Here is a 141,954-nt window from a genome sequence, read left to right on the forward strand (position 1 = left end):
TAAAACTGGACAGACGGTGGCCATGTTGGCTATAGCGGCTGGGCCAGGGCGCACATTGGAGCGATACCAGTGGCACAAATTCGCCCTAATTAGCCGTTCGCTCGTCCCATCGCGCTGCCAGTTGCAATGGCGAGCACCGCATTGAGGCTTCGTCTAAGGAAGCGAACCTCCGCAAAGAAAGGTTGCCTGCATGTCAGGTATCCGGGGTGGAAGAAATAATCCAGGCATAAGAACATTTGTCGACCGCGAAGTGCTTCTCGCAAGTGCAAGACAGCGTCAACTGTAACATCCGCCTCAAGATATTCTTTTTCTTTATGGTTTCGTTCACTCTTCAAAGTTAGAGCTATTCGGATCTAAGATGAGGATGCAGTATTGTTTAAATTGTCTTTTTGCGCACAGCTGTGCTGTCGCATACACCCCTTGAACTCGGGTCAGTGCACTTAGAAACTCAAAATTACCAGCTGCTGGAAGCATGCCGCGCCTGTTCTAATTCATCCAACTGAAGTTAATGACGAGGCATGCACAGCCCGATCGCAACACTGGTTCAAGTTCTATTAAAGAACCAAAACGGGATGTCAACAACACCACTGCTCATCTGTTCCTAGGTAATTTGAGCGGGTCAAAAAAAAAAAAACTTTATACATGTTGCGACATTTTGCTGTGTTTGCGCGCATCTGCTGCTATCGCGAAAGTGGTAGAATCGCAATTCATGTATATGTGTCAGTAACCCACTTATAATTTTATTAATAGAGAGTGATCTCCTGTCGACTTGCATTTGCGTTGTAAAGCGTCACCTTTTCTTCTTTTTTTTTTCGACATGTTTTATGTGATTGCAGAATGATAATTTTGAAAACTGTTGTGGTTGACTACTAATAAGATTTCTGCGTCACTATTTATTTGTTTTGTTTGCTGTTTAGGTAGAATTAAATTTGATATATTTTGAGTCTTTGTGTCGGGAAAGGATAGTCAATATTACTTCACTCTCTCTGCAAGAAAAGTTAATTTAATTTTAAATTTCAGCCCTGAATGTTTAGTTATTGGCCTTTGTGACGTGCCGTGTCCTCGTCCTCTTTATGTTGCTTCCATTTTATACATCTAACATTGCCAACAGACTGGTATTAGTCGACCGCGGAATGTCCTAGGGTCTAATGTTTTTTAGAGTTTCTTGGGAAGTAATTATGCCTGTTGTAGGTTAACTACATCCTTTTAATAATATATCAAAATAATCTAGAGTACAGCCGTCGATTTAAATATCTTTTCAACTATGCGTTCAAGTCACTGTGCAATACGGGCTACAATTATCTGCATCATTTACCCCATGTCAAATTTAAAGTTTAAAAAGTAGTAACTGCATAATCGGGTTTATTTTGTCGACAGCCACTGGGAATCATTGTAGCTATTACATCAGGAGCATCTAACATTGCCAACACGCTCCAATTGGTCGACCCAGGGATGTTCTAGTGTCTACTTTCGAGAGTCCCTTAAAAAGTAATTATACTTGTTGTGGGTAACTACAATAATGTGTAGAAAAACTAGAATACAGCCGTAAATTTCTTTCCAATTATGCGTTCAAGTCGGTATGCAATAGGGGCTACGATTATCTCCGTAATTTTTCCTCAAGTCTATTGCCGCTTACTCACTTTCTCTCGTTAACATCGGGGAACAAAATTGGCGGGTAAGCTAAGTGAGCTTAATTCTCAGCTTTAAAGTTGTTTTCAAAAAGGTAACTGCATATTTGGATTTATTTTGTTTGGCAGCCATGAGGAACCATCATAGCTATTACATTAGGGACTTATCGTAGAACATCAGCGTTGGATTGCGGGCCCCACGCAAGCTCAGTCCACCCTCAAAGTGACTGCTCCCCCAAGCAACTCAAAACTCTTGCATACTTTCATGTGTGATCTACGAAAAGTCCCTATTAACGTGACAAGTAAGCATAGCTGCATTATTGAATCATGTGACAAGATAGAGAAACAATAATTAACCCTCTCCTCTGCACAGCTGGCGATTCATGCTTCTGGTGTTCTTTCTTGAACCACGTGCCAGGAACCAAATAAAACTTTTCGGGAGACAAATGTTTTTCTGTTTAATACGATGCTATGGCGTTTGAGTACCTTTTGCATTCAGTACATTACTTAACGAAGCGCGAGGCCTGTACGACAAGTGCGCCAGCCTACCGCGCCATCTGCTCCTCGTGCTGCTAACAAGTATGGGCGCACCTTGCTAGGGGGAGGAGTGATGCTGCTGCGTATGCGCAGTGAAACTTCAGCTGCACAGCCCTTTTGCGTAGGACGTGGTATTGAGGCTACAGGGCAAAATTAAAATAATCAAAATGGCGGCGACTAAGCTCGCGGTGCTATCTTAGCGGCTGTTTTGGGGCTGTAAACTGATGAAATCACACAAAGTATGTCCGAAATATTGAGCAATAAGCTTTCTAACGTCCGAAATTTCGGTCAGTGTTATACATTAACTCTGTGGGGTAAGTGACGGTTCGGAGGAAACGTGCGAAAATTCGGCGTCCGAAAAATATATCTGTGACTGTAGTTGGAAAGGGCAGCAGCTGGGATAAAGGGGAGAAAATAAATTGCCCAATTTTGGGCCTTAAATAATTCTTGTGAAGCACTCTTTCCTATCCCGTGCTTTGCAAATGCTCCGCTCTTGCGGCTACAGGAAAGTTTGGGCTGTGCCTGATCTCTTGTGCAGGTGTGCACAGAGGGTCGGCTCATTCTGGAGTTCACGTTTGACGACCTCATGCGGATCAAGTCATGGCACTTTGCAACACGCACCCACAGGGAGCTGGTTCCGCGAAGCCTTATTGCCATCCAGGTGAGATACGCGGTACGTTCTTTCAGAAATCTTTTTACCCTAATTCTGTCTGTCTTGTCCTTTTGGCTTCACCATTTATTTCCTCGGCTGGGGGAGCCGGGCTGTGCATGTGGCATTCCGTTTCAGTCTGCAGTGTGCTTGGCATGAATATGGCGAACAGTGCACAACAGACGGGCACTGTAGAAGCAAACAGACAGTACAAGTGCTGACTTATAACTAATATATAGAACACAGAAGAAAGGAAGATGACAATAATCGAGGGGGACATATTCATGGCACGAAAAGCGCATGACACACAACAGAACACAGGAAGAAAGAAAACAATAACCAAAAGGGAATGTGTCCGTAGCACGAGAACCGCATAACTCCCACAAAATTGCCGAGTGCGAACATAATTTTATATATGCGTGTAAAAATGAAGCCTTCTTTCCGGGTAATGCCACAGATGGTTGGCTCACCACCTTGCTACATTTCATAGCTCGGCATGCTTTTTTCAGGCTTCATAAATCTCCTCGAAAAGTTGTTTCTATGAGATCTAGGGTCTTGTGCTGGTGCTACGTTAAAAAGTCATATACAGCAGTATTATTTTTTGTTGCACAATTCCACATTTTTTCGGTCTTCGGCACCTCTGTATTGCAGATAAAAAATATTGTTCAGCACTATATCTTGGGGGGGCTGGGGGTTCATTCTAATCTACTACCAAATCTGGAACATTCTTAACTCCACGTACAGTGCTTATTTGTGGAGCATTTCGCAGATAAGTTTCACCGTCTGATCCACATCTGCAGACTTTGTGCCCACACCCGAACCACATCTGTAATGTTATTAAATTATTGTATCGTCATCTGCATACTTTGTATCCACATCTGACCCAGACTCTGTGCATTCATGTTACATCATAAAATCAAGCATGAATGAAGAAAAAAAAAAATGAAAACCGTTTACAAATCCCTGTAACGCCGAATTGGAGCGCAGCTCTTGAGGAGGAGTAGGGAAGGGTACTGAGGGGGCTCACGTCACCTGCGGGTAGTCACGTGACCCCGGGGGGTCACGTGATCTCGGGGGAGGGGGGGTCACGTGACCTCGGGGGATCATGTGACTTCGGGGGGGGGGGGGGAGGGGGGTCACGTGATCTCGGGGGTGGGGGGGTCACGTGACCTCGGGGGGGGGGGGGGGGGTCACGTGACCCCTCCGGTTACGGCGACGCCGACGCCGACGCCGCTGAGGCTGGAAATGGGCCCCTAAGAGCTGCGCTCTAAAAACTCATCTGGGTTGTACGTTATAAGTAGGATTCCATTTTTTCAGAGTTGTGAAATTCAGACTGTGTTCTTTGGAGCTTATTTTCCGCTGAAAAATCTGTATTTATCGGAATTTATTTTTGTTAAATTCCCAATTATCTGAAATTCAGAGTTTAATTTTACTCTGTTTCTAATTTTTCAAAATTGAAAATAAAAATTAAAAAAAGTCAGGGCATCAACATTCATCAGATCTCGCCTGTATTGAACATTTCTGCAGCTGCATTTGGCATTGGCGCTTTGCCATTGGCAATAACTATCTCGCAACAAATATTGAAAAGAAGTGTTGCCATAATAGGGAGTTTTAGACAAGTGTCGTCGCCACTGCGCATGCGCTGAACGCTAACCACAATTTGTGCTTTGCGTGCACTATTTTAGCGTACACTATTTTTTGGAAATTGCGTGCGTACACAAAGAGTCTTTGCGCTCCTCCAAGGTGGATTTGTAATGAGAAGTTGGCTATAGCCAAGACGAGAAGAGTTTAAAAAAAATGGCAGCTCCCAGGACCATGGTTGCTGCTGCTTTGGCAGCGTCGTGAGCGCAACGTCGGCGGCATCCTCGTGACTGTGATTTTCGGTACGGGGCGATATTGCACTCGGTTTGGAAAACCCAGTAAGGTGGGCAGCAATCACCGGCAACTTGGTGCTTGCGACACACAAACATTTCTCGTCGAAGGTATGGTGTGCGAAGGTCTGTACACGAGACCTCTCCTGGCCAGGCAACACAGGCGGACACGACCGGTCGGCCGCTCGCATCGCATTTTCATGTTTAAACAAATTTAAAATGTTACTCTGGACCATGAAAGCTTGTTTTTTCTCACGTTTCAGCATTTCATGTGGGAAATAAAAATTGTGACTATCTTGGTGGCGTTACAAGCGTGAGATGCTTGAGGTTTTGAAGCGGCGGAGAAATGCTATTCTAAAACTCTCTTGTGTAGCGTGCGCTAACGCAAGCGCTAAATTTAGCGCTAGCGTCTGCTAAAATTGCGTACGTTATTCTAAAACTCCCTAAAACAGTCAACACTTCTAAATAACTAAACTCCTCGACACAGTCGCTAGAAAGCATGGAAGCTTCCGCTGCCCTCTCCCTCCATTGAAATATATGGGTTCATAGCTATCACTGTTATAAGTACACTACCCCTCCTTCCTCTGAGAAGCACACAAATAGTATGGTCCAGACTAGAAACCTAAACAATGGTTTTGGTCGTGACCCAGAGGTACATGATCCGTTGTCCTGAACAGACCCTGACGCGTCATCCTTCCAGAGACACTTCATGTCGCTGGAAAGATAATTGCAGTTATGAGATCGTCCCGGGAGTCTGCGACACTCTGCCCAGAACATGTGCTCAAGAGAAAGGGAATTTTTCTTTGTAACACTCGCTTTATGCAGACGCGTATGATGTTCCAAAGATGAACATTCATGAAAGACAGATTATAGTCTGTGACAAGTTAAGAGCTCAAGGGAAGCTCCTTCCACCCCTTTCTACTGGAGCAAAGCGAATGCTGCAGAGGAGGCAACCTCCTCGCCGGCATTCACTCTGCTAAAGTTGAAAGAGGCGGGAGAAGTTTCCCTTGAGCTCTTTCGCTTGTCATCGACTATAATAACAGTGTGTTTTTATTTAGGTCCAACAATAAAAAAAAGTGGGGAAGAAAATGCGGTCACTCTGGCGCAGTGAAGTACTCGTATATATCTGGCAAGACGAGAATACACCCCTGGGAAAATATCACAATATTTAATAAAGTCAACACCTCCTATTGGTTTCAGTTTTAAACACGAACCCACAACTGCATGCTCTGTTTACATACTTAGCAGCAACTTGGCAGCTGTAGAGAGAGAAAAATCGTGCACACACACGCACACAATGTTTCCTTTGTTGAGGAGGCTTCTACTTTCTTGTGACGTGCGTTTTGGGTTTTCTTTGCCCAAAGAATTCCGCTCTTTTCCTGCCAAATGAGAACACACTATCTTGGGACGATTGATGACCCTGCATTGTATACTTTTTCTAGGCGTAGCATTTTTGGCAAGATAGAATGCTCTAAAGTAACCTTTCGTGAGAATCTGGTCTTTCTTGGCATAAAGAACAATTTTCTTCCCGACTGGCATATGTTTTTTGAGTAATTTGCTCCCGCGAACATTCAATGACGCACTTCATGTATTCTCGCGTATTCACTCTACATCCTGTGATCACACATTTATCGGCTGCTCGGCAAAAATGTACATCCGAACCTGTGGATATCCATACCTGCAGCCCCTGGCATTTGATCTGCAATCTGCCAAATCCGAATCATCCTTATCCGCATCTGCCACTGACTGCGAATGTCCTTGGATGATATGCTGATATGCAAGGCTCTACTTATTTGGCACATATGTTTGTTATGAAGAACCTTCGTCTTAATAATATCCAAAATTCAAACTTGGATGAGAGGAGGCAATGCTGTAGTTAAAAGAAAGCTTGTGTTTGCAAAAGGTAACTGGATGGTAGTCCTGCTCGGAGCAAGTACGGCCGTCTGCGTGGAGCTTTGCTTTTGGCTGTTGCATGTTTGTCTTGGGGACATTTGTTTGGAGCATGGAGACTTTCCTCTTGCACTGTGTGACCTTCGTTGTATTTCAGGCCCAACAGCAAGACCCTGGAATGCTGGAGCAGCTGTCTAAAAACATTACGAGACAAGGGCTGACCAACTCTACATTAAACTACCTCAGGGTAGGTCTCGGTTTTGGTTGGATGACTGTTTTGATAAGGACTGGGCTGAATTAGTAGCTGCTGCACTTGCTGGCAAGTCAGCTGGGGATGCAGCCTCCATGGTCTGAAGTGAAATTGTTTGGGTACCTCGGTAGAAAGCACATACTTTACGAGGGATGGCCCTGAAGTTTTGCTTTCAACTGCAGCAGTTCTTAGGGGCCACGCTTGGCATTGTTGCGTGGCCTGGCTCCTTCGTCAGACTTTCTGACCGGGAACTGGTGTCTTGTTTCCAGCTCTGTGTCATTCTGGAGCCCATGCAGGAGTTGATGTCGCGGCACAAGGCGTACGCACTGAGTCCCCGCGACTGCCTCAAGACTACGCTGTTCCAGAAGTGGCAAAGGATGGTGGCTCCGCCAGGTGAACAATGCCAGCCCTTGACCCTCCTCCCCCTTGGTCCCCACAATGTGCTCAGGAACAGTTCCCTTGGTTCCCAGAGTTCTGTTCAGTTCACAGCCTCCTTTTTAGTTTTGTTTATTTATGGCTCTGTGTTTGGAGAGTTTTTGAGTTCTCTTTGTAGCGTGGTTATGGTAGCTGTCTTTCGTTCCTCATTTTGACTGGGAAGGATTCGGTTGTCGACCGCAGCAGTAGCAACGCGTGTTTAGCGGGAGCAGCCTTTGAATTGTGTGGGGGGGAAGTGCTGTGCCGCGGGCTTGTTTAACTCGCCGACAGAGCCATGCTGCAGCTGACCGGGCAGGATTGGAGCGCCGTTGGGGATATAGGTGTGATATGTGGGTTGGGGACCATTGTTCCTTCTCTGTGGCGTCGGGCAGAGACGGAAGAGCGAGGACAATTCCTTAACAAAATGATTGGTTGACCCTGCCAGGTGTCGCACATCGCGGGGCGCCTAATGACCTAAAATCAGCTCAAGATATAGGTATGTGATTTACACCCTGGGTCAAAATGTGAATTTCTTCTTTTTGGGGACTTGCTGGGGCAAGCGGCATCAGAGCTACTAACACCGCAGAGATGATCACTGGGCATCGGGAAAGACTGGCACTGTCTGGTTTCCTAGTGGGAATCCTAAATTCTGCTCAGCTTCGCTAATGTCCCTTTTCGTTCGCACAGAGGTAACTAAGTGCGCCTCAGTCGTCATTTCACATGTTAAAAAAAATATATGTATTATGAGAGCAATATGTTTAGTTAATGGGAGGGTGTAGAGACCTTAAACATTCATACTGTTACTTTTTCTTCCAATTCCAAATGTTTGATTGTAGTTAGCAAGGGGGCTCATGCTTCACTCCCAGTGTGGCACTACAGCTGAAGGCATAAATTGTCCTCATCAGTTTTGTAACTTTCTCTTGTATAGAAATCAATGCCAACTGGTTTGGCAAGGGCAGGGTAGTGATAGTTTTGGCTCTTTAGGGACAAGTTTGAATCTAAATGCCGAAATAATGCTAGCAGACAAAGCCAGCCAGGGATGCCTTGCAATCAGCTCTCGTTGAATCCTTCCTCTTAGGTGATGGCACTTTTGTTTAAGTTCTTTATTTTTTTTTCTTTGGTTTTGGCTTTTGTGGTTTTGTTTATGGCTTCGTGTTTGGCTTGTGTTGTAGTACCAATTAAGAGGGGGGACTAACTTCGTGGCTGCATGCTGCATTTGTGCTGGTTGCATGCTTTGGCTGGAGGTGGTGGATCATGGCATTACAACATTAGTTTTGTATCATTGTGTAGTGCTATAAAATGTGCCTTCCCATCAGAAGGCATGCAAGTTAACTGAAGCATATCTTTTGTGTTCTTAACACTGTGCCAACTCATGTGGTGGTGGTTGATTGATGCAATTAAAGTAACCGTAAAGCCTTGCTCGATCTGCTTGCCCCGAGCAGTTTGAGTTAGCGGTGTGACCGTTGCTGGCGTTTGCTTTTTTCAGAAACGCAGCGGCCGCCTAGCAAACGGCGAAAGAGGAAATCGTCTGCTGCAAATAATGCTGGCAATGCCAGTAATGCAGGCTCTGGAGGGAAGAAAAAAAACATGTCTCCGGGGCCCCCTAACTTTTCGTTGGCATCACAGGTGGGTGAATGTGCTCATAGATTTTTCACTTATTCAAATCGTGTTCTGGCCTGTTTTGATTTAACCCTTTAAATCAAATTAGCTGCAATGATATTGCTCCAGGTTGGTGAAAAATGTATCTTTTGGGTTGCCAAGACGCCCGCAATATGACGGAGGCTTATTGCAGAGAAGGTGCTGTGGGATTTCGGTTGCACGTTGAACGATTTGCAGGTGGTCGAAATTCATCCCCACTCCTCCACTGGGGTGTGCCAGACGCCCTTCATGGGTTTGGCACATAAAACCCCCAAGTTAGTGTTTATCTTTCGAGTATCTGTTATTTGGCCCACTGACATAGCTGTATTTGATTTTGGGTCGCGCAGCAACTACAAATTCGTATAGCTCTAAAAGATTTTTCGTTGTAAATTCGTTTTGTGACTTCCTTTTCCCAACCAGGCTGTTTAAAAAAAAAATTATTTTTCCTTTGCGTGTATCCTTTAAAAGGTGTCATTATCTTTTTATCGCTGCAAAAACAAAAAAAATTCGGCAGAGACACTTAAAACTGTTTACATGTGGGCGTGCTTTCACATTCCTTCGCGCAGCGCATTCTTACGAGCAGCGCGTCACGTCTTCCTTTTTCACTCGGCGCACCGGAGGTGACATCACGGTCCCCCATTGCGTAGGCGTGGTTAACCAGCCGGTTCCACTGCTTCCGTGACAATGAATCTGCGTTGCTGTGCTTTTCTTTGCGTTTTATTTCTGAGGTGCGTCTGCTTTGAGCTTGAGCGCCGGCTGGCTTCCGTGACGAAGCATCTGATATGACACATTGGGAATTGCGCTTGTAGGTGCCATTGTTTTGCTGCAGATGGTTACAGACAACACCGGCTTTGCTGCATGGGACAGTTCATGCTTTCGCTTTAAAAGCAAAAGCATGAACTGTCCCATGCAGCAAAGCCGGCTTTTAATCGCTCCAACTACCGTAAGATCCCGTAAGGACGCCAACCCAAAATGAAGAGATAAATTGCGAAAAGAAAAAATGGGGTGGGCTATCTTTGGGAATGCGACAGCAAAAAATTTATAAAAAAGGGCGATAAGACACTGGGCTATCCGCTACAAACCACATAAAACTGGAACTGATACTGCGGATTGCGGACACGGCAAATCTGCGTTTTATGCTGCGATAAACGGTTGCGGACGCGGCAGATTTGCTTTACTGTGTTTGTGCGATTCTAACGCGCAGGCAGATTAAGCTTTCAGATATTCAAAAAGTAAATTGTGGCCGATTCTACCATACCTTATAGAACGGATTTTATGAAATGAACGCCAACACAAAAATGAATGCCGTGCACTAGTCTCCAAAGTCAGTTCGACAATGTTTCTTTGCTGTCCACAGAGGGGATCCCTGCTTTCATCGAAGGCGTTTTAAGCATTTTAAGTGCCGCACTTCTTGCGCATGTACGAATGCGCGACTGTCGGCTTTGGGAGGGTCGTTTTCCGAGCACCACTTTGCGAGCTCGTCGGGTCGCTGGGATTGCGAGGCCACACAGTGCTGCTCCGTGGTTATCTTTCCTCGCCAGTGGGACGGCTTGCGTGTAAATAAAGCCTCCTAGTGAAATACTTTTTCCCATCTTAAAATGGCAGGCACAGGTCCGTAGACGCGAGAAATGTCAAAATGGCAAATGTAAACAAATGATCACGATGGCGTTGGCGCTGGCCAACTTATGCCACGTACTGTTTTTCTTTAGTTTTGGTTTTTGGTTTCAATTGTAACACGCATGTAGTTTTTTGGGCGCCGATTTTGGAGAAAAAAAAGTGTGCGTTAGAATCGTGCAAACACTGTGCACAGGTCCACACGGGAACCTGCCACGAACTCCCAAAAACTCGGGAACCTACTACGAACGCGAATGCCACAGGAACAAATATCGCGGACGCAGCAGACTCTCATTTCAAGATGCAATAAACACGCGGTATCAACTTGTACGTCACATGAACCAATATTGCACGCGCAGATCATTGCCAAAGACGCGTGAATCCGCTAGAAACTCCCTTGTCAGACGTACCAGTACCTCAGATTACGCGGTTGATGTGATTCCCGTCGGACATTGCGTGATGTTCAGAATTTTTATGTTTTAGATATTTAGCGAAAAAAACGGGATGGGTCATCTCATGGGGGAGGGCACCCTTACGGGATTTTATGGTAGTTCATTCTACACATTGTAGTGTCCATCTTGCAAAGATGTGTTTTGATAACTTGATAAAGTCGCGCTGTGTCCTTCATTCTGTTTCTGTGTATGAATCCTTGGAAGGTTTCCTGATCTAGCTTTTTCGGAATGTTGTCCACGTGGCATCGCAGGATAGGTGAGAATAGCTGTTAAACCTTCACGCAGCACTTAAGAGAGTTTTAGAGACCATTGTGCAGTGGATGTGGTCGAGCGGGCCCCACAGTAATTGCCAAGCATGGTTGTTTTGATAATTTGCAGAACGGTTTCCTAGAAGTGTTGGTGTCGGTGGGCGCGTTAACCTGTTTTGTTGCCGCCTGCAGGACGTGATGGTGGTGGGTGAGCCGTCGCTCATGGGCGGGGAGTTTGGCGACGAGGACGAGCGGCTCATCACGCGGCTGGAGAACACGCAGTACGATGCCTCTGCCGCTGCGGCCAACGGCCTCGAAGATGGCGACGACTTTGCCGGCAACCCCATGGGTGGCGGTGGACCCCCTCCCGGCTGGCAGGGACCTCCTCCGGGACCCCCCACGGGCAGTGCCCCCGAGCGGAACCCCTCTGCGCCCCCTGCGGGACCCCCCCCGCCCCCAGAGGACAAGAAGACCTCTCCCACCATCAGCAGCCAGTAGCACGGGGGCAACACGCGTACCTGTACTTTGCTTCGGCTCGAGTCCGACTGCCGTCGAAAGCTAGACGCGCGGACGCCCTTCTTTCGCATGCCTGAGAAGAGCTTCGTGACGACTGGCGAATTTTACAGTAATGGGTAAAGAGAGGTTATGCCCGGCGTTGAAAAGCTCAATGACCCCTAAAGCAACATGTAAATAAGTGATTAAAAAGTTTACTCTGACGTAACATAACACGCAGAAAAACTAAAAAAAGAAAAATGTTTCACTATCTCTACAGGTGGCATCCTCGGTGTACACTGACACAAATGACGTAAGAGGCAAGCCAGTCACTATTTATTGCCTATATTCTCCTAAACAACCGATAAGGGGACCACGATTAGAATTGCACATCGATAAGTTACGATGAATGTATCAGGGCTCCCAAAACTTCCTTCGACCCTAATGCTGTTTGTTGTATTGTCAAAGTTGAATGTATGCCTTGTCTAACAGCGATCGACTAGTTCAGTCTCTATGCGTGGCCTTCGCCACACCCCTTTTGCCTTTTGGTCTTATTATGTTATTACCCTCTGTCTGCCTGTTCCGCTAATGCATGTAATGTTGCACCACTTCGCGCTGCACACATACCCCTGCAGACGTCCAGAGCAACAGGGTGTTATTTAAAGTGGTGATTGTAACTGCATATGTTGGCAAGACAGGTCGACAAACAAGAAGAATGCAAAGGGGACATGGCAAAGGTCGCGCACACTTTGCGGAAAAAGAGCGACTAGTGTATCGATGTGGCATACGTTTGACTTGAGCAATGCGGTGACCTTGGCATGGGAACAGTGCTAGTGCATAATGACATTTTTGGAGTCCTGGTATAGACTCGCGCACTGTTTACAAACAAGCCCTGATTTGCCTGCACCAGGTGGGGCAGCATGCTCAGAAACCAGATGCGCAGTGCAAACAGCAGCCTCACTGCAGTGGCACGACGTCTGAGAGTTGAGTTCGTGTATATTCGTCGCGACTCATCGATCCCCCAATGGGACGTTTACAAGGACATATGATAGTGACAGGCTGGCTGGCCTCTTGCCCAACTCCTGTCGGGGCTGTCGGGGCAACTTCTTTGTGTGTTATAGGAAGTCTGCGTAAACTTCTTTAATCATTGACTTTGGAACATTTTTGCGTGTAAATATGTGGGTATGGGACGAGACCAATTGCAGTATTATTTGGGGAAAACAGATGGGAGTTACCATCCTACCTCTGCGGTCTCTCTAGTAGAGGTGGCGGTTATCAAGCCACCTTTAGAAGGGGGAGAGGGGGTTGGGGGCAGTTCATCCCCTCCAAATAGACCCCAGGGTCTTGACTCCCCTCCGCACCATTCAATGACCTAGCTGGGAGTGCGTGCCCGTGAAACACGATGTGACAGATTTCCGACTGTTTGGCTCATCCTGCTCGTAGCTTTGACTGCAGTCAGACTTCAGGTGGAACAAAGTATAGGTACCTCCCCCCACCACCCTTGATCCCTAGGCCCCCCACCCTCTTGTAGGCAGCGGGGGCCAAGGCAACATCTTGTGCATCCATACACAACCATTGATTCATGGAGGGGAGGGGGCAGGGGAGGGGTTGCCTTTGTTTGTCCACCACCCTCTCCTCCTATGTTTAATTCATCTTCCTCATCTCTGTGCTCATTGCTGCTCTTTGCCCCCTTCTCCCCCAGCTTCGATTTTTTTGGGCACTTCCTTTTCCTTTGCATACTGAAGAAAAGGACTGCGCCAAGCATCTTCATGGTGGCGTTAGAAACCGTTAGCCTAGGGAACAGTGTGGTGTGTTCTGGCTAAGTCTGGAACATGCAGGTGTCAGATTGCTTTAATTTTTTTTTTACATAGTTTTATGACTTGTCTTTCTGGATATGTCCTTGTTCATTCTTTCCAACATCTAGGCACTGCATTTTTGCGTGAGGTTTTTTTTTAAAATTGTTTAATGTCTTGCATTGTGACAATACCGAAGTGTTGTCTAGGGAGGATTCTTTTTATTTTTTTTTTTCCCAGCAGCTGGACTTGTTTGCATCTTGGCTCCTGCATGTGCAGTTGTTGGTGTCTGCATTGAATGGAGGGGCCAAGGCAGCCACTGAAAAAGGTGTCGCAGGACCGTGCAATAGGTGGCAAGTGTGTGTTGCATTGATTGCTATTTTGTAATTTATTTTTGCATTTGCCCAGCCCATTTGTGGCAGGTTTTGCTTTATTTTTCTTATGGGGCATTGGAGGGTAATTTTTTTTCTAGCAGGCACTATGTTTGCTTCTGAGCCACTTATTTCTATGCTAGCATGCACTTTCATGTGGCCTGGGTATATGATAGCATGTTTTTTTGTGTGTTAATGAAGTTTGTGGGACAACTAAATCAAACTAGGACTCTTGCTCCGGTTGTAAATTGATTGACTGGTGCATTCTTGTGTATTTCTCTGTAAATCTTTAAAAAGGATTGTAGAATGTAAAGAATTGTTTTGTTCTAGGTTTTTATTTTAGACTATACATTGTCACTCATGCCATTTTCTTGGAATTGGTTATGCACATTAGCTGCATGGCTTATGGCACAATTTCTACAAAGCCAGCACATTCTTGTGTTTTGTGTCTAATGTTTTTGGGGGATTCTTTTTACTTGTTGAAAAGTGTAAAAGAATCTTAGAACTTCATGGTGTATTATTTAAGAGTATTATGTTGTGAGGTTAAGAAGTTGCATTTACATATTTTCATTTTGCTGAATGCTAAAGGTAATTTTGTTGGACAGGTACAACAGTGATTTATGATGTACATGCTGTATGAGGGCATTTGGAAGCCAGTCTAAAAATTGGGGGAATGTCATCATATACACCACTTATGTTTCTAGGGAAAAATTGAAACATTTCAAAGTGTTTGTCGCAGGCCATTTATCATTCTACTCTGTAACTTGTGCATTTAAGAGATTCAAAATAAATTGGGCAAAGGACCTTTCACCTTTGTTACATCACCATATTCTATTTATGCAGTTATTGTACAACTCTGATCTGTTTAGGGTTGTTTTCCCTATGCTTTTTGCATGCTGTTTTGCCAGGTTGAATGGCATCCTGAAAAGAATGCTTCAATTCTGTAGTCGGTGACAGGTTGAATGAAGTGGATGCTCCTCCCACCTCTCTCCGCCGAAGCAGAGTGACGCTGGAGAGGTCCAGCGTTTGCTCGGCTAAAGTCGAAAAAGGTTGGAGGAGCTTGCACTAGTCTTCACCTACTCTAGCTTCTGGAACTCTAGTCCTGAATGGGGAGCATATTCACAACATATTCTCGCGATATTGAAAGTTCACATTAAAACTTTGGTTTGGGCTAGTTGGTCCATGGTAGGTATAAGGTTTAAAACTGCAAACAGACAGGGACGATAGAAAATAACACAAAGTCCCTGTCGTTCGTGTTATTTTCTATTGTCCCTGTCTGTTTGCGCTTTTAAACCTTATACCTTGAAAGTTCACATGTGCACAGACAAACTGTACATGAAATAATACTCTGCCTTCACAAGGCCTAGATTTGAGGTCATGTTGTGTTGAGTACATGCAATAGAACTGACCACATGAGCTATCTGGATGCAGCAAGAGGCAGTGTTTGGCAATGTAGTACATCCTGTACAAAGTATGGATTACAATTCATCCACAACAAGAAATTTTGCCACAATGTTTTTGCTTCTCTATTTCTTCATTTTATGGTGCTTGCTGTGGAATTCAAAACACTTTGGACATGACAAACCACGGTTTGTGGTAGAATTCCTGCAGCTTGAAGCTTGTGGCACTAGTTGCATGCTGATCATGCATGTCAAATGCCCCTAGGAGCCAATCTTTTTTGACAGGAAAGTAAATATACTTGGCACTTCAGGGACGCCTTGGCTGGGAGTTATATTCGTTTGAGCAAACAATGCGCAGTGGATGCGATGTCGGCTGGCTCAACAGAACGCCAAAGGAAATGACTTGCCACAATAGACCTATTGCTAAATACCCAAGTGTCAAGAAGCATGCAGGGAACGTAGTTACACGCGCTGCACATGCTGGTGTTGGCAGTTGCATTTTTTTAAAGCAAAAATCTAAAATTGCAGTTCGCACGTGCGTTTTCAAGCGCCTTTTTGTTGCGATTTCAAAATATTTAATACAGGTAAGGCGAGCGAGTACAGCGCATGTAACTACGTTCCTTGCATGCTTCTTGATGTTTGGATAATTTAGCAATAGGTCTAACGACAGTGAATAGTAGCAGTCCATCCCAACAGCTTGGTGCACATGGGGCTTCCTGCTTGGCATTTTGATTGCTCAAGTCAAAACTTTTAGTTTGGTGCAGGACAGTCTCCTCCGTAGCTTTTATGCTGTAAAGCCGTAAATAATTGAACTCTGTTGCTGCACTAACGTCTGGAAATTGGGAAGAAATTGAAGGGAAAATTTGTGCTTCATTGACATGTTCAAGGTTCCCCGATTGGTTTGAGCAAGAGTTGTGACTGCAGTAGAAAGGTCCCTACCATTTCACTACTTTGACTTGCAGCTTCTGTACCATAGAAGTCCAAGGAATATACCCCGGTTTTACCAATGGCTCGCAGCTGTATCATGTCTTAAGACGCCCATTGCAGGGGAGGGAGATTTTATAGTGCAGTGTGCTTCAGGCTGTATCTGCATGCGTTGCGGCTTGACAGTTTTCTTTCATTGAACAGGTGTTCGTTTAACTACGTGGGAGAAAGAAAAGCAGATCCACGTGTTGATTCATATTTGCATACCGGTCACAAGGCATGCCCTAAAGTTTTAGTATATGGCGTGTGCTAAACTGAGGCACTTTAAAAACCACCGCTTTGAAGATTGCCCACAAGCGGTAACCCACGGTAACCGGACAAAAGCTCACCTCATTTTTTTTTTTTTTTTGCTTCCCCGGGCGAGCTGGTATAAAGTGCGGACGCGATGGACATTGCACCATTTTTAGGGGAACTGGCATCCCATCCCATTCAAAAGTGCCAACATATAAGCCATAACAGGCAGAAAAGCAACGATTTTGGACCAAACTGTAGGTCACTCAAACTGAGTGCAGCTGATAAGATCAAGCTTGCTTGACTCGAGCAGAGCCTAAAGGCTCTGGACTCAAGGTATGCCGGAGCACCCTTGTGCCACGCCCAAGAAACTTCGTGAACCGAAGTTTTTGAACCCGGAGAGTGACCGAAGAACCAAAGCAACCCTTCGGTGACCTCGCTTTTTCATTGTGCTTATGTCACGCTAAACGCGCGCATAATGGTTGGGCACAATACTTCTTCATTAGTAATGAGTGGGTTTTCTTGGGGTTCAAATTAATATTTGAGGTGAATGGATAGGAAAATTAAATTCATTCCGTAATTGAGCGTCGTAAATGTATTTGAAATCAAGGATTATCTCAGTGTTGTGAGAAGAAACGGAAGCCAAAACGGTAATATACACACCATTCAGTTGCGAAGTTTTAAAAATATTTTTAAGGAACGGGAGTGTGGCCTTTTGGCCAGATGACCAATTTAGAAAGCTGTGAGGATTTTGGAGAGGCTCGCGTTCCTTCCACCACAGCTTGTGCCCGAAGGACTAACCTACATCAGGGAAAAGTCTACCGGTGACATCGCCGACCTGCTGGACAACATTGATTGCACGCGGCCCCTTCCGTGATGCTTCTGCTCCTTCTGCGGCGTCACCCAGAGGGAATTTTTCCCTTTGCCTGACTGTGCGCCGACGACGACCGGAGTTTCCCCCGAAACGGTGGAATATGTACGACGCCATTCTTCAAGATAAAGACCGGACATACACCTGCGACGGATGAAATACCGGGTTCCAGAAGTTTGTCGGCCACGCCCATCCAAGCGTCTGGATGCTGATTGAATGCGCACAGGAAAATCAGGCTTTCGTTGCCATGGCGTTAACACAAGCCCGCTGAGGTGAACCTCCACACTCTAAAAAAAGCCCGTGCGTTTACTTTCCCGCACAACACTTGGAGAGCCAATCTCCGCAACTTACGGAGGCAGCTCAGTGAATGACGATGCCGAAACATATATTTAGACCAAAAAACGCAGTCTGAGTTGTGACATTAATTCAACCGTGACGTTTAGCATTGCTTAATGTTATAACTCAGACTGCGTTTCTTGGTCTAAACATATGTTTCGGCATCATTCGCTGAGCTGCCTCCGTAAGTTGCTGTGATTGGCTCTCCGAGTGTTGTGCGGGAAAGTAGACGCACGGGCTTTTTTTAGAGTGCAGAGAAGCCGGTGCGAAAAACCACTCTGCGCCTGCAGAATCGTCTGAAAAATATTTTCGAGGGGTTCCAGGTACAGTCAGATCTACCAAGACTGCTGGCGCTAGTGGGGTACTGCATTCTCTTCTAACCAATCGATAAATAAACTTGTTTCTACTCTAAACAACAAACCATGCGCCTGTCACATTTCATTTATCGTTGCTTTTTAGTGTCGCACGCATGCACCTAAGTTGTCCGCACACGTGAAGACCAACATGAAATTTTCTCCTGGTGAGCTTTTGTCCGGGTCTGTGAAAAAATGGGTGAGCTTTTGTCCGGTGAGCTTTTGTCCGGGATTTGCCACAAGCAGTCGGGTTACAGTGCAAGCAAGTTTGTTTCATGATACTACGGGTGGCACCATTGAATGGGAAGCCCGTTACTACACTAAGTGTGCTAAAAAAGTGTCACGAAATGGCGCGGATGCAAGAAATCGTAAGGGTAGTGATGGTAGCGATATCTCCCGTCTCTCCAGGCGCGCACACGTGATCTTTAATTTTTACACTGGCACTCGCGCGTCGACGGTAGGGCCGCCTTCTTCACTTGAGTCGGAGCTAGAGTACACTCGTTCAATTTACCTGCACCTCCTGCACCGGTGCAGAAATGTGCCGCTGTGTACTCCGGACGTATCTCAATAGACATGCCGGAAAGAAACTGCCATGCACATTGCCCATACTCTTTTCTGCACCGGTGCAAGAGGCAGGTAAATCGAACGAGCCTACTATCAGAACGCAGTCCGAGGCTAACAAATGAACGCGCGGACTACATAGAAGCACAGGCTGTCACTGTACGTTCTGCGTTCAATTGTTGAGCAGCAAAGAATATGCTCAAAGCAAGACGGTGAAAGCCGTGACGATGGGCAGCTAGCGTCCACTGCGCTCTGACTGCATAGGCATTCCTCCTCCGTCTTCTTGGTCGTGCGTTCCCTCTTTATTTTTTGCTCTTTCGCATTCGCGCGTCTAGGGTAGCGCCGCCTGGATCGCTTCAAGATAGCAGGCGGCATTCTTCAAAGGATGTCGTTACCTTAGAAATGGTATACCATTTCTAAGGTAACTAATAGTAATGGCAGCACCGCTACGGTGGGCGAGTTTAGGATAAGCTCCTCCCACCCCTCTCAAGTTTAGCAGAGTGAACGCTGGAGAGGAGGCGACCTCCTTTCCAGCGTCGCTCTGCCTTTCCTGAACTCTTAACCTGGAGGTGTGATGAGCGCTTGCTTTGGGCGAGAGCGGTCCCGCGATTCAGCCTGCAGAGCGGAGCATACAGTGTTGTACACGTTCCTAAAAAACAAACAAAAAAACCAAAGATCGTTTTTTTTGTCCGTTCTGATTCTTGGAACGCGTTCCCGTCACAAGTTCCATATGTGAAAAAGGAACTCGTTCCCGTTACAGTTAAAAAAAAATGAAACGTGTCGTTACATATGCGTTAGATTTGTATTTTGCGGATTACCATATTTAATTAGACTCAAGGAAAGTGTTTTTTTTTTTTTTGTATATATCTCCTTAAATGGGGACATACGAATTTGAATACCGTGATGGAAGAGCACCAGGAGAAAAAAAACAAAACAAGCGGAAGTAGGGTTTCATTCGTTGATATGTGCACCTTTAAAAATCTCAGCTTTTAATCATGTTCATGTTTTGGGTGGGCGATTCAGACGAGCCAAATGTACTGTTAGTCCACATTGCACGAGCGTTTCACAGCAACCTCGCACGTTTCAATCATCACAAAGTCCCTTGTTCGAACTTAACAATTGCTTCTCGATTACCGCAAGACGAAGAAGATGCTAGGGCTTTTGGAAGCCCTAGCATCCAAAAGCATCCTTCATTCTAGGCAAAAGCTTATACGTCTCATCACTTGGATACGCATTTTCAGTAGATTAGTTATCGATGGGCACGTACATTTTCAAGGTCATTAGAATCTCAGGTTGATAATAAAGGTTTCTCAAAGGTTCGCCGTGGCCACGGAGGACCTGCTCAGCGGCTCAGCACGGGCCTCTACAACACCATCGAGGAACTCTGGGAAGCCCAGCGGATATCACAAATCAAACACGACTCAGCGAAACACCAAACGGAAGATGGCTCCTGGGGCGGCTGCAATTGGCCACACCGGGTGGCATACTACACCAAGAACCCAAACATGAATTAACACCAACTCTACGAGGGAAGATCACGGTCGAGAAGATCCCAAGGAACATGAACTCGGAAAGGAACGCCAACAGAAGAAGAGTTCGTGCACAGACCATATCAAGGATAGGGAGCAAGAAGCCCGGAACCCTGTACGTCGACGCGGCCATCCTAGCAAGAGGCAACACCGCCACCCTGGCCGTGGCCGATCCTCGTGGCAACGTGGTGAGGACGGCGTCGGTCTAGACGACCCTCACAGAACACGCAGAAGAAGCCGCAATTGCTCTGGCTGCCACAGGTACCAAACAAGACCACATCACCGTCATCACAGACTCGCAACGAGCGTGCCGCAACTTCGCCAAGAGTGGAATAGGCGAATAGGCGGCGAGAATCCTCTCCAAGGCGTAGTTTACGAGCATGAAGATCGTCTGGGCACCAGGTCACGCGGGTGTCGAGGGAAACGAGAAGGCAAACGCCCCAGCCCGAGCCTTTCATTCGAACTGGGACTCGTCCACACCTCAACCACACTCCCCTGACCCCAACATGAAGTACAACGAATACTTGAAGACAATCAGGGAAGCCAGGATGACTCTTCCAGCGCCACCTTCGAAGTTCACCAAGGGGGAGGAGCACCTCTATAGAAGACTGCAGACAGGAACCACGAAGACGCCATTGAAGCTCCATCAATGGTACCCCCTACTCCATCCTTCACCAACTTGCTCCTTTTGCGGGTGGAAATGGGGGGACCTGTACCACTTGATGTGGGTGTGCAAGCACATTAAAGGTTTGGATCCGATTCCGAACCCGACGAGGGACAGCTGGAACGCGGCCCTCCGCTGGAGCGATCCGGGAAGCCAACACTGGTTAGTACGGAGAGCGACGACGTGGTACAAGCCGCGATTGGAGCCCCGGACTAGGGGCACCCAGCCAGAAATGATTCCTCAATGAAGGTCACCTCTTTCTTTCTGGGTACCGCTATCCCCTTCTTTTCATAAAATAAAAGATGTTTTCAACAACAACTGTGCGACCCGCATCGGCTACGTCTACGCTCGCACCGCCCTCTTTTTGTCGTTGTTCCAAGCGCTTGCGTGCCTAGTTTCCTTTCCTTCCGCTCTCCCGGGGTGGCGCGGGCCCGTCGCGCGTGTCTACTTTCCGCGGGGTGTCCGTCCCGTCGCGCGTGTCTAGTTTCCTCCGGCTCCTCGGGGCGGGTCTGTGTCATGTGCTAAACAGCTTTGCTGGTCATCCACCTTTAAAGGGTGGAATGGCTCATGATTTTTAAAAAGTAATATTTAGCCATGCATGACATTAAACAACATTTGTGACCAAGAAAACTCATCAGGCATAAATCAAAGCGCTTGGGAACTTTGGCGCATTCGAGCAGTGCAAAAGACTAACGAGAATTATAAAACGAATGCCCTCAATATGCAGTAGTTGTGTCAGAGGACACTATGTACAGTGTACATGAGAACGCAAAGTACTCAGACATAAAGCTGGAGACTAAGAATGGTGATGCTGATGATGACAGTGTTCAATTAATGATATGGCGAGAGAACCCGCCGTTACGATTCATTTTCTCTAATTCCTCCCGGTATATTCGTTCGCGCCTTTGGAGCGCGCCGCAGCGCCATTTCTTTACGCGCACTTCCTTTTTGCGCCGGAGCTGGTCTGCTGGAAATGGTCTGCGGGCCGAGCTTCGTTGGAAGGACCGCGGACAGTCGCGGGCCGGGGCTTGGAGACCCCTGCTCTAATCCTTCATCAGCGACGCCATCTTAAAATCGTAATCCGTAGGAACTTCGACCTAAAAAAATAACCTACGAAAAAAAAAAAAAAAAACTGTTAAGCCTGTAAAGTTTAAACTATCAACTAAACAGGATTGTCGAATGAACGACATTGTCTCCTTCGACTCCTCGAGTGATATGATGGGACAGCCCAACGTGAGGTGCTCTCAACTGGGGCTTTAATCTGGACACTCGGCGAAAAAGTCGGCGAGGAATTTGACCGCCGTGATTGGCTGGCCCCAAGGTCAAACGATGCGCCGGCCAATCACGGCCGTCGAATTCTTCGCGGGCTTTTTCTTTAAATGTCCAGATTAAAGCCCCTGGACCCAGTGGTGTCACTAGGGTCAGCGGCACCCGGGGCAATGGCCCGCTGCAAGCCCCCCCCCCCCCCCCCCCCCCCCCCCTCCTCTTTCGCTGCCCAGCTGCAGCCCCCCTGAGCGTTGCACCCGGGGCAGTCCGCCCTCCCCCATAGTGACTCCACTGCCTGGACCCTATGCTCCACCTCACCCTCCATAGCTCCGGGCCGCCAGGCCCAATCACAAGCCAGTTAGAAGCCACGCGATATCCTGCTCCGACTTGCGTGCCAGTGCACGCCGAAACCAGTGGCGTAGCCAAGGACGCTTATTAAAAGACTTCAACTTCCCCCCCCCCCCCCTCCCCCCCTCTTGGCCGGAACGCGCGCACTGATACGCACTTCGGAAACTGAGTAATATACCTCTTGGACAGGCTGCAGTGGCTCATGATGGGACCTGGCGGCCCGTAGCTTTGGATCTATTCCATCGTTGTGGAAGATAGAGTTGTTCCCAATTTTAAACGGAACACAAGCTACTTGGCTAATACAACACTTGACCAGTTTTATGCACCCGAAGGAAAGGCCTCGTCGAGGTGCGGGCGGTTCGTGCGAAATCAAGTCCAACTCCCCGATAAAGAAAGACAACGGCTAAGGATTGAGCGAGGCGAAACATTTTTACAAGTCCTCGTATGGCCCGCCTGGACAGCGCTGGACAGCGTTGGCCGCACGGGAGGCTGCTCAGTGGGACCCTTCCTGGATGCCTTCAGGCGTACGCAGCGAGAGCTCGACCGACGGTGCTGCAGAGGGCCTTTCTGGACACTCGTCCGAGCGGTCCGAGCGGAGCCTGTTGTAGTGCGCCTCTTGGGCGGCTTGGCCGTCCACGTTCGACTTGCGGGCCAGTCGCAGGGCATGCATCCAAGATGCCACCTTATTGACGCGGCTCAGGGCCATGGCGCAGACGCCGTAGCGGCCGGACGACTTGGTCCTGCTGCGACCGCGCACCTGGCCCTGGAGGCGCGTGAGCAGGCGCCGCAACCCGAAGCTCTTGGCCTCCGGACAGCAGGGCGGGCTGTTCTCATCCTGCTCGCCCTTGGCCGGCGCCGGGACCGGCTCGCCTTGGCTCTGATCGCCATCGCTCAGCTGAAGCGTGGCCGGACCCGAAGCTTGCTGACACTGCTTGGGGTAGGGACTGTCCGGCCGTCGGTAGCCCACCCCGCAGCCCGCAGTACCGTGAACTTGGCGAAACTGACGAATCATTGCGAATGAGGTGCACTTCGCGTGGTAGGCACTGATCCGCCTTGTCGGGCCTTTTCTTCTTCGATCTGGCGTTGAAGAAAGCGGCAAATAAAAATCGTGATAAAAAAGGGTGAAAAAATAAGTCGACCATAAAATTTCATTTATTTGATTTAAATAAGATTAGATCACCTCTTCAATAACATACGCCGTCTTATCTCAATGGTTTGTTGAAACAGGAAAGGTACGTTATTCAGTGTGCCTGAGCCCTTGAAGAAACTCAATGAAACCCAATTTTTTCTAAATATAATTATGTCGTAAAGCATTATAAATTGTAATGCATATAAACAGCCTTGATGGTAAGTATAAACCAATAACTAAAAATAATTGGGGTTGTGTGGATGTTTAGACAGCGTGTCAGCCATTTCAAAGATGCGACGAGTCACTCGCTGTAGATGAGCAATGTAGCCAGTGCAGTACAACCGCTAGCCTGGGGTCTTTAACGTGCACCATCCAGTGGTGATACACGACTGCACGGCGGTACGATGCTCATCCAGATCGAAACGGGCAGGGGTGGGAATTGGACCCAGGTTTCTGCAGCGCGAAATTTCGCTCCACGTGCTCCGAGCTGGTGTGCACTAGCCCTCTCGGCCACCGATCCCCCAACCAATCTCTACTTTTCTAAAGATAGGGCAACCTTTATATTTTAAGTGTTAGTGAACAAACGTATTTGTGCTTTAAAGGGAAGGTGAAACACTTCTTTCAAAAAATAATATAGAGGTTGATTCTGGCGTAGTTTTATCCTGTGAATCTGAATATCATGTTCGTTTTCCCCTAAGATGCAGCTAAAAGCGAGAAAGCACGAAAAAACTCCGATCAGTCGTGACGTCATACTAGGATATTTGGGCCGCCAAGCGCGTATCGCTCGTGTGGACAGCGCGTGCTATTGCAAGCTTGCCATGTATATTCCCCCGCACTGGTACCAATCGTGACTTCTTTTTCTGCCCTTTTCAAAAATAGCAAGTGTGGACCTGCATAGCTTTGGTAGGCGCTGATGATGGACGAGAGCGGAAATTCCGAAAACTCTTTTTGTGATGCCCCACTTCGTAAAGGATGACATTCAGCGATTTTTTTAAATGATTTTCTGCATCCTTTATGCACAAAAAAAAAAAATAATAATTTCTATATTCCAGATTTTTTAGGCCAAAATAAGGTGATTTAAGTGCGTTCCCTCAAATACAAAACCGTTTCAGCTTCCCCTTAAGTGTTTGGAAGCTAGTTTTACTAACTTCAATACACGAACACATGAAAACACGATCCACTTGAGATTCATATTGAAATCCTGTGCAAACACCTTTGATTTTTCTAAAACGAGAGGATCAACGATACCATAAAAACAAATACTGCTGGCAAGTGGAGTAAAAAAAGGCCCATTCCCGATGCCGGTCAGTCTAATTTACAATAGCCAAACTCACGTGACCGCAAAACGCAAAAAAAAAAAAAAAAAACACGAAAAAACACAGAAAAAACACCGGGCTCTCTATGTGTGCCTTAGCGCCGCTGAGTGCGCCGCTCATCGGGCTCCGGTGTCCTGCGGAGAAACGGATTGCAAGTTCGTCTGCTGGCGAAACATTTTCTGGTTGCCAACTTGCATCGTCTGCTTCTTGCAGACGATGCAAGTTGGCATTTGATGTCAGAACGCCGAGCTTTTATCGGCTGATAAAAAAGAAAAAAAAAACTGTGGGTAGATCTTGAGGCGTCTAACATTGAGGTCTACCCACCATCCTTTCGATCAAAGCCAATCAGAACTCGGTGTCGTTCTGACGTCACCGCAACTCCTGCACAAGAAGCAGACGACTTGCTCTCCGCGTGCGAAGTGCGATTTCTGCTGTCCGCGGAGCTTCTACGAAACGTATGACTTAAACGTATGGACTTAAACGTATGACGACAAACCACAGATAGCCGCGCTGCCCCCGCATTCACGGGGGCAGCGGCTATTGCCGCGGGGACCAGTGGAATGAAACTTAATCGAACTGCATAAACCTATAAAAAAAGCTGCATTTCTAGCGTTAAATAAAAACAGAACATATCTTCTGTAAAGTGAGATATGTACGTAGCCAAATGTACTCGTATGTTGAAACGTGCGCAGTTCTGTATATCTTGCTTGTTTTCAGCGCACCCGTTTATATAAAAATTTAAAAACAAAAATCTAGAATTTTTTTTTTAGAGCGGAATGGTGCACGTCTGCGCATCGGTACTTAACATGGAACTTGATGAATGTTAAGTTCCACATACTCTCTAATACATCAAGTTTCCTATACTCTGCTCGGCAAAACAAGGGGAACGAATCTGGGAGCGTGCAGCGATTGAAGGACGGAGAAACGAAGGAAGCGTTCGAGAGCTATACGGCCGTGTTGACTGGAGCAGAGCCACGCGTCAAGGCGAATGTCAAGGAGAGCCCTCCGCTCGACTGCTTCGCTCCTTTTGCCGAACCAACGTCACCGTGCGCGGCTTTTCTTTTGTGCTGCGATATCGGTGGCGCCTGCCCCGCGTGGCTCTGCTCGCAAGGGTGCTTCCTTGCCGGTGCCTGGGTTCCACGCGGTGAGCTTTCGTTTTCTTCCCAACCACTGGACGATGACCCGTCGCAGCCGACCAAGAACCATCCGCTGGGAACTGGGTTGTCCCTGGACCTTCTCCATAAAAGCGTCGTTTGGGACACCTGGTTGTCCCTTACTCCGCCAGCGGTGGAACCCACGCGGCGCTTTGGGCGCTTTCTTCGGGACGGTCCATTGCTCCGCTTGGGACTCGTCGTCATCGGACGGCTTTCGGTGCTTCTGTCGTTTTTCCGAAGAGCTCCAAGGTGAGTGTTTTTCCTCAAGTGTGCGATGTGGTTGATGCTTGTGAATGTGCAGTTTTGCCAACTCGCTAAGGAAGCCAATGAAATTGCAACACCGGTTGACCGGATGCTCATAAACCGCTTTTCTGGAAAGGAGTAACCCCAGTTTTGAAATTTGAACATTCTTCTAAACTGAGCATCGTTTTATCTCGATCCGGTGAACTGAGCATCGTCGTATTGGCTATCCTAACAAAAAATTTTCACATCTCGTTTTCCTTTTTTTTTTCTTTTTTTTTTTTTAATTTTGGTAAAACTTGCCAGTTTCCTCATAATCTAACCTTTAACAGGTACGTTTTTTAAAACTTGACTTTGTCTAAACGGAAACATCATATCTGCAGGGGCTTTATTGTAATGATTTATTAGCGCTTTTCCTTGACAGGGTATTTATGCTCGACAATGTTTTTATTTGTACATGACATATGAGAGCCCAACTACCCAGAGCTCAATTTGCTTCTCGAAATTCGTTTTCTTTCCGCCCGAAAACCGCTGATCGAGAACTGGCCGGTTCGAGTCGCGCTCACTCTCTTCTCCGTGGTCACGTGCGGTTTTCGATGGTTTACCTTAGACAGAACCTCCAAATATAATGAAAGTCGTGGGTCATCGAAGGAACACACTCAATATTAAAAATAGAAACGAAATATGATAACCATATTTTGTGGCTTCTAAAAAACCGCAAAGGTGTTGAAAAAAAAAAAAACAACAACAACAACAACAAAACAACAAAGGTTGCGCAGTCACGTGATTTTACTCTCTCCTCCTCCATATTCCTTCTTCCCCAGTGCAGTTTCGGTTTCCGTTTCGAGCAGTCGTTTTTTTTTTTTTTTTTTTTTTTACTTTATTAAAAATAGATGTGACGCTGTAGCAAAATATTGATTGGGTAGCCTTCTGATACCATAATGAATCGCCTGACAAAAAATACAGCAAAAATCATGAGCCATTCTACTTTGTGAAGGCGGATGACCAGCGAAGCTGTTTAGCACACGACACAGACCCGCCCCGAGGAGCTGCAGGAAACTAGCAACGCGCGATGGAACCGCCACCCGGCGGAAAGCAGACTCTCACGACGGGACCACCACCCCGGGAGAGCGGAAGGAAAGGAAACTAAGCACGCAAGCGCTTGGAACAATGACAAAGAGAGGGCGGTGCGAGCGTAAACATGGCCGACGCGGGCCGCACAGTGGTAAATCTTCGAGAAACCTTAATTATCTACCTGAGAGTCTACTGATCTTGAAAATTAGCCAATTGATAACTAATCTACTGAATAGACCTATTGCTGAATTACCCAGGCATCATGGAGAATGCAGAGAATGGTGTTTCACGCACCGCACGTGCCTGCGTCTACAGCGGTAACTGTTCTAAAGCAAAAGCCTAAAACAAATGGCATCTTGCACGCGCGTTCGTCAATGCTTTATTTGGGTTATTTACTTCGAATCTTTTATACGGGGAAGGCGTGCGCGTGCGGCGGTGCAAGCGTAGAGTTCTTGGTCATGCACACGAAAAAATCCAGAGAACCTTAGCCATAAACAGCTTCGCTGTAAGTTTTTTTTTTTTTTTGAGGGGGGGGGGGGGGGAGTGTTATTGTCTTTTTAAGGCGTGTGTTCCAATGTGCTCCGGGAAAATGCGGATGGCCGGAATGTGACGGCGACCCTACTACGGCAAACGTTCCCAGGGCGCGATGACGCGGTCTGTGGCCTGGGTGTCGGCCGTGCTGCTCGCCGCCCTGGTGCAGCCGAGCCTGCAGGGCAAGCTGCTCAAGGCAGCCCTGGCCGCGGCTGCTCTCGGGGGTCACCACTTCATGCTGCTGCCCCTCCCGATCCCTGTCGAAGAAAAGCAGTACTACCCCGTCCACTACCCCGTGCCAGTGCCGTACGTCTCGACCTCCTCGGTTTCCGCAAACAATAGTGTCAACGGACGGCGTGCCTGCTGGTTTAGCGCAGGCAGTGACACGCACTTCGGTCTTACCAACACTGCTGCTTGGTTGCCAGCTCTAAAATTAGTTTTTTTCTGTTTTTTCATTTAATTTTATTACCTTAAGGACCGCTTGCGAGACATTACATAAGTGGGTACATCAAATTCACATTACTTATAATAAAATTCGGAAAACTCTGATAAAAAAAAAAAAAAAAAAACTTTCAGCCTTTCCACTCTGGTGAAGAAGGAAGAGCCTGTAGCTTCTGTTCTCGGCGGTGGCTTTCCAGGCGAGCGATCTGCTCTTCTTTCGCAAGGGAATCTGAAGCGCTCGACGCAATGGAACTTTAGGCGATAGCGGCCTCGCGGCGGTTGCGAAACCGTTCGCGCTGCTGCACAGATCGCCGCTCGTTCCGTTCCCGCTCTTCTTCCTCCGGAGAAATATTGCCGCCAACTATGAGCGACGGCGGCAAGCAGACAACCGGCAAACACAACACTCTGGACAGGTACCGCCATCAATGAGCGACGGCGGCAACCAGAGTGTTGTGTTAGCCATGGGTGTCGACATTTGATTTGTACCGGACACGATCCTGGAAAAACTAACCCCAAAAGAAAAAAAAAAATCATTACAGAGAGATTATTCGAACAGCTGCGTAAAATAGTTGTATTCATTTGTTGTCACCAAGCTTGAGGGCAGGCTATTCCAATCCGAAATGCATAATAGAAAGGGTGAGCACTTGTAGGCGTTAGTCCTGGAGAAAATGGGTTCAACTTTACATGGATGATCTAGGCGGGAGGAAGTATGATGGGCTGGGGAAATAAATTTTCTGGGTGACCATGAGTTGTAGTACAGTCTATGCATGAAAGAGGGATGACGACTTTTTCTGCGAGTGTCGAGAGTATAGGGAGATATGGACTGTTTCAAAGAAGAAACGCTATTTTCTTCTCTAAAGCAGTTTAATTTTTATTTGCGAATACCTAAGAATGTCGTTCTGGTGAAACGACGTTGCTATTTTTATTTCTTTAGTCGAGAGGACACGTAAGCATCAAACATCGGGGGGCGGTAGCGGGGAGAAGGAATGATTGTGACTTAATTTCAATGAGGCCAGGACATTACGGATTTTACGGATCGTCACTAGCACCTTCAGGCAGCTATTCCCTTTCTTACCCTTCCTTAGCTCAGCATGAATATTTTGCCCGTAAGGAATCGAAAAAAAGTGGGTGGACATGACAAACGTAAGACCACACTAAATATTCTCGGTCTAACAATCTAAACTTCGTTTCGCTTTAAAGCGCGAGCTCCTTTTTGGTTTAGATGCGTCTTGAATATACCATTAACTAGACAAGAGAAAGGCACTTAGGCAGTCTCCGTACCTGGGGTCCGTCTGGATTTCACCGCCGGCAGGGGTCAAGAACGTGAACCTCTGTGCATCCCAGTCGCAGCGAGACCGTATGATGAGATGTGATGAGATCTTCGTTTAACTCTTGCTTATTTTTAAGCCTGAATTGAGTAACGGAATTCTTGCATGCGCTGGCAATGTCTGCTGCAGGGTGCCTCACAAGTACCACACGCACCACACATACCACAAGCTCCATCATCACCACAAAGTCTACATTCCGGTGCACCATCACACGCAGAAGGTGATCTACAAGCACCATGGCCACGGCGGCGGTAGGCATGGCTACGGCGGCGGTGGTCATGACTATGGGCACGACGACCACTACGATCGCTGAACTGGACGGCGCCTCTTTTGAAGAGCATCTCTTGCACCGCAAGACGGAAGTGAGAGACCGGAAGCTCTGCTTTTGAGAAAAAGCGTCAGACCCAACGACCTTTTGCCTAATATCACGCGTATTAGAGCTTCCCTGAGGACTGCATGGTGCGCGCATGTGTGTTTGACTTAATGACGTACCGCTCTGTGATCCGATTCTCTTGTGTCGTGTTTCGTGGAGATCTCGCAGAAGTTTTCTGGAAAGGCTTCTAAACTCTTTATTTTAGTGCCCTTGGTTGATGTTGCTTCAACAAAGACGACCCTGGACCTCCGAGAGACATGACTGCGTTCTTTAAGCCTCCTGAGCTTAGGGGCACGTGAAATAAAACCCTTCACATATTTTAAATATCGCAAGCTCACAAGGCATCTTTTATAAACGCTTGAAAGTTTCTCTCAAGAAAATACAAAAGAAAAATCGATGGGAACATTTGGACACATGCCCAAGAAATGCAAGCAACCTTTTTTTTTAAAATTTAATTCACAACATTTGGGCTTTTATTTCAGAAATTATGTTTCAAAGCCAACTTATTTCAGTGTCAGCAGGGAGAAACACAAATGACCGCGCATAAACAATAGACATATGTTAGAGAAGCAAAGGTCACATCGTCAGAAGCCACAGGAAAAACGTTACGGCAAGTGGTGAACTACACAAAGAACTTGTACGAAATTGGACGATCTTTGGAGTGTCGATCGAAATGTCGGCTACCACTCTGTGAGGCTTCCGGAGGGGGTCCCCTTTCAAGGCCGACGAAGCGGCTCGTATCACAAACCCTGTACAAGAAAAGCAATGCAAGCGTATTCCTGTTTGCGCTACAAATGGCTCGACAGCCGGCATAGCTTAGTGGGAATACTAAGGGAGCGTAATAATGCAGGAGAGACGAAACATTCACCTCACTCGTGCTAAGCGGCTCTTTTAAAGAGGGGCATGCACTTGTCGTTCTTTATCCTGTTTCTTTATTCTTTCTGAGCACCCTTACCGCCACAAACACATAGCCTGCTGCAACACTATTCCTGCAAAATCTCTGCTCCATGCCCAATGAGTCAAACCACATTGGGCATTCGGTGGAGCTTTGTTTCTGTGAACGCTAATCTTGAACAAAAGGGCGCTTTCGGATTCTGCTTTCTTTCTGTGACGTCAGAAAAGGATGCGATCCCTACTGTGTGACGTGCATGGCGACGTAATTTCCTCTCTGGGAATTTGTGGTGAGCGGCGTTTGGCAACTTCCGGTTCCTTATGAAATTTTGTTTAGCTGTTGGCAAACGACGACTATGATCTGCAAAGCTGTCTTAGCATGGTTCGGAAAAGTACAGCCTGGAGGTTTTAGAATTAGGCTTGCACAGGCTTGTCGTCGTTGGTCAACAGCGAAATAAAATTTTCTAAGGAACCGGAAGTTTCCAAACGCCGCTTACCTATTCTTGTGCTGCAACAGGCTATCGATTGAATTTTATTCTAGTCGGAGCGCTACCCTAGTGACTTCATTGCATGGCTGCTAACGTGCAAGTGAAACACATTACAGGAAATTATAAATGTGACATACACGCACGTTACACATAAAACATATAATTTCCCGGGAACACTATGACACTGGCTCACAATTATCACCACCAGCCTCCGTAGCCTCCGTGCCCACCGTGGTCTCCATATCCTCCGTGGCCGTGATATGTGTGAGAGTGGTGGTACACGCTGAAAGGAGATTCAAACTCAGAAAGCCACAAATGTATACAAGCACTGTCACGCGGAAAATAACTTTATGTCACTGCCTACGCATGTTCGGAAGGTGTCCTTTTTTTTAAGCTTGGTGTTCGGATTTTTTTTTCTTTTTTTTTTGGTATTGAGCACCTAAAATTCATCGGGATACGCGACAATTCGCGCGTTGACACCAAAGAAGGAATACAGGGAGCGGAATCGAGTCGAGATAAACACGTTAATAGAAAATATTGCCTCATTTGTTCTCGTTCATGCATCTTTTTTATTAATTTTATTTATATTAAAAGGCGTCCTTTTATCCCGAGAAAAAGAAGGAAAAAAAGCGAATCAACATTTACGTAGACAAATTAGCGCCAAGCTCTAAAACTTTTTTTTTTTTTTTTTTAGGGCGTGCGAGGATCAAGGTAGCACTGTTCTCCACAAGGGAGACGTCGTTACGCGTTGCACCGAAAACGCCATGATTTCTTGGAAGCGATCGGGCACTATGGCTTACGGGATGTAGTGAGGCACGTGCACTGGGCAGTAGTGATCCCGTCCATAGCTGATGGGGATCGGGATGGGGATGAACTTGTGGCCGCCCAAAAGCGCGGCAGCCCCGGCTATCTTGAGCAGTTTCCCCTGGTCGCTGCGCTGGACCCATACGCCGGCTATCAGCAGGGACCACAAGAGGAGTCGCTCGCTCCGGAAGCCCATGAACACGTTTTTGGTGACTGTGCAGACGTGCAGCTCTGTTACTGCACTGCCTTGGATCTTCGTTGCTGCACACGCGGATGACACTGGCTTCGCCTCTTCACACAACAATGTGCCATCGTTTTTACAACGGAGAGCAAAGATCATCGGCTTGGTTATCAACAGGGGGACTCCTCTGGAGCTCGATGACAAGTGGTCCAGTTACACTGACGGCGAAACGAAATGAGAGAAGAAAAATAAAAGAGGGGGGGGGGGTTGAGTTTTTCCCGAATTTGTAGAAATGTTTGAAATGTCGGTGCAAGAGGAAAAGGGTTTGGAGGGGGGGGGGGGGGGGGGGGGGGGGGGGGGCGGTAACCCCCTTCTTCCTTCCCCTTTCTTTTTACCCCGACATTTAAGACATCTCTAAGAAATTTGAGGAAAGGAGACAAACCTCACCTCCCGCCCACTTCCGACGCCCAGTAGCAGAGGGCCTTCGATAATCCCAAAGAAGTACAGCTTTTTTCAGATGCCAGGTCACTCAATCGTAGTTTACGAAAAGCCAGTGTCGCTTTATTTCAGATGCTAAGTTATTACTCAAGCAACATTTATGTAACTTTAAGTTTGTGTCTACAACGTCGAGAAGTGTGATCACAACCAGGGCAGAGGAATCAAAAAAAAAAAAAAAAAAAAAAAAACAGTCAAGAATATTATACACGTGAATTTTTATACCTTGCTTTACATCAGACCTTCCCCCCCCCCCCCCCCCAACCAAAAAAAAAAAAAAAGGAGAAAAATATAAAAAGAGAAATGTAGATTTTGACCGCCATCTGGTACTTTCGATCAAAAGCAGTTATTTGCGGCTTACATCCAATAATTATGTAAAAAAAAGAATGTATTGTCAAAGCGGACAGAAAAACGAAGTGGTCGACCTCTGAGGTAAAGGCAGATCAAAGTGTCGAGTTTACCTTTTCATTTTGCTCCCAGTAGCTCAGCATTGCTGAGAGGTACACATTAAATACTTCGAATCAAAGCTGACGAAGATATGCAGTGTTTTTCCTCTCCATCGGTAGTAGAATGGAGGCTATAAGTAGAGTGCATCGCGGCAATGCGCCTGAATGTCGGCATTATTTCTACAGTTCGGTGCGTTTCAAACGTGCATGCTCATATGAAGAGGATAACTTTGACTGACTGGTGCTAGACACTGGCGTTTTTTGACTCCTCTGGTAGGCAGCATTTCAGAATAAACACGGGCTGCTCTCTGGGAACGTTTTTCTTGCAATCGTTTCTATGGCGTCGGTTATCCGCAGACTTAGATATGAAAGTTGTTGATTTTCACGAATTACGGGAATTAAAGCATATTTACTAACTTTTTTAGACACCTAATAAGGTCGCCTTACTTGGAATAACACAAAGTGGCTTATATCCATCATTAAGAATGTTTCAGTGAGTTGTGCTTGTGTGTGTAATTAAATTTAGAATGAATTACTTTTGGAGTTTCAGCTGCATTGAAACAACTGATAATGAATGTGCGAGATCAAAATGAAGGTATGAAATATAAAAATATATTTAGAAAAGATGATTTCAATCTAATAAATCACTTTAAAATCACTAAAAATTCATCACTTTTTTTTTCTCGGGCTGATCAGAGTTGAATTGCGACTGCAACCGATGCGACTATATAAGCAGTGACTTTAAGTGTCTATTCGTAACTCACTCTATTTTTTTTTTTTGTTGTGTTCTTGATAGGGCGTTTTAACATGACGTCAGTCCGCCATTTTGTTTTTCGATCTTAGCGCAATTGAAGTTATGAGCTTCTGTACGCTAAGTATCGGATAATGTCAAACGAATGCTTGGGATTAACAGCTATTGTTGCTTTGGCGTTGTTCTCAAAGTGGGAGAATGGATGCCGCTCTATCTCGTCGGACGGTTATAGTTGCAACTTGTATCGCTCTGCATGCTACATGGGAAATCGCCCCTTTGTGCACAGTTGACGAGGTGAACAATTATGAAATTAAAAGTTCCATCGAAACGCTTGTAATGGTTGTTATCCGTAATGGTGCAGTGTATAACGCGCACATCCGATTATTTAGGATTTTAAAAGAACATTTCTGAAGCCCCATTTCTGAAACATTAATTTTTTTTCTAGCTAAAAATGCCGAGTCACCAGGCTGTGGACGCAAACCGCAGCATCGGTTTTGCGTCGGATGCAAATGGTCTGGGCAACCGAGAGACAGACTGGTTCAAAAGCAGTTTGGAACTTTAAATCTTATGCATACCACATAATGTGTAATCGTCCTTCAAAAAGAAAAAAAAAAAAGTTATTTTGAGGTTATTTATAATGACAAAAGTTTCGAACGACACTTCACCACACTACGTGCCTTGACCGATGCCGTGTTACATGTTTGCCGACTGTGTATTTTACTTCGAAGAATCGCTTTCTAATGGGCGAATGATTGCGCTTTTGGCACTGCATGCTTGGTACCATCAATCGGCTCCGTCGGCTGTGCTCGGACTCCGTTCAATGTGACTCCCAACGTCGGCATCTTATGTGCAGAATAAGTTAAGCGTTGTCATTGCTGAGCGATTGACTCAATGGACTCAGCCGGGTTTGCTGTTTGCCTTTCTTTAGTACCCATAATTAACATCAAAGCCGTCAAGCAGATAAATATATATATATAAATTTTTTTTTGATAGACTGCAAGTTTTGGAGAACAATTTGTTTTGAAAACTACAGAACCCTCCGTAACCATGACGCTCGTCACCGTTAATCCGACCCCGGTGACTCAGCAAAACGCTTGTGTTTTCGTGCTAGAAGTTCGATTCGAGAGCTTGCATACGGGTCTAGTGGAACTCACCTTCAACTAGTTACAGTCTGAGAGCCGTCCATCAACTGTGTGCGGTAGAGCTCGGTGCCCCTATATAGGAACCGGACGGGGACGTTTTGTCACAGTATACAAGGAGGAAGCAGCGGGTCAGCCCTGACCAACCTCGGTTCAGTGAACGGCGACGCACGGACGGCTCACGCAAAAGTGCGGTTACAGTGGCTCGTTCTGCTCTCTGCTATATCCGGTGTTTCTCACGTTCTTTTCTTCGGAGTCGAGAACACGCTTGGCGCCGGGAACAAAAATGAAAGTCCCCCGAAATAAAGACAACGGGGGAAGCCTATGAGGCGCTTTCACCGGATTGCACCAATGCGTCAATTATTACGCAAGAATAGTAACTCCACAGTTTCTGTTTAGTTTTCTTCTCTCTCTCTTTTTTTTTTTTTATGAGGAAGGTGGTTGTTTCGGGCAGGACTTCCGTCTAAACATGTTTTTAGAGTTGTAGTCACTGTTCTCCGCGGTCAGTCATGTCGGTTAAAACTCTCTACGCAACCGAAAATCCCGTAGCCGGGGGGGAGCATATGGGGCGCTGAAGCTCCATAAGCTCCCCCCTGGCTACTCCGTCTGCGGTTTAAATTATTACTTCGTAACTTTAACCAGCTCGCCTGTTCGCTAACTTTGTATTCAAGGTGTCCCTTGTCGGTCTCCAAAATGTAGTGTTTGCTTATTTCGTAGAAAAGGGAAAGGGGGAAGCCAGGAGGAAAGGACGTCACACTGCTTACACATCCTACAAAAGACAGTCTGGCAGACACGAGTCACCCCAGTATCCGTGGTCCAAATGCCGCGTGCCCAAGTTTCTCCTTGAACTTATTTCCACGCGTCATTTGAAGCACGGATCTCGCGGTGATTCGCTTTCGAATCTGTACACCGGCTGTCTTTTGCGTGGTGTGACCCCGGCTATAGTGAAAAAAGTTATGGCTGTGAGATACGACAACCTCGCAATTATTTCGCGATTTTGTTTTTATAAGCTGACCCAAAAGGTAGGGCGTTTTCTAGTAAACGTATTTTTTTGGCCCCATGTAGCAGAAACCATCGCATCCCGGCGTTATGCACCTTGTGATATAACTTAAATTAATTGATATGCAAACAGACAATGGGATATAAAAAAACAAAACAAAGAAACAACCCTGGTATGTTTATAAATTCCAACCTTGTTTCAATCTGGTTTATTCGATATTCCAAGTTCGAACCTGGTGTATTTACAGATTCCAAGCCTTGAATTTTTTTTTTATTAGACGCGAAGTACCTTGCGATTGGCTTCGAGCAGTTTCTTTCGATACGCTACCCTGTCTGTCGTAATCATGCCTATGTTTATTTATTTATTTATTCGAATACCTACATCGCCCAGATCTGGGCATTATTGTAGGGGGGTAAGGCAATACAAAACAATAGCAAACGATACATATAGAGATACACAAGAACTATTGTGATGCAGAAATAGTGGATATGACATCTTAGGAGAAAAATACAACATACAACACTTTGTACAATATATGGAAACAAAGTATAGTGACTGGCACTATTAGAAGAGCAAAGTGAAAAATTATTCCAACAGCAAGTTTTTTAGGGCAGTAGGAAAGGATGAAGGAGCCGCAGAGATAACCTCAGTTGGTAAATTGTTCCATTCGTGTATTGTTCGTGGAAAAAACGAGTGCTTAAAAACGTTAATTCTGCATCTATATTCTCGTACTTTTAAAGGGGCCCTGCAATCATATTTAAGCGTCTACCTTTTTTGCGGTTTCCACGTCTCTTGGGGTTGGGGCAAGCCAGCGGGCACGGACAGAGTAACTAAATATCAGTGCGTCATATTTTAACCGGACGACGCGGAAACCTCCTCCACCGACGAGGGCGACCCGCGGTACCGAAAGCGCGCAAAATGTGACGTCTTTGGTCCTGGGCTTGCCACTGGTCAAAGCCGCTAAGAGCTTTTTTTTAGTCGAGATACAAAATATAAGTGTCGTGAACCGTTTCAATTATGTATGAAAGTAGTTTTTGTTCACTATTTTAGGTCAGAAAAGAAACAAACCCAGTTTAGAAAGTACGGAAACGAGAAATGACCCGTCGGCATACCCGCCACCAAGCAGCGGAAAAAAACGGCGCATACTAGAAAAGGCTAGTGGGATGAGGCTACGACAAACGAGGAGCGTAGAAAGGTCCCGGATGTACGCGGCGGCGCTGTGGTCGTATACCGGCTCAAGAATCCGACCGGTTCCGAGCGTTCCGAAGGCCTTCGGCGCGGGCCCTGCTGGCGATTCGGCCATTTGGCGGTGCGTCAGCGCGAAGTGGCTCTTGTTCTGAACTGATCTTTACCCCGTGTTTGCTGTCGTTTGTGGCCAATGAAATGTTAGGCCGAACTAGTGTTTAGTCGCGCTGCAAATGCAATACGAGCTGCCCTGGCCGTCCGCTTCATACAGCCTATCCAACACGTGCTTTAGTGGCGCCCTCTCGAGCCGTCGACACGGAGTGCGGCAGCCGTGTGCGCTCGATGAGCTCACTACTCCTCCTCTAGTTCAAGGCTACTCAAGGCAGGACCTACGACGTCATGAAGGAGGTTATTTTTTGCTTGTTTTTGTAATTCTAATTTGCCTATAACTTTTAAAATAAAGCGAAATTTGAGAAAAGAAAAGTTGGATTAAGTTACTACGTTCAGCACGCTCATGTTCAGTGCAAATTAAAAACCAGTCAAAAAGTCATTGCAGGGCCCCTTTAAGTGATGATCTGTACCCGGTGACAAATAACTGGGCTCCTTAATATAACGTTCTTTCTCGATGCCTGTCCTACCGTTTAGTATATTAAAAAATAAAGTGAGCCTAAGGTACCTTCGTCTGTCTTCCAACAGAGGCCATCCCAGGTTGCGGCGTATTTCAGATGATCTTATAGAGAAATCATAATTGCCGGAGACAAACCGAGCTGCGCATTTCTGAATACGTTCGAGTTGTTCAATGGTGTGACGGGTATGTAGATCCCATGCGGCACATGCATATTCCAAAATGGGACGTACATTCGATATGTACAATGTTTCTTTAAGGTTAGTAGGTGCCTGACTAAAATTGCGTCTCAGAAAGTTTAATTTGCGGCTGGCCTTAGATGACAAATAATCAACATGAGCATTCTATGACAAGTTACTAGAAAATAGAACTCCCAGATATTTATATTCAGGTACAACCGTTAAACGTGTGACACCAAGGAAATATTCTGTGGCCAGAATTTGTCTTTTGTTAGAAAATCTGACTACGTTACATTTGTTTAGATTCAAGGCCATATTCCATGTTTGACACCATGACATCACAGAATCGAGATCGTCTTGCAGTATCTGGGAGTCATCCTCACACGTGATATCACGGTATATACAACAATCATCAGCATACAGTCGGACGTGGCTAGAAAGATGACCAGCAAGATCATTTATGAACACTAAAAAAAGAAGGGGGCCCAACATGTTGACCAAGAATGGCCATACGCATCTCTATTACAATCTTAGAAGTTTTTGCGTCATGGTCACTCTTGCTGGGCGCGCTAGAAGGAGGCACCTCTCTAACTACGGCAAAATCACTGAACGAATGTGCAGCTTGTATTTTTTATATTGTTTACTTCGGCATAAGTTAGAGAAAAAGTGCCACCATACCCCAAAATAACTCTATTTCTCTGCGTAATCGCAAAATAAAAAACGCTTTTTTTCCCAACCTGCGGTCACATGGTGTCCGCAAATGGAACCTGTGGTGTGACGTCATTCGGAGTGGTTTTTGTAAGTGATAGTGTTAGGCAAATGTAAGCTTGATTTAAGGTTAAGTTTAAAAAATGTTGTTGTTTAGGCATGCAGAAACGCTTCAAAAGCTTAATATTGCCGCTAAAAGATTTGTGGCGCCATCTACCGCAAGTCAACCAAACCTGCCGTCGCCGTCATCCGTCGACGCCCGAGGCGCCTACGGCGGCCACACGACCAACCCGGACGTTTTGTCTTTCCCTCGCTCGACGGAGTGCCAGGGAGTGCTTTGGTCGTAGTCCGTCGTGGTATCGTTATTGTTCCTGGTGTCTCGACCTCGACTTCGACTGCCCGACTATATGCAAGCATCTTGCGCTCGACGTCGCTTAGGCCGTCCGCCCATGCCGCCATGTTGGTCGGGAATCGACGGGAGAGCGGGAGAGCGGCGAGCCTGGCGAGCCGGCGAGCGCTGGGGAAACGGAAGCCAGAAGCACCCAACCGGAAACCAACGCCACTCCGAATGACGTCACAGGCGAAGCTGGTGCCGCTTCAATGTTGAGTTGAGGGGTGCCAGAGATACCAATTTCTTTTATTTTTTTTAATGAAAACTAGGGCAAGCAGGAAAGAATAGTTTTCGGCCCTTCGTTTTATATGTGGCCGGGATCAATTCCCGCAATTAATTAGCCAAAGTCCGCAAATTGTTGCACCGCCCCTTTAAGCACCCTGTGCTTTCTAATATGTGGAACACCAATGTCAAGAGCTTTTCTGACAGTTGCTAGCACTGACACAGGTGACGAGCACGTTGGCAAACATTGGCGTTGATCGTCTGCAAGCATCTCTGCCTTTCCTCCTAACCACGCGAAAACGCTGCGCATGCGCACTTGCGACCAATCGACGCGGGAGGTGTCCGTCATTTAATTGCAAACGCTCCCCATCACTGGCGTAGGAATTTTTTTCGGGGGGGGGGGGGGGGGGGGGGGGGGCTGGAGGTGGCTGGGATGTCCATGACATGGGGTGCAGAGAGGGGAAGGGGGGTCGGCTGGATTTGGGGGGGGGGGGGGGGGCTGAAGCCTCATAAGCACCCCCCCCCCCCCCCTGGCTACGCCCCTGCTCCCCATGCTTTGAGATGGACGTCCCTCTCTACAATCTAGGCTACGACAACTTATCGAACCCTAAAATATTCTTGCCTATCTTGCATTTTACGTGGAAGAACCATCGCCAATGCCTCCTCGGATGATGTCACGCGACTACTCGCGTAGTTACGTCGGTTACGTGATATTATGACGTCATGGGACACTATAATGTCAAGTGACAGTGTGGTGCCACGTGACATTCTGACGTCACAATACATCATGAAGTCACGTGACAACACAGACGCCCTGCATCATATTGAAGGGGTTAAAATGAGCTCTGTAAAAAGCTGTTTTGCAGATAAAAGAAACCAGTTTGACAGGCCCACCAGAGAGCAACCTTTTCTTTTCTCCCCACGAAAAATCCCCACCCCCACCCCCCACTTCCCATATATTAGGGTATTTCTTGTTTAATATACCAACTAGGTGGCGCAAAAAGCCGCCCTATTGAAGGGGTTTTCTGATCTATACATACGATCCATCCATTCTCGTCACGTGTTGCGTGTTCGCCCATCTATGTGTTCGCCTGTTCGCATCGTCGTCACGTCGTTATGGTGTACTAGAACTGGGCAGTGTGTCGTCCGCGCCGAGAAGCAACGGAGGGAGGAGGTCGGCGCAGCGATGACAGCGAGCAAGGACGCCAGGGGGCGCTGCGGGTAACAGGCGTGCTCCTCCCCGCTCGGATTGCCGTGTGGTCGTACTGCATGTGATCGCCTGGTTCGCGTCGTCGCCCTGTTTTGCTGCAGTTCCTTTTTTTTTTTTTTTTTTTTATGGTTGAGTGAAATGGATTGTGATCGGTGCCGTTCAGTGGGATGTAGACAACGCGTACAATGACGGAAAAAACGGCGGGACAAGAGAGACGGGCCGTGTTTTGTGTCGAGGCAGTGATTTCCCTACACCCCTCTACGGGGGTGCACTCCCCCCTTGTCTTTCGAAAAGCACCCGTATAATTCGCAACGACTCTTATATTCTCAATGCCCCCCGAAACCCCCCCTTTCTAACCTCAATTCCTGGGGCCCGTGCCGGGTTGCAACATTGGCTACCGGTCCTCCAAAAAAGCCCGTTCCCTTTTTCGTGCCCCTCTCGAGTTCGAACGGCGTAAGTCGTGATCCCGCAACAATAAAAGGAGTGACAGGGAGGCTCTGCTTCATGTGATGCACGCAGTCATGACAGTCTTCCTCTACATTTTTTTTTCGGACTTTTTGCACTTTAAAGTATCTGCTAAATCGGTCTAATAGACACTGGTTTCGACACACCGAAGGGTCCTGTGCACGCTGACTGCTTTAGAAAGGCTTGGAGAAGTGACTGTGAAAATGTGACGTTAACGGTTATGGCCTCACATGAGCAAATTATTATTATTTTTTTTTCTTAACGGCTTTAAAAAGATGAGGGTTGGCCCAGCACTCCGTCTCTTCAATGAAAAGGTGCTAAGAGGCCTCTTTTTACCGCAAGAAAATTGAAGGGTCTAATGGCCCAGCGGATGATACTGAGTCATTTATCCTGAAGATGTCGAAGCTCATCAAGATCATGACCTCACGTCGGAGAATGCAGAGGTACAAAACGCCATAGGCGCCGACTACGGGGGAGCTCGGGAGCCTCCCTCTCCCGAGCTCTTGGGAAAAGCAAGTACCATCGCCTCCGGAATCCTTGGGTGCACCTCATTAATCTCATCTGTGCGCTGGCGCCCAGTGTATCATTAAAAATTTATCTGTCTGCCCTGGTACCCACATATCAATATAGCTGGTGCTCAGTGGATAAATAAGAATTTATCTACTGTGGTTACTACCAGAGCTGGTGAGTGGATACATTTTTCTAACTATTCGCACAGTCCTGTTTGTTGAGCCTACGAAGTAACAGCAACTACGATAAAGGCTAGTGATGGAAATTCCTTCGAAAGCCCGTGGAAGTAATTGCGAGAGTCGACAGTGGCACCTCCATGCAGCCTACGGAAGTAGACGATATAATCCGTTTTGTAAGCCCCATTTTGTTTTCCCAAACATTGAAACAATTCATTAGGGTAGTGCGCTTCAACCACGGAATTCATTTATCACAACTACAGTGACAGCGAAATTATAGGGGAGGCACTCACTTGATCGAATGACGTTTTAGCGAACGCCCACGTTTCACCGAATGACACTTTAGCGAATAGTCGGACGCCGCGAAGCGGCGTTTTCGGGTGGGCCAAATGGGTTCACATTTTTGTAATGAGCCGCCGCAGACTGTCGCCGCGAAGCCGCGTAAAGCGCAGCGCGGCGGATGGGTTAACGCGCGCCCCCGTTATTCGCTAAAACGTCCATTCGCTCAAATGTCGCTGTTCGCTAAAATGTCATTCGCTCATGTGATATGGACCAAATTATAGAGTCACAATTAAAAGCAGACATTTGTTTAGGTATCATGCCATCAGCATGCTTATCCTACGTTATTCAGGGGATGACACACGTTTGCGACGTCTGTTTCAAGATACTTCCCGAACGTTTTTCTGGGGGATGGATTTCCCGCCTATTCAGAACGCAACATTGTTAGCGCGAAAGAGCGATCGCCGTTTTTTTTGTTTTTTTTTTTTGTGAGAAACCAAAGAAACTCAGAAAAGTTCTACTTGCTGGGGAAAAAGCTCATTCGGGTCTATAACGCAGGTGATAAAAGTTCGCCCTCACTAATACTCTTTCGAAATAAATGCGAGAAAGCGCCAATGTCTTGTTCGCGCTAGCAGTGCCGCGATGTGTACTGTGGCGTCCTGTCCGAAGATGCACGTCTCGGGTAAAGCATTTGGCAACGAATTAGTGCGATAAATATTATGTGAAACAGCAGAAATAAAGAATACCGTAAAGAGTTAGCCAAACAATACGAAACAATCGAACCCGTGCGGAACGCCAAGCCAGCCAAGCGCTACCGCTGCCTGCGCTCCGCACTCCGGCAGCACGCCTACTACACGTTGCGCCCTCTCGCGGCCACCGATCCGGTCATCGCTGAAAGAGCCCCCCCTCCGCCGGCGCTCGCTACACTGCCCAGTCGGCCCAGTCTTCTAGTACACCATAACGTCGTCGTTCGTTGTTGACGGTCGGCACGTCGGGACGTTGGCACGTTGTATGGCCGGTGTGCTCGTGGGTTTGCGGGTGTGCTGCGTGCCGATGTGCTGGCAAGTGCATTATTAGGTACTAGTGGCTTCTGTTGCATCCGGCATCAGCTGTGTCCTGTCTGCATTAAATTATACCGAAACATTTTACACTCGTTTCGGTACGTAGCTATTTCCCCATGTTCTCTAGTGGCCCTTGTGCGGCAATGTGCCGTGTTGTCGTTCTGCGGTTTCCATCGAACTTCAGCTAGCACGCGCTCCTGGCATTGAAACGTCAATTTTTAGCGAGAGCTAACGCTGCGAGTGCTTATTCTGCCGAAGAACGTTTCAAAGCCTCGACTTCGTGCTCGTGTTGCGTGATTCACGTTTAAAGTCAAAAGAAAGAAATAGGCGAAAAACATAAACAACCAAAAACGATGCATATCGCATCTGTGACGGATGTTTTAACTGTCAAGATATGCGCGTGAGGGCAAACTACGAAATGAGGACGACCCCGAATATTGAGGTCTGAAGCTTCTTCTCCAGTTCACCGGTTGCTTTAAATGCTCGTTCCCGGGCTTTTTTCTGTTTTGTTCTCCTTTAGGTGTTGAACATTTCGTGTTGCATCAGGCAATGTTTACACTTAAAAAAGTAGCTGAGTCGAATCTGCGATTGTCACAACCTGTTTAACAAAATTCTTTGAGCCACCTTGAAGAGTGAATTTAAAGTTATAATTTTTTTAAACGTTGCCAGATTATATATTACACGCATCCTTACCGCATTCGACACCTCAACACAGTACCTTGTCTTCACACCTTCACGTTATTTTCTGTAGCGCCACGGCTCTCCTGAGCCGAAATTAATATTACTATTACCTACATGTTCCAGATCTTGGACCTTACATTGACGACTTAATTATGCAGACACAGTATCATTGATTGCATTTGTGTGCTGTTTCTAGTTCAAATTCAAAACATGCACAGCTGATAGGCCAATAAATTTTGCATTATCCCCAAGAAAGAGCCCTGTGTCAGACTGCCCATAAAAGATATTAAAGTACTATTGCGAAGATAAAAACAAAACATGCTACCAAAAATTCTACTCATTTATCTTTCTGCACGTTCAGGTTTCTATGCTGTGTGGCAGAGATGATTCCAGCAGCCAGACGTCTGGGTCTCACATGGCAGAGATGGAGAAGCATACGTCTTTGCAGTAGCGAAGCGCACCGGAAATTGAGTGGTCGCAAAGTGCGCCAGCTTTTCCTGGACTATTTCACCAAGGACCATGGCCACCAATTTATCCCTTCCAGTTCGGTGGTTCCATCATCTGACAAGTCCATTTTATTCACCAATGCTGGAATGAACCAAGTGAGTTGCTCTGCGAATCCTAGTGTGTTCATTTTCTCCAAGGCAGCTGGCAAGGTTTTGGGCTCTCTCTGTAAGAAAACAACAACAACAAAAAAAGATTCTTTGAACATAAGACATTATTACCAGGCTTGTTTTCACCTTGGAGCAGCCGATAACCTGCAGCTATGTGAGGCACTTCCAGCACCGTCTAGAGTGGTCAAACTTGTGAACAGCCTCATCTTCCTCCAGGGAACGTACATCATCACTCTCGGATGGAGCCAACTCGACAATTGGGCTTAAGCCCGACACCTAGCGTCTTTCAACTCAATGACTGGATACGTCGCCCAGCCGATTGTTGACGCTGCACACGTGTCCAATCTGTGTCTGCGCTCGATCTCGCTGGGATGACGTCAAAATGCCAGTGCACGGTCTTTGATTGCTCTAGATTGTGCTCACTTTACTGACTAGTTTTAATACTTTTAGCAATTTAGAGAAGTGTCTTCATTTACACATTTTTTAAGAATATATATTGGTGTCACATTTGAGGCATGTGGCAAGATTTTGCAGATTGCCAAGCTTGTTTTATTTGAGAATATATAAATTGCATAATCTAAACCGTGAGACAAGAAAAATAAAATAACGGAGAACGCAACACGTGTTGTCCTTTGTTATTTTCTTTGTTTCAGGGTTTAGATATATTTCCTAACCAGCCTGCCTGTATACTTTCTCTTCTTGCTATAGTTTGACACGCTGCTTAGAAACAAGCCTATGTTTGCCCATACCAGGTGTGGGCACTGTGCGTGCGTAGAAGTCGACTTTGTGTGAAGTGAAGCGTCTGTGCATGCGCTGTTCCGTCGACAGTACCACCGCAGCTGTGTGTCGTCAGGGCCGCGTGTTGGTCTATATAATTTATTTATTTATTCATTTATTCAAGTTCCCTTAAAGGCCCTCGTTGAGGGTATTACATAAGGGGGGGTACATAACATGAGAGCATAAAACAGTAACAATGACACATGCGAATACATATGGGGTGCTGCAAAACGTGGCATGGCCACGAGCAACGGCAATACACAAATTAGTCTGGGTACATGGGGTACAACCAGTAAAGCACAAGACAAACAAATAGAAAGGCACAGTGGGATTAACAGAAATGCGCACAAAGAGCGGGTCTTTTGTTGATCCTTTATGAAAGATCCAAGAGAATGGGGGCGCTGCCAAGCACAATGAGCTTAAACACGAAATCGCAAATATATGGTTGTGCTGCTCGAAAAAAATATGTGGACAGGAAGGTATATATGACGTTTCGGGCGGGCACCCTTCTTCGCAATAAAGACGTCTGTGTCATCTTTTCTGTTATCATTTTTCAAATTGTAAGAGAATATATATATTTAAACATAATTCAAAGCACCAGGAGACAGACACACAGGTAGAAGGCTTCACAGCGCTTTGTTAGCGGCTGAAATTTATTGCAAAATAATGCTTCTATATACCTGCATATCATAATTCTGATGGAAGAAATTTATATTCGGTTTTGGAAGCAGTGACTGCACACCGATGCAAACCTCAGTGTACTCTGATATTAAAGGCTTTGAAAATACTTGTGTACTTTCCTAGGGTATAAATTTAATTATTTCAATAAATTCCCTGGGAGCTGACAGAAAAAAAGGATGGTGAGATAATATGTTCTGTCTTTACAGTAGTGTGTCAGTCGCACTGGCGTCACTAAGGTCAGTGGCACCCGGGGCGATAGCCCGCGGCGACACCCCCCCCCCCTCCGCTTGTCGCCCCCTTCCCCCCCCCCCCCCCCCCCCCCTCGTGGCCTGTCGCGACACCCCCCGAAGCGCTGCACCCGGGGCGGTCCACCCCCCCCCTCGCACCCCCCTTGTAGCGCCACTGGTCAGTTGTAGTGAAATGATTTTTGCACATTTTACTTCATTCATTGCAGTTCAAAAGTGTGTTTCTTGGTGCCATGGATGCCAACAGCCCATTTGAGAATCTGAAGCGTGCAGCAAACTACCAAAAGTGCATTCGAGTGGGAGGAAAGCACAATGACCTAGAAGATGTGGGCAAGGACTTGAATCACCACACCTTCTTTGAGATGCTGGGCAACTGGTCCTTTGGTGACTACTTCAAGGTACCGGAACCTATATTCAAACATCATAAAATACTGAGCAGGTGCCCATCTCACAATAAGCACCCACCCCCCACTTTTGAAATGTTTGAAAACTAAGTGAGTATATCAAGTGCCCACCCAAACGGCTGAGCCATCTGGCTAACCAATATGCACCCTCTTGTCAGCTGCTTCTTCAAGCACCTCGGTGCAAAGCGGTGAGGAAGGAACATCATGTGCCCCTTCTGCATTTTTGCTTTTGGACCTAACAAGCATCCATCTGCTAGTTTTTCAAAATTATCTCCAAAGTGTGATTGGGTGCTGGCTTGCTATTTTACGATAGTGCTTTTGTATCTAGAAACCCTGCTCACAAAAATTGTCCAGTTTTAAGTTATAGGCGTTCAGTTGTCTCCAATCCATTGAGTTCGTCAATAGATGCCTTGCATTGATATCGCTTGGTATTCTGGTGCAATAATTGAACTAAGTAGTAGGCAAGGCTGGCACAGATTAGAATTCATATGCCCCTGTCTTGCACCCTCCTTGAGACATCTCTTTTGAAACCTCATTTGTTGAGAGCCCCATAAAGATGTGAATTTCGGATATGACATGGTAAATATGTGGGAGTCTTGATTAGAATCCTATTTACAAACCCTGAAAATTATCCTAGGCATTTTGGCAAGTATCCTATTCGAGGTCCATCACTGACTGAAGGCAGCTAGGCGGGTATGGAAGGGTAAACTAAGGCTCTCCAAGCTTTTTACAGGAGACTACAGTAGAGGGGAAAGGAGCAAAAAAATTAAATGATAAATTTCTTTGGTAGATTTAAAGAGTGCCAAAATTGCCTCTTTTGGAGCATGCATCTTCCTCTGGCATATTCAGATCAAACTGATCATCTTCTCTTCTTTGATTTATGGCAACCTCGGTCACGTGGAGTGCTCCCGGTTGCACTCCAACCACTCCATCGAAAGGGTTGGATTTCGGCAGAAATCAACAGCGATGCGCTTTCACTGACCGCTGTGCCTACATGGCACGCCAGTGCCCGCGAATGGGAAGTCGGGCTTCTCTCTGTGGCTTACATGTGGCCGGGTTGCTCCAGAAAGCAGAGAGCATCTACCATTGTCCGAGTTGGAATCATGGAGCAGATTTCCTTTTCCTCGCTGATTTTTGTGGCTGATCTATGTCTGCAAGTGGAATTCACTGTAAAAAACCAAAAATAATGCACCAACTTTTTTTTTTTTTTTTTTTAAAGAAACGTAAAGCAGTTTGGAAATTTGGAGGGCCCTCTGTCAAAGTGCTGTATTTAGATCTGTGGGTACAACTTTTTTGCCTTCTAGAAAGAAGCATGTGCCATGGCATGGGAGCTTCTCACTGAAGTCTACCGCTTGCCCAAGGAGAGACTGTATGTTACCTACTTCGCTGGTGACAAAGAGGCAGGCTTGCTCCCTGATGAGGAGTGCCAGCAAGCCTGGTTGGAGCTTGGGTAAGATGGGTTTTCCTTTCTGTAATTTCGAGTTCCTGTGGTGTGCGTCGTGTTGTGTGAATGTGTTAAGATTTACGAGCGATGGCTGCGTTGGGACTAGATGTCAGCCTTTTGTGTTGCACCCGCACACTAGCATGTGAGTGCGGAGTGTGCCGGTCGCTGTTCCACACGTATGCAACATTCTCCTCTCTTCATTCTCCAGTTTGCCGCCAACACACGTGCTGCCTTTTGGGATGAAGGACAACTTCTGGGAGATGGGCAACATGGGGCCTTGCGGCCCCTCCACGGAGATCCACATCGATCTGGCTGAGGGTGGCGGGCCTTTGAAGCCCGCAACACTTCGTGTCAATGCCGGCTCTGGTGACCTGGTGGAGCTCTGGAACCTTGTGTTTATTCAGTTCAACAGGTGGGGCTTATTCTTTCAGCACATCGGTTGTTTAGCCCTGGGTTGCAGTACAAGAAACTTCACACAAATTGCGAGCTAAAAACATACTTTCCGTGTACGGCTCGTCAAAATATTACGTGCTGGAAAAATCTATCTATGGTAAGTACCTATTTCAAACTCCTTTAGTTCACGTTCCACCCATTGAAGAGCATGGTGAAAGAGCCCAAGTATGCATCTTAATCTCGCCACTCCATTGTCTCCTTTCGCGCGGTAAAGTCCGTTTGCTATGGTAACCGTCACCAATCGTCACCATGGCAATGAAGCGTCTTCTTTATGGAAGAACACATGAATACAGCATCTGAAGCCAGCAGCAGGAGATGCCATCTTCGAAATATCGTCTGCTAATATGAATGTGGCAACGCTAGCCAAAGTGGGATGCGCGGTTGTGGAGGTCGCCGCTGAGAGCGAAAAGCGGTCGCCTGGCGAACCCTTGGTGGGTACAACAAGGCTTGGTGCACGCTTGGGTCTGAGATTATATTAAAGTATCCCCAAGCAAAGTGAGGGGTGACTGCACGCAGCGCTGTCTTTTTTGTAGACTAGCTTGGAGCCCAGGCTAGCGTCGCTGAGTTGGTAGCAGACAGCATTCGAGAGATGGAGCGGCTGTAGCTGGTCTCGGGTGCTGCATTCGTGTGCGCATTTATTTACATTTGGCAACCATAGCAGATTGAACTTATTGTACGGAAGGCGACAATGGGGTGGCGAGATCAGGTGCATACTTATGCTCTTTGACGTGCTTTTCACTGGGCAGAACATGAGCAAAAAGAGTTCAGAGTAAGGGCTTAACACTGATGGCTCATTTACTCCTGCGCTTAATTATTTGACGAGCCTTACACAAAATCATGTTTTTTTGGCTACACAACGGCTGGTTTTATTTCTTTGGAACATGGGGCCAAAGCATCAAACTGCCATTCCTTCTGCTGTGGGGACAGCACTAGCACTGCCAGAATTTAAAGGGGCACTAAAGAGGATTCTGCGATCGTTGGTTCTTGGTTATTACTGATTCTACGGGCCCTAATCATCCTAAAGATAATTAAAAATTGCGGGACGCCGATTTCCCTATTAAAAACGTGATGACAGGTCAGGACACACAACTTTCTGCGTGGGTTTTTCCGCTCAGGAAAAGTGAGGCATACCCTCAGCAGCGGTGTCAGCGCGGTGACGATTGGCGCTCGTTGGCGAATTGCAATTGCGATTGAGAGGTGGTTTGCGACTGGCCGACGAGCGCCCATCGTCACCGCACTCAGGAAAGGTGGGGCGCTGTGGTATGCGCCCCGCCTTTCCTGAGTAGAAAAATCTGTTCAGAAAGAAGTGTGTCCCTACCTTCATCACATTTGTAATAGGGAAATCGGTGTCGCGTGATTGTAGTGTTTGAAGTTTTAGGATGCTTAGGGCTCGTCGAATCAGTTGGGACCAAGAACAGACGATTGCAGAATCCTCTTCAGTGCCCCTTTAATTCCTGAGGGTATGACAACATGGAGCAATTGCCATTGGGGCTCTAAGGGTGCATATTTACTCTAGCAGCTGAGATGCATTTACGAAGGAATTTCGGGATGGCTTGGTACACAATTAAAATCCTGTTCAAAATCATGCTTACTTTGCCATTGTAGTTTATCCTCCTGTTCCTCCTGTTTAAATTCACCGCATCAGCTCGCGCACACAGAATGCTATTTGCCAGCATTTTGCTTTTAAATGATTACGCTATGAATACATTTATTGAGCGTTGCACACAGCTCCTAGGAGCGAAGGTAGTGGATGCATGGACACACGTGAAGTAGTCAAACTTCATAGCCGAACTGCCTAAAACAGTTGTGACAACCTTGCCTCTCGTGGCATATGCTATCGGTCGCTAAGGTGGATAGGCTCCTCTTTCTCCATGGATGCCTATCTTCAGAATAAAAAAGGGCAGGCTTACTTGCTTCCCTGCATATCTAGAGGTCTGATGCAGGTTGATGGTTGCAGTTCAAACGACTAGTTCTCACTTGATCTCTCTTGCACTAAGTAGACTCTGACGAAGTATTTCAAACACAATCTTAGTTTATAGACTTACAGCTGGGGTACGCTGCTCAGAAGTAATGAAATCTATTTTTGTGGGGAACCAACAGCTGCTGCTTCTGTTCTGACCTCCTTGTGAAACATTCCACCAATTCTCAGATACGTCTGCGTTTCACCTTTCTCCAAATGTTTAGGGCTAACGTTTGATATCCTGACCACGCAGTGCACAAGTTGCTGATGGAGACCCCTACCACTCAGTTCTTTAAACTCCTTGAGTATCCTTATTTCTGATAATCGGGGTGTCATTATGATGTCGTTACATTACTCGGAACAAAACCTCTATAGCGCTTTGCCATCCCTGCCTGTTTTTGGCCGACTGCTTACAATGACACTTCTGAAGGTCCCCACTACTCTCGGTTTGTCATGACCGGGGAATGCAAACATTTCCTGTTCCACTAAACAGTCTTCTCTACACCACATGATTCCTGAGTTGGAGTGAAGTCCTATGTCCCCTGGCACTGAAGGTGCTTTTCACTCAGCTTTCTAACAGGAAGGAACATTCATAAGCACATACGTCCAGTACTGGTGTGGCAACTGACTATCATTTAAAAATCTATGTTCCCAGACACTCTTACGTCGGATACCGCTTGAAATTGCGCTTCCTTTTCAGAATGACCTCTACGGAGAGCCTGCTCTAGCCGCTTCTCCTCTTTTCTTGCTTCTCTGATGGGATCTGTGATAATATATTCTCTTCCTTCCATTGTCATTTTATTGTGAGCCTATGAAAATCAAAGAGAATGACAAAAATATGATAAACCTTTTCGTCTTGTACTGCCTCTTGCATGTACCATGCATGCTGAGGTGGGAGATAGTTTTGGCGAAAATTTGGGGGAGGGTTTGAGCCCCTCAGTTCCCCCCTTTGCCCTATGTCACTGGGGTACAATATGAAACCAATAGACCAATGTAATGCCACTGTTAGCTTTCCTTCCAAAGCACAGTATATGAGTGTCTCACGGAAGTTTTTCATTATATTTGCTTTAATTCTTGGCACATAGTGTTTCCATGTTGAAGTGACATTTATAGACTGGCAGCTACCTTTTTATTGCAGCAAAAGGAACGCTCAACGTTACAAAACCACAGATGAAAGACAAAAATGGGGACGCAAAGGACGTGTCATTTCTGTCCCCTTCTTCATACTTTGTCCTGAGTTCTATAGTGCCTAACTTTAACCAGCTTGATCGTTTCCTAAATTAATGTACTCGACTCTCTAGTTGACATTTTTTTTAGAAATATGGGTTTGAGAGTACTTGGTTCTGTTTCCCTTTCTCCTTTGTACTCATCAAGAGGCGAGGGAGGAGGCTTCTTTGTGTATGAAGTTGGGGTCAAAGATAATCCACAATGGGCACAAAAGCAATATTTGGGGAGCTCAGTCTATGCCACTGCAACTCAATGGAGCCAACGGGATCTAGCTTGGTTGCCCGAGGTCCGGTGGCGCACATAAACCAATGCATGGCTTCAATGCCTACCTCATTTGAATCTGGCTCCTGCGCATCCATACTACCCACACTTGGTGTGGACAAATGTAGGAGTGTTTTTAAGCAGCACATTGGCATATACCTGATCTACTCACGCGCCAGTAATTCAGAAAATGATAGATTCATATTTACGAAGCACTAAAATTGCGAATTCACAGTCCTGTCCCCCTCTTTGAAGATTGCCTCTGTAACCCACATTTGTGTTTGCAGAGATGCCGGCGGCAACCTTTCCTCACTGCCAAATAAGCATGTCGACACTGGCATGGGGTTGGAACGACTCACTGCAGTTCTGCAAAATGTGAAGTCAAACTATGACACAGATCTGTTTTCTCCGCTTCTGTCTGCATTGCAAAAGGTAATCTTCACAGTTCCTGAAATCAATTGGGAGTATTCTGCTTTATGAATGTGCAGTAAGAGGCATTTTTGCATGTCATATAATAGACATTTAGACATATCATAACAAACCAAATTTATTTTTGCTCTTTTATTTATTTTGGTACATCTGGCACATGTTTCTAAAGATGTTAAAATCAAATCTTGCTGAAAAAGTTTGTTGGGCTGTCAAGGGTAATATGCAGTTATGTGAAATTACATTTTGGTTTCATCGTCTTTTGAGTGTTGAAGACATGGTGATCATCGCAGAAAAATTGAATTATACTCTTGCTACGATATTCAAGGTGAAAATCAATCCAGCTTGAGCTGGGTTATGGAACTGGTCCCACCTGGATCTGGTCCCACCTGGATCTGACAAGAAATGAGATTTAATCCAGCTGGATCCAGAATCCAGATCCATTTGAACTGATTTTCACCTGGGATGGTACATTGTAAAGCTTGCATTGTCATCGATCTTGAATTTTGCTAGAAACAGTCTTCAAAAAGAGTATCAAATGATTTCCACTTTTGATTATCTAGTGCTTAGAATACACTCTTTACACTTGAAAAGCATGGAAGGTATATTAGTTTTTGCTTCCCTGCTTGGTTCTGCGAAACAAATTATGGATAATTCTATTTCTCTTTCCTGCTCGACTATTGTTTTCACTTGCAAAGTGAAGGCCATGCTTATTCTGTGACATTACGTTAATGCAGGGATGGGCAAAATACACGCAAATATGTATCGAAATACAAATACAAAATACTTCGTCAAAAATGTATTTAATTACAAATCTAATTACATTTCCAAAAAAGCATTTTAGTACAAGATACAAATACAACAAAATGCATTTGGTCTCCTCCAAATACTTTGCCAAATACATTCCTCAAAATTTGCATCAGCGACTTCAGGGCACCTGCAACGGGTTTCTGGGTATCTCATTTTAATTTTGCATCGCACACTCGGGAGTTAGTGTGCGAGGCTCTAGTAACGTAATAGAAATATAATCACAAAAAATATAATCAGCTTGGATGTAGTAGGGGAAAAAAATACAGAGCTTCAAGCAGCTTTTCTTTGTCGATTACATTTTGGTATAGACCAACAAAGAACCGAGACGACCAAGACGCGCAGCGCTAGCTAGAGAATTTTTTATTCTTACAACTCGCACCAGTTACGAAAATCTGGACGACCCGCGCATTTAGAATGTTCCAGGCAAAAATATGGATGGAAATCGGGCGGGAAAGCATCACATGTTGTCACAGGCACTTATTTAGCCAGTTTGCTGTGAACGTCGATTTCGTCACTATTCTTGCCCTTGGCTAGCACCGTAATCACAAAGTCACTAAACGCTTGTGCTTGATTGAGAGACACTGCATTCGGTGCAGAACATAGTTTTCTTTCTGCTCTGGACATGTCTTAGGATGAGCAAAATGAGTCGTGACAATAAATTCAAGGGATGTATTTTCGCCCACAAAATTGTATTTAATTACAATTGTATTTGAAATACCCACGTTTTAGTATTTAGATACACACGTCAAATACATTACCCAATTTGTAGTTAAATACAAATGCAAAATACACAACGTATTTGAAATACGTATTTCAAATACTTGTATTTGAAATACTGCCCATCTCTGCGTTAATGTGACAGTGGCTTTCTATTCATATATCATTGAAGAGTACAAACTTTTACCACTTAGGTTGTTCTCCTAACCAATTCTTTATACCTCACTAGTAGTTTTACCACTTAGGTTATTCCCCAAACAATTACTTTACACCACACTAGCAGTCTTTCAATTCTAAGAAAGAACCCAAAAATTGGCAGTTTCTTTCTCTTACTAACAGTGTCGTGCTCTCTACTCAAGATATCCAGTGCTATTAAGAAAGCTGACAAAACCAGGATTGCTTCTTGACGCTGGATAATACGTTTTGTTGGGCTTGTTGGAGGTAGAACAGACAAGTAAAAAAGTAAAGAAAAACAAAATCATGCAGCCAATACCCACCTACTGCACTGTACAGTCATGTCAAAATGTCGGAAAGAAGGACGATTTGAGTCCCCACCTCCATTTTTTCTTTCGTGGTTCCTCTAATAAAGGTTACTTGTCGTAATTTTCATGATTCGGTACGTTGTGACCCTATAACCATGAAACTTTACAATACACCACTCTTTCAGTGAGGTGTCTTCTGTGCTGCTTGTAACTTCTCAGGTTTGTTAGCTTACCAAGTTATCACCAATATGCCTGATCAGAATGGCATAACTATATAACAAATAAGTTAGAATGACAAAACAACTGTTAGTTTATAGGATGCCTTTGCCTAATATGAGCCATACATTGCTTAATCGCAGAGTGCAAGAGTCGCTCCCTATCGTGGTCTGGTAGGACCAGATGCTTCTGTGGACGTGGCCTACCGCATCGTTGTTGACCATGCCCGGATGTTTACAGTTGCCATCTCGGACGGTGTGCTACCAGAACATTTTGATGCTGGGTAAGCAGGCCATCACCTGTATCTAGACTTCTGAGCTGCCATGGGAAGCAGGTGTGGAAGCAAATATAGCATAGCAAGTTCGTAAATCAGGCAAGGCCTTGGACCTTGCTCGATTTGAGTGCCTCAAACTAGACATCTCATTTGACAATGTAGCTTTCAGTGGCACTGTGTGCACATTGCTCCTAAGCCCATAAGTGATCGAGTTAGTGAGCTAGGGCACTGCGCGGGGTTGGGCTTACCCAAAAGCGCCTTACCCGGCCCTGGCCCGGGTAAGGCGTTTTATTGGTGGGTCTGGACCGGACCCGGGTATTTATTTGCGGGCCTGGGAAATGGTAGGTCTGGTTTAGTGTGGAAATTCAGTGTGTGGAAATCTCACTTTAGTTAATGCCGTTCAACTTGTCTTGGCGAAAAATAAAACACGAGCATAGCTTTACTATGCTGCATATATTTATGTAGAATTTCATCGGGTGGAGAAAAATATGGAACGTGATTATGTATGCAGTCATAATTTATTTTGGGAGAAATTATAGCATACTGTAGATTGATGAATTAACACACGGCAAGTATAGCACTATGATATGATAAGTACGACATGTCGGCTGCATCGCAAGCCAACACATATCGTAGCTCTTCTCCATGAGTGTGCCAGGAGGCAAGCACCAGGTGGAATTCGGAGCTAGCTATGACAAAAGTCTCTGGTCACACAATATGAAGATGTTGAATCTCTTCTTGATAGCAGGGGCAATACACTAATGGAGGGCCTTAGCAAAGCAGCTCTAAGGGACGTCGTCAATTTCCTGGAGCCATTCAAGGAGGCCAGCAAAAAGCTTGAGCGAGACAAGCGGCGAATGCTGCCGCTGGTATTGCTCTACCAATGGAAGCTCGAGGGACACCCGACTTCTCTGCTGACAGACACGGTGACAGTAATCCGACTCAAGAAAAGGGCAGCACTGTTTCTAGAAAGTAAGCTAGACGTTGAAGAGCTGCACCATGTTGCCACACTGCTGTGGCCCCCTTTCTGCCGGCTCCAGGGCCTTGAAGAAGCAGAGAGGAGCATTGTCTACAACACAATAAGAAAAATGGTGGTCGGCGTGCCGGCGGTTTCTTTTGAACGCAAGAGTGATGGCGAAGAATGCGTCGGTGCAAAGCCACCAAAACAGAGACTCGTGGATAAGTTACAGGACTAGAATGACGACCCCGACACGGACCTTGATGACGACTAGTTAGGCAGCTACCTCCATGCCGGCGAGTCGTGTGAAAACATGGTTACCTGCTGAAATGGTGGGAGAAGGAGCAAAAAATTTCTGCATCTTTCTTTTCTTGCCAAGAAGGTTCTATGTATTCCTGCAACAAGTGCCAGTAGTGAAAGGAACTTAAGCGCCGTGGTTAAAGCCAGATTGTTTAGATAACCTTTTGTTTTTGCACAAAAACCTGTACCGTAATATCTCGAGATATGCCCCACCCCCGAAAGATAGCCCACTCCTATTTTGGGCGTGATTTGCTATATTCTTTTAAGCACCGAAAGAGGGGCCACTCTTTGTAATAGTAGTGTTGGAATCAATGATGGCCTCCACGTAAATGCGGCTAGTTAGCTATGGCGGGATATAAGCAAACGTAGCTGACTGGGAAGTAAAGTCATCTCTGCTTTGTTGCCCCTCGCCACCATAACAAGCTTGGAAGGGACACGACCTAAAAATAGCAATTTTGTTAAACTTTTTTTTTGATTGTACACAGAAAGTTAACCCACTCCATATTTTCACCTGATTTGCTCTTGATGTTAGGTGGACTATCTCTCGAGATTTTATGGTAGTCTTTTTATTCCGTAAATAAATGGTTTGTCGGAAACTCACTTTTATTTGGTTCCCTCGCTAGTCCCTGGCAATTGTGCAGAATAAGTAAAAACAATAATTTTGAATGTGAGGCCCCAGAAGAAATAGTGTATTTGTAGAAAGCTGCCTGTGAACAAACTCAATGTGGGAATAGTTAGGTCGGAGTTGTTGTCTGTTGCTTAGGCCTATTGGCCAATGAATTCATCTATACCACCTTTTGTTATGTTTTTATTTCTTAGGCTAATATGACTCTTCGATGTCGCAATACGATTAGCCTACTATAATTAAATTTGCACCTGTTCGTAGCTCTGCCCGGTTTCGGCATGCAAGAAAAAAAGTTGCATACCAGCAATTCGCCTCCAACGGTCGCATTAAGTGTGTAAAATTACGTTGCCCTATACTTTCGTACTTCACGCAGCGAAGTTTACACAACATGACATTAAATTCGGGCCTGGGCCGGACCCGGGCCTGTTGTAAAAGGCGGCAGGCTGGGCCAGGTCATGTATAAATTGCTTTGGCTCTGGCTGGACCTGGGCCTGGTTTCAAACACCTGGGACGGTCTCGGGCAGGTAAATTATCTTGACGCCGGGCCCAGGCCGGGCCTAGGCTCAGAAAAGCAGCAGCCGCCTCGGTGGCTCCGAGGCGAGAGCATCGGCCTACGGATCCCCATGTGGCGGGTTCGAATCCCGGCCGAGGTGCCCGCAATCTGACGGAGGCTTATTGTGGAGAAGACGCCGTGTAATCGAGCTTTCGGTTGCACGTCAAAAGATCCCCAGCTGGTCGAAATTAATCCTCAGTCCTCCGCTGGGGCGTGCCAGATGCCCGTCGTTGGTTTGGCACGTAAAACCCCCAAATTTTGATTTTTTCAGAAAAGCAGTCCGTGCAGTGCTCTAGAGTGAGCGTAAGAGGGTTGATGGAAAGACGAAGAGGTTTGCCTGGGCCAGTTGTCATCAGTGATGGGAGCTTGTGCTGATCGCTAGCACTCGGCAAAAAAAGAGAAAAGAAACAAAGTTTTCATTAATGATGGTGTGATAAGGTTAATATGTTTGAATCTCTATGGCCATACCAACCTTACAATCATTTGGAAGTTTTTAAAAATCAAGTAGCCACAATTGTTCTCTTTGTAATGGACCTTTTCGTTTTGTTACTTCAGGAACAAACTAAGAAGGGTGATTCGCAAAGCATCACATGCTGCCATCAAGCAGTTGAAGTGTGATCAAGGAGTTCTGGCTTCTTTGGCCGACAGTGTTTATACTGTTCTTGGAGAATTTTATCCTAACCTCGATTTGGAGCTGGTAAGTGTTTTGTGGAACTGATGTTGTCTCCTAAAAACCATGGATTTTTTATATGTGGTGTTCTTCGTTTAAGGAGAGATATGCCCTGGGAGGGTACAATTTTGAGCCTTTCACTCAAATTCATTCAAATTTTTAGGGTGAATAGAATCCTATTAGAAATCATGTTGACATCCAAAGTCTCAGCCTTACAGGCCAATTCAACAACATACTACATTTATCAAGCTCAGAACAAAGTCGCTTCATTAGGAAGTGTAATAAGGAAAAATATTAATTGCAATCGTCAAACTTTTTTAATGTGAACTAGAATACCCATAGTACACATTGAGGTAAAAATTAATTGCAGGAAATGCAATTCTAGAGACAAAATAAAATTAAAAATAAATACATATTTTTTTTTTGTGTGTTTTAATATATTTAGTTTTATCATAAAGAAGTGAGCTTTTTCAGATTATGAGTACCTTCACTTGTTCCTCACGAAATTTCAGTCCAGGACACAACTGAATGAAGCCTTCACACTTTCAAAACATGAAATGATACATTTCCTTGTACCTCATTTTCTGTCAAAAACCGTAACAGAGAAAAAGGCATCTGAAGTTTGAAGTTTAGGTTTCTCTATATTCTGAGTCCCAGGCACACTGAAATCATCTGGAGCATAGATAGCACCTTCCTCTCCGAGACTTCGTTGTTCCCCTTGCAATTGCCACCCGGCTTGCATCAGTTCTAGGCGAGCTAACTTTGATAGCAGACATTTCTCGACAGATAAACTGCCGAGAACTAAGGGACAAATGATACTAAAGAAGATTGGCAAAGTAGCGGCATGATCTGAAGAAAGATATTTGCGACTCTAACTGCCTGTAGGTGCCACCGCCATATTTTCAAAATGGCGGATATACGGCACGCAAGTTCGTCTGCTTCTTGCGCACCTCGTGCATTTGTCTACCCCCCAAATGCGCCTAATAATTGGGGTTGTGTGGATATTTATACAGCTTGCAGTTGGTCAACCATTTGAAAGTTGCGACGAGTCACTCGCTGTAGATGAGAAATATAGCCGGGGGCGGTACAACCGGTAGCCTGGGGTCTTTAAAAGGATGGTGAACCGAAATTTGTATTTAAAAAAACAGTGCTGGAGATGTAGGCGGGACGCTACAATCCCTACAACACTATTAGTAAGGCGATATCTCAAATGGACGGCCGTATTTTTGGAAAAAGAAGTCGAGATAGAACCAGGCCGACGAGGAGCGCGACGTCAAGATACCTAGTTTCCTCCTCTCTTCGCTTAGCTCCCCCAAGGCCGCGAGGCGGAGAAGACGCGAGGCCGTTCCCTCTCCTTCTCGGAGAAACATGATGTCAACATTCCTGCCAAATGCTCCTCTTTTTCTGAAAAATACGGTCATCCGATCTAGAAATTGCTGTATGAGTGATGTTTTGGTGTTCGTAGCATCCCGTTGCACGCATTTGCCGCGTGTTTTGGGGAATCCAGATTTCGGTTCAGCATCCCTTTAACATGCACCACGCACTAGTGATGCTCAACCCCACGCTGGTATGATGCTCATCCAGATTGAAACGGGCAGGGGTGGGGATTAAACTCAGAATCTATGGGTTCTGCAGTGCGGAATCCAAGTGCGCCTTTGATGACAAAATAAAAAGCAAAAAAGACGCTGTTTTGCAAATATACTTCATAAGAAGCTGCAGGGTCAGTGGTCCTGAAGCGATACCACTCAGTTTCCTTTGAAGTCTCAACTACTGGCAAAAGGCTCGGCAATGAAGTTCAAGACAACAGCTCATGGTACCCGGACATTACTATTATATTTTTTTTTTAAATTGGGAACACAATGAAATGAACTCCAAATTTCGAAGAATTGAGAATACAACAAGAAGAATCTCCGATAAACCCCGAATTTTCAGCAAAAAATAAACTCCGAAAAACATCCTCCGAATTTTACGAAAAATAAACTGCAAAAACACTGAATCCTTCTCGTACCATATTCCATATTTTTTCTCTTGGAGTTCTCCTGGCCATTGATACTTTTAAACTTCAGAAGTTTCTGCAGGGTAAATTGTGCTTCCAATGGGAGTGAGATGTTCTGAGCATGTTAAACAAGCTTGGAACAGCCCTAAATTAAAAAAGAAAAGAAGAAACTTTGCTGCCTACATTCAAAAATTGTATATATATATATATTTCTTTTTTTTTGTGATAAATCCAGCATATTTATAAATAAAAGTCGTGGTCGGTTTGCCCTGCTGCATACCCGACCCGGAGGAATAACACGGACCCAACGGTTTCAACAAGAAACTACATTTAATGGGACATGGACGAGACGATTAACATGGTTACCAGCGGCGCCTGAGTCCAGGCAGCGACTCCCTGTGCGCCGCCTGTGATCTGCCTTATCAAGGCAGCGCATCCGATGTCCGCGTGGCTTGCGTGACGTTGCCGCCACGCGGGATAAGTTCGGCACCTTTGCCTCGCAGTCGGGCAACTGGGCTGGGAAGCTGCCAGGGTTCCCCCCCCACGCTTCGTCCGGCATGTCGATGACGGAGACGTTGTGGGCGTCGGGGGTGGATGGCGCTGTTGGGCGGACTGACGCTGTAAGTCCGACCGGCGCCTGCTGGATGAGCGCGGCGGCTCGGTCAGCTCCAGCTTGTCGCTTGAGCTTGTTCTGGATCAGGGCTCCACCTTGTTGCTCTGGACCGCCTGAAACCATTCCTTGGAAGTTAATAAACATAAATATAACAATAATTTTTTTTTCTGGAAATTTTGAATTTTTAGGTCACATCCTCCTTTAGCAAGTACACAATGAACACATATCAGCTGAATCATATTTTAGAAATTCAGTTTCGTTCTGCAACTTCTTGACATAGTATTGTCAAGAAGTTGCAGGTAAAGACTTTACCTTTACTTGCAACTTCTTGACATAACATGTTCTTTCAATCTTTGCAAATTTGTAATTAGAATTCAAAGTTTTGCGTGGAAGTTTTGTTTCTCGGTCTGTCACTGAAACATACTCGTACTGCCTCCTCTACCCTGTTGCAGGTAAAGAAAAGTAGGTCAAGCTTTTCCTCCACCCTTTCCACTTTTGTAGAGTGAACGCTGGAGAGGAGGCAAGTCCCTCCTTGCCTCCTCCTACCTCTTGTCCAGTCTTTACTCTGCCAAAGTGGAAAAAATAGACTAGGACCTTGTCCCGCTGTTCTTAACTTGCAGCAAGGTATAGTACTTGTATTAAGGTACCGGAAAACACTCCTACTGTATATATTTGTTCTGCTGAGGACCATAGTAAGTCGGGGGTCTCCAAACCCCGGCCCGCGAGCGTAAAAAAATGGAGGCGAGACACGCACCAAAGGCGTGAACAAAGATATAGGGAAGGATGAGAGGAAATTGTGTCGAAACACGGGTTCTCTTGCCATATTATTTATTGTGCTTTGTCATTACCAACGTCACCACTCATGTTCTCCTGGTTTGCATCTGCATAACTGCTAAAATTCCTTGGCATTCTCTTGTATATTGTGCTTAGAGTCCTGTGCCGTAAATTTTGCATGTTGTCATCATCAGGTCTACCGTTCTCATTAGCCTTCTGCCCTGTGTGAATGTAGTAATGTTCTCGTGCACTTTGATTTATGCCTGCCAAGTTTTCTGGGTCACAGTCTTTCTTTATAATGTCATAATCAGACGCATGTTGAATTTAAAAATAAGGTCTATAGATTTGTCCACCTTACTTTTTAAAACATTTACTCTACTTTAAATTTTATTATTTAGGTGCCTATTTATGTTTTCCCATTTAGTAGTTCTTTGTTTATATCTACTTGATTTTTTTTTCCGGCCCTCAAGACTGCGACAGATTCCCAATCCGGCCCCTTAACCAAAACGTTTGGAGACTCCTGGACTAAGTTAAGGGAATAACAGAAACTGAAAGTGCTTAAACTTCACCAGGACTATCTTGTTGTCTTTCAGGTCAAGAACATTGTCAATTTGGAGGAAGACAGGTACCTCTGGCAAATGAGCAAGGCCGAGGCTGCCCTTCGTGATGCCAAGCCAAGCAAGGAAATTTCAGGTCACTCAGCCTCTTTGCGTCCTTTGTTTCTCAGCATAAAACTTGATTCATGGGTTTTACAAACAAAAGAAACTGGTAAAAAGAAAAAAGGATTGGGGAGCTAAGCTCTGAAAGTATGCTAACTGTCTTTTAATTGAATGCTTGATTTGGTCTGTTTTAGGCATACATATTCAATAATATTTATGCCTACATGTGCTGGAGTGGTTGTACAATTAAGTAAAAACTGTTTTGCAACTTCAGGAAAGTTGGCCTGGGATATGTATGTCCAGTACGGCCTACAAAAGGAGCTCATCGCAGATATGGCGGCTGACAGAGGCTTGTCAGTAAATTGGGTAGAGTTTTCGGAGCTTTTTAAAGAATTTCAGGTTTGTATAATTTTACCTTTGCATGTGTGTATCTTTCATGTCTTTCATGGCAAATGAGCCCATCAATGTAAAAACGTTTTTCACTGCACTAGTGCTACAGTGTATTATAGAAAGGTGCCTAATGACTGATGTTACACGATGCAATGCACTGCAATCTAGGATTGGTCCAGACTTTCTTTGCCCAGATGAGTGAGATTGAAACCAAAACCACTCAGAGAGGGTCAACCTCTGCCAATCTCTTGTTTTGTGGAATGATCGTTGTCTTCATGTTTCAGGAAAAATCTGAAGCCGGGAAGGCTCGGTCAGCTGTGGAGGCAGAGGGCCTGACCCGGGAAATAATGCAACTTCGCAAAGCAGGCTTTGCGCCAACTGACACTGACGGCATCTACAACTATACGTCTTGCGACGGGAACTATAGTAAGTTGATCTGGCAAAGTTTGATCAACTGTATGGGCATTATACATCTACTTTTATTGTAACTAGCACCCTCAATATGTTAGCTGAAATCTACCACCGAAAAGCCCTTTCTCTTTCTCTTGGTTGTATGGAAAAGGTAACAATGCCGTGTGCGTTACCTCTTATAGTACTTACTTAAAATGGAAAGAATAAAACACAGAGGACAAGCACAGGACAACCACGTTCCTTCAACAACAGCATTCTTTTGAAAGAATGTGGCTGTCCTGTGCTTGTCCTCTGTGTTTTATTCTTTCTGGGTCGCCGTTCTGCCACCGCCATGACCTTGTGCACTATGCGAATAACTGCGCAGAAGGTCCATCCTCGTGATAGCGGTACCCTCCGCTGCATTTAGTTTGTTTGCCACCAACTATTATGCCATTATAGCTTTAGAAAAAGCGGAGATATGTGCCCGGCAACCCTTAATTTGATGTTGAATTCGTGAAAGCTTCCTGGGCCCCTACATTCGCATACTTCTACCAAGATTTTTTTACTACATCACACCACCACCAAGCATTATCATCATTTGATCGCATTTCTACGGCACAAAGAACCATTGCATGACACAAACTTTATACGGAAAACACTGCATAACTTGTAAAAAAAGAACTCAATTCAGAACAGCTAGGTCAAATGCATTGCATTTCCAAAAGCTCTCCTGAAAGTCGCATTATGAATTGCATGACCACTTGTTAGAGCAAGCCCTCCTCTCCCAAGTGACTGGGTAGCGGAGTAGATTAAGAGCGAAGAAAATAATCTTGGGCTACCCAAAATTGTTTTCTTTTGTTTCCCAGATTTCTTGGACCGGAGTCGGTCCGGAAAATGAGGTCACTTGAACAATATAAGAAACCAACACTGAAACACTAATATAAGGTGGTTAGCACAAGAGAGCCAGTTGAAACCTGCTATTTGGCTACATGATCGTGAGTTTTCTAGTACGCTGCACAATTCTAATAACGCAATAGCTTTTTTTCTAGAACAGTCGACCCAAAATTCCCACATAGTTTCGTTTCCTCTTTGCTTGTGACTTTTAATGCGCTGAATTGCCTTCTTACCTTCAAAGATGTTCGGCAGAGCATCGAGTTCAGGCGAGCCTTCTTCAGACCCAAACCCATACGTACATTGTTTTCATATGTGCCGTCCGAAACACGTTTTGAACAAAAAACGGTGTTCTTGCTGAAACCCACCCACCCCTTTAAAATCTCGGTGTCGGAGCGGAAAAGACAGAAAGCGGGAAGAACAGCTGCGACGAGCGCTGTTCGTGAAAGCTGGTGGCTACACATGAGTATGGCATCTTGCAACAGCACGAGTCAGTTGGTTCGGTGCCACGAGAATTCTGCAGACACGTGAACAAACAAGAGAACAATCAACACGTTAGGCGATTGAGTGAATAGCATGACCGGTCAATGGATAAAAGCAAGCGGTATGCAGCGGCAGAACGACAATGGCTCGTAAAGTCAGTAGAGTAGCCTACGAGGGAAGCGCGGTCAGCCGCGGCGGGGTCCCCCAGCGGGTCCTTTTGTGACGCCGGCTGTCGGGCTTCCTCCTCTCTCCCCTTTCCCTCTGCTTCGGAGAGGCGTGGCTTCGGCGCTACTTTGAAGGCGCTTTTCCGGTTCATCCGCGCAGAAAATGACCAAACGAATGCGATATTCGTGATGGCTGAGGTCTCATTAACTAGGCTCAGGTGTTTTTTCTCATATTTAAAACTGCTTCAGCTTCCCTTTAAGTATTCATGTTCAACTCGCTCACTTTTACCAGTTATTGAAGCAGTTCTCTTCACTGATAGTGTTGTGGTTTTGTAACATACTGCATTCATTTATACATCTGCTACCATTCCAGTTTTTTTCATACATACTATTATCATGTGTAAGGTAGAATAACTCATTGAAATGTTTGGCCATGTGACAGTGGCTCTCCTCTATTTCAGGTTTTCCAAATATCTGGACGCTCGTAAAGGCCATATTTAGAAATGGCAAGGAAGTGGACACTGTCAACCTGGGGGAGGACTGTCTTATTGTGACAAGTTCTACAAATTTTTACTTTGAAAGTGGAGGGCAGGTGTCGGACAAAGGAACCATAACCACCAAGGTAGCTGTGCAGAGTTTTTCTTCTTTCTTTACCTTGGCAACTGCCGCCAGAAATACTCCTTCCAATGCAGCAGAGTGAACTTTGCTACCCAACCTTTTATAACGTTTTCACGCTTTGGATTGCATCTTTATAGTGGGCTTAATTTTTCGGGCCTTTGTATACATATGGAAGCATGCATATGGAGGTCGTGATATATATACATTCGGTAAATTTTGCTTCATGACGTCTCTTGGCAGCCTTTCAGAAACATGCTATGAGCAGTTTTGGAATACACAATTCATTCGCTTTCAGCACTACACTTCTGCCACATTATATTTAAAAAAATTTAGTTTTAAAGGGGCGGTGCAACAATTTGCGGACTTTGGCTAATTAATTGCGGGAATTGATCCCGGCCACATATAAAACGAAGGACCAAAAACTATTCTTTCCTGCTTGCCCTAGTTTTCATTAAAAAAAATAAAAGAAATTGGTATCTCTGGCACCCCTCAACTCAACATTGAAGCGGCACCAGCTTCGCCCGTGACGTCATTCGGAGTGGCTGGTTTCCGCTTGGGTTCTTCTGGCTTCCGTTTCCCCAGCGCTCGCCGGCTCGCCGCTCTCCCGCTCTCCCGCCGATTCCCGACCAACATGGCGGCATGGGCGGACGGCCTGAGCGACGTCGAGCGCAAGATGCTTGCGACGCGGCGGGCAGTCAAAGTCGAAGTCGAGACACCAGGAACAATAACGATACCACGATACTACGGACCACGACCAACGCACTCCGTCGAGCGAGGGAAAGACAAAACATCCGGGTTGCTCGTGTAGCCGCCGTAGGCGCCACGGGCGTCGACGGATGACGGCGATGGCAGGTTTTGTTGACTTTCGGTAGATGGCGCCACAAATAATTCATACCCTTTTAGCGGCAATATTAGGCTTTTGAAGCGTCTCTGCATGCCTAAACAACAAGATTTTTTAAACTTAAGCTTAAATCAAGCTTAGAATTGCCTAACACTATCACTTACAAAAACCACTCCGAATGATGTCACACGACAGGTTCCATTTGCGGCCACCATGTGGCCGCAGGTTGGGGAAAAAAGTGTTTTTTATTCTACGATTACGCAGCGAAATAGAGGTATTTTGGGGTATGGTGGCACTTTTTCTCTTACTTATGCCGAAGTAAACAATATAAAAAATACAAGCTGCACATTCGTTCAGTGTTAAAATCATTGCACCGCCCCTTTAAGTATTTTTTGAGGTGACTATAGTCTCAAGAGTAGAACATTCATATTATAACTGTAACTGTATTTTAATAGATTTGTCAAACAATATACTTTGTGGCACAATCTTAATACTTGATAGTGGGCCTCTTACTCCCGGTAATCACAGATTTTAAGATATAGGTTCGCACAAAGCTGTTTTGGCCATATTAATCCGTACAACCCGCCACTCCGTAGTGTATCTGATCTGTGTCCTCATGATGAGCTCTGTCTCTTTTCTATCCTTGGTCGCTGTAGTAGGCTCGCAGTGATTCAAATCGGATATTTCATAGCTCTGGTTAATTCAAATCAATTTCGAAATTTGGGTTGCCTGCTATGTTCTCATGTATTTATAGGCCGCTTAATTCGAACAGCATTATTGTGTAATTCGTCCTTTTTTGTTCTCGTGGCCCCGTTGAGTGCCCTTCTTTCTGAGCATGGGTGCACTGCAGAGAAGCAACTTTCGCGGAGCTCGCTTCCATGGGCGTAGCTTCTCTGCAGTACGCTGGTGCTCGGTAAGAAGTGCTCTCAACAAGGCTAAAACAGGGGACATAAGAACAGGGGTGGAACGGCTGCGCCATCCTGCGCCATGTTGCGGAAATTGCGCCACAACCAATACCTGGCGCCATTATGCACCAAATCGCAAAACGTGCGCCAAAAAAAAAAAATAGTATTTTGTTTTGGTTTCGGTTTCTATCGACTCGATTGGCAACAATGAGCGCGTTTAGCTGGGTCGACCTTGCAATAATTTTATCTCTTTATTCTCCCTGTGTACTCCGAATCTTGAAGCGCGCGAAAGAAATCGGAGGTCTGATTTCAAGCACTACATCACCTGCTACTACTCTTCAACCATAAGCGGCTAAGCAAGTCGGCCGAAGTGAGGTCGAGCCGTTAAGCGTCAGATTGCCTCGGGCTCTGCGGCCCGGGATCCGGACGTCAGCCAGTTAAAAACAAATGGGCAAAAGATTCCTTTTAGTACTTCATTGTTAGAAGCTGGAACCGCATTCCCGCAAGAAAAATCGTGATTTGATAACTTCTGAAACGCGGCCCAATCCGAAACCTTGCCGGCCAGCAGCTCTCACGCAAGCGGTAGATCTGCTCGGCGTACTTTAACCTTGTTCCTTATTGCTTCGAATACGATAACTCCGTTAATCGTAGTCTGCTGCTTCGATATTGAGTTGCCCAATAGGATAAACTCAAAATTTGTTTACCTGTTCCTTCGCGCACCTGCACGCCCGTTGCTTAAGCACGTCACGTGGTTCACACGTATAATTACTATGTCGAGCACGTGTGGGTTTTGCGATAAGCAATGCTGCTTTGCATTCTGAGCTGCTGAAAGCCAGTCAGAAGATATCAAGGGCGCTATCTTCAGAAACATGTGGTTATTCCCTGTTGGTTCTCATTAAGGCTCGCACAGTTTCAAGTTTTCGCATCCTTCACAATGTCATCCGATCTAACGAGGTCCCTAACCGTGCACTCGTGTTCATATGTGCTGCTAAGCACAATTGAAATTGCTCCCATGCTTGACTAAAACTCCAGCTGAAATGCAATGAAAACTAATCTGAGCTGCTCCTAACCTGCTCCGAAATGTAGTTTTAGCTGCTCCCAACCTGCTCCAAAACAGCTGTTTCAGCTGCTCCCGTGGCTGCTCCAAAGTACATTTCGTGAGTTCCACCCCTGTAAGAACGATGAAAACGGGTGCCATATGGCAGTTACCATAGCACAGGGGTTCTCAAACTTTTTAAACTCGGGGAACCCCAGCAACCTTTAAAGAGTGCCGAGGAACGAAATAGAGGTGCGGAGGGGAGGATCCGCCGGACGTGGCGGACTCGTATCACCATTTCCTGCCCGTGTTAAGAGAGGGCACTATACATTCTCAGGAGAACTGAAGGTTTCCTTCAGTTCTCCTGAGAACTGAAGGAAACAAAGGAACTGAAGGAAATGTGCACCGTGCCTTGCCGCAAAGTGCACCGTGCCTTGCCGCGCGCTGCACTTTGCGGCCGCACGGCTGAGCTTCTGAGTTCTGCATACTTCGATGAATAGTAAATCGCGTTTTGAGCTGAAAGCCCCACGTTTCGTCGTCGCGTCCGCATGTGCATGTAGGGGGGGGGAGGGTACCGACTTGGGTGCTCGCGGAACCCAAGCGAGCACTCCGCGGAGCCCCCGTGTTCTGCGGAACCCAGTTTGAGAACCCATGCCATAGCAACTTGCGTGAACGCTGGGACGTGGTGGCATGGCATAGCTCCACGTCATAGCGTCCACACAAGTTTCTGGGGAAACTGCCGCGCGACACCTATTTTCATTGCTCCTTAATTGTCCACAATGGACAACTTTTTTGCTGGATGAACAAACTTAATTTTGCAGGCTGACAAGTGTGTTGGTAAAGTTGTGGCTGTGGGCTTTACTGTACTGTTGCTAGTTGAAAGAAAGTGTACGTTGTCCCTCATCCCACCTGTGTCTTGTTCCTTCAGTGTTCCTAAACTTCATTTTATATTGATGTGTCATGTGCTGTCTAATGGTCCACAATAAGCAACGTTTTTAAGGGATGAATAAACTTGTGTCATACATTTCATCAATGTTTAATGTGTGGCATACATGCCTATGATTAGTAGGCCTGTGTAGAGGAAGTCATAAAATATCTGCTTTGTATGTGTATCCGTCCATATTACAAATGATAATTTTACCTTGCATCATATTTAGATGAATTTTTGATCATTCAAACTTCTGATAATTCAAACAAAATTCGTGTAGTATTAGCTAGATCCAAAAAAGAATAAACTTACCATTAAATTGTCAGCCATATATTTTTAGTTTCAGTCTAGAACCACATAAAAAGTCTTCAAACAAAATTCATTCTGAAAGTTAGGAGTTTTTATCCAATTTCATTGCGCGCAAATTTTCTCTTGTTACAGGATGGCGAGTTCTGTGTACAGTCTGTGAAGAGCCAGGGTGGCTTTGTGTTCCATCGAGGAGTTGTTTCTAGAGGTGCAGTAAGCAAGGATGATGCAGCAGAAATGTGCATCGACAAGGTGGGGCAGTTTGCCTGAATTAGTATGCCCTGCTGTTTAGCGTGGTGTAAAACGACTGAATATGTGGAGTTTGAAAAATATATGCTACTGTACTATTATCCTGCAAATCCACTTTAATCTGGTGGCTTAATATGATGCATACACAGCCTTGATTTAAGTGATGTTTAACACATGGGTGCCGACTGGTTTCTAAGGCAGCATCTGCCTATGGCCATATCCTTGATAGGGAAATGATACCCAAGCACGTGTTGGGGGGTGGGGTGCTAACTCTACAAAATATAGATGAGTGTAAGTTCTGCCATGGTGCCTCTAATGTTAATTACTCTATGTTGTGGTTCCTTGAAAACAGCAACATCGAACTCAGTGCATGCTGCATCACACAGCGACTCACTGCCTCAACATGGCCCTGAGAGCCGTACTCGGGTCTACGGAGCAGAGGTCCTCCCTGGTGGACAGCAGACACTTGCGGTTCGACTTTCTTTCTAAGGTGCCTGCTGCCTACTACCATGAGACATTGCTGCTTTCGGGGGATTGGTGCTGACTTAAGTGCACATATCTCTGTTACAGAAAGGCCTAACCACTGACCAAGTCCAAAGGGTCCAGGATTGCTGTAATGCCATGATCAGGGAAAACCACGATGTACAAAAAGTCATTTTGCCCAAATCGGAGGCATTGGAACTGCCACAGTTGGTGACCGTTGCGAATGAGGTGGGACATATTTTACCCTTGTTGTGCTCCGAGGGCTGGGCTGTGTTGCGATACCAATGTATTGCGATAGTATCTTAAATATTTTCAAGTGTCTGTATTTCTGTATCGAGAAACATTTGAAAATGTTATCTGTATTTCAGGAGTGAGATACGTTTTCAATGTGTCAATTGTATCACAATAATATCTCATTACATTTATTGTTCAAAATGGCTGCTTGCTAAGTCGTGCACTAGGTTTGAAGCTGTTTTTCACCCTAACCACTTGCTTTTCCTCTCTTTTACCATGCAAGGGTGGTTGGGAGAGTGACGTGACCTCATATGAGAGGAAGTATTTTAGTGTACTTACGTATTTCAGTATCTCTATTCCTCCGTGTGTATGCTAGGATATCTTTGTGCCATTTTTACAAAAATATATCAGAAATTTCTCCCAACTGTCCCGTTACATCAAAGACAGATGTACCTCATTTTTTGTATTTTAGCATTCCAGTAGATGTATCTCAGTATTTGTATTCCCAAATACTTTTCGAGAGTATTTACCAAGCTTGCTGCTCACAGAAGGTGCGAGTGGGATATAGTTGGTACATGATTACTATGTAAAAGCGGCAAAAAGGCAAGGAGAAAGAAGTAGGAATGAACACAAGAAGCGCTCACTTTTTGGTATCTTTTTTAAGCTTTATTATCTGAATGGACTGCAGATTTTTCCCTTCAAAGTTAACAATGCAGAGGGGAATCTATGTTACAATCTGTACTTAATCCACAGAGCCTTGGGTTTCCTGGCAGCTGAGTTTGCATTGTGTGTTGTCATGTTGATTGTATAGGTTCCTGAAATTGGACAGATTACTAGTTTAAGTGTTTAACAGTGTATTCATTTCTGTAGCATTCAGGCAGCATTTGAGGGCCTGTGTTGTTATGCACAGAGCTATGTATTGTGTATGATGCTTCTAAAAAGACGCAGGTGTTCTGAAAAGTACTTTATCACAGATTTATTATAGTCCTAACTTTGGTAATCTATGTACTACAAGCAAAAAAGTGAGTTTTGTGCCACATGCAAGCATTCTACTTCATTACATTGTCATGAATTACTATATGGCCATACTTTGTTTCAGGAGTACCCAACCTCAGTTTCTGTAATTACAATTGGGAAGAATGACAACATTGTATCTCGGGAACTATGCTGTGGAACGTAAGTATTTAGTGTCTCTTTTCTACCGCTAACATCAATTGATTGGAATCCCTTCCTCGCTTCCTTTTCTACTATATGGTAATCTCTTGTTATAACGAAGTCAAATATAACCGATAATTCGACAAAAGCGATAGAGCAGAGAAAAACAGTGCCAGTTGCCTTGAAGTTGGTTGGGAACACTGCAGAGCACTCTGACCATATATTTAATCAAAAAGACCTTGGTTATGAACACCTCGCGGCAGCTTTACCAAGTAAAAGAAAAATATAATTAAATGGAGTTTGCCATAATTTTATCCGGGCATCAGGTCTCCTCGAACTGTTCCAGGCATCGCAAGAACGCTGTCACTGCCGCTACACTCCACTTTGTTTCGAAGCATCCATGGTTACGTCTCCGCAGTTGTCATCGCTTCCCGAGGTGCCTTTCCGATGTCGCTTCGGGTTTACCCTGACCGCACGCAAGGTCTAAGATCGCAGCCTCCGTGGCAGGAGCAACAATGGGAATGTCCGTATCGACAAGTGCGAACGAGTTAAAGTTATCCTCGGTGGCTTTGCCAACATGTTTTCACACACTCCTGTAGAGATCGTTGCAGCTATGGAAATCTTGTGCCGGCTCGGCAAGCATGCTCGCGAGAGAAAATTCCACGTGCGCAAAGCAGTTGGAGATCTTTCATCTTCAAATTTCGAGTGTGCTTTCTCCTGCATGAAAAACTTCTCGAACCCGTCCAATATGCCTTGCTCGTTCTGCTAAATGGTGAACAGTGTCGAACAGCCAATGCCGGAACGTCGAATTCTTTGGCGATTTCGGACTTGGGCCGGCCACTTTTCTCAACCTCAGCGATCTAAGCGACTTTTGGCAAACATTTCCAATCACCCATACGACACATGTGCGTGTAGTATGCCGCAGGCGCGCATGCACAGGCGCACGCGTCCAGCTCTAGAAGGGACGATCTCCTGTGGGCTCCATCGCTCCCTTGACCAGATTCCGACACGAGTGGGGCGGCGGGGGCTGCGTCGGCCGCAGGCGCCGTGAGTAGCGCCGGAACGTTGACGCTGCTCCTGCTACTTTCTGCCCGCGTCCCCGCATCGGTGCATCGGCATCGGAAGGGGCGCTCTACTAGCTCTGCATTCTCTGCCCTCCATCACCCGCTTACTCCGTTTTCCCAGTTTGCCGTTTGCCCTGGTGGAGAAGGGGAAAAACGCAATGGTTTCCGTGCGCTTCCATGTAGGCTTGCATGCTTTCGGCACCTCTGCCTTGGTAATAAGCGTGGTTGGCCACCGATACACTTAGAATAATTAGAATAATTCGGTTAAAAGTGTGTGCATTTTGTTCGGGACCACGTTGAACTTCGATAAAGGCGATAATTCGAAAAAAATTATTTCAGTATAACTAGTGGTAGGGATTACTCTAGTTTGTTTCACCGTCTGTGCTAGTGAAACCGAAGCATATTTCCCTGAATGATGCTTCCACTGCTCGAGCTCGTGTGTTTGGTTGCAGGGAGGCGGATAGCCCATAGTTTACTTTTGTAGTTCTGCTACGCTCACACTTAAGTAAAATGCGAGTACAGTGATTGTTATAACCGATTATCATTGTATCTGGACTAGAAACTGAGCGTTTCTAGTCTAAAATATCTAGAAACTGATCGTTATCAGCAGGACATTGTTATATGTGCTATCGTTATAAGTGGATTGCACTGTATAGTATTAGATATTTTTTTGTTTTTTATTGTTATAAACCACTTTTTATTAACAGTGACATTAGTTTATTTAATTTGAATCATATGTCATTTTCTGTTCAGTTTTGTCTCTACACACTCTATACCTTGAGGGTAAACAAATTAAAAAAGAATAAATGCACAAATAAAATGCATGTTGTAAATTTGAGATATCGGTTAGGGTTTCGTCTCGTTGATGAGATATATACTTCTATAATACAACGTCCTAACAGGTATGCGGAATGTATTCTTGTCCCATTTATCCAAATGTTCTTTCTTCTGGAGTGCAGAGAACAAATGATTTAGGACATAGCTGTTCTTTGTGGCATTTAGCAAACAACATAAAAGGAGGAAACTCCTTCTCCTTTCGGCAGCTCCTTTTGTTTGAGGAGGAGGTAAGAAAGCCAGAGGGAATGGAGAGAAGCACATTGGGGTGGGGTCTTCTACCTGATAGAAAAGGTGCTGTCTGCATGTCATCTGATAAACAAAGGAAGCACTCGTGGAAGAATCAATGAATGTAATTACAAACACTTCTATTGGGAGTTGGTTGATCATCGGTCATATTTGCTGACTTTCTCCCTTAGGCATGTTTCCAGCCTGTCTGACTTGGGGGAATTCGTGCTGACATCCCATCGTTCTGTGGGCAGCATGGTGAGGTCGGTCTGTGCCGTTGCTGGCCCCTTGGCTGTCGATGTCAATTCTCGAGACCAGCATGTCGCAGAGCAGATCCAGCTATTGGCACAAGAAATTGCAGCCTTGATGAAACTCCCACCCGTAAGCAAACATATTTGGGCCTGAACTGGCTGCTTGTCCCAATCTGTGAGACTGAAGAGAGTAGACATGATTTCCAGAAAGCTCTGTTTTTAATTTTAGCACCAAGGTTGCAAGAATTCACTGCACTTGATGTGACCTTAGCAGCAAGCCTATTGTTTTATGACTAGCGGAATTTTGTGTAGACTACAAAAGCGTTTAAACTGCAAAATATATGGCTCTGGTAAAGTCAGTTGAATAAATTTGTTCAGAAGCACTAGACCCGTAGCCACTTCGCACGGTCAGCGGTCAGCTCAAGATGCCAGATTCTCAAGTAAACAGCTCTTACGTTTTTCATGCATGCAGATGTTTTGTATGGCCCTGATTTGAAATGGAAGTAGGGTCATTAACAAACAACATATCTCTTTGGCACATTTACCAGCGTCAGTATTGATTTTCTTTTTTTTTTTAGGATGATTACGTCAGCATGGCTTCATGCAGAGAAAAGCTTCATGAAATCAGAAGGGTATGCTGCTTTTTTCGAGCCTCAAGCTGTGACAGTTGCTTTCACCAATACAAATTTGCATTTATGCTTCTCTCGTATACTGTCCAGTTCATAGCGGACAACACGGTTTCCCTGCTACTCCAAAGAACTGCAGAAGAGAAGTTGGAGAAGCTGAAGCGCCAGATTGATAGCATCATCAGAAAATACAACCACACTTTCGGAGAGCAAAGGGTGGGTTGGTTGCACTAGGCTTTGGCAACAAGCAATATAACAGTTGCATGTTATTTTAAAATATGCAGGTGTTGGATGAGCTGAATACTGCAGTAAAACAGTGGGAAGGAGAGCCCTTTCAGGTGGTCTGCTTGAGGCAATGCACTGATGGGACCTTAGTGACAAAGCTGGCACGAAAACTTGGTCAGCACAAGCCCAGCTTTATTGCTGTTCGCACCAGTCCCGAACGTCTCCAGGTTGACTGCTATGTGCCTGAGGTGAGCTCTGGCAGCATGGCCTTCAAGATAAGTTTTGATACTGGCAATAGACCTTATGCACTTTTTGGCGCCGCCTATCGGCACATTGTCAAAAATGCAGGGCTGCAAGCCTCAAAGATAGTGGCCTCTTCATCTGCGTTTCGACCAGATTCTGGACGAGGAGTTTCAAAATCGCGGTGACTGTTCGTTTAAAAGAAAAAAAAATTTCTCGCACGCTGAGAGTTCACGAGGTCTGTTATCAGTTACAGTCTACAATCATTAAGCGTTCGTTGAATCTCTTACTTCAAAACTGGAGAAAAGTATTTTTAAACAGAAATGAAGCTAAAGGACGCGTTCCACAAATTTTGGAGTTTATTATACAAACGCGCAGCTTCACGATTTCACCGTACAAGGTGCTAGTGTTTGGCAGGGGTACAGGAGTCAGAAGTGACATAAGCAACATAAGCCTGGTGACATGGGAAACATTTCGTATCAAGAAAAAAAAAGCCCAAAGGAGGGAATTCTTTTAGGAGATGTGTGCTAATCCGCAAATTTCATTATACAAATGCGAGTGCTGCATCAGAGGCACTCAGATTGACGGGGAACGCTTAGAGTAAGTTGGTGTGTCACTTCAATCTATACTCGTTTTCACCTCAAGAACCGCTAGCAGACGAGAAACCAGGAGGTTGTTTCATTGCTCCCTCTCTCGTTTTACCCGCCGAACGTGCTGAACTTCCCGCATGTGTTGAGGGGGCGCTGCGATCAAACAAAATGGCGCCTCCCTGAGAGCTGTAAATGCAATGGTCCATATTGGTAACTGGTCTGCCTCTTTCCCTGGAAAGGTTGGAAAGAACCCTAACTTCGATATACGTCTGGGAACAGGATTATTTAGTTTCAGACTTTTTTTTAAAATATAATTTGCACTCTAAATGCTTTCAAGCAAGTGATATTGAGCAGTTTACCCCAAGGGTATGTGTCTATGCATGACATGGTGTAGATGTATTTAGACATTTTTTTTTGTCTCGTGGAGAAATCATCTTGGTTGTAAATACGTTTGTTTTCTTTCAGGAATTCTTGTCCGACACGTTTCAGGCATGCACGTGGGCCGCTGTTGCTGAACGATATGGTTTTAGTTATAGTTATTCCTCTAGTAACCATAGTGAACCAGAAATGTACTACAAAGTAATAATATGTTGTGAGGACAACAGCATGGAAGAACTTGAAAGTGTTGCGGTTGAGTTCGCAAAAGCTCAACTTTCTGGCAGTGTGGCAAGCAGAACCTAAGGTTTTTTGATTGTTAACAAAAACACCATTAGCAGGAATGCAAACATTGTATTTTAAGCTACTGAAATGATAAACTTTCAGTAATGTTCTGGAGGGAATCAGAAATAAAGTCCAGAGCTTATTCTGAGTTGTGTCATAGTGCATGATTTATACTTATGTGCCTCAGCTAGTCTGTCACAAATATTTATAAATTGTGACATTTTTTGGGGGGCACTGCCAGCGCACGTGAAGAAAAAAAAAGGGGAAATAGTTGAGAAAAATATGTCATCTGACCAAAGGGGTAGTTCAGAATCCGAAAAACACCGCTGCACAACAGAGAAGGAAACATCCCGACATTACACCAGCCTTATGTGACACGCACGTTTCGGATAGATCTTGGAAGTTGAAGAAAAAATGCATCTTAATTCTGCGAATAAGGTCGGGGGACACAAAACTTGCAGCGTGCCCTGAGATAAAAAAAAGAAAAAAGATTGAGTGAGTTTATTTTACCATCTTTTTTAAGTAATGTTTTTTTTTAATATTTAATTTTAGTGTTTATGCATAGCCTCCTCTATACTGAGAAAGCCTGGCACATTGACGACAGAAAAACGAGAGGAGGAGCGCGCAGAGCAGAAATGGCAGAGATAGTACACTTGGGTCATGAGCGGCCGCTCCCCGAACCACGTTTTTTTTTTTTTTCTTTTTCTTTTTTTTTTTTTTTGTGTTTTCGTCAAAAGCGCGAGCCCAGCGCTTCTTTGCGTTCCTGCCTCCCACGCGCACTCTACGATACCGAAAAGAAAAGTGGTAAAAAAAAAGTTTCTGCGTTTGGCCGCTTGCTCTTCTGTGGCGCTACCTACGGTAGCAGAGTTGCGCATTCAGCCTCGGCGAGTGGTCGTAGCGCCGGCTTTCCCGCACGCCCTGGATGCTTTGCTCCTCATGTGACTAAATTTGGCGAATAGCGGCGCCGCGCGCGCCGCCGCGCGTGGAAATCAGGAGAGGAGGAAAATGAGGCGGAAAGCAGGGGAACATACCCCGGGGCGCGAGAAACGTCGGCGGGGCGACCGTAAAGGTGGCTTTCTTGCACGCCACAGGATGCTTTGCTCCTCACGTGATGGATCTCGGCAAATAGCGGCGTGGCGGCGCGGGGAAAACAAATGCGCAACTCTGGCTCCCGTAGGGAGCCTATACAGGAACTCTGATCTACCCCTTGGCCAGTGGGTGTGGCGACGAAGGCGACGGAGAGGAGAAAAGTAAATGAAAGGGAGGAGAGCGCCGAAGGAGCGAGAGAGAAAGAAGGGAGCAGAGAGGAAACGACCGCCATTTTTTAGCAACGCTGTCGGAGGCTGGTCGGAGAAGAGCACTGCTGAGGCTACGCGTCGTCTGCTACGGGCCGACTTCTTTTTCGCCTGAATAAAAGTTTGTGGCCATACGCCGAAAAATCTTCATTTATTAGCTTTTTAACCCACCGAGGAATAACAGAATGTCATTTTCTTGCCAGAGCCAGCGATATAAAAGGCAATAATCGAGATTTAGATGCCGATCCCACGCATTCCACCGGGAGAATGATCGAAGATGGCGGCCCTCCCCACTCAGGTGGGAGCAGCCGGGAGTTCACGCGCATGCGCTCATGCCTCTCGCTCTAAGCCGCGTGCTGATTGGCTCACTTGGAAGGAGAGCGTTACGGCGGCGAGATCATAGACTGACGAAACTCTCCCCATATACGGCTCTGATCCCCCCTAACGTCCCTGGAAAACATCGAGGGACTTTAATCTCCCCTCCTCTCATTCCCCGCCCCTCCTTTCCCATTTTCGGCGGCCGCCTCTTTTCGCGATGTGCCAGGCTCTCTCAGGCTATGATGGTTCATGGGACAGTGTGCGACAGCACGAGTACATTCATATACAGCAACTGTAATCATGGAAATCAAACCGCTCTGCTAGCTGATTACCTAGAGGTCACTGCTGGGCGTTTTCAGATGAGATTGAACAACCATGTCCGGTGACCATTTTTAATTTTGATGAAAAAAATATATTTTGCTGGCTTTATGCCCTTTTTTATAAAAAAAAAAAAATTGTCTGCGAAAAAAAAAAAAAAAAGAATTTAGCGCCCTCAGTCACGTGCGGGTTTCGCGTATTGCGCGATGTTGACGTTTCGGGCGGCTTCCTCCAAAAAACTGTTCTGGCTACGGGTCTCGAAATATTCACTGACAAATTAGGCGTAGCAAATATTGACAAAAATTATTAATCACCGAGTATTAGGGTAGTTATTAAAAAAAAAAAAAAATCGCAAACACGGCACTTTGCACAATAACGCTCTGGATTGAAGAATATTTTTCTCCGTATCTATAAAAGCTGAGGTCTTCAAACTTTGCCAGTGTGTTGCCCTGTATATAGTTAATCTTTGCGTGACATATTGTTGTCCTGGTTAGCGGGAGAAATTTACGAGAATTGCTCACACGGGCATTTAACTAAAAATGCATTATTTTGAAAATCATTAAAAAAAAGGCTACCTTTAGTATTTTTTAAACTCTGAAATTAATGTTTATAATATGTACTAACAGAGTTTGCAAAAACATGATATGCAATATTTGTGCTGCTTTTAAGTTATAAGGCGGGAAACATGGCCAAATTGACGCTAACGCGGTTGCCATAAATGGGGCGTGCACATACCCGCTCTTCACAATTTCATTATTATTAAAAAAGCGTAAAAATGCTACAGGGTGGTCAGGAAAAGACAAATTGGCAGCACAGAGGTGGACGGTAGTTTTGAAGGAAAAATTCCTAATACATTTTCTTACAACCGACCCAATAGACAATTGCAAGCATGGCGCCACAAGTGGTGCCCCATGCGTGCAAGCGCGTGCAACGCGCGAGTGAACGTAGCTTTGGCAAGCTCGTAATCGCACGGGCGTGCCTGCTCGAGCAGAGACATGGCGGCGGCCAGTCGCCCAGCTTGCAATCGTCTATACTGCCCATGGGCCGGAGTGATCGAGGTGCACCACCAGCTGTAAGATGCTTCGCGGTGCCTGTTTCAACAGCCTGCGTATAACGTCTCCGTCTACGTGACGTAAAGGAAGCAACGGGAGCGACTTTGCAAACAGATCAGCCTACAATCTTGGCGGTAGCACGATATAAAAAGTAGGGCGCGACAGAACCTGAACCTGCGCCGCCTGTGAGCGTCAATAGATTTGTCGCCATGAAGGGCCGCACAACGCGTAGAAAATAAAGATACATAAATAAGAATTCCGATTGGATGAGATTGTCTCTAACTTAATTTATAAGACAACGGTTAGGAGAATCGTGAAATCCAATTTGGGTATGCTCATGTGACCTACGTAAGTGATGGTGCAGCAAGCCACTTTAAGAACAAGTACCAACCACACGAGCTGCAGAGCCACAAATACACGTCAGCGAGGTGTATTTTTTCCGCAGCTTGACATGGCAAGAGTGCCTATGATTGAATCGGGGGTCGTGTCAAGCACCAGGCAACGTTGTACAACCTCCGACGGCCCACCAAGTCGGTGATCGAGTCGGCGTCAGAGATGGTTGCCCCACTGAACACTAAACCAACTAAACTGCCAAACGTGAAACTAATCCACCTCCCGAAAGCTGACGTCAATGTGTTCAGGGACTTGAAAGCAAAGGACTGGGACTCTATGTTTCCGTTGTGCATGGAATTCAATCCTGTCACTTGTGGCAGTGTACGCGGTCCGACACTCCGCAACCACAGCTGTTTTAGCAAGAACAGTAGCCGCTGAAAAGATATATCTTTAAAAGTAGTCTCCTAAGGCTGCGAAAAGCAGATCGAGGTCGCGAGCTCGCGGTGCCACTGAGAAGAAACGAACAGTAATCGCTACAAACAAAACGAAAAAAAAAAAAAAAAGTTTCTTCTCGGAGTGTTAGGATTCAACTTAGGAGAGCGCCGTGACCGACTCAGGCCAGCGTCCGGCTGAAAGAATTCACGAGACAAGCTACGAATGTGCGCACAAGATCTTGATTAATAACATGTGTTCTTTCTTATCAGCATTTAAACCTGGTCGTCAGCAGCCCAGCCTCCCCACGAAGGGTAGACTCCGAAATTCACTGATCTGAGAAATCTGTATTTAAATTGTTGACTTGTGCTTCAAACTCACTTGTAACCTTTTGTATGAATTCTTATTTTTTACGAACTCCTGTCACAGTGCTTTCTCTTCACAGACTTCCAACATTTTTCGACCCTCTAGCTGCTTGCCCTTGTTTGAAATCGGCAACGTCCTATCTTTCTCTACTCCCGTTACGGCAAATCTGTGTATTTAAAACCCTGAATATATATATATATATATATATATATATATATATTGAAAAGCATTTTTGAAGAGCTTGATAGGACAGATTATGAGCCGTGGTCTTTTAAAAGTAGAAGAAAAATTACGATGGCCTACATTTTAAACTGATTTTCTAATTATTGCAGAATCGGTAACCTGTCTACATTTCAGTGTATTTTTTTTTTTTTTTTTCAGAAAGGTTATTGCTTCCAGTTTGAATGACAATTTATGAGAATATAGAACAGACGCGTCTAAATCATTTTAAAAACTGAATTTCCAGTATTTTAAGATCCGGATCCCTAAAGATCTGAATTGCTTCGTAATCGATAATGCATGTTTACCTCCTTTTATTTTATGTAAAGTCGCTGCACAAAAAAAAAAAAAAAAAAAAAAAAAAAAAAAACCTAATACAACAACAGTTTTTCTTTAATAAATATCCAAAAAGACAGTTTCACGCAAGTCGCAAAAACGTGATCGTATACCGACAGCGACTTTGCGATTTTGGTTTCCTCAAGAGAAATTTTATTTTCCGCAAAAAAAGTTTGAATATGTTTTTGCGCTGCACAACAATAAAAAAAAAATATATATATATATTTTGGTAAAAAAAAAAAAAAAAAAATGTCGGCCTGACATGGTCGTTTGATCCTATCTGAAAACGCCCATTACATACAACCTCAGGCCGTCCGATTTTTTTTTTTAAGTATATTTTATTTTTTACGCGGTTTGCGGCCCTCCACAGCGGCGGATCTACTGGCGCTCGCAGGCGGCGCAGGTTCAGGTTCTGCCGCGACCGCCAAGGTTGGAGGCTCATCCATAGAGTAATATAGTAAACGTAAAGAGAGGACACAGGAGCCAATTCGCGGCCCAGATAGTGCGTTTCATACCCTCCGCTACGTGGCGCTTTTCTACAATTTGGTTAAAATTAATTAAAACTCTTTCTGTGAAAAGTATTTATTTTTTAAATGGCAATGCTTTAAAATTGTTTAAAGTACTTAAAACGACTAAATAGATTAAATCAAATACGTCACAAAAACCACGTGATGAATGGCGCCTGCCATGGCCTGCCTTTCTGCACGCCGTCGCCTCTGCATCATTCTGCATGGCCTCTGCTCGTCCCTGCGTCGTTCGTCTGTGCCGTGCGTGCCGTCCATCTGTGCTTTCTGCTGCATCATGTTCGGTCGACTTTGCATCAATCAAGGTGACGCATGACCGCCCGCGTGCTCGCATGCTCGGCGTAAATTCGTGGAGCCGATCGGTTCGAGCTTCTCGCGCTGTTTTTTCTGCCGGGCTGTCTGGCTGCACTTGAACGTGTGTGCATGTTGATTTTCGATGAGATTGTTTTAAAAAAAGAATTTAACTTACGACCTTGCACACGACATTGTCCATGGGTTTACAGATGACGGTGTTGAACGAACCTCTAACATTGCAGATAGACCCTTGGTTGTTATGCTGTCTGAAATTTCCAGGAGGTGCGTTTGCACACACTGTTTGCACACTGCAACAACGTCTTCTGTTTAACGCAGTCTCCTCATTTCTCTCATTAGGGAGCTTAAAGGGGCGGTGCAATGATATTCAATTGGAATGTTTTTCACTTTAGACGAGCTTACTGGCACTAGAGGGACTCAAGGATACTCGCACGCAACGCCACTGACCAAGAAACTCCTCTGTTGCGCTGTAATTTCGAGGACAAAACCCAGTGTTTTTATTCAATCTCTCCTTCGAAAAACCTGATGACATAGCTGGACGGTAGCAGTACCGCCCAGTGACGATATTTGAATACGGCTCATAGATTGGACCCGAGCATGGCGTGGACACTCGATTTGGGCTCGTGATAATCGATAGCTCGAGAAACATTCGGGTAGTGTCCTGTGTCAAATCGCTGCAATGACGACAACAGCCGAACCATAACAATGTCTGGAACTCAGCGCGTGTCCTGTGCCTTGCCAACCCCAGCGCATGACTATGATCAACATTGGCGGCATATAATCGGCTCCAGATCACGGGGCCGCTTGTTCTGGCTGCGAGTTGAGGGGGTGAACTCTGCTCGTTTTTCTTCATTTTTTTCTGCGACTTCGATTGCGTGTGGTGAAAACGAACGGGTATATTTTACAAATCATTAACGTCAGGGATTCGTTCTAAGCGGTATTTGCGCAAAAAACAAATATCAATGCATCGCCCCTTTAAGACTGTTGGCTTCACAGTAGAGGCTGTGGTCTGTGGTTAGGAGGCTTCAAACGTAAGCTTGGTGTGTGTGGTGATAAGCCATTTTTTGAAGTTGAAAACGAACACGTTTACTTTGTCTTTGATGTTCCGCACCTTCCCAAAACAACCAAGAGCAATCTCCAAGCCCACAAACTTTGCATTGGAAATGAGGTCATTGAGCGGTCTTCTATTGTTGAACTTCATTGTTCTATCCATGAGATTAGCTTGCAATTGACTCCGAAACTTACTGAGAGACACAATTATTCAAAAACCTTTCTGTAACATGGAAGAAAATAGTGCCCCACAGGTACTGAGTGCCCCAATCTTTCTTGTAATCATATCTCTTGTTTATGCAAAGGAACTTCCTGAGGCAGCCATGGCTACAGCCTATTTCTGTGATAGGATGTGCATACTTTTTGATTGTCTAAATAGCTAAAAAATTCAAGAAGGCAGGGCAGAAGTTGCGTCATGCCATTCTGAAGGGGGAATCTGAAATACTTTATTTTCTCCACCAGTAACTCGGATGGATTTCAGCATGGCAGTTCCAAAGTAGAAGGCAGCCATAAGCCATCATTGGGTGGCAAGCTACTATAAAAAGTGTCCTCATGCTCTGGGATGAGCTTTCAAGCAGCCATGACTTTAAGTTCTTAATTACACGACGCCTGCAGCAAGACACACTTGAGAACGTTTTTGGAGCTATATACGACAAATGCTGGGCTGCAACACAAACCCAAATGTGCATCAGTTCACCTCAGGACTAAAACGCCTCTGGATAAAGAAACTGTTCAAACTGTCGGACAATGAAAACGTAGAAGATGACAAGGCTGACCTCCTAAAGGAGTTGCAAATATCTTCGCACCATGAAAGTTTAATTTCAGACATTGTGGAATGTCTTCCAATTGATAGCTTCCCACCACTAGAGGATATTTCTGAGCTGGCATCAGACGTCAGGGCTAACATAATTGATGACTCGTCCACGTTTTTATTACGTTTGGGGCTATTTCATCAAGCTTTTGCTTGAACAGAGAACTTACAGCTGTGGCTGTTCTGAGCTGCTATCGGATGAGTCTAATAACTTGACCAGGCCTCACCAGTACTGTCTTCTTCCTAAAGCATACCACGTGCCTGGAAAATTCTTCGGGAACTTAGTAGTACCATCACAGGCTGCCTTTCATTTCATTCAGCAACTAGAAAATCACTTTCTTCCCATAATAGAGAGTGTGACACATGTTCGAGGAGTGTGTGCCGCCTTGTATAGCACACTTTGAGGTCTGGGTGGTTTTCGCCTTTGCCCAGAGGAGTACCACAAAGGGTTTTTAAAATTGTTTCGCAGAATACGCTCGTGTTGACATGTTTGATTTCTTAACCGGAATTCAGACAAAGTTCGGTTGCACTCTTCAGTGGCTAGTAAGAACGAGACAGATTTAACTGTTAATAGCGTATTAACAGAGGCGGTTGCCAAACCAAAAACAAAAAGTGGTTAAGTGGGCGGTGCAGCTTGCTCTCCAAATATTTGTTTCCCCTTTTTCCAGCGAATGTGTATCACGGCTCCCTAACAAAAATATTTGTCCACTTTCTAAAAAAATTCGATAGAAAATAGTGTATAGAGGCTAACAATATCTGAAAGAAAATGTATCCACTTTTGTATCCACTGTCCATAGTTTTTTAGCCGCTATTTTCTGATGCCATATTTCTTTTCTGAACAATTTCGGGGAATATTTAGGGACGTTGAATCTTGTCAGATTTCGAATAGAGTTCTCATTGTTTGGTAATGGCTCGCCCGCAGTGAGTTTGAGGCTATGCAAATTGGTGTTTTTTTTTTTTTTATATTTGCCGGAAATTGGGAATTTGTACTATCCGGCGTGGGCTTCGCACTGTTATTATACTCTTATGACTGGTAATGATAGCGATGTCTTATTTATTTTTGCACTTACTTCCCGTACCCGAGTCGGCGTGAAAGTGAATGTATCATACAGCATGTTCTCCGTGGAAGGGTTTTGTTAACTTGGTTCCACTAAGAATCTATTACGAAGTGTACGAATGCCGAAGTCCTTCATATTCATTTATTTTTGTGAGTATCGATCTCTTTCGTATAAAACATACAGAGCTTCTGAAGTAAATCATGTGTACATGAATGTGGTCCAATAAAATGTGTTCGAACCACTTACTGTTGCTGACCCCAAAATGCTCCACCAGCCAGGAGTCAATGCGGTGATTGTGTAACTTCAATGCTTTACAATAGAAAAAGAACAAGAAATATATATGCTTCTGCTTTGTGAAGTAAGTTGAACTATTGTTTGACACATTTTGCACGGACTCTATCGTAAAAAATAGAGCAAAAGTTTGTCAGTATTAAAAAAAAACAAAAAAAAACAAACAGCGGCTTCGGGAGTCAAGGTGCTCCCGAGAGATGAGCGAGGCGGGGAGGAAAGAGAGAGAGAAGAATATTGGAGAACCGGAGCAAAAACGCCCAAACCGAAACCGAAACTAACTTGACCGGAAACGGAATCAGATTATACTTAATACCGCCCGCTAGGAGCGCTACCTGTCACTGGTCTATCTGGGCCGCTGGGGCCTATGGCAGTGTCCGCTCTTTACCTTGTGTATATTACTCTATGGCTCATCTGTCTGCAAAGTTTGCAAAGTCGCTCCGGTTGCTTCCTTTATGTCGCGTAGACGGAGGCGCTATACGCCGGCTGTTGAAACAGGCACCGCGAAGCATGTTACAGGGAGGCGCCTCTCGATCGCTCCGGCCCATGGACAGTTTTGGGTCGGTTGTACGAAAACGTATTAGGAAATTTCCCTTCAAAACTACAGACCACCTCTGTGCTGTCAATTTGTCTTTTCCTGACCACCCCGTAGCATTTTTACGCTTTTTAATAATATTGAAATTGTGAAGAACGGATATGTGCGTGCACGCCCCATTTATGGAAACCGCGTTAGCGTCAATTTGGCCATGTTTGTCGCTTTATAACTTAATAGCCACACAAATATTGCATCATGTTTTTGCAGACTCTGTTAGTGCATATTATAAACGTTAATTTCAGAGAGTTTTAAGAATATTAAAGATGGCCTTTTTTTTTTAAGGATTTTCAAAACAATGCATTTTTAGTTAAATGACCCTGTATGAGCAATTCTATATAATAATAATAATAATAATTTTTATTTTTGCATCCGTATGGGTTACAGACGCCGGAGCCACGGACAAAAAGTCAACAAATGTTGACTTGACGGGGTCCGGGCCCCGTGCACTTGGCAGACAGCTATGGCGATACAAAAATAACTGCAGAGATTACAGCAATACGTAAAATACATATATAAAAGAGACCTAGGTTTCACAGGTTAACGAAAACAGCTCTATACAAAAAGTAAGTACAATGACTTAGGGTTTATATTGTAGATGTCCACGTCATCTACGCAATATTTGTTTAGCAATGAGGGTAGATTATGTTTTAAAGACTGGTAACTGTAGTTCGTGCGAAACGGAAACACTTTCCATTCCTCGGAGTAGCGGGTGCAGATGGTGGGTATGTTTTTGATTAATCCCGATGTCTGTTTCAGAAAATTAATAGATTCAGGGGAAGAAAAAAGAAATGATCGAGTCAAAAGGTACTCATAAAAACGATGTATATTTATAATTTTGTATTGTGAAAATAGAGCCTCTGTGTGGGCTAAGAAATGAACGTTTCCAACAAAGCGCAAAACTTTTTTTTGTAGTAATAATATTCTGTTCAGATTTGTCCTTGTGGTCGTGCCCCAAACGAGATGGCAATAGGATATTTGGGATTTAAATAATGCATGATATATTTGTAGTTTTATTTTTTCGGGGAGAATGGCTCGACAACGTGCAAGCACACCTACAATTTTGCATAATTTGCTGACGACCTGGTTTATGTGTTTATCCCACTGTAAGTTATCTGAAAATATAATACCTAATGTTTTATGTTCTTTCACTAATTCAATCGGCGTGGATTGAAAATGGAGAGTTTCATTTATATTTACCTGTTTATTGGACGGTTTAAATAAAATTGCCTTTGTTTTTGTATCATTAATATATAGGCCATTTATTCGCGACCACAAAAAAAATCTAGACAAAATTAAATTTCCTTTGGTTATTAGGTTATCCGCATCCGCGTCACTGAGGAACAGACTGGTGTCGTCGGCATACAAGACAAATTTGACATTTTCGGAAATATTCACAAGATCATTGATATAAATATTAAAGAGCAACGGACCCAAAATGCTACCTTGTGGCACGCCATACTTAATCTGCAACAGTGATGAGAAGTGACCATCGATGATTACAGATTGCCTACGTTCATATAAGTAAGAATACAGAAGTGAAAGTGATGGACCGCGTATACCATACCTACTTAGTTTGTCAATGAGTATGCCATGATTGAGACAGTCGAAGGCTTTACTAAAATCAATGAAGATGCCAAGTGTCAAGAGTTTGCTTTCTATATTTTGTAATATGATTTCTTTTTGCAAAAGAAGCGCAGATTCGGTAGATTTTCCTTTTCTAAAGCCAAACTGAGATTCTGTGATTACAGAGTGTTTGCACAAAAAACTATTCAGACGACAAAAAATGATTTTTTCGAGTCCCTTTGAAAAAACAGGCAGAACAGATATGGGTCTATAATTTGACAGAACATTCTTATCTCCACCCTTATATATCACGGACACTTTTGCAAGCTTCATTTTTTGCGGGAATTTTCCGCACGATAAACACAGATTAAAAATATGTACAAGGCATGGTGTAATTATATCAAGAACAAATTTAATTGGTTTTATTTGAAGGTCGTCAATATCACACGTTTTGCTGTTTTTTAGGCCCATAAATACCCGAAACACTTCATGTTCGCTTGTTGGATCAAGAAACAGGGTTTCACTAACCCTTTGATAAATGCCTTCTACTGCATCCTCGCAGTATGAACTCGAGGCCAGGTTGACAAAATGAGAGTTAAAACATTCAGCAAGCGAGGTTCCAGACAGCAATTTTCCATTTACCTGGAGCTCTCCTAAAAAATTATGTTGTCTGCCGGGTTGGAGAATTTCATTTATTGATTTCCAGACGACATCTGGACGTTTTTTTGCACATTCACTGAATAAAGCTTTGTAGTAATCATGTTTGGCCTTCTTGAGTTCCGACGTCAGAGCATTGCGATACTTTTTGAATACTATCAATTTACTCGGGTCCCTTGTAGTAACGAAATTTTTGTACAAACGGTTCTTATGCGTGATTTTTTTAAGATGAAGAGGCGTTACCCAAGGCTTTCGAATTTTCTTTGATGCAGAAGTTGTTTTGTAAGGAAACCATCTGTTATAAACCTTTTTTAAAATGCTAAGGAACTTATCGTAGGAGTCATCTATGTTTGCTTGTAACGTAACTGGCGTCCAATCTATGCTTGCAATCTCGTTTCTAAACGACAGTAAGCTTTGATCAGATATGTACTGGAAAGAAAAAACATTTCTTTTTACTTTAGCCTTTGTGTTCGAATCACGGAAAGATATAAAAATTGGAGTATGATCACTAATGTCGCTACAAATAGTGCCAGCACTATTTACTTGTGTAGTTTCGTTTGTAACAAAAAGGTCGATCACACTTTTTGACGAATCAGTGGTTCTAGTGGGCGACGTGATTACGTTTAAAAAACCGTAAGAAGTAATAATGTTATTTAGTTGCTGTGACAGACTCGAGTTTTCTTGCATGTTCACATTAAAATCACCTCCTATGATAACCGATAAGTTATTTGCAGACGCAAATTCCAAATAAGTGTCTAAAAAAGAAAAAAATTTGCTGAAATCTGTTGAAGGCGGACGATAAACAACAGAAAAGAGTTTATTTTCACACTTCAAACTCAAAATTTCATAGTTCTCCGTGATTTCCGTAAACGAAAGCAGCTTTTCACACTGAAACTCCCGGTTTACCATGATTGAAACACCACCCCCTCTGCGTTCACTTCTATTAAGAGAAAAATTATTATAGCCTGGTAAGATTAGCATATCCTGGTCAGACTGACACCAAGTTTCAGAAAACATTATAACGTCAAAAGTAACTTTACACATCTCAAAAAGAGTGACAATGTCATCAACTTTGTTTTTTACGGAGCGGGTATTTAGATGAAAAACAGCGATATCCTTTGTACCACAACAACTTGCAATATCAGTTGGTAGAACTAATTCGTGATAGTTCATAAGGAAAAAAAAAAGTACTAGTTTTAGAAATCAACTAACATATTTTAGCAAGGTCATCCTCATGAGTGATAGTAACAACGGGAGCGTCATCAGATTTTCGTGCCAGGATTTTGCAGTTCCGAACCCAGACATATCGCCATTGGCACTCTCGCTTTTTAGCCTGGGTCATTCCCAGTAGCCGTTTAAGAGGGGGGCATAAGTGTTCATTCACAAACACAGGCGCGGCTGTATCAAAGCCAAGATCTGTAGTAGTGATTCGTTTTTTCTTTGCCTTTTCAAGAATCAGGTCACGCGTGTGCCTGTGTTGAAACTGCACGATCAAGTTACTCTTTCCAGGGTCTCTGGTTGGCACTCGGTGACATATGTCTATGTCCGAAACTGCAATGTTCTCGCCCACCAGTTCGCCGATAGTACTGATTAGATTCATAACGTCCTCGTTTTCAACTCGTGGAATCCCCTTTATTTCCAGGTTTCGATTACGGGAGTACTGCTCGCATTGAATGAGTCTCAGTTCAGTTTCACGAGCGGTCTTGAGCATGACGTCATACTTTTCTTGAAGACCGACAGTTTTTTTTTCCAAAGCGGAGTTTGCTTCCTCGGCTGCTTTCAACTTTGCTTTCATGTCTTCATAATCCTTGTTTATGAAGTCCATGCTAGCCTTTATGCCCTGAAGTTCCGACTGAACGGTACGAAATTCCGTCCTGAAATCGCGTTCAAACGTTTCTCGAAACAGTTTGTGTTCTTTTTTTAGATCATCTTTAAGTTCAGCAAGCAATTTAGTTATGTCCTTGGTCATGGCGAAAAGAATGCTCAAAAATAAAAATTCGCACAACAAAAGCAGGGTGACAGTGAAGGTAGAGGGCTCAACAATAAAAATTCGGACAACAAAAAGGGCTTGGCAGCAGCGACGACAGTAATACACAGTGGATAAAAAGTGTAAGCAACGATAACCAACCTGCAATGGTAGCGCAGATTTTTAGAAGCGATGTTCAGTCAGCCGCCGCCACTGCCAAAGTGCCGAAAGAACGTGTAGCGCCTCCTCCTTTGTAGCTAGGTGTCGCTAGGGTGACAGTCCAACTGGCCAGTAGCAGTTTCCCACGCTCCGTCGAAGATGACTTGCACGTAGTTGTTTACGCGCTGGCTTTGCTTGTGGTTGATCGCACTCGATGAAGATGCTTGAGGACCGCGTGTTCCAGCTGCGTGTGGTATCAGGGGCAGCCTGCAATGGTAGCGCAGATTTTTAGAAGCGATGTTCAGTCAGCCGCCGCCACTGCCAAAGTGCCGAAAGAACGTGTAGCGCCTCCTCCTTTGTAGCTAGGTGTCGCTAGGGTGACAGTCCAACTGGCCAGTAGCAGTTTCCCACGCTCCGTCGAAGATGACTTGCACGTAGTTGTTTACGCGCTGGCTTTGCTTGTGGTTGATCGCACTCGATGAAGATGCTTGAGGACCGCGTGTTCCAGCTGCGTGTGGTATCAGGGGCAGCCTGCAATGGTAGCGCAGATTTTTAGAAGCGATGTTCAGTCAGCCGCCGCCACTGCCAAAGTGCCGAAAGAACGTGTAGCGCCTCCTCCTTTGTAGCTAGGTGTCGCTAGGGTGACAGTCCAACTGGCCAGTAGCAGTTTCCCACGCTCCGTCGAAGATGACTTGCACGTAGTTGTTTACGCGCTGGCTTTGCTTGTGGTTGATCGCACTCGATGAAGATGCTTGAGGACCGCGTGTTCCAGCTGCGTGTGGTATCAGGGGCAGCCTGCAATGGTAGCGCAGATTTTTAGAAGCGATGTTCAGTCAGCCGCCGCCACTGCCAAAGTGCCGAAAGAACGTGTAGCGCCTCCTCCTTTGTAGCTAGGTGTCGCTAGGGTGACAGTCCAACTGGCCAGTAGCAGTTTCCCACGCTCCGTCGAAGATGACTTGCACGTAGTTGTTTACGCGCTGGCTTTGCTTGTGGTTGATCGCACTCGATGAAGATGCTTGAGGACCGCGTGTTCCAGCTGCGTGTGGTATCAGGGGCAGCCTGCAATGGTAGCGCAGATTTTTAGAAGCGATGTTCAGTCAGCCGCCGCCACTGCCAAAGTGCCGAAAGAACGTGTAGCGCCTCCTCCTTTGTAGCTAGGTGTCGCTAGGGTGACAGTCCAACTGGCCAGTAGCAGTTTCCCACGCTCCGTCGAAGATGACTTGCACGTAGTTGTTTACGCGCTGGCTTTGCTTGTGGTTGATCGCACTCGATGAAGATGCTTGAGGACCGCGTGTTCCAGCTGCGTGTGGTATCAGGGGCAGCCTGCAATGGTAGCGCAGATTTTTAGAAGCGATGTTCAGTCAGCCGCCGCCACTGCCAAAGTGCCGAAAGAACGTGTAGCGCCTCCTCCTTTGTAGCTAGGTGTCGCTAGGGTGACAGTCCAACTGGCCAGTAGCAGTTTCCCACGCTCCGTCGAAGATGACTTGCACGTAGTTGTTTACGCGCTGGCTTTGCTTGTGGTTGATCGCACTCGATGAAGATGCTTGAGGACCGCGTGTTCCAGCTGCGTGTGGTATCAGGGGCAGCCTGCAATGGTAGCGCAGATTTTTAGAAGCGATGTTCAGTCAGCCGCCGCCACTGCCAAAGTGGCGGCGGCTGACTGAACTCGTAAATTTCTCCCGCTAACCAGGACAACAATATTTCACGCAAAGATTAACTATATACCATAGAGTTATTATAATGTACGCTAGAGGTTCAACTGGCGCTAGTGTCTATGCGACTTCCGTGACGCAAATTGAAGCAGACAGCAACCAGTCTACTTTTGCGGTGCTCCTGTGCATTCCCACGGGAAAACGCGCGTGCTTTTTGCCTCCTCGCCGAAAAATAGCACGGAACACTTTGGTTATTTGGGTCGTACCAAATAGTATGTACCTTGATTAACACTGTAAAAGTGTAATTGCTTTAGTTAGTGCATTTTTCTTTATCAGTGACCGATCTTTAACTTCGCTACATTTCACTCCCAAACGTGTGTTCCGCAGCAGGTGTATAAAAACAAGCGACGATTCGAAGCAAAATTACAATCGAAAGCAACGTAGAGTGTGTTCAAGGCTCGCCAGCATTCCGGTGACGTTTGTATATTGATAATATGCCAGTCCTGTCAGTATATAAAAATGACCCCGTCGTGCACGAGCGGATAAAAACATTCAAAACGTAGAGAATAAAGTCCGTGGGCTATAAAAGATGTCTCTTCGTATTGTTTTCTCTGCCGGGCAGCTTTTATCGGGCACTTGTTCTCAAAGATTTCGAGCGTGCGAGTGATATTTTGAACGTAGAACAAGCAGCTTCGCTCAGAGCAGAAAGAATAAAGCGGTACTTACTTACTTAAAATAGGAATAAATTACGTGGCCTTCAATTTATTTTGATCGCATATGCACGTGTAGTTACTGATCCAGTGTTACTGCGTAGTTCTTGCCGTCTTTCTTAATTTCCAGATGTTCTTCGTTCGTTTGGCACGTATATCACCCACGCTGAAAGCGCCGACGTCGTGTTCGCGCTAACAGTGTCCGACAGTGCACATAAATACACGTACGAAGCCGTTCTAGCACCGTTTTTAATGCGATGAATTTGAAAGAAAAACACCGTAACTGACCAATTATTTCGTCGGCCTGACTGAGAAATGTTCCAAGCTACCTAGTACGTACGAATTATTCGGGATATTTGCTCTTATGATCGAGCGCAGAGAGAAAATGCACTCACTTTTTCCCATAGAAATGCATTACCGGAAGTCAATTTTCGACTGGTTGCTGTCTGCTTCAATTTGCGTCAGCACACTAGCGCCACTTGAACCTCTAGCGTACATTATAATAACTCTATGCTATATACAGGGCAACACAAGACCTTAGTTTTTATAGATACGGAGAAAAATATTCTTCAATCCAGAGCGTTATTGCGCAATGTGCCGTGCTTGCGATTTTTTTTTTCGAAATAACTAGCCTAATACTCGGTGATTAATACTTTTTGTCAATCCTTCCTACGGCTAATTTGTCAGTGAATATTTATAGACCCGTAGCCAGAACAGTTTTTTTTGGGGGGGAAGTCGCCCGAAATGTCAACATTGCGCGATACGCAAAACGCGCACGTGACTGAGAGGGTGCTTACACATTTGTTTTTCACAGACAAAATTTTTTTTCCCTAAAACAAGGATTAGTTTTATTCTTCTGGGCATAAAGCCAGCAAAATATATTTTTTTTTTCATCGAAATTAAGAATGGTCACCGGACATGGTTGTCGATCTTATCTGAAAACGCCCTGCTTCCATTTCTGCACGGCAGAATTTGAAGCAATGATCGGCAGCTCTTGCAAAGGCAACTTGCTCTGTTATATTTTCGTTACAACATTTTGCGACGTTTTAGACTTGGACACTTGGGCGGAAGGTTTTCAATTTCCCAGGTTTTGGGGGAAGGGGAGGTTCTCGACCAGCCCGCCTGCCTTCCCCCCCCCCCCCCCCCCCCCCCCCCCCCCCCACCCCCCGCTACACACACCCAATATACAGGTTTTTTTAATCACAAAATTCAACTCTGCGTCGCCAAACGCTCCGTCTCCGCCCAAATGTGTCGCTGGCAGTCCAGACCAGATAGCAAAGTTTCAGAATAAACCGCCGTCTTATTCAGATGTTCTAAGCGAATTTCGGGAATTTTCAATGGGCAAATGGTGGCCGACGGAGCCCACGAATAGGTGGGGTTCCTTATTTTTTAATTCATTATTTCTATTAAAGACTCGCGTTTGTTTACAGGAACAAAAGAAGTCTGCCACTGATCATGGTCGCGTAGCGCGCGCTCTTCTGCTCGCTGCTCGCTTGCAGCTGTTTTCTTCAACGCTGACTAGCGATACATATCATTACTGGTGGAAGTGTTTCACGCCAAAAATGATGGCTAATCCTTCCTTGTCAGCTTGGGCATACCATAGTAGCATATTTTCTATGATGTCCCAGGATGTCTCTAGGATGTCCTAACGCTCTGGGAATGTCCTGTGGGCGTTCATAGGATACCCCAGAACGTTAGGACACCCTAAGGATATCCCCAGAACTGAGTGTGCTACTTGGGTAGTTCCTCTCACTTTTGCTGAGTGTTCTGGACGCATAGGCAACGGTAATGTACTCTCCATCATCGCTCATCCGTGACAAGTTTGCCCCAATACGGCGATGCGTCGCAAGTCAAAACCAGTTGTCGCTTGTCATCGTAATGTGCCAGTTGAAGATGCTGAAGATTACACCTTGTAGGCGTGCCCAAACCTTGGTCCTTACAAAAATATGGCGCCAAGCTACGCGCGCGCGGCGCCTGTCAAAAATGGTCGAACCGGATTTTCCTATAAATTTCCTTCTCTCGCGCGCTCCTGCGGCTGGTGCACAGCAAAAAGCAGATAGGATGACGGTTTTTTTTTTGTTTTGTTTTTTTTTTGGGGGGGGGGGGGGGGGGGGGCTTGGGGGTTGGTCGGTAGGTCGGGGTAGGGGGGAATGGGATGGGGAGGTGGCTTCGGATGGGATAAGACCGAGAAGAGGAGGAAGAGATCTGTCACTTCTTCGCCTCCTCATCCAAAAGCACAGAACTCGGGCCTCTGGCGTGGCCTGGGGCGTGGTTATGAGCTTAGCCACCAAGTAACGAAACTCGTGTCCCCGTTTTGAGACGGTTGACGTTAAGAATGCGCGGAATCTCCCGAGTCGCATCGCGCTGTCCGATGGGTGCTCTTCGAGCGCTTTTCAGAAATACAAACAAGCAGTTGTCATTTACGGGTGGTGTTGATCATATTATTTTTTTTTTCTGAACGCTATGTATATGTTTTAATTTTAATTTTAACTTTGGCAGTTGGTTTAACCACAGATTGGCTTCAAGCTTCCACAATGCTGTTTACACACCATCGAACGTGTTCGCAAGTACTAATCTTGGCTGTGACATCACGGATGGGAACCATAAAAGGGTGCAACCGAAAGATCTCGTCGCCAAAAAAGCATGGGAGAAGGCCAGTAAAGGGTGGCGGAGGAAGGTGGAAGAAACAAACTGAGTCAAGAATGACGAAACAAACAAACAAACAAAAAACAAAAAAAAAACAATTGACCCACTAGGCATCACAACATGTCACCGTGCTCCCAGCTAAAGAGCTTCCTTCTCCTTGGGGAAAAAAAAAATGTTCAGGGTGATAGGGTCCAAAAAAAAATCGGCAAGAGTTATTACTAATTTCGGCTCAGGGCAAAAAAAAACTGCCCGATTCGAAATTAAAGTCGTTAGTCAAGTCATCCCTGCAGGAATTCGCGAAAGATCGGCCGATCATTTAATTATTATTATTTTTTTAACTCGGGAGAGTCGGGGGGAAAGCAGAAAGGCCGAAGCCCGTACCCGAAGGCCTGCAAACACCCAAACTAATGAGAAAAAAGGCCGATCCTTCTAATCCTTCGTTGGATCGCTTCCACTGCGACGGACATAGTCTAATGAACGGAAAGCAGCCTTTGCTTGGAACTGCGACCGTAACTCTGCCAAACGAAACAAGTCCGAGGCCATCGAGCGCACTCCTCGTACGGAACGGCGGTAGGCCGCTCTTCGTCGTTTTCATCGTGGCCAAAGGGACGGCCCGAGTCGTGTGCCGCGGCTCGTCTGCGCGTCATGCTGCCGTTGGGACTCTCGCCGCTGCTACTGCTGCTGCTGCCGGTCGTGCCATGCAATGGGTTCCGGAAGGCCAAGCTCAGTCCAAGGCTGGAGCTGTCGCAGTTCTTGCAGAACGTTTCCTGGCAGCACGATCCTCGGCTCTCCAAGGCACTGAGGCAGTCGGTGCTTGACATCATGGAGCGGCGGCCAGGCCCTGACCTGTTCCGACGACAGCGGGCACCGTTCCGTCCCGTCGGGGACCTCCAGATATTCCGCAGTTTCAGCCCCAGGGGCCATCTGCAGAGGCCCGGCATGGTGCGACGCGGCCCCGCCGGCGGCTCAGCGCGGCAAGCCGCGAGCCGGCCGAAGATGAAGTTTGAGAAAGGTGAGCGCCACTTGAATTGCGTTCACCTCTCGGCTCTTGAGGGAATCGCCGCATGTAACCCATCTCGATATTGAGCGTTGGACCGTCTAGACAGTAAACCCTTACCAGATTATCATACTAGCGGTTTTAAGGGTGCACGAAGTATTGCTCTTTATAATGCTCGATAGTAGTAACCGATATAATAACACCAGGGCGGTGATAAGCGTCTCCACTCTGGGAACATTCTGCCATTATCAGTAATTTAGTACATTGCCAACCGTGGCTAAGCATAAGTAACCGATGACGGAGCCAAAGAAGGGTTATAAAGTGAGCGCTTTTAATTTTTTTTAGATATACGGCTCGTTACGCTCAAATACACGAGAGGAAAGATCTGTTCCGCGCCGTCTGTTGCACGTGAACGTTTGGGCTGATGTGCCGTGTACTCAGTCTGGTGTCTCTTGCCCTTGCTTAGGAAAGCCTCACATCTATGAGAAGCGAAGCGAGAAAAGCGTGGATCTGTTCTGCAGTGTTGCCTATCAGGCACAGGTGTCCATCTTCTGGACGCTCAACGGGAAACCGCTGGAAGACTACGACTCCCTCTCCGAGGAAACTGTGCCAGAGGGACGCATATCCAGCTTGTCCATTAATACCTTGACGCGACTGCCCACCAGGACTGGTGTGTACACCTTTAACTGCACTACACTGACGGACTACGACCTGGCCACCGTGCATCTGGATGTCTCGCTCCCTCTCAGTGATGAATGCGGTGGCCAGCACAATACCGATTGCGCCGAAAGAATTGCCGTGTGCAGGGACAAGAGTTGCGTCTGCGAAGGCTACTACAAAGTAAAACTGAATTCTGTACATGTGACCTGCCGCAGCGAGGCCTTTCTGGAGACACCTTGCATGTATGACGAGCAGTGCCTGAGCACCAGCAACCACAGCGAGTGCACCAGCCGTGGTTGGTGCGCCTGCCTCAAAGGCTACGGTCGCACCGAGGAACAGAAGTGCGTGCCCAAAGTGGGGGCTCGCTCGCGCTGCAACTCGGAAGACGAGTGCGCAGACTACGACGCTACTTGCATCCTCAACCACTGTACGTGTTTCAGCCACAAAAAGGAGTTCGGCGACCGGTGCATCAACATCGCCGAGCACATGAAAAGCCGCAGTGTCAATCCGAGTGTGCGATGGATCACCCTTTGGGGCTTGGTGCTCTTGGCCGCTATGTTCGACGCCGGGGTCTGCGCCTAGGGCTGTTACTTGGCTCACCGTGTACATAGGAGTGCGGGCCTTCGCAGCCTCTGGCCTTTTCGTTGGGTGCCTCCGCAATCGTGGAGGCTACTTAGCGAAGAACATGCACGACGTCCTTTGCAAACGCCGGTCGGTGCTCCGGGGAAACACGACGGGTACCGAACGAAACGCACTGTTCAAACTGTCGGATAGCCTCATCATTGGACGAGATTTTCTTCGTCGGGAAGGAGAGTGGTTGCCAGTGGTGCATTCTGTTCGAATATCACCTGCTTACGCTTTAGTGTTCACGTAAAATAAGTAAATTAAAACTATATCTCCACAATTCCTTATGTACTATTGAATGTCTAAATGTCTGGTTACTACATTACCGTTACAGAGATATCCTTTGATGAAGGGACAGTGAATGAGTTCGGTTTTTGAAAAGAGTGACACTGACACGCTCCAAAAAGTTTTTATTTATGTTCTGCCAGGCGATCTATTATGGTGTCAGAAGATTACCCAATCAATATTTTACTACAGCTTCACGTATATATTTAATAAAGCGAAAAAAAAAAAAATAAATAAACGCAACTGCTCGAAATTGAAACCGAAGCTGGACTGGGGAGGAAGAAGAAATATAGAGGAGAAAGTTGCCAAAAATCACGTGGCGGTGCAACTTTTTTTTTTTTTTTTCTTTAATTAACGTATTTGCAGACTTTCAAAAGTCACAAAAGGTGGGTGTGATATTTTCGCCTATTTTTAGTATTGAGTGTATGCCTTCGACAACGTTACTAGAACCACTCAGTTGGGAAACTGCCATAGAGACTGCTCTGTAAGAGTGGCCCCGATCTGTCCTCCAGAACCGAGCTAATGGCGAACACAACGCCGCCATTTCTCCCGCAGCGGCCACTCGAGAACTGCACGTTACTTCTATTTTGGCTTTAATCGGCCATTTCGGCGCCGAAACAGATACAGCTTACAGGAGTGCCCCCCGTCTCCCCAGCGGACGCCCCGCGATTTACTACCGAAGTTAAAATGCACCTAGGTCGGGACGCGCTACCTGAAAGCTCCGCTGAGGCATGGTTGTATAAAAACAATAATAATTGTTCCGCAAAACCTTGCAAACTAAAGATTATAAAAACATTACGCGCCCTTCATTTTGTACTAAACTCCAAAAAAAAAAAAAATTCATACAAAAAGAGTCTTTTCCGTTTGTTTTCACACAAAAACATGCTTTCTAAAAGCTCAATGTGACGACAGTACAGACAAATGATAAAGAGTGGCGCTGTTGTCGTATTTAGCTCGGTCTCGGTGGACGCCAGCTGCCCAGGTTTCGACGGCGAGTTTCCCAAATGAGTGTTTTAGTAACGTTGGCCTTCGATGACCCACGACTTTGATTATCTCTGGTAGTTGTGTCTAAACGATAGAAAACGGCACGTGACCACGGAGAAGAGAGCGGGTTCGACTTGGCTCGACTCAATCCGGCCAGTTCTCGATCGGCGGTTTTCGGGCAAAACGAAAACAAATTTCGAGCCGCAAATTGTGTTCTGGGTAGTTAGGCTCTCACATGTCACGTACAAATAAAAACTTTGGCGAGCATAAATATCCTGTCAGTGTCCCTTTAACACACAAATTAAACCGCTTCCCAGAGCACAACGTTTCCGTGCTTTTTGCCATACGGAGGAGTTCGTGACAGATAGAGCATTGAATGAACCCTACAACGACATAGTAGAGAGTTTTAGTAGATCGTTCCGATACCTCCGATAGCCCCGATAACGATACATGCACAAGGGAGGCGGTGGCGGAGTATCGGGTATCGTTATCGGAGTCATGGGAACGATCTACTAAAACTCTCTAGTATCAACATAGGAGCTCTGCCGCTCATTGGGACGGTCATTCGCTTCAAGGGGAGATGCGGCTCGAAAAACGGCAATATTTCGTAAAATATATAATTTTGGCTTTTATGGTGTTTTATTTTCTTCGAATCTTCATATTTTATGCATACATTATAGAGACCGGTTGTGATCGCGAAATTAGTCAAGTAAGTATTTGAAGACCTCTTGGCAATCCTGAACGGCATACACTTGAGCCATTTTTCTATGCGCATTTCTTCAAATTCTGGCGTCACCTGCCATCACATGTATGTTGAGACGTAGGCCTAGCCATCTACTCCAAAGGAGGGTGCCTTCATGTGCGCTTTGCTTAGGGTGGAGACATCTGGCCATTTTGTTCCCACTTTTACATTTATTTTTTGTTCAGAAGCGCGTGAAAGAGCGTGTCTCTGCACGCGTCTGTGGCGCTGACTGTGCTATGGCGACATTTTGTTTTCGTCGATTTCTTTGTATTTTCCCCGTGAGCGCGTGCTGTCGGCATCGGGTACTACAAAGGGTGGCATCACTCTAAACCGAAGGTCATTGAGGCACCCTACTCCAACGCAGTTTCCTCTAGCTTCAATTTATCACGAAGAACTATTACCAAAAAATTATTTTTACCTCTGCGAGGGAGTGTAGTTACACATCTACGGTAACATTCGAACGCGTTTCTCTTTCATAACTTCATTTAGAATGTATTATATATATATATATAATTAGGTGACTTTTGTTAGCCCTTTGAAAATGATGTTTTTGCAATTTTCAAATTAAAAATAAAATAGGTCTCACAAAATTAATTAGAACCCGAGCATGTTGGTACGATTTAATTTTTTATACGCGAAAGAATAAACAAATTGGAACATTACATCTTTCAACTAGCAACAAGATCAATGTTTCATTATTGTTGCTACTTGAAAGATGTCATGTTCTGTGCTCCGTTCTATTTGTTTATTCTGTCGTGTGTAAAAAATTAGGTATCACAAGATTTTTGTTGTTCATTGCACTCATTGGTTTAAGAGGGAGCGAATTAGGTTATTTTGCTTTCTATGGAAACTCATCATAAAAAAAAAAAATATATATATATATATATATATATATATATATATATATATATATATTTTTTTTTTTTTTTAAGACGACGAGGGTGTGCGCTGGTGCTACTCCGCGTGTTTTTTGTCACCCCTGAGGAACAAACCAAGCTGGTATTGAAACTTTATGAAAATTAAAAAGAGCAAAAGACAAGGATAAGAGAGAGACAACACAGGACAAGCGCTTACTCGCAACTGACGTTTTAATTCGGAAGATGAGGAAGATGAAGAACCCTAACGTTAAATGTTAGAAATATTCATGAGAAAGGAGTGAAAGGATCTGAAAAGACTGAGAATTGAAAAAAGAAAAAAAAAGAAATTAGTAAAAACAATAGGAAATGGTGGGCATGATTAAAGTAACAGTGAAAGAAATGACAGTGAATATATTAAGAAAAAAAGAAAGAGGAAGGTAAAGCAAATTAAGAATATCTAAGGAAAATATTTCATGTACTCTAATTCTTTTGATGACAAAGTCACCGAAGGAGCACTGATGCAGGCGTCTCCTTTGGTCGCAATCACTTCAGCCTCAAGAATTTCTCGAGTTCGCTTATCTGGACACCTCTTCAGGATCCTTGTGCTGGACAGTAGCGGGGCTCATCTACAGTCCCTCACATGTAATGTTTAACCAACTAGGCCAACAAATCATTTTGGTATTGAAACGTCGGGTTTCCTTTCAAGATTTGGTTGGGGCATATTTTTTGTACTTTAAAGCTCACCCAACCAGGCAGATTTCTGTCGAATATGCTAACTTTCAGGTCTTTTAAGTCTGTTGCCATGCACCGCTTGTGCGCAAGAACACACTTTTTCTGCATGTGCATAGCATCCAGCAAACGCACACATACACACAGACACACACACGCACGTATGCATGCACGCACGCAAACAAACAAACAAACAAAAAGCCAGGTTATTTGAAAACTAGATAAAATTTCAATGTAAAATAAAATAAAATAATAATAATAAAAGTAAAAAGAAATGTATTCTCCTTGCGCACGTCTCCTTAAGGAAAAATGAGCTTTTTAAATAAAAGAAAAACATTGTTGATTTTTCAGAAATTACATTTTTGAGATTTTCACAGTTCAGAGTATCTTCCCACAAAATATGAATGCTGAATTCAATCTCTAGCTAGTCTAAAAACAAGTTTCAAGTCTCAAGTAGCTCGATTGAAATGATAGAGGGCATTCACTGGCGGCCATAGCTGTGTGCGTAGCTTTTCAGCGCCCGGCGAGCTTCCTTAGTGCTTTTGTAGTGTGCATTTTCCCACCATCATGATTGCCGCTCTTGGGAACCTATAAGTGTGAGCTCGTTCTGAGCGTGCCCAGGGAACAGTGCACTCAAATATCGCGTCCAGTGGATTTTCTCAGCTTTGCCTGTTTTGTCAAGTCCCAATGCCTTGCGGGGGAACTGAACTACATCCCTAAGTTCTACTTTTTGCCCTAGTCAATAGATAAAAAGTAATTATCCCAATTATTTTATTTTCGCAACTGATTTATTTGTAATAGGTAACACCACCTTATAAACATTTTAGTAGCTTTAAGATGTGTGATGGACCCTTGGGAATCCCTATGTATAGTCAGAAAGAAAGATTTTTAGTGAGAAATTATCCTAACGACCCGTAAGACATTACCAAATTAGGATGCCATATCTTTCGTTTGAGAAAATATGTTTGAAATATGATTGCAGATTCAAAATTAACATTAAGAGATACATCTTAGCGCGCGTTTATCGCACGTAACTTTGGTGCCAGGAGAGGGCAAGGGCAGCAGTGATACCGATCCGATACCCTCGCCCTCTCTTTGACAATAGTCGCGGTTAAAGGAGCTGTGCAACGATATTCAATTGGAATGTTTTTCTCTCTACACGAGCTTACTGGCACACCTGGGACTCAAGGATACTCACACGCAACGCCATGGGCCAAGAAACTCCTTTGTCGCGGTGTAATTTCAAGGACAAAAGCGATCATTTTCATTCAGTCTCTCCTTTGCAAAATTTGATGACGTAACTCGGGGATCGCAGTACACCCAAGTGACGATATTTGAATGCGGTTCATAGATTGGACCCGAGCATTGCGTGGGCACTCGACTTAGGCTCGTGACAATTGCTAGCTCGAGAAGTATTCGGGTTGTGACCCGTGTCCAATCGCTGCAACGACGACAACAGCCGAGCCATAACAATGTCTGGAACTCAGCGCGTGTCCTGCGCTTTGCCAACCCCAGCGCGTGGCTGTGATCAACACTGGCGGCATATAATCGGCTCCAGATCACGTGGCCGCTTGTTCTGGCTTCGAGTTGAGGGGGTGAACGCTGCTCGTTTTTCTTTAATTTTTTTTCTGGGACTTGTATTGCGTGGGGTGAAAAACGAACGCGTGTTTCATAGGTCATTAACGTTAGGGATCCGTTTTAAGCGGTATTTGCGCAAAGTACAAAAATTGTTGCATAGCTCCTTTAAGGCGCACCGCGTTTGGCCAGTCGCGATTGCGCTGGGCTTCATGTGATCGCGCTCCTCGCCACCTGCTCTTTCTCACCTTCGGTCGCCCGTTTCCCCGGCGTTCACGCACTTGCGACTTCTTAGGACCGGAGAGGCTAAAGCGCCGTTCACATATATGCGACCGAATACGACCGAGAGAGACCAGACCGGGTTTTAAGCCTTTAGCGACGTCTTAAGCTCCGCTGCAGCGCATCCGGTCCTAAGACGTCGCAAGAGGCTTAAAAACCGGTCTTGTCTCTCTCGGTCGTACTCGGTTGTAAATTGCCATTTCCCCCACGCCAAGGGACAACCCCTTGCCTGCATAATGAGATTTTATTTTCTGGTAGTGCGTCACTTCACGAAACCAGTGGCCCCCGGCGGCTGCAGAGGGCCAGGCCGACGACCAGGACGGCAGTGCCAATCTCTTGAAAACGGTGCAGGGAGACGGCGCTCGAATGGAGCCGGTTTACTGATCTGCTGATGACGACGCAATGGTCACCCTCTTCCACGGAGTCCGAGTTGCATGTGCAGTGGCTCAGGATGCAGCTGGCATTGAAAGCCTTGCACTGGGCATCACTATCGCAGCGCGAGTTGACGCCGGTTTTCTGCACGCATAGGTGCTGCACTGTACGGCCGTAGCCCTTCTTGCAGGCGCACCAGCCCTGGTCAATGCACTCGCTGTTATTGGTTGTGTACAGACACTGATCGTTGTGGTAGCAGGGAGTCTCCAGGAATGACTCCGTGCGACACGTGGAGTGAACGGAGGTGAGCATAACTGGATATGGCGCGGCGCAGATGCACTTTCCGTTGCTGCAAATGGCATGCCGGTCGAAGCAGTTGGCAGGCGGGCAAAAGTCAGTCAACTGAGGCGTCAACACGTGCTTGACGTCCTTCTGTGTCAAGTCCACGGTAACGGCGCAGTGGATCTCGTACTTGCCGGACACTGTGGGCAGCTTCAGCAAATGGTCCACCTCAACAATAGACACCCGCGAAAAGAGAGTCTTGTTGGTAGCGGGTTCAACGAAGCTCTTCATGTCCACCGTCTGCATGGAGTCGTATTCCTCAAAGGGCTTGCCATTGAGAAACCAGTGGAAGATGACTTGGTCTTCGAACGCCACAGACACGTAGAGGGAGACCTTGTCGTCCCTATTCAGGTCTTGCGCCTGCACTGTAAGGTACGGCTTCTTAAGTACGTATGACAAGGAGGTCAGGTTGATCGACTTTCGTCCCGCCAACACGACATTATTCGAGTCGACTTGTGAAGATGAGTTCTTCTCTACTGCTGACTGATCGGCGGCCACAAGTTCCTCGTCGTGGCGCCGTATGTGGCCCACACCCTGCCAGTCGTCGCGGCCTTTCTTGCTGCGCAGTGCGTGCGAGCGTCGAAACCCTCGTGAGTAGAGCTTCTCGATGTCTCTAAGGAAGATCTGCATCTTTTCGGAATTGACGTCCGCCTGGAGACTAGCCGCCCCCGAGGCGTCCATGATGTCGTCATCGTCATCGTCATCGTCGTACTCCTCCTCGTAGTCGTCCCGCCTCCCGCCGTGGAGCCTTGCCGAGGCCTCGGCCCTTTCGATTAGTCCTTCGACAAGCCCCCGACGGTGATCCAACCCGCTGCCACCCGAAGCACCGAGCAGAACAGCCGCGGGCTGCGGCGCCCCATGGCGCTCGGTCAATGGCTGCTGGCTTTCCTTCCGGCCGGCCGACGCAACTGGCCACGGTTCGATGGCGGGTCGTGCTGGTTCCACGACGTCGCTCGACGCGGCGTCCTGGGGGGCCACTGCCATCGCCAAGAGCAGCAAAAGGGCAATTGGTGCCATCTGTGTGGGCCGGCCGCAACGTTCGCGGAGGCGCGGGCTGACTTCGGGAGACGCCGGACAAAAGCGCTCTCGGGAACGCCGTCAGAACGCCAATGATCGTGAGCGCCTGCTTCTTGCTCGGGCGCTCGAGCTGGGCTGCTTCATCCTCTCTTGGAACTCGCTCGCTCTCAGATTGGATGAAAAAAAGGGTTTAAGCATGCCGAGAGTTGTACTGGTGTGCTTTGAGCGACTGATCCATTCCACCTCCACATCAGAAATTCTGGGCGTCACTTCACCTTTACATCATATTTGCCCAATTTTCATGGGCGTGCTTGGGAATGGATAAGCAAGGAGAGAGATAATCAATATTGTAGCTGTAAGAAAGAAAAAAAAATAGAAGAGGAGAAAGAGAAGGACGAAACGGGGGGCTTGGTCGAGTGAGCCAGAACAAGGCTGTTCATCAGTCGAATAATAAACCGTTACAATTTGGTAGCAGAGGTGCGATGCCAACTGAAATGCGTCAAGGACCTCTGTACGTCGTCAAGAAGGGAGCTTCCCGGTGAACCGTCTGCCTCGAACCAGCCACGAGATGACATCACTTCGCAGTCGGCTGTGGCACCAACGGACACTCACACGACAGTGGTGACACTCGAGGTCCTACAAGGGTTACTGGAACAACAAACGTTAGCAATCATGGCCGCTACGCAGCAGCAGTCAGACAATTTAGCTGCAAACTATGCCGACATCGTTCGCCGAGTAGCTGCTCTGGAGGCGCTTGGGCAACCGCCACAATTAACCAACAGTCGCCGCAATTGAGCAGGTTTCTTCCCCAAACCAGACTGCACCACCTGCACTGCAGCGTTTCTAGTTGAAGCCGTTTCATAATGAAACCCCTCTGGATCCTTACCTACACCAGGTCGGCATATAATTGCCGATGCAACCCACTGGATCGAAGATGACAAGTCACGCGCTGTCATCGCCCAACTTGATGGCCCGGCGCTCAACGCGTTCCATGCACTTCAAGACACTCGTCTCAAGGGGTGTCCATTGCAAACGGGACACTACAAAACGCACGACTCCGACAAATCGTGAAAATTGAAGCGGGCTTGAAGCGGGCGCGTCCGCTTCAATTTTCACGATTTGTCGGAGTCGTGCGTTTTGTAGTGTCCTGTTTGGACACCCCTTCACGCACACACTAGTCAAAACCTTACGTGATGGTTTTGGTGATGACCACTTGCAACACGCATACTACGTAGAACTCCGGTCGCGACGCCAACAAACAAGTGAGAGTTTCTCCGAACTTGCACCAATCTTAGAACGCCTAAGCTACAAGTAATTTTCGGGAGCGACACCCGATACCTTGAATCGTGTCGGCACGGCCGCGTTTGAGGACGCTATAAGCGATCACGAAGTTCACAAATTTCTTCGCCTGGCAAGACCGGATACAATACAAGCAGCTGTTATCCACGCCATGGAACTAAGCACTGCTCAGTGGGTCACCAACTGCACGCAGCCATCAACATCCCACGGAGTCCAAGTACAAGCATAGTCAATCTCACAAGGGACTCGCCCGCATGTTGCGTCCCATTCACGCAAAAATGCCGACGGGTCGTGCTACCGGTGAGGACCTCGTGGTCATTTGGCATTTGAATGCGTGACTCATTCGGTCGTACGTCCGTTGAAGATTTTGTCGTTATTACAAATTGTGTCTGTCCCATGATTCTCGTGTACAACTGGTGTGCCGTTGTTCAAGAGAGCCTGCTTACTTCACGGGGCCCGCATGCTCGCGTCGCATGTCACACCTATGCGCCACTCCGACGGTTCTGGAATTATTTTACGAGTTTTTGGGCATCTTGCCTACTCTGTTCTCTGCTTTGGCGATTTTGTTGCAACTCCATAACCTTTTGGGAATCATGTGCGTCTTATGCGGTAGATAGAATGAAAGGCTTACCGCGCATCTTTCTGCAATCCACCTCTGTTCCTGAAAAAGAGACTTGGGATGTACGCATTCCTGCTACGACGGTGATACAGCCAGAGGCAGCCATGTGCGTCAACGTGCAGGCAAACCCGCCTCATCTTTATGGAGACATTGTCTTTGAGGCATCGCGGATTTCCAGACATGATTGCGAAGTGGCAGCACATGCATTGACTGCGAGTGCTGATGGTTTTTTCAGCTTCCTGATGATGAACCTCGGGCGTATACCCCTGCCAAGCTCAAACAAGGACAAGGCGTCGGCGAGTGGTTTCTTTTTCCTTCGTCAGAGCTTTTGACAGTTGCTGTCGATCACGCACGACAACCAGCACAAGCTTCAAATCAGAGTGACCAGGTACCTTGGGAGGTGTTTAACTTTGGGTCATCCCTCGACGAATTCCAAGTTGAACTTGGATTGAGCGCGTTGGTAATAAATTCAAAAATATACGAAAGAGTCAGACGAAGAGGACGGACAGGACACGAAAGATGTTTGTCCTGTCCGTCCTCTTCGTCTGACTTTTTCGTATATTTTTGAACCAAGTTCACTTACTCCAAGAATCTCATCGCAACTTACCGCACATAGATCCATGCATCTTGTTCAAGACATGATTGACACAGGTGAGCATGCTCCTATTCACCACCCATTAGGTCGACTAGCTCCCACAGAACACGAAGTTATACGAACACAGGTCGCTGACATGCTTAGTCAAGGGGTTGTCACACCATCCAACAACCCGTGGTCGTCACTGGTTGTCTTGATGCGCAAGAAAGACGGGTCTGCTCTTTTTTGTGTTGATTGCAGAAAGATCAACAGCTTCAAAAAGCAAGGCGTCTACCCCTTTACCCGTCTTTATTCGCTTGACAGATTACAAGGCGCCAGATACTTTACGACCCTTGACCTATTATGAGGGTATTGCCAAGTTCCGTTGAATACGAATGACGCTGAAAAACCTGCATTCTTAACTTCCGCTGAACTTTATCAATTCACATGATTACCACTTGGCCTCTGTAACGCTCCAGCTACTTTCTAACGGCTTATAGATGGGGTTCTAGGTCACCTCAAGTGGTCTATGGAGCGCGTGCGCTAAAGTTACCACTCGTGGAGCAAGCACAATGCCGGGGCACTCATAAAAAAAAAAAAAAAAAAAAAAAAAAAAAAAAAATACGCGGGCGTTTTACCGCACCCGCTAGCCTTATTGGGCAGGAGATCGAACTATAGGGGGCGCTTTATCGATTTTGTTGTCCCCATAGCTCGGTGTTTACTAACACACACAAAAAAAGAAAAAAATCTTGCTTTTAGCATTGTCTGGGCACGAGCGCTTCGCACTGACCAGTGCTTTAGTCGCGCGAGTAGCGGCCTTCGAATCGTCATCTTCGAGATCTCGAATAAAAAAACAAACAAGAGAATACGGTTTCTATTCCCCACAGCTAAAGCGTACCGCTAGAGGCGTGACTGCTCAATCTCCTCCTCGATACCCGCTCCACGAGTGGTAACTTTAGTGCACTATACGACGCTTCTCACACGCTCAGTCTTTCTGAAAATTACCGATTTAGTGGCTTTCGATGGCGCTCAGCAAGTTTCTAATTGGAACCATATGTCTATTTTTACAAATTAAAAAAAAAACAAAAAAAAAACTTAATTAGTCATTTTAATAAATTAGCGAACTCATCAGCGATCGCGCATTTTCTGACATCCGCCACCACGAGTAATGTGGTCCCGAGAAAATTATATTTGTACCTGGAATACACTAATTGTAGGAATTTTTCTCATTCTTCGCTGAAACACCCTGCGTAATATATCTTTTTCTCTTTTAAGACCCTTTGTAAAAGTCAGTCAAGCAGCAAAACAAAATTGCAAATTGGGTTAAGGGGATATTTATACAGCGTGTAGTTGGTCAGCCATTAAAGTTGCGACGAGTCACTCGCTGTAGATGAGCAATTTAGCAGTGCAGTACAACCGCTAGTCTGGGGTCTTTAACGTGCACCACGCAGTAGTGATACACGACCGCACGCCGGTGCGATGCTCATCCAGATCGAAACGGGCAGGGGTGGGGCTCGAACCCAGGATCCCTGGGTTCTGCAGCGCGAGCTTTCGCTCCACGCGCGTCGAGCTGGGTGTGCGCTTTAGCCCACTCGGCATTGGCGGTCGCCATTGCTTGGACACGAAGAGCGTGATTGGATCCGGGGCCCAGCCGAACGCCGACGTCACACTCGTGTCCAATCCATGCTCATAGTACGTGAGCAAGCAATGGCGGACAGGCATTGGCGCGGACTTTTGAAAGGGGGCTAGCCACGAAGAGAATGAAGTACACTGCCAACGAACAGTTCTTTAAAGGGGTCATAAAAACTGTTTGAATGTTCAGTTTAATGATTGCAATAAACCCCATGCAAAAAGAAAAGCGCCATCTAGTGTACTCGTGATCAATTATCAAATTTCCTCCATGCTGGAGGGTTCCCGTACCGATAGTTTCGCCCGAGGGACAATGGTCCCGGCGAAGTGGGAGTTGTAGATATGATATATGATCACCTGCTGCAAATTCAGTACAAATCCCTCAGACAACGTCTTCGATGAAGACCGTTCACTAACCTGGATGGCCCAGTTCGCTGCTCGAGTGACGAGTCTTGCGACCTCGTTGATGATAATTCCGTTCCCAGAATTTCGCGGACGTCTTTCTTTTTCTTCTTTGAACCGAAACTAAACAGCAACCCTTTGAGTGCACAAATAGATTGTGGTAATATCATGAAAACCGAGTTAAACGCAAATGCGCCTCGTCCACAACTAAAAGATGTGAAAAAAAAAAACAATATGGCGGCTTTTAATGGCATGATGATGATAGCTGGCAAGAATTTCGCGTATGGCCTCTATATGTCAGGTGTATTCCAGGTAATGTCAACAGAGTTTTAGCCCGAAGTTGCGCTTGCCCGCCGCACAAATTAATTGAACAGATCCAGCAACAATCACGCCGAGACCGATGACAGCGACACCCGAGACTGCAAAAAAAGCCAGCTTTTGATTGACGTAGACCGTGGCATCAACTGAGGCTCGTCAGGCGATTGGTCAAAATAAACGGAGTCCGCTCGCCTTCGTTTTCGATCGTAAATTCTTTTGAGCTCAATAACAACGAACAACATATATTTTCGCCAGAAAGGTTAACTGCAATATAAATAAGATAGTTACCGCCGAATTCATAGATCCCACTTCACTCGAACTTAACTTCCAACGCCCTTGAGTGGGTGTCATTACGTTTCATAAATGCCCCTTCACTCGAAACGCTCCCTCGCCTCGCACTTCACTCGGACTTTTCTCGAAAAAATTCAAGTGAGCGGTGGCACCGCCCTTCAACTACACTCGAGCCTCCCTTCATCGCAAAAGATGGCGGGTTACCCGGGTTATCGGAGTGATGCCGCTCGCAGGATCGCGTCTTTTGAGTTCGCTACTCGTGCGTGCGACCTTGTGTTCGGCGTTATGTACCCGCTCGGTCCGTCGGTGCCGCGGCGTAATCTATCGGACCGCCTGAACCCGATGGAGCTGTACAGTGACCGCCAGTTCCTCGCGAGATATCGCTTTACGAAGACGACGGTGAGGGAACTCCTGACGCTGCTGCCTCTCCAGCAAACCGGCGACAACCGAGGACTGCCGCTCACCCCCCTGCTCCAGTTGCTGGTCACCCTTCGCTTTTACGGCGCCGGGACCTTCCAGATGGTAGCGGGAGACCTGGTGCATGTCTCCCAGCCGACTGTCTGCCGCACAGTGAGGACGGTGACGACGCTCATCGCGAGGGTGCTCTTCCGAAGGCTGGTGCACTTCCCGGCTGCGTCGGAGTACCACGGCGTTATGCGCGACTTCTACGCAATGGGGCAGTTTCCTGGCGTCACGGGTTGCATCGACTGCACCCACGTGCGCATCAGAAGCCCCGGCGGAGATGATGCGGAAGTTTATCGCAATAGGAAAGGAGTCTTCTCCCTGAACGTCCAGGTGAGCTCATATTTCTTATACCCCCTTTATTGACGTAGCTTGCCTACTAAACTGCCAGGCTGGGAAGCATGGGTAATGCTCACGCAAAACGATTTCAGCTGTTCAACCCGATCATTGTAAAACATAGGGAAACCCTTTCATCAGCTGTGTTGTTGCTGCTTATTGTACACCTCTGGGCCCGCTCGAAATAGCCATTGCACAGCCTATACCTAGCTTGCATATGCGACGTTATCTACGGGCAACAGGCACGTAGCGAGCCCCGGGGGGGGGGGGGGGGGGGGGGGCAGTTGTTTCACTTGTTTTCGAGCATGAGCCAACTGGCCCAAATCGCCGTATTAATGCAATGTTATATACCTGCAGGCCATCACCGGCCCACAGCTACAGTTCTTTGATGTTGTGGCAAGTTGGCCAGGATCTGTGCACGACAGCCGCATCTTTGATGGCAGTCGTGCGCGTGCCCTTTACGAGGAGAGCAAAGTGCCCGGCGTCCTGCTGGGGGATATGGGCTATGCCTGTCTCCCTTTCCTGATGACGCCGCTCGCAAACCCTGGAGCGGCAAATAGTCCCGGAGGGAGGTAAGCCAAATCATCGGCAGAAGTATAAGATTTGTTTTGGTACTGCACTGACAACATCACTAATGTTTGTAATAGCAGGCAGTCATTGCCGGTGACAAACAGTTCTTCAAGCGTTTCATGGACAGATCACTTCGCCGATATCCAATGTTCTTTCCTACCTTGCCGAACCCTTGGCGGTTTCGACAAGGCTTGGTGCAAGCTCGAACTTGAGATTATTTTAGCACCGAGATGTTTCAATGGCGCCCTGTTATGGTTTCCATCCGTGACGTCACGAGTGGGATTTGCCTCGACGTGACGTCACCAGTTGTTATCCTGTCTACTTACCATCAGGTGCGACGACGACTTCGGTGGTGTGTTTAAAAAGCACAGTGGAAGCTAGGAGTCATTGCATTCCGAAAGTAACACCGTCAAAGCTGACAATCTGACAATGCTCATATGCCCACGGTTTGGCCAATCGTCGAAAGCTGACCGCAGCGGCGCTTTTGGTCGCGCACATCGCTAATGAACCATTTCCCCTAGCAGAGCGGAGCAAAGCGAGGTGTGATCGTGTGGTCTGTTTAAGACATAGCTTGCCCCGCCGTCGGTGGTTCATTCACTAAAAAGTAAATTCAGTCTAATTTTTCTTTTTCAGCATTAGGCAAATGAAAAAAAAAATCATAAGATTTGACGACCGCGACCACTAAATTCAATCCACCTAGCAGAAGAAAACGTTTGTCGACGAAATGTCGCAAGAACGAAAAAGTTTCCATGAGATGTCAACAGTATCATGAAGCCGTGCGTGCACGAAAAGTTGTCAATAAAACATATCTAACCTCGACAAAAGAATGTCAACCTGTTATTTCCATACTGAAAAAGAAAATACAGTGATTGCAAGTATGTTCCCAGATGCCTAAAAATCGATCACATGCCTTATAATTTGATTTAGGTACAACAAGGCCCAGATCCGAACGAGGAACTCCGTCGAGAGGGCCTTTGGGGTCTGGAAGAGACGATTTCCCTGTTTGGATATGCGGCTCCAGCACAAGACTCGCCACTCATGCAGCATCATCACCGCGTGTGCGGCTTTGCATAATCTGGGACGTGCAAGAAATGAGCCCCTACCTCCTCCTCCACCCCCGCCACCAAGTCCCAGGGCACGGAATGCCAGAAGGCGGCGGCAGCCACACCTGCCACCGATTCTCCCGGAGGACTCTCCTTCGGGTCTGCGTATCCGGCAGAACATCATTCTGCTGAGCTTTACGTGAGCTGCACGTAGGCTCAAGAGGCCCATCACACAGGCCATGAAGGTGAGGAGTCGTACTTCCAAGTGTGTGATACTTCAGTTTGACTTTAAAAGTGAACCATCAGTAAAGCAGGCATAGCAGTTTGAACATGATTTATTGTGCAGCCTTCTGGCTCAGCTCCTGCAGCAGTATGTTTTCCTTGATACACAGGAGCTTCATCTCCATTTCGTGAATGGCATTTCTTTTTTTCAGCTCGTCCTCGCGCAATTTAATTTCCATTTCATGCAGCGCAGCTCTCTTGCTGAGTGCGTCGCGGTGGTCCTGTTCAAGGAAGTTGCAGCGCAGGGCATGCTCCTGCTGGACAAAGGCCATCCTCATATCGTTTTCCTCTGCGAGGCTCCTTTCCAGCAGCGCCATACGTCCTCCGACCTGGCGGGCACCACTGCCCACAGCTGCTGCCGCACTACCACTGTTGCACGCTGCAGCAGCCGCAGGTGTAGGAGCTGGTGACCCTGCAGTAGATGTCTGGCTAATCAGGCAAGCTGCTGGGGCTGCTGCAGGTCTATCAGCGATGCAGGCAGCCGCTGGTGACAGTGGTGCACCGACGTCTGAGGCAGGCCCAGCTGGTGAACCGGGCTCCTCTGCAATTGAAAGAACACGCAGAAGTTATGAAGTGAACAATGGGACATACATGAAGAGTAGAAAGGGTTTTTATAAGTTTGAGATTGTATTTTTGTTTTTCATGCAGTTGCAATTTGAAGTATTTGATTTTTTTTTTCTGCTGCTGATCTAATGTGTAACAATGTTTTCATCCATTTTGAACCTGTGCCATAAACTAGGCCACTAGATCACTTAACCGTTTCCACCTTTTGGAGTGCCTGGTATAGATATTTCTTGGCAGAAATCATGCTATGATTATTTTAATACCCTGTGCTGTTTGTTTCTTTGTCAGGGGAGTATGGTCATTGTTAGTCTGCAGTAGTTGCCATGTACTGTTTTGAAGCTGTATGGAACCCAGCCCTGCAATGATATATGTTACCTTGTACATAAGTAATGTACATGCTGTTCGCACCATTTGTTCATTTTTACTAAATTATCTTGAAATTGAATGTTGTCATGCACACTTTTTACTTTGTTATTGACGACACAGTCATCTGCAACAAGATTAATATTAGATGAGATGGTTGCTGCAAGGTCATTCATGATTATTAAAAAACGTAGGGGTGCCAGTATGTACTACTGAGGAACACCAGGTGAAACATTTCTGAAGGCAGACTCATTATGATCTATAACCGTATCCATGCATATCCATGAGAAGATCAGTGGGTAAAGACGAAAAGGTACCAGTTTAGAAAGTACAGGTCAAGACATGGAAACGGTTCAAGCATTCTACCCAAGTCGGCATCAAGAGGGTCCTCCTCGCCGTCCAGCATCGGCTGCAGTAGTCGGAGAACTGGGAGGCTGCAGACCGGGGGCAGATAGGGTGCCCCATCGCTGTCCTCCATATTTTCCTGTCTGTTGAACACGTGTGAGGCCACCGCCCCAACCAGCACGGAGGTGGCGCTCATTGGCTTGCCAGGTGGCCCCCCTCCTAAAGGAGCAAACAGTAGTCAATCTAGGCACTCCAAGTTCTAATGTTATCTAAGATCTGTTTTCCTTTTTAAATATACCCCGATTTATAGGCATGCATTTGCTGATAGGGAATGTTCATCCCCTCTGCCCCATGCGTAATGAAATGAAATATTGAGCATCTGGGTGTTGTCAGTTGTGATCTACTGTACATGTCCGCCGCAAAAACTGCAAGTAGAATTACTGATTTAACTGTAGTATTATATCGTGCTGCGGTTCCGTTCATGCTGCTCCATTGTCAGGTTACTACGGTATTCAACTGACAGCATTAGGTTGCATAACCGACTTGTCTGCGCACGTTCACGCTCCATCCCCCATGACAGGTATTCCAGAAACAACAGTTCGAAACAAGGGCGAATTTGTGACCGACAGTTCGGGCTACAAATGTGACCCATCGCTCATTCCGAGGCACTTTCAGCGCGATGAGAAACCTGAACGAGAGACTTGCCTGTTTTGTGGACCTTGTTTTTTTCTTTGGAATGGTCCTTCTTCGCTTTGGCCTTCACATTTTCCCACCATTTTTTTAGCTGTTTCACGTCCCGTCGATATACACCGTGGTTGCAGTTATACTCGTTGCAGAGTCGAATCCAAGTTGCCTTTTTTTTGTTTAACGACGATTCGTCGGTCTTTTTACATTCGATGATTTTTTTGTACGTCATTACAAGTTCCATCAGTATTGCCTTTTCGATCTCTGTGAACCGCGCAGCGGGTGCCTTGGCCTTATCCATTACACGCTACGGAAATGAAAACTTTAAAAGAACAAACCAGCAGGGCAAGTGAACACGAAAAGGCAACGGCGGTGGTGGCGTTGGAACAAGGATATCGGAAGGACTTGGAATGTATTCAGCATGGATATTGATGGCTATATTGCTGGCCAATTTAGTTTGAAAGAAGATGCACGAGCTACGTTCGTTTCTGAAATCGCAACATGTTTGTTATGTGCTAATATTTCTTTATAAACACAAATTATGTAAACACACTAAGAATTAACTTACTTTTGTGGTCTTACGCAAAGTATAAATATAAATTTCTTTTCTACTCTCGCTCCCGGACGCATTCCGTAGAAGGGCTCCCTTCACTTGCTCGAGTGAAAGCGAAGTGCCATTTCAGAATGGTAAACCTCACTTCAAGTGGAAGTGCCCCTTCAACCGCCCTTCTGTAAGTGAAGGGTCGCCCTTCACTTGGCATGACTCGGAGGGAGATCTATGAATTCGGCGGTTAGACCGCGGACAGGTGCACTAAAATCTCGGAGCGCCTTTCACTCGCGAATATTGGGCAGCGACTGCCGAAAAAAAGTGTTTAATGTGGTAACAAGATTTTTTTTTTTTTTTTATGATGATAAAAAAAAAAAAAAAAAAAAAAATTGCGCATCATTGAGTTTTGTCCGTTTTGTTGCTCGATTCTTTGTTCCACGCTTGAACGGAGCTGCAGGAACTGTTCCAGGCTGATGTAGAGGCTGCCTAAGTCTGTGGCGCCCCCTGTCTGTAAATAGTTAGTTGATCCTGGGGACTAAATCCATTCTCATTGTTTGATACGTGTCGGTTACGGCCTCGCTCACTCCGCCCATAGGAACCGTGCGCATCTAATTCAAGCCCCGACCAGGGCGCCCCTAGCGGCAAACGGGTCCATCGCATCGGGGAGCTTCTGCCAGTCGCTGCGTTGGTTGTGCCTTGTAGTGGGTTAGCGTTGTAATTTCTGAGATGGCTATTCCGCACCAAGAAAGCCGCAACAATTGCTGTGTGGTCGGCTGCAACAGTACGTCGAAGATCGCACACGGCACGAAGTACTACATCGTCCCTTCGAAGCCGTACGGCCGTACGAGGCGGAGTACTGCGCGACCAGGCTACAGGTGCGACTTGTGCGTCCATACAGGTTAGTGGCGTTTCTTACCTTTCTGTTCGCGCTTTGTTTAAGCTGCTGACGAATAATACGATTAACTTTTTTTCTATTCTAGCGACGATGGAACAGAATCGACACCGACGGCAAACTCTAAAGTGTGCGGCAAATACTTCACCGGAATCGAGAAGCGGAGTGCGGTCGCCCACCTAAGCCTACACTTGGATGTTTCCATCAGTCTACAGGAAGATAGTAGTGGGAATCGCGGAACGGCGCGAAAAAAATCGCCCAGTTATTGTCAAGCTGATTCAGAAATAAACGTACATAATTACCACGGTCCACTCAACGCCAACTACATTTTTTGCGGGCACGCTTAATTTTGTTAGCGGAGTACGGCGCTCCGTGACATCCACTTGTCCGTCGAAACGGACCTCCTTCACGTCGTATACACGCGGCCAGATTCACGAAGGAGTATCCCTTCTTTATATTGGTACTACGGAAGAAGCTTTCTAGATTCGTAACCGCCTTAAACCCCGTCGTAATCACCCCGGGAACACTGTCCGCTGTGCTGCTCGTCGCCATTGCTTCCCCCCGATGATTCTGCACCGGCTACCGAAGAAGTTTTCCGGATTCGTAATCGCCCTCTGTCCTCTGTGGTGTTCGTTGCTTTTACTTCCCAATGATTCTGCGCCGACGGCACCGGCTACAGAAGGAACTTTCCGAATTCGTAACTGCCTTAAATTCCTTCGTAATCACGACGGGGACACTGTCTGCCGTGCTGTTCGTCGCCATTGCTCCCCGATGCTCCTGCGGCGGCTACCGCTAGGTCGCGGCGAACAATAGGCGACCGCCGCGACACGGCCGGCATGCTCGCTTCCTATACCTTTACGGCACGGGCCACCAGAACACCGAACATGGTGTCTGAAGTGTTAAATTACTCTGGACTCTATACACACGTATGCCGAATGAGTCCAGCCAGCAGTCGGTCGGCGTCAATCTGCGAAAGCCTTCGACTTTTCAAACGCAGGGAGCTGGCCAGTCTTCTACAGGTTACTAAAAAAAAGTAATTGATTACAACTACTATTACTCTTGGGCCTTGGCTAAAAACTATTCGATTAGATTACTTGATTACTCGACAGCAAAAGTAATTGGACATTACTTTAAGAAGTAACCGTTACTTTCCCGATTACTTTATTGTGTGAAGACTTAAATCTTTAGCGCTCATAACAATGAACTAGTTCCAACCTATATTTCACATTTTCAGAAGTACTGAAGAAGGAAAAACGGGTTCCCTCTTCGTGGTCGTTGCACCTTCACAATGCGGACCCAAGCATAGAATTCGTTTGAAGAAGTTTAATGATTTCGGCGTTCGCCAGTAAGGGGGGGGGGGGGGGGGGGGGGGGGGGGGGAGAGGGAGCGGAGGGGGGTTCTCAAAGTTTGCGTCGCTCATTTTTATTATTCACATGTGGATGAACTCGCATGTTATACAAAAGAGCAGCAGCTCCAGGATTTGAAACGGATCACGTGTAGTATATATTAGCGGAAGAGATCGCCCCGACCACTTCTCAACTCGAAACCTTGCTTGTCACAAAGACCACGTAGGGGAAACAGGGAATTAAAACTTTGGTTTGGGCTAGTTGGTCCATTACTGAATAAAAGGTTAAAAAGCGCGAACAAACGGGGACAATGAAGAAGCAACTGTCCTGTCATCCGTGTTTCTTTATTGTCCCCGTTTGTTCGCGCTTTTTAACCTTTTATTCAGAAATAGAGAAATATTTGAACTGGCTTTGTTACACTCTGCATCCGCTTTAAAGTTCTCCTACGGGCTGCGAGTAGGTACCGTAAGCAGGATTTTTTTTAAATTTCTGTGTGTGTGTGCGTGAGGGGGCTAGTTTGAACGAAGGACTTACAAAGCTACATCTGCTCCCTCAAACGTCTCCCTAAATGGCCTTCGTCACGCACTGGGGCTTTCCTGGGGCTTCCCACTCTCCGGTCCCAACTCAAAAAAAATAAAAAAAAAAAAAAAAAAAAAAACGGACATTCCGCAGAAACTGTACATGCAAAGGGGTTTACCTCGTTTCCTACAGCTCCGCAAAAAAATCTTTCTTTTTTTCCGTCCGAAAAAAAAAGGCAAAATTTAATTTTGTCATTAAAAAAAAAAAAGTGTGTGCAGGGTGGGGGGGGGGGGGGGGGAGGAGGAGGGGGGAGGGGGGAGGGATCCTGGGGAAAAGTAGTAACGGTTAGAAGTAATTTTTATTACTCCAAAAAGTAATCAGATTACTCTTGTGATTACTGCCTAATCAAAGTAATCCACTGACTGATTACAAAATTGCTCCAAAAAGTAATTGATTACAAGTAATTTGATTACTTATAATGCGTACGGTACAAGTCTGGAGCTGGCCCACCTGGCGATCGAGACCGGTCTACACCGTTGTCAAGGGTCTTAGTCAAGTGTCCCAAGATGTCCAGGTACTCTCCCTGCTTCATTGTATGGGTCCGGAGGCTCGCCCGCTGCTGGACACGTTTTCGCTCGACGAAGCGCCTCTCAAATGGTATGACGCGGTGGTTTCACGCTGTACCGTTTTACCGCGCACTTCGCACATCCAGTGGACGAGCTCTACGAGTCGTCGCGTTTCCACAAACACGTCCAGCAGTCAGACGGCAGCGTGGATGCCTACACAGAGCTCTGCAAGCTCGTGAAACGCTGCAATTGCCCGTCAGCGGTGATAGAGGAGCGGTTAGTTCGCGATAGGTTCGTCGTCGGCCTGCGAGACACCCCTCTCTCCAGCAAGCTGTGTCGGAACGTATGGCTTGCCAGTCTGAAGAAGCTGATAAAGAAAGAGCTTCTGCTCGACCGAGCATCGAGGGCTCCCGTGCGGTCCAGGTCGACGCAGGAATATATGTTGATAAGCACATACCACTAAATTCGAAAGTACAGGGTGTCACAAAAGAAAATCTACACGGTCTTTCTTACAGCAAAAATAAGCTAGGCATCGCCGAACGCTCATTCTCTGCCCAAAGGTAGAGCTAGAGGTCACAACAAGATGCCAAAGTTTCAGCCCGATTCGATAACTTAATCAAAAGTTATGTGATTTTCTGAAAATTTCAATGGGAAAATGGAGCTCATTTTTGCCCGTTTTCGGTTTCTGGTGCCAAAGAGCCCCATGTGTTCGAAAACTCCGTCGGCCGCCATTTTCCCATTGAAATGGCAAACAGTCTAGTGGCCTGAGCAGCAGTGCACTGTCCTGATGAATTGGCCATTTATTTGTAAAAAATAACGAAATACGTGGCACGCGCACAGACGCGACATTTGCACCGCAAACAGGAGCGTTAGCACAGCTGCCACTGGTATTATGGTTGGGGCCGTGGGACCGCCACCTTAAAGAAAAATATGAAGAATTGTAGTCGGGGCTCGAACCCATGAGCCTACATGTTACTCACTGAGCCACCGTCTTTTTTTTTTTTTTTTTTTAAGGCCAAAGTGTACTTGTTTTGTTATGCAAAAAATCGGCGGCGTTGTGCCCGAAAGATGGTCACACCAATACGTCATCAAGCACGCGCCTCAGAAATAAAACAAAAAGAAAAGCAGAGCAACGCAGATGCTTCGCCACGGAAGCCTGAGGGGGTGCTCAAGGTCAAAGCAGACGCGCCTCAGAAATAAAACACAAAGAAAAGCAGAGCAACGCGGATGCTTCGTCACGGAAGCCGTCGTGAAGGCGGCGGGGTTCGCAGCGCCTGCGCAGTGGGCGAGCGTGGAGTCAGCGCGGGAGCGCCGTGTGAAAAAGGAAGATGTAGCGCTCTGCCTGTAGGAATGCGCTGCGTGTACGAATGCGAAAAACATTTTTACACGTAAGCAGTCTTAAGTATCTCCGCCGAATTTTTTTTCGCGATTCTTTTTAAATTTAAATTTGACCCCCATGATCGCTTTCGAGGACCCCTGGGGGTCCGTGGACTACAGTGCGAGAACCGCTGCTCTAGTACTGTCACCAATTTGTTTTGAAGATGGGAATATGAACCGGTATGAAGGGTCATTGTTGCGGAGCCGAGTTCAAGTTAAACTATCTTCCTCAAAACCGTCACACGAACCGAGACGAAATACATTTGGGTTCGACACCGTGCTATACGACCAATAGGGAGTATTCACTGGCGGCGATAGCTGTGTGCGCGACTGCTGAGCACGTGCTAATGGCGAGCTTTCACCGTTCTTTTGCGGCGTGCATTTTACACCATCGAGGTGGCCGGTTTTAGCAACCTAATATTGTGAGCTCGTTTCGAGAATACGTTTTCTCACTCACTCATGCGTTCTACACAGCACCCAGAAATATGTCGTCCCGTTCTTGTTTTCTGCGAGGCAGCCGAGGTTCAGGCTGAAAAGAACTCACAGTCCCGTTCCGGGCGTCGGTTGTTCACGTTTGATATAGGAGAGCATAATAGAGACTCTTGCACGTCAGATTGAGCGGAGTGGCATCAAGTCCCGAACTTTATTTATATCTCGTCTCCATTAAGTTCGTTCCCCGAGCTTGGATTGCTGGAGGGTCTTCGCGTAACAACCCTTGATATCTCGTTCAAACTTCTCTCCGAGACTGACACGATGGTGGTCTTAGATTGGACTCCTGTGAACGTTCCTTCGGCTTTGTACACGCACGAGGTCAAGTCAATCTTGACGAGCGGGTCGGAGCATGCCAGGCTTATCGGGTAAACGTAGAGGTGGCGACCGCCAAGCAACTCCTTGTAGTAGACCGTGAAGTAGCCCGAAACGATGATGTCAGCCGTCCAGTCGACAACCTGCGCAATTTGAACAAAAACAAAACAAAAAAACATTTGGCAATTGTTTGTTTATACGCTTTTGAACCGAGGCATTTTCACATTCTTTCTATCTACAGTGCTGTTTTCGTTTTCTTACTTCTCGAATGCATCTTTATTTTCGTGCTAGAATCTGAATTAAGTTCAGGACTTCTAAAAGGCTACCGGAAGCAGATTTTCACCAAAGCCTATCACGGGATCCAGAAATCGGCGTTTGCTTGCCTTGATGCCGGGCGTCATTCAGTGCGGAGATCCCACCGAACGCAGCGAATGGTTTTCGTACCTCGTCTCCCTTCAGGGTTACTCGTGATATGTAAGTGCTAAGTATACACCTTATCCACAAGGGCGCGGCCATCTTGAATTTCGTCACTTCTGGTATGTGGTAAAACGTGGGTTTGATCTCTTCACGCCGCTGGAAGGTGTTTACGAAAAATGCGTAATTGTCATCGACATTCTTGTTTTGCCTCACCTATATTTTCTCGCTTATTTCAGGTTGAAATGCTTTATTATTTTTTCGTCCCGCATACCAGATACGAAACTCACGTGACTGAGAAAGACAGGAAACAGAAAAACGTCTTGAGGCCAACGTGCTGTTTACAGCCAAGCCCTCACGAGGTGTGGGCACTGCGCGTGCGCAGAAACCAGATCCGCGTGAAGGGAAGCGTCTGCCCATGCGCCCTGCCGATAGCAGCACCGCCGCAGCGGCGCCACGTCAGCGCCACGTAGTTTGCCTCATACCCTCGGTCAAACACCGCGTGCCGAAAAAGTAAAATCCAGTCCGTTCAATTACCTCCTCCTGCTCCAGGATTTGCACCAGGATATCGACACTCTTCTGGGCTGGAATAGTGACTTGAAAGTCAAGGATGTACACAACTTGATTTTTGGTAGTTTTGCCTTGTTTGCTTTCATAATCCATCTGGAAGTACCTCGACCCACTGCCGCCGGCGACTAGTGGCACTTTTACGCTGACTGAAACTGATACGTTCATCTCAAACCCCCTCTTGGTGTTATAGGTCTCAGTTTCAATCTGTGTAGATTTTTCCTTTATATAGGAAATGAGGCTGCTCTGCTGATTATTTCGCACTTTCTTAGAATAGATGTTTTTCGGTTTCTGCGGGCCAGTCTCGCGTTTGCCGAACTTCATCGTCCTGGTCGACGCAGTCGTCACGAATCTGGAAAGATATACAGCGATGTTGACTGTAACCTGATTATGGTTATTGTTTTTGACATAGTATCGCGAAGGTTTCGTGACTAATCAAGGAAACAAGGAATGATGGATATGGTTCGTTTTGTCTCTGGATACTACGGGTATCGTAACTGGCGCAAGACACATACAAGGTCAAAGCATAAGTATGCACAAAATCGAAAAAAAAAATAATCGCTTGTTTCTAGAAAAAAATAATTTCACAATAGCAAATTTTTGGCTTGGGCATTCTCTCATGAAAAATAAAGCTCACCGTAAGACCTACGAATGCGGAGGGAAGCTTTCCAGGTGAAAACTCACTGTGACACTACAGATGCGGAGGGAACGTCACCACAAAAAGCTCACCTGGGCACCCAAGGCTGGGGAGGGAAGCTCACCGGAGAAAGCTCATTGCGACACCCAAAGTTGCGGAGGGAAGCTCATCTGAGAAAAGCTAACCACCACGCTTATGGATGGTGAAAGAACATCACTAGATAAAAAAATAACCTGACACCCAAGGTTGGGGAGGCAAGTTCACTGGGGAAACCCTCACCGCGACACCCAAAGATGCGGGGGGAAGCTCACCAGAGAAAAGCTCATCGCGACACCAACGAATGCGGAGAAAAGCTCACCTTAACCCCCAAGGTTACGAAGGGAAGTTAATCGGAGAAAAGCTTATCTTGATACCTGGGGCTATAAAAGCTCACCGCGGCACCTACGGATGCGGCAGGAAACTCGCCAGAGAAAAGTTCACCTCGACACCCAAAGTCGGGAAGGGAAACTCGCTAGAGTGAAGCTCACCTTGACACCTGAAGTTTGGGAGGGAAGCTCACCCGTGATAAGCTCACCGCGGCACCTATGGACGCGGAGGGATGCTTACCAGAGGAAAGCTTACCTTGACACCCAAAGTTGGGAAGGCAAGCTCAACAGAGAAAAGCCCTGCGCGGCACTCAAGGTTGGGGAGGGAGGCTCACCGAGAAAAAGCTTCACCGCGACAGCCACATATCGGGAAAGAAACTCACCTGGTAAAGGCTCACGGCGACACCTGCGAATGCGGGTTAGGGTAGCTAGGATTTCAGCACGCACGGATTGACGATCCGTCGTGCGACCATTCTGGCGCAACCACTGAATTGCTGCCATTTCAGCGGCAACCAAAACCGAGCTTTCGAGGCCCTAGGATGCTTCGAACTCTTCGCGCATAGAAACGGCTTCTCAGAGCTTCACGAAGACAGATGAACAGAATGGGAAATGTGTAATAGGATAATGGTACTGACAAACTAATTTCGGTTGTCCGAAACAATAAAAGCGAGAGTTTAACAACGATTTTGCCAGTGCCGGCACCTCTTCGTGCCTCCTTGTTTTCTCTCCCCCTACCCCCCCCCCCCCTCCCCCCCACACATACACACTTTTCTTTACACACACAAACCGGATTACAGTTACAACCGAAATGGAGTGTCTCTCGGATCTTTCCAAGCGTAAGTGAGCTTTCCTTTGGTGAGCTTTTCCATAACCTTCTGAAAAGGGATGCGTTTTTTTGTTTCCAATAATCCTTCTTCCAGAGATTTCTTTCTCTTTGTGTGTCCTGTCCAAGTGCAACTGCGATTCACTGCCGACGACCTCTAGCAGTAGTTGCCTTTCCCAAGTTTTCACACCCGGCTCGAGCCAAAAAAACAGCGCTTCGCGGCGTTCCGACTCTTAATGCGAAAGCATTAACTGTCCCATGGAGCGAAGCCGGTATTGTCGGTAACCGTCTGCAGTAGGAAAGCGGCACCCACACGCGGAATTCCCATTGGCTGCGACGCGCCATGTCATATTCTTCGTAACGGAAGCAACGGAAGCCTGCGGGGCGTTCAAGGTCAAAGCGGACGCGCCTAAGAAATAAAACACAAAGAAAAGCACAGCAACGCTGATGCGTCGTCACGGAAACCGTGGAGCCGGCGGGTGGCCGCGCTTGCGCAGTGGGGGATCGTGATGTCACCGCCGGCGCGCCGTGTGAGGAAGGAAGACGTGGCGCGCTGCTTGTAGGAATGCGCTGCATGTAGGAATGCTTTCGCATTCCTACACGTAAGCAGTCTTAAGTGTCTCTGCGGAATTTTTTATTGACCGCCGTGCGCACTAATCAACGAATGGGTTGGTTGCGTAAACACTACACTCTTAGAAAAAAGGGGACCAAAAGGAGGTAACAGACCACCTTTACAACCCTCCTCCCGGCCAGGAGGGAAGCGCTCCACTTGTTACCTCCTCAGGCGCAGCGGACACTAGGAATGCGGTGCTACAAGGTGAAGTTCGCCTCGAAGGGGCACCAAAGAGGTAAATATTACCTCCCAGAGGGTGCACGTGTTCGAGCACTGCCAAAGCCTTGGCGCTGCGATTGGCTGTGGAAAGGCGCAAACCAGTTCGCTAATTGGTCTCCTCGTATGACACGTCACTCTTCGCGCATGCGTGGGAGAGCTCTCGCCCGGCCGACCGGGAGCGTCGGCGCCACAGGTCGGCGCCTTCCCCGTCGACGCTCCCGGTCATAACGGCATAACGGTCTTTCTTCTCGAACGTTCGACGGAGGCGTCCCTGCGCAGGAACGTTCCTTATTGTTCTGTTCGGCTCAGTCTCTTCTTACGAGGTCACTGAGAGCACTGCATTGACTTCAGTCGAAGATCCAAGTCGTGTGCACCGTATGCAGGTAAGGAAATATTCTGCGCGGGCGGCAGTTGGCGTCGGTTATGACCGCCCGGGAAGGCGACCTCCGTCTTCCTTAGACAAAGGCTTGGCGGACATGTTGGCACGTTTGAAGGCGTCGAGCGTTCGATAAAATTAGTGTGTGGCGCGAACGCAGACACGGTTTAGACCATCGAAATTCATAAAGAGCAAGAACAGAAATGACTGTCGCTTGCGCTAGCGCATATTTAGAAGGTTGACATTCGCTAACCAGTGGCGTAACCAGCAGTTTTTCCCGGTGTATGTGTGTGCGGGTGGAGGAAGGGGAGAGCGGCGGTTCGGCGAGCCGGGCGACAAGGCGCCTTTTGAATCGGGGGTCGCCTAGGTTTAAGGCGTGAGGGGGTAGGAGGTTTTCTCTTTTTGGGGCCGTTGGTGTGTCGCGTCGGACGTTAAATTGAGGATCTGATCAAATATTTGAAAATCTCATAAGGTGGTTGGTGTCTTTTTTTTTTTTTTTTCGCAGAGCAGTAGTCGATCAGGCATTCATTGGCGGCACCGGCCAACAGGCGCGATTAATTCTCAACGTCGTTGATATTTGTAAAAGTCAGTATTGAACACTGATTTTTAATAGCAACGTTTTTGTTTGTTTGTTTTTAATTTAACGAGGTTTAATAAATAGTTTGGCAAAATGTCACGTTATGAAATACCGAATATAAATGTCTGAGCTAATTATTCGTGTGCTTCTCAAACATTAATAGTAGTATATTACGGAATGAGGTCATGAAGGTGTTACCGGCAGCGAGACTAGCAATTATATTGTCTTGGCATTTTCTTTGCGTGTGATCAGGCATTTCTAAAACATCATTCAGTAGGCGAGTTAGATATAACTCCAGTTTGCATTATTTGAAGTTGATTTAATATATTTCTTTCGTCCTGCGGCAACGTTGTAGGGTGATTTCGTCGAGGGTACTGGATGCCTGCTACCTTGGACTCATCTCGTGACAGTTCTTAACACTGTTAACTGCAGGTAAGCGTAGTTCGATATTTTATTCTGATTTTCTAGTTCCCATTTGTGCACTTGAAATGGGGCTCTTGATCTTTATGTTTATTTTGTGTGTGTGCTTTTTGTTCATTTTCGAGAGAAAATTGAGGGTATTTGTAGTAAATAAATTAGGGTAAGACACACAAGGCGCTTGAGTGCGTCTCTTTCGGTGTTCTTTTTTGTGTTTTCGTCCTTGTGCGCTGTTCTTCTCATGTCTAAATAAAACATACATTGAATTTTAATCAGGCAAATCACTTCGGCAAAAATATTTACATATTTGCCGAAGTTCGACATTCGGCAATTAGAAATTATTCGTGAACTCCGCAATCATTAAAAGTAGTATATTACGGAATAAGGTCATTATGTTGTTGCCAGCAGAGAGACTAGCAATTATAATGTCGTCATGACTTTTTTTTTTTTTTTTTTTTTTTGCGTGTGATTAGGCTTTTTTAAAAGTCTAATCTTTCAGTAGGCGCGTTAGGTATGGCTCAAGTTTGCATTATTTGAAGTTGATTGAATATATTTCTTTCGTCCTGCGGCAACTTGTGCAGGGTGATTTCGTCGAGGTTACTGGATGCCTGCTACCTTGGACAAATCCCGTGACAGTTCTTAATACTGCTTACTGCAGGCAAGCGTAGTTCGATATTTTATTTTGATTTCCTTGTTCCCATTTGTGCACTTGAAATGGGGCTCTTGATCTTTATGTTTATTTTGTGTGTGCGCTGTTTGTTCATTTCCGAGAGAAAATTGAGGGTATACTTCGAGTAAATAAATTAGGGTAAGACACACAAGGCGCTTGAGTGCGTCTTTTTCGGTGTTCTTTTTTGTGTTTTCGTCCTTGTGTGCTGTTCTTCTCATGTCTAAATAAAACATACATTCAATTTTAAATTTTAATCTGGCAAAGTTCTTCGGCAACAAAATTTACATATTTGTCGAAGTTCAGCATTCGGCAGTTAGAAATTATTCGTGCGCTTCGCAAACATTAATAGTAGTATATTACTGAATAAGGTCATTAAGTTATTGTCGGCGGAGAGACTAGAAAGTATATTGTTGTCTTGGCATTTTTCTTTTTTGCGTCTGATCAGGCATTTTTAAAAGCTGATCATTCAGTGGGCGAGTCAGATGGCTCAAGTTTGCGTTATTTGAAGTTGATTGAATATATTTCTTTCCTACTGCGTCAACGTTGTAGGGTGATTTCGTCGAGGGTACTGGATGCCTGCTACCTTGGACGCAACTGCAGGTAAGCGTAGTCAGATATATTATTTTGATGTTCTTGTTCGCATTTGGGCACTTGAAATGAGGTTCTTGATTTTAATATTTTCTTTGTGTGTGTGTCGTGTTCGTTCATTTTCCAGAGAAAATTGAGGGTATACTTCGAGTAAATAAATTAGAGTAGGACACACAAGGCGCTTGAGCGTGTCTTTTTCGGTGTGTTCTTTTTGGGTGTGTTCTTTTTCTTTGTTTTCGTCCTTGTGTACTGTTCTTCTCATGTTTAAATAAAACACACATTCAATTTTAATCTGGCAGAGCACTTCGGCAAAAATATTTGCATATTTGCCGAAGTTCGGCAGTTAGGGTTGGCGGTTATGTGGGTCTGCTGTGGTGCTGAGTAGCTAATGTGGTGTAGCGTTCTGTGGTGTACGTTCTTCCTCTGTCCTTGTCTTAAAGCGCACTCATGTTTTTTCACGTACAATACCAACTCGCCCAACAATCAGCACTTGTATATAATAACCTGCTACAGTAGTTGTACCCCTTTGACTAAGATTTGTTAGTCTTCTAAGTAAATCGGGGTGACAAATTTAAACATGACCGGCGAATACAAAGTGCTTACTAATCTACAATTACCACCAGCCATGTGATAATTTTAGTCAGTGGTGGTTAGTCAACAGTTAAACTAGTCACGTCTGGTAAGTATAGTTGATGCTTTATAATGCTAGAATCAGTGGCCCATCAAATGCTCAAAATGCGTATTAGAAAAATCTAATATTTCTTCACAGTTTATTTAAATTGGGGATGATATGTTTCAACTTCATATCACATGATTTCCACATTTTTTTGGTTCCAGGCAGGCGGTGCAATCTACCCGGTGTTAGCTCAAGCCTAAGTAATCCTGAGGCGCCCAGCGATGTGGCAGTGGAGGGAGACCTCGAAGCCGCGTCGCCTGCTGAGGCAGTCCTGGTTGCATTCTGCCTCTACTTCATCTTTGACTACACGTACATTACCAGTTCAGGCGCAGATTCATTACACTAGAGTACTTAATTGATCTGAAACACTCAAATGTGGAGTCTGGTGCAACGAATTGCTTTCGAACCTAAACGAAATGCCAAAAAGTAGTTTCTCTTTTAATGCCTTTTTATGCAGGTTTAGGAATTTTTTATGTCACTTGTTTAATGCTTTTTTTTTTTTTTTTTTTTTTGTCTGACATAAGGCAGGATGGTTGATTCTGAGAGTTACAGAAGGTCAATGATATTGCTTTAGAGTCACATTTTTGTAATTTCCGAACTCACAGCTTTTTGCTTTGTGCAGCATTGGCATACTTAATTTATTTCAGTGTACTTCATACTTGGTGCCTCAAAGCATTCGAGGGTTGTGGTTCCATGTTCACACTGATTTGTGCTTGCAAGGTTTAAATACAGCTCATTAGCAGCAGGAGATACAAGCCCTTCCTTCTTTCCACATTGGAAGAGCAAATCCCGGAGTCTGCTTTCCTCTACTCCAGCGTTCATTCCACTACTGTGGATAGGACGGGCATAGTGTACTGCTCTCCTTGAGTTGCAACGTACTAGTCATTGCTAGTCGTGTATTGCTTTGTATTGCTGTTTGCAATATATGTGATAAAGAATCTATTTTATATCACAGTGCGTTCATTTTGATTCTGGTTTGTACAAAACTCAGTCATTTGAGTTCACCCCAGTGAAGCTTCGCTATTCCAAGCAGTGTTCCAAGCATTCACTGTTATTTTCCGGGTAGACACCGATTGTTTATGTACTTTTTGTGATAATTTTATTGACTGTCGCGAACTAGAGCCCCGAAAGTGTTGTTCCAGATGCCTTTATTGCGCTTAGTGGTTTCATCTTAGAACTTTTATAAGATGTATAGTCATGCCATTGATTTTTATGCCATTTTGTTTGTGACAGCCACAATAAAACATTGTCATTTACTTTCAGAACTAGGCCGTCTTCATCTATTGTAATGCCCACCATTGAAACATGTACTATCGCACCCACAAAGGGCCATAGTACATTGTTTTAGGGGGCAAAAGTGATTCCATCAAGTGTACATTTAACCTGTATTAGGGGGTGAACTGGGCCAGTTGGTTGCTGTTATACATGAAGGGAAAAACAGCTCGGAAATCGCGGACTACGAAGAACAAACACGACAGGACAGCACTGTCCTGTCGTGTTTGTTCCTCGTAGTGCGCGTTTTCTGAGCAGTTTTCCTCGTCGTGTACATTTAACCCCAAAGTGGATCATAGTTCCCTCCAAAAGGAGGTAAAAGCAGCGCCCTCAATTACGTCGTCTTACCTCTCAAAAGGGTTGAAATTACCCTCTAAAGGAGGTAAAGGCTGACCCTGAAAGGATGCACTTTTAACACCAAAAGGAACTAAGGTTACCTCCAAAAGGAGGCAATGTTGCACCCTAACCAAGGAGGTAAGTTTGCACCCTCGTTGCAGGCGGTAATGTTACCTCCAAAAGGGGTTGCCCTGTGTGCTCGTCTTTTTCCCCCCTCAAGGAGGGTACTACAGTACCCTTTTTTTTTAAGAGTGTACCAAGTAATAATGGATTTGAAAACAACTCCGGCACCACCATTCGAAGTAGGTGGCGAAATCCTGGATGAACAGGTGACCAAAGCTTGGGCGGCCCCTGGACACGTGTCAACAGTGAAGCGTGTGTGTGTAAGTTACAATGTTTCAATCACTTTTTTTTTTTTAGGACGCAAAGCTGGTACAAATAGTTTCCGTAGCTCCGGACGCATGCGTCAGCGCTGGCTTTGAAGCGGCAGCGCAACCCACCGATAATTTTTTGCCTAAACATGATCTAAATAAAAAAAAAAAAGGTAAAATGAAGAAGGTATAATTTTCAGAATGAAAAGATTTTACTTACATGCCGTACTGCTTGTTCTTCTTAAAGAAGTCGTGTATGCCGTACATATCCCACCAAGCTATATCATTTTTCGGCTTGATGCGGTTCTCCACGAACTTTTTAACGTGATCTGCCAAGTCAAAGACTGCCCCCACTGGCAGATGTCGTCAGAAACGTCATCGGTCGAATATTTGTAGCTTCAAGCACATATATCTGACACGTGAAATTGCTTTGCATTCTATTAGAACCATTCTTTCCCTTGAATGTGATTTATAGGAGTGTTCCTCGTTAAATTGGGGATGAAACGAAAAAGGAAGGTACTTTTAAAACCAACTTTTGGGACATTTCAGCTTAGCCAGAATTCGAGAGTTATTTTTGTTGCATCAAAACATAATTGTACCTAATGGCCCGTTGAAATAAAAACAAAATAAAAACAACTGATATTTCATGCGAAAGATTGTTTCAGCTAGTATTTTACTCCAATTGCGTGCCTTGTCTCATATCAATACTACAAGTGGTTCCACCGCAGGTGGTTTGAAAGAGCCACTGGAGACCAATTGGAGCGTTAATTTATATAAAAAAAGTATTTTTATAAACCACAAAAGGAAAACAACCTTTTTGCATCGTCCTTTATCACTTGTCGAGCGGTTTTACAGCAGTCGCTGGACTGAAAACATAGTCGAGGAACTGTTGTAAAGCATTCGCGAACAAGCTTGCGCTCCTTGCAGCAATTTTTTTTTTTTTTTTTTTTTTTGTAGTAAATACTACTTAGTATAATTCTCTGATCTTCACACCTACGAGACACACGTTAGTTTTTTTTTCTCGACGCAGCAACAGTCGCAAACAAATTGAAAAACAACAAAAAAAAAAACAAAAAAAAAACGACCAAGTTTTGCCGTTTGAAGAGGTAGCCACGTGACCTGGCGCCAATTGCAGCTCACCAATCTTTATTATATGCACGCGCCGGCGTTGGCAAGACACAGGGCACGCGCTAAGTTTTAGACCGTTGTTCGGCTCTTAGACTTGCAGGGTTCGGCTATTACACTCACCGCAGTGAGTGGACGCGATCTGTTAACTGAATGCTCGTCGAGGCACTGCCTGTCACATGCTCAACTCGAGCACTCGCGAAGTACTCATGTCCAAACTATGAGCCGCATTGGCCTATCGTCACCAACAGGTGATTCCAGTGACTGCGCCAACGCTGCGATCCCTATATGACTACACGTTCCCTCTTAAGCGTGTTTCACATGGAGCGATTTTGGCCCTAGAGCGGCGCGATTTCTGCCGTCGCGGCGCTCGTGCCGCTGAAGCGCTGGTGCTGGCCAGAGCGCCGCGACGGCAGAAATCGCGCCGCTCTGGGGCCAAAATCGCTCCATGTGAAACACGCTTTATCCTTGAAATTCCACCGCGACCAAGTAAAGTTGTGTTAAGTGAGAAACATTCCAACTTAAGATCGTTTAACGGCCTCCTTTAAGCACTTCTCAAAACTGTAGGTTCGTGCATATATGCGTTCTTCATAATTTCGCACGAGCGATTGCTTTTGTTTTTTCGTCTTAAATTTTTTTTTTTTTTTTTTTTATATATTAGGAGCGTCGTCGCGAGCCAGAACTGTGCTTATCTGGACCTGTTTGATTGGTGTATGACGGTATTGAGCTCAAAATTAATTTTACGACTCTGGTAGGATTTGACAAAGAAATATCCACCGTCAACTAAGGCGCTCCTTGTACATATTGCGCTTTTATATATTCAAACTCCTCAGCTGTCCAGTCAGAGACTCTTCTTTTCGACTTCATTGATGGGTGACACGGATCGTAAGTTTTGTAACTATACACGACGAAAAGCGTTACAGCGCCTCTATAGTTTCTTTGGCCAAGTAACGGATTTATTTTTAAGAATCGTAAAATGCTTTTGTCACGTGCTCAACTTTTTTTTTTGTATTACGGGTTATAATAGGCCACTTTGAATTATACCTATATTTAAAATTTATTGTTTGTAATATATGAACCTTACTGGTACACTGGATGTACTTACCCCTCGCCACGTAAATCTGCAATATAGAAGTGAAATATGTAAGCTTTTACTTTTTTATCAAAAGCAAATTAACAGCTAAATGCGTGCTTGTTTTCCTATTGTTCCATTGTCCAACCGGAGCACCGCGTTATCAGAATAGGGACTCGGTGGGGGGGGGGGGGAATCGCTGCTGCATTTGGAACCGTTGTCCGAGTTTAAAAAGTCGGTGCGTTGAGAGCGGAACCCGATTTCTCTCTGCCAGGCTCTATGGTAACTGCACGAGTTGCGACGGCATATTGTGGCACACTCATCTAAATAGACTGATCTCATGAAGCGTCCCACGCATGCGTGGCGGCGACGTAAAGGCCGGTGCTCACATGCAGCAAAGCGCTGATGTAGCGCTGCTCACGTGGCGTCAACTACTTATTGTCTGCCATGACCAACAGTTTCGACAGTGCGATACAAAGCTGGTGAACGCTCCCGTCAGCACGCGCTAAGCTCGAGGTCAGCGCTCTGCTTGTAGCGCTCCGCTTCATGTGTGAACAGGCGTTTAGTGTACTTCGGAGTGGAGAGGTGCCAGTGCACGAGATGGCTCCTGCCGTTCCGTGCTCGACTCGCGCAGAGCTCCAGCGGGGTTGTCGCGCGTGCAGAAAGATTACAGTTCCCATGCATGGTCCATGCTGGCAGCGGTGGCATAACGAAACTAACTGGTGAGTTCAGTCTAGTGCCACTAAATAAGCTACGCTTCAGAGTAACGACGCTTGCCCATATTGTGGCTTAAAATTATGGTTGCCAGTTAATGGAAGCTTTATATGAAATCACAGGAAACGCTTTTTCGTCCTCCACAAATCTTTAAACAGTTCGCGGCAGGGCAAAGCAATATTACATGAGCTTCCTAACACCGAATCTAATGCTGGGGAAGTCGCACTTTCGAATCATGACGATCGGCAGTTGCGTCTGCTCTGCAGAAGAACCAAAATGGCGACGCCCACAACAATGTCGGGTAACAAAGTGCCGGTAATCTAAGCGCAGCTCATTTAGACGCTCTAGTTCACTCTACTGTGAGCAGGCATTTGGAAGGAACTTACGGAAGCCCATAGACTACTGATGAGAAGAAGGATGACACACATCGTCGTCAGCTGTGCTTGGAATACAAGATTCGAGAGCGATGATATCTAAAATAATTGTCGAGAAAAAAAAAAAAAAAAGAAAAAAAAAAAAGAGTGTTTTGGAGTATTTTTTTGTTTCTTCTGAAGTTGAACTGCTATTTGGATACAAGTTAAGAATCCGGCAGAAGCTCCACCCCCAGAAAGCCCTCGTTGCCTTGTGTTGCGCTTTGACTGGGCGTGTTCACGAAACCCCGAAGCGTCACTGAGGGTGGAAAGCTGACACTAGAGGCGGCACTTCTGGCGTATTCTTAACTTGCGTCCGACGGTAGCGAGAAACTCTCATTCGGTATTGTTTTACTTTCGTCGTCGTTGCAGCCTTCCCTTTGTCACGTCGAATGATAAATGCACAATATGCACAAACTATGGAGCGTCTCTGGCATGAGAACTTTATCGAAGAAGGAAGAGAAACAGCTGCCTTCCAAAAAAAAAAAATATATATATATATATATATTTTTTTTTTTTATTGGAGCAACGCGTTGGAAATGTGCTAAACTCGAGAAACAGAAAACGCTGCTGTAGGCCATTGTCTCCAGTTTGCATACTTTTTTGTTCTGACAGTTGGTGCACTCCCTGTGGTGATGCCGTATTTGGCCATATGTTCATACCTTTGGGAAATATTTCACTGAAGGGCCAACGTACTCTTTTACTATATGACTTGTGAGCCTGGACGATCCGGCCGATAATGCGGGAGCACACTTTCACTCTTGCGCTACTCAACATCACCGTCCTCCATTCTGCGATAGACAAGCGGGCATTGAATCGAGAGGGCCCCGACGTCTTTGAAGTTATTCGAGTAGCTCTCTTACTCCACGCACGCGCGGCACCGCCATAACCGTAGTTCACAGGGGATATTTCTTTTTGGTATTTCCTAGGTTGAAGGGACTATAATTCGGTACGCTGGCAGGACACTGCGAGGCATAGGCAGGTCACTGCAAGGAATCAGTTCACTCCAGGACGGGATGTCACGCTCACGGAGTGGCTACCGTCTATGTTGATGCAACGAGAGAGCTGCATTTTTAGAGCGCAGCTCTTAGGGGCCCGCTCCCGGCTTGAGCGGCGTCGGCGTAACCAAGGTCACCCCAAGGTCACGCGGCCCCCAAGGTCATCCCAAGGTCACGTGACCCCCAGAGGTCACGTAACCCCTCCCCCGAGGTCACGTGCCACCCAAAGTCACGTGACCTCAAAGTCACGTGACCCCCCCCCCCCCCCCCCCCCCGAGGTCACGTGTTTTTCTTATCAGAACGTGCGATTACTTTATTTGCCATAATCCAGTGTTGGGTAGAGCCCATAACAGCTGTCGCTGTGAAAATTTCCTTATAACGTCCCCCCCTCAAAAAAAAAAAAAAAAAGAGAAAAAGAAAACAGCCTGTTTTGTAACAATATTTAGAGCAGAATTTCGCTTTTATTTGGTTACAAAAACTCTGCTTTACATTTTTAAAAACAGAAGCTGTTTTTTTTACTAAGCTGGGCAAAAGAAAGTTAGTCAGTTTACAGAAAAGACAAGAAACAAAAAGATTATGTTTAACAAAAATTACGGAAACAAAGAAACGGACGAAAACAGATAATTTATAGCAAAAAGATGCCAAGCTTTTTTTAATATATTTTTACACAGTTATGTTTCACAAAGTACGTGTACGTATACTGAATTATGTTTCATCTAATAGATGGCACTGCATTACCCAAACTTCACATTTCACTGTTAAAGAATGTGTACGCTTATTACTTCCAATCTCTCCAGATCGGAAAATCAATAAAGTTTATGCTTTCTAAATCCAGGCTACATAAGTATTACGTACGTCAGCAGCTACACGAAAACAGTCGACATTAAAGCAGAACGCGGGCTAATAGCTTCTGTGCACTACTGCTCTAAAATGGTCCGTGCGGTCCCAGAAGACAGAAACAAACTATTCCCTTCATCAAATCAACATTGAATTGATAGCGTTCACCTTGCATACAACAATGAATTCAAGGTGAGCATTTATCCGGACCCGCACAGGAGTGGGTGAGCTTCTCTCGGGTGAGGTTTTTTCCGGATAGGCCTATTTCCGATGAGACATTCTCTGTTAGTTTTGCTCTCGCCTTCTTTCTGCTGAGCGCAACAAATTTTTTTGCCCCTCGTCTCCCTTCAGGGTTACATCTGATATGACCCCGTTAACGCCAAGGTACTCGTGAGTTGCCTGAGACACTCGGTCGAGTTATTTTACCGGCTTTGCATTTATGCGTTGGTCATCCCTTGCGTGTCGACTGTCGAGGAAGTGAAATCCAGTCAGTTCAGTTACCTCTTCCTGCTCCTTGAGCAGCACCTGGATTTCGATCACCTTCCGGGCTGGAATAGTGACTTGAAAGTCAATGATGTACGCAACTTTATTTTTTGTAGTTTTGCCTCCTTTGCTTTCAGAATCCAGCTGGAAGTACTTCGACCCGCTGCCGCCGCCCATTAGTACATTGACTGAATTTTAAATGTTCATCTCAAACACATTCTTGGTGTTGATGGACTCAGTTTCAATGTGTATATTTCTCCTTGATATAAGAAACGAAGTTGTTGTTTTGATTATTTCCCAATATCTTAGAATAAATGGTCCTCTGGTTTGGCGGTCCGATCTTACGTGGGTTTGTAGTTTATCATACTGGTCGATACACTCGTCACAAATGTGGAAACGGAGAAAAAGATGTTGACTGTGGCCTGATTATAGCTCATTTGTTTTCTGACACAGGCAACGTTGCGAAGCTCGTGGTGGATCAAGGAAATAAAACACAGTGGGAGGCAGCAGCTATATTTTTTCTCTGGAGGTCGCCGGTCTTGTATCTAGCTCAAGGTGCGTACAATAAGCTCGGCGTAATCACGCTCAATATCGCTCGAATACATGCCTCCCTTTTCAGTCAGGGAAAGGGTCACTGGATTTCGTTATCTGAAAATTAATATCGCCAAAGTGCTTTTGTCATTGTGTTGGGCATCCCTTCCTGCCGCTTGTGGTTGAGTTACCATGAGCATTTATTCTTAAGTCTGCGTCCACAGAGGAAAGCTCGCCGGAGGAAAGCTCACAACGAAACCAAGGGATGTGGAGGGAAGCTTTGATGGTGATCGTGATTATGATGAAAGTCAAGTGCACCAGACATCTTTTACAGCGAAGCCCCCCTCCCCTGTTATGTGCTAGAATCTGAAAAAAAAAAAAAATGCGTCCATGGATTGGATGTTAACAAAAAGCTCCCGTTTAAGCGGCGCTCCTTCGCTCCGATCGGTCGTGGCAAGTATAAATAAAAAGAGGGGGCAACCCGCGTGAGTCAGCCTTCCTTGGCATTATTAGATAGTGAGGTCCTGATCCCTTGGTATCGTCTACGGTCACCGACTTATCTCAGCTAAGTGTGACGAGGCTGAGGGCAGAACGCGCCGATCTAACCTATTTTTCTTTCGCTTCCGCGATGCTAATAAAAAAAACCTGAACTCATAAAAAAAAATCTGTTTTCGTGGTGTGTCTCAAAAAATTGGGTTTAGAACTTGCCCGTAAGTGACTGAGCCCTTTAGTCACTAAGAATTAAATAAAGCCAATAGACCACTTTCGAAACACTGCCCTCCGTTGGCAGCTGTGGAATCCCTGCACAATGGCGGAAAAAAGCATCAACGTAACGGCACACTGGGAAAAACACACCCACAGAAAAAGGTGATGAGCGCAGTGACGTTGCACTTTCGACGCGGTTTGATTGGCTCGTCGGCTCGTAGTGTTGGCCTCGCTCCGACGTTCGCTATCTTATGGGTACGTTCCTCGATGCAGTTGTTCCGCCATTGTGCAGTGGTTCCGACCTTCTAATAATCGGCACGTGACTTTCGAAAGGGAAGTCGTGTACGTGTCTTCACTGCAATCATATGTAAATTCATATAGATGCCGTATAGTTGTTGTAAAGTTGTCGTAAAGATAAGAGCTTCGCTGGTTCTCCATCTTCACGTGAGGTGGGTGGGCTCTATAAATTTTACGCTGAGAAGCATTCACTGTGCAATGAAGAAGGGTATTACGAAAGATGGAACATACACATGGCAGCGGCGGCAGCGCTGGTGAACATTTCTAATCTAAGCATCACGTCTGCGACAGTTGTCTCCTTGGAACCTTGCCGATTTTGGGCGTTTTTTTTTATATACTCAAGGAATTTTTTTTATAGAAATTCAGAGGAGAAGAGTCCACACTCAAAGCTTGAACGGCGCTCAGTGTGCTCCTGCGCAGGGGCGACCACAGCTTTGGCTTATGTGTTGGAAGTTACGCGTTACAACTTACGAGTCGTTCATAACGCGTTAGCGTTTTCAGAAATGCACTAAAGTACTCGTTATTATTCTAGGTGACTGACGATCAAAGTATTTTCATGACTATTTTATGGTATCGCCTGTCAAATTACTTATAACCAAAAATTACTCATCTTTCCACAAACCGGCGCTATTGGCAAGGGACTATGAGGGCCGGGTGCTTTTGTCTGGCTTGTTTTCCACAGAGCTCCTTGTTTGTAAACACAAGGCATTCTTTACGTCGTCTGCCAATGCGGGACACGAATTAGACACAAGTGCTGCGTCATCATTCGGCTGGGACTCGTGTCAAGTGGTCCTTCACGCACTGAACACGAGCCCCTACCGAACGCTGACGGAGCGATCGGCTGTGTCAGCCGAGCGTCCGAAACACAAACACATAAGAGATTTTGTTGCCCTCGTGGTTTTAGCTCTCAACGTAGCCGCTAGGGACGCGACAGCTGGATCTCCTCCTCAATACACGGCGTGATTTGAAGACCCTTCAGTAAGAAAACAATTAACATTCACATGACTGGGCATAAGCAAGCCGGAAGATTCTTCGCTGCAGGGAAGCCGCCCCCAACAGGCTTTAGTACATGTTTTGTAGAACAACTTTCTCAAAAGAAGGGCCTCACTATCTTTGAAGACCACAGCTGCAATACCATAACGACGCAGCCGTCTTGCATTAAGGCCCTATATTAGAGCTTCCTACAAGTAGCGACATTCCCTGAAGCGCCGACTGCGTGACGGTGGAGGTTTTTAGGAAGCGAATGGCGGCGCACAGCAGAGGTTTGAACTGAGTGACGCCATTTTGTTCCAACGGATTGTGCTTTGTCATTTGTATCGGTTGTCGCTACTTGTAAAAAAGAATTATCGAGGGACTTGAGTGTTTCTGGCAGAGAGATCCGTTCAAAAGGCTACAATCTCTTGCCTCTCAGCTTTTTTAACTCATCGCCCTCAGCTAAATCCGCTAGTCATCCTCTTCTTCTACACCACCTTCAGAAATAAAAAAAAGTCAAATTTGGGGGTTTTACGTGCCAAACCTACGACGGGCATGTGGCACGCCCCAGCGGAGGACTGAGGATTAATTTCGACCACCTGGGGATCTTTTGACGTGCAACCGAAAGCTCGGTTACACGGCGCCTTCTCCGCAATAAGCCTCCGTCGTATTGCGGGCACCTCGGTCGGGATTCGAACCCGCCACCTGGGGATCCGTAGGCCGGCGCTCTCGCCTCGGAGCCACCGAGGCGGCTACCTTCAGAAATGATACTTTACTTCGTTGCAGCTGAAGTCCAGACGCAGCCGACGTTACGAGGTAATGAAACCAATCAAGCAGCGTCATAAGAGCAAATCACTGGGTCTTTTCTGTTTATGATAGGTTCAGCGATGATAGAACACGTACGGAAACACGACGAACACTATGACAGTGCTTTTTTAACGTTGTTTTATTGCTCCCATCAGCTCGTAGCGTCGGCTGCGTCTGGACTTCCAGGGACATTGAAAGAAAAAAAAAACTTATTGTTGATGGGTTTATTTGGGACACGTATATATATTTTTTTTTCCACCAAGACGTTTGTTTGGTTGCGCAACATTTACGCCGCTAGACGCAATTTAGCTGAAGGTAGCCTGCCCTAGGGAAGGCTACTCTCTAGGGTAGGCTAGCTATACTTCGTTTCAGCTTCGGTCCGAGCGCGGCCGATGTTATGAGCCGAAGGGCCAATCAAACAGCGAAAGAGGCACAACGTCATGGCGTGCTCTCTGCAGTTGATAGGACTAGCCGGTATTCGCCGTCTCTCTCTGCGCGCTTCTCTGCCGGCTAGTCCTATCAATTGCAAAGAGCACCCCATGACGCTGTGCTTTTGGCGCTTTTTGATTGGCCCTTCGGCTCATAACATCGGCCGCGCTCGGACCGAAGCTGAAACGAAGTATAGCTACGCTCGATTTCTAGTTATCTACGCTTCATTTCTCGGCTCTCATTGGTTGGAGAAATGACCGACATGTCGATTGTTCGCTGTAAACTTGTTTCTCAGTGCCGTAATAGCATTTCTATCTACAATATAAGAGTCATTATTGAATGAATGATCGTTAAGGTGCTCATTCCGGGGGAGAGTGTTATCAATTGTTGGAATTTTCCGATTTGTGCGGCGCGAGCGAAGAGGAAAAGGAATGCTCGCGGATTGGGTGACAATTGAACGTTAACTCGGTGCGAACGTTGCTTGATGCTTCCCTGCACCTATATTGCCTGTAAACATGCAAATCTCGTGACTGGTATTAAACAGTAGTATTCAAAATTGGCGGATCGAGAACGATTACACCTCTACTGCTGCAATAGTGCAAGCTACATCCGTTGAGCAGATATTCTTAGTATAACAATCCCAGTGAACGCGAAACGACTCGCACTTATAAAAATAGACGATCTACGCGGGGTATATGACTACTCGCAAATTCCGAGAGTCACAGTGTTTGGTATGGCTTGAAATTGAAGCGTATCTAGCAGCTTCGGGATATGTTTGCAAACAATTACCCCTTTATTTAGATTATTTTTGTCTGAAACAGAAATGTGCCGACTGAAACGTACCACTACACACAGCAATGGCTTTATAACTATCATTCCACACATAAATTATTTTTTTCCAGCCAATGAGAGCTTTTAACTAGAAGTACGTTTCGCTAATGGGCTAACCCGTGAACGGGACGTCCTTCCACCTAAGTTGAGTCTCGAGGCGTAAATATTGCGCTAATTTTTTTTTTTTTTTTGTTTTATATGAAAAGTTACTTGGGGACATATATGTCTTCTGTATAGTCTCTGTGTTGTTGAAAATGTTTAATTGGGAGTGCCATGCCCCTTTAAGGTAAAATGAAGTATAGGCCTGTAGCTCGCAAGTTTGTAACAGCGCCCCTGACAGGTAAAATTGGTCATTTTTAGGCCGCATTCGGGTTGTGCGTCATCAGGCCACGTTGGTGTGCATTTGTGAGATGAAGCGACAGGAACACAGAAGTTAAATAAAATTATTATAGTGTTTTAAAAGGATGTTTAAGGCGCGAATTGCACTGTTCTTTCTTTGATTTCAGCCATGTTTTAGTCCCTTCAATCACTCTGTTAGCACGCGTGAACAGACACCCATATTTGCTATTCTTTTACTTTATTCGTCGCTGCAGCATTGTAAGTTTAAACACGGAAACCAGAAGACGTCTGTCGTGGCGGGCGTCTTTGTTATGCAGAGGGTCTGCGGCTGCCCAAGTTTATAAGAGTTTTTCCTGCAGAAGTAACACAAACCGCTGCATTCTGAAAGAAATAAGATATGCTTTTTGATGTTCTGCTAAATGATATGCTTTTTGATGTTCTGCTAAATGATGGGAGCTTCGTTGATGGTCTTCTAAACCCGAAAAGTTCAATAGCGTTTTCAACGTCAGACCTTAAGTTATATTGATTTTCGGTGTTGTATTTTTATTGGATATCAACGACCTCATGAACTGTTTGACATGCGCTGCATTCCACGATATTCACCTTCTCGAGGACGAGTTCTGCACGAGGTCTCTTCACTTTTTCACCGAAGAGACTCCAAGACGACTGGGTTTTGTATTTCGGAGGAAACGCGGTTTTTTTCTAAAAACATTAAGGCTCCAATCCACGCTGTGAAGATGGTCGGACAGTGAATCTGTGGCATACCTTGCAACGATTGCTCACTGCACTATAGACCGTTTTTTGTTTTTTTTTTTGGGGGGGGGGGGGGGGGGGGCAAACGCCACCATGTGGTGCTTCAGTCTTTGACGCCCTAGTGAACTTACGGTCTATAAAAGGAATGAAAAAAGGCCACCTTAACACCGCTGCTTGAAATGTAAACGAAAGTTTAACCACCAATTCTCCATGTGAACGCCAAAAGAACGAAGGAGTGCGAGATCTCTTTAAATGTTTCGAGTACTCTTGTAAGCCAGATTGCCTCCTCCAAGATGTAGTATATTCTTTGTTGCCCGTGCAGCATTTACGCTTTCTAGCACTGGTGACATAAGCACGCTCAACAGGTTTCCAAAGACGGTGCTACCGGAAGTCGCTTGAGACGCAAGCGGCAGTTCATGTTTGTAAACAGCAAAAGAGTCTATACCAAATGATTGACGAAAGAAAAGGCAATGCACTGTACCAAAACTTTTTATATATGAAAGTCTTCGTACGCTGCCTTTGCCGCGGCAGCTTATGCAACCGTAATCTTTACCGATAAACGCATGCGGGGAGCGCTACGTGCTTTTAATCCATCTCGTAGTTTTGACACTTGTTTTGTACTTTTCTTGTTAAATCAATTGTCAAAACCACATGATAAGAGATAAAGCGCGCGCGAACGGTGATAAAACGTGCGCCTGGGTTTTCTATCGACTATTTTATCTGTTGACTACTGTTCTGTCCGCGGAGACGAAAAAAACCCGACCAACGAGTCATATACAGCTTCGTTGTAGAAGAGTGGGTGTGTGGCGCAAACGTTTTATGCATTCCGACGAGATAACGAAATCTGGTGTACGCAACTTTCAACCCCAAGCCGAACCAGGGCCTTTTGCAACGCAATCGAGTTAAATCGAGTTAGGTTTTCATCACAAAAGGCGAACATGCAACAAAGCAATGCAGAAAAAGCATGCAGAATAGCTATTTGACATTTATTATTTCTGCCAATAGTTCTCAAAACCGGATTCGCTAGTATTCACTCGAGGGTCGAACCTTGAGTTGAAATGCAGAACACCACGACGGTTTCTTTGTAGTCCCCCACCGCTCCCGAAAATATTTTTGATTCAAAAGAATCAAATTCAGTTCGGCATAAAAAGAGCGACCCGTGGCATTTGCGTGCAAGTGAAATTTATGCGTTATTTAATGTTCTATGATCGTCGTATGGTTCCTTTGGAACTAGACCGGGTGTTTAAAAATTGTGCGCTTTAAACAAATAATATTGCCGCCTGCGCAGCAAACTGGGCGTAGCTAAGTCGGCAGCGTGCTCGGCTCCAACGCAGGTGGCCGGAGTTCGATGCCTGCCATTGTCTGTTGCTTAGAGCGCAGCCTTGGTGCCCGTTTCCGGGTTGAGCGGCGTTGGCGTTGCCATCGGCGTAACTGCGCACGTTGCATTTTGGGAAGTCACAGTTTCCCCGTTAAATTTATCGGGGAAACTAAATTGATTTTGAGGTCACGTGGCGTCAATTTCCCCGCTAAATTTAGTGGGGAACTTAACCCGCTATATTTGGCAGGGAAATTTTCGCTGAATTTCTGTCTAAATTTAGCGGTAAATTTAGCCAGAATTTCCCCGCTAAATAGGAGGGAATCAGGAGAGAAGGGTACGGAGGGGAATGAGGGGAATATCCTCCCCTCCGTACTCTTTCCTCCTCCTCCTCAAGAGCTGCGCTCTGATTCGGCATTATAGGGAATTGTAAACGTCTCATTGTAGAGCGCAGCTCTTAGGCGCCCGTTTCCGGCTTGAGCGGCGTCGGCATAACCGCGCGTTGCATTATGGGACGTCTTCCATAATGACATCTCGGAGAAGGAGGAGGAAAGATTTTTTTCGCTAAAGCGAGAAAAAATTTTCGCTAGATTTAGTGGAAAAAACTTTCCGCTAAATTGAGCGAAAATGATTTCCCCGCTAAATTTAGCGGAAAAATTTCCTCGCT

At 45.7% G+C, this 141,954-nt stretch overlaps 8 protein-coding genes and 1 pseudogene across 9 annotated transcripts in view; 6 read left to right on the forward strand and 3 right to left on the reverse strand.

The window, feature by feature from the left end:
- Positions 1 to 14,676, forward strand: part of LOC8036756 (LIM domain-binding protein 2) — a 196,150-nt gene extending 181,474 nt beyond the window's left edge. Inside the window, exons 8-13 of one of the 2 annotated variants that reach the window (XM_042287379.1) lie at positions 2,704 to 2,838; positions 6,733 to 6,822; positions 7,095 to 7,218; positions 7,685 to 7,735; positions 8,726 to 8,865; positions 11,384 to 14,676. In XM_042287379.1, coding sequence (XP_042143313.1) covers positions 2,704 to 2,838; positions 6,733 to 6,822; positions 7,095 to 7,218; positions 7,685 to 7,735; positions 8,726 to 8,865; positions 11,384 to 11,689 — 846 coding nt within the window. In that variant the 3' untranslated portion in view covers positions 11,690 to 14,676. The remainder of the gene's footprint in view (positions 1 to 2,703; positions 2,839 to 6,732; positions 6,823 to 7,094; positions 7,219 to 7,684; positions 7,736 to 8,725; positions 8,866 to 11,383) is intronic. The other variant, XM_042287380.1, reaches the window with a different exon arrangement.
- A 3,693-nt stretch (positions 14,677 to 18,369) lies between these two features.
- On the forward strand, positions 18,370 to 20,992 carry LOC120837564 (annotated as a pseudogene).
- Positions 20,993 to 27,430: 6,438 nt separating this feature from the next.
- On the forward strand, positions 27,431 to 30,006 carry LOC121046046 (histidine-rich glycoprotein). The gene is made up of 3 exons (XM_040499702.2): positions 27,431 to 27,454; positions 27,944 to 28,140; positions 29,733 to 30,006. Exons 1-3 carry the CDS (start codon positions 27,431 to 27,433, stop codon positions 29,914 to 29,916), a joined length of 405 nt encoding a protein of 134 aa, XP_040355636.1. The 3' UTR covers positions 29,917 to 30,006.
- Positions 30,007 to 43,070: 13,064 nt separating this feature from the next.
- On the forward strand, positions 43,071 to 75,941 carry LOC8036751 (alanine--tRNA ligase, cytoplasmic). The gene is made up of 21 exons (XM_029972518.4): positions 43,071 to 43,280; positions 44,225 to 44,465; positions 46,390 to 46,578; positions 47,889 to 48,034; positions 48,237 to 48,440; positions 52,217 to 52,361; positions 54,724 to 54,863; positions 57,846 to 57,987; positions 61,937 to 62,036; positions 62,277 to 62,401; positions 62,677 to 62,818; positions 64,782 to 64,942; positions 69,090 to 69,206; positions 69,556 to 69,693; positions 69,774 to 69,914; positions 71,020 to 71,096; positions 73,393 to 73,582; positions 74,031 to 74,084; positions 74,172 to 74,294; positions 74,363 to 74,551; positions 75,599 to 75,941. The coding sequence occupies exons 2-21, from the start codon at positions 44,247 to 44,249 to the stop codon at positions 75,812 to 75,814; spliced, it is 2,958 nt and encodes a 985-aa protein (XP_029828378.2). The 5' UTR covers positions 43,071 to 43,280; positions 44,225 to 44,246; the 3' UTR covers positions 75,815 to 75,941.
- An 18,837-nt stretch (positions 75,942 to 94,778) lies between these two features.
- On the forward strand, positions 94,779 to 97,010 carry LOC8036753. Its single transcript, XM_002403368.5, has 2 exons — positions 94,779 to 95,465; positions 95,917 to 97,010. Exons 1-2 carry the CDS (start codon positions 95,099 to 95,101, stop codon positions 96,690 to 96,692), a joined length of 1,143 nt encoding a protein of 380 aa, XP_002403412.3. The 5' UTR covers positions 94,779 to 95,098; the 3' UTR covers positions 96,693 to 97,010.
- Positions 97,011 to 102,420: 5,410 nt separating this feature from the next.
- Positions 102,421 to 103,916, reverse strand: LOC8036754. The gene has a single exon (XM_002403369.4). It carries the CDS (start codon positions 103,914 to 103,916, stop codon positions 102,453 to 102,455), a length of 1,464 nt encoding a protein of 487 aa, XP_002403413.3. The 3' UTR covers positions 102,421 to 102,452.
- A 5,213-nt stretch (positions 103,917 to 109,129) lies between these two features.
- On the forward strand, positions 109,130 to 112,042 carry LOC121046045 (putative nuclease HARBI1). Its single transcript, XM_040499701.2, has 4 exons — positions 109,130 to 109,843; positions 110,204 to 110,418; positions 111,344 to 111,704; positions 111,930 to 112,042. The coding sequence occupies exons 1-3, from the start codon at positions 109,241 to 109,243 to the stop codon at positions 111,660 to 111,662; spliced, it is 1,137 nt and encodes a 378-aa protein (XP_040355635.1). The 5' UTR covers positions 109,130 to 109,240; the 3' UTR covers positions 111,663 to 111,704; positions 111,930 to 112,042.
- Positions 111,713 to 113,455, reverse strand: LOC120837566. The gene is made up of 2 exons (XM_040207017.2): positions 113,035 to 113,455; positions 111,713 to 112,282 (listed from the first exon to the last, which is right to left on the reverse strand). The coding sequence occupies exons 1-2, from the start codon at positions 113,207 to 113,209 to the stop codon at positions 111,795 to 111,797; spliced, it is 663 nt and encodes a 220-aa protein (XP_040062951.1). The 5' UTR covers positions 113,210 to 113,455; the 3' UTR covers positions 111,713 to 111,794.
- Positions 113,456 to 119,591: 6,136 nt separating this feature from the next.
- Positions 119,592 to 132,008, reverse strand: LOC8036755. Its single transcript, XM_029972523.2, has 5 exons — positions 131,967 to 132,008; positions 130,900 to 130,915; positions 128,890 to 129,022; positions 120,700 to 121,081; positions 119,592 to 119,891 (listed from the first exon to the last, which is right to left on the reverse strand). Exons 1-5 carry the CDS (start codon positions 132,006 to 132,008, stop codon positions 119,592 to 119,594), a joined length of 873 nt encoding a protein of 290 aa, XP_029828383.2.
- Positions 132,009 to 141,954: the final 9,946 nt, after the last annotated feature.

This window comes from Ixodes scapularis, unplaced genomic scaffold (genome assembly GCF_016920785.2).
Source record: "Ixodes scapularis isolate PalLabHiFi unplaced genomic scaffold, ASM1692078v2 PGA_scaffold9__187_contigs__length_104089568, whole genome shotgun sequence".
NCBI lineage: Eukaryota > Metazoa > Arthropoda > Arachnida > Ixodida > Ixodidae > Ixodes > Ixodes scapularis.

Bases quoted from the DNA above. Each gene is read 5' to 3' on its own strand.
- LOC121046045 (XM_040499701.2), top strand. From the start codon at position 109,241: ATGGCGGGTTACCCGGGTTATCGGAGTGATGCCGCTCGCAGGATCGCG. The intron at 109,844-110,203 runs GTGAGCTCATAT...ATATACCTGCAG, and splicing joins TCTTCTCCCTGAACGTCCAG to GCCATCACCGGCCCACAGCT. The intron at 110,419-111,343 runs GTAAGCCAAATC...AATTTGATTTAG, and splicing joins GCAAATAGTCCCGGAGGGAG to GTACAACAAGGCCCAGATCC.
- LOC8036755 (XM_029972523.2), bottom strand. From the start codon at position 132,008: ATGTGTGTCATCCTTCTTCTCATCAGTAGTCTATGGGCTTCC. The intron at 121,082-128,889 runs GTAAGTAAAATC...ATATCTTTCCAG, and splicing joins AAGAACAAGCAGTACGGCAT to ATTCGTGACGACTGCGTCGA. The intron at 119,892-120,699 runs GTAATTGAACGG...CAAATTGCGCAG, and splicing joins AAATCCTGGAGCAGGAGGAG to GTTGTCGACTGGACGGCTGA.
- LOC8036754 (XM_002403369.4), bottom strand. From the start codon at position 103,916: ATGGCACCAATTGCCCTTTTGCTGCTCTTGGCGATGGCAGTGGCCCCC.
- LOC121046046 (XM_040499702.2), top strand. From the start codon at position 27,431: ATGGCCGACGCGGGCCGCACAGTG. The intron at 27,455-27,943 runs GTAAATCTTCGA...AAACGTTCCCAG, and splicing joins CCGACGCGGGCCGCACAGTG to GGCGCGATGACGCGGTCTGT. The intron at 28,141-29,732 runs GTACGTCTCGAC...TGTCTGCTGCAG, and splicing joins CACTACCCCGTGCCAGTGCC to GGTGCCTCACAAGTACCACA.
- LOC8036753 (XM_002403368.5), top strand. From the start codon at position 95,099: ATGCTGCCGTTGGGACTCTCGCCGCTGCTACTGCTGCTGCTGCCGGTC. The intron at 95,466-95,916 runs GTGAGCGCCACT...GCCCTTGCTTAG, and splicing joins GAAGATGAAGTTTGAGAAAG to GAAAGCCTCACATCTATGAG.
- LOC120837566 (XM_040207017.2), bottom strand. From the start codon at position 113,209: ATGAGCGCCACCTCCGTGCTGGTTGGGGCGGTGGCCTCACACGTGTTC. The intron at 112,283-113,034 runs GTAGAATGCTTG...TTTCAATTGCAG, and splicing joins CCCTCTTGATGCCGACTTGG to AGGAGCCCGGTTCACCAGCT.
- LOC8036751 (XM_029972518.4), top strand. From the start codon at position 44,247: ATGATTCCAGCAGCCAGACGTCTGGGTCTCACATGGCAGAGATGGAGA. The intron at 44,466-46,389 runs GTGAGTTGCTCT...CATTCATTGCAG, and splicing joins CCAATGCTGGAATGAACCAA to TTCAAAAGTGTGTTTCTTGG. The intron at 74,552-75,598 runs GTGAGCTCTGGC...GTTTTCTTTCAG, and splicing joins TTGACTGCTATGTGCCTGAG to GAATTCTTGTCCGACACGTT.